General features: G+C 35.8%; 3 protein-coding genes across 4 annotated transcripts; all 3 read right to left on the bottom strand.

Annotated features, from left to right (window-relative positions):
- Window positions 1-3,809: 3,809 nt before the first annotated feature.
- LOC150099172 (uncharacterized) lies at window positions 3,810-13,346 on the bottom strand. Of its 2 annotated transcripts, none has more exons than XM_090404200.1 (2): window positions 13,284-13,346; window positions 3,810-9,488 (listed from the first exon to the last, which is right to left on the bottom strand). In XM_090404200.1, exon 2 carries the CDS (start codon window positions 9,396-9,398, stop codon window positions 8,190-8,192), a length of 1,209 nt encoding a protein of 402 aa, XP_090260326.1. In that variant the 5' UTR covers window positions 9,399-9,488; window positions 13,284-13,346; the 3' UTR covers window positions 3,810-8,189. The 2 variants fall into 2 exon arrangements, with proteins under 2 accessions (XP_090260326.1, XP_090260327.1); XM_090404201.1 differs by lacking the exon at window positions 13,284-13,346 and adding an exon at window positions 12,840-12,905.
- A 26,840-nt stretch (window positions 13,347-40,186) lies between these two features.
- Window positions 40,187-71,584, bottom strand: LOC150099173 (uncharacterized). Its single transcript, XM_090404199.1, has 2 exons — window positions 71,264-71,584; window positions 40,187-44,973 (listed from the first exon to the last, which is right to left on the bottom strand). The coding sequence occupies exon 2, from the start codon at window positions 44,885-44,887 to the stop codon at window positions 43,595-43,597; it is 1,293 nt and encodes a 430-aa protein (XP_090260325.1). The 5' UTR covers window positions 44,888-44,973; window positions 71,264-71,584; the 3' UTR covers window positions 40,187-43,594.
- Window positions 71,585-85,313: 13,729 nt separating this feature from the next.
- LOC150099174 (uncharacterized) lies at window positions 85,314-95,809 on the bottom strand. The gene is made up of 2 exons (XM_090404197.1): window positions 95,546-95,809; window positions 85,314-86,787 (listed from the first exon to the last, which is right to left on the bottom strand). The coding sequence occupies exon 2, from the start codon at window positions 86,707-86,709 to the stop codon at window positions 85,342-85,344; it is 1,368 nt and encodes a 455-aa protein (XP_090260323.1). The 5' UTR covers window positions 86,710-86,787; window positions 95,546-95,809; the 3' UTR covers window positions 85,314-85,341.
- Between the last annotated feature and the right edge of the window lie 31,157 nt (window positions 95,810-126,966).

A 126,966-nucleotide genomic window follows, 5' to 3' on the forward strand; every position in this document is an offset into this window, starting at 1 on the left:
AACTGCTAAATGAAACAAGCAGTGATGACGGCAGTGGTAAAAAACACTGACCAGGCATGCAGTCAGGAATATATATCCATACTTGAAGTAGAAAAAGCCATAAAAGGCTTAAAATGTGGAAAGGCAGCAGGAGTATAAAAGTCTTACAGTGGCTGCGCTGCATAGTTCAGAAAGCCTGGACAGAGGGACGAATTCCCGATGATTGGAGTAGAGCTCTCATAGTACCCATATATAAAAAGGGAAATAAAACTGAATGTGAGAATTACAGAGGTATTTTCCTACTAAGTGTTCCTGGCAAGATCTATGCAAGTATACTTGAGAAACGACTGAGAAGAATTGTGGAAGAAAAGCTGGGTGAAGAACAAGCTGGATTCAGGCCAAATAGAGGCTGTCAGGATCAGATCTTCACTTTACGACAAATAGTCGAGAAAGCATGGGAATATAACAAAGATCTGTATTTAAGTTTTGTCGATTTGGAAAAGACATATGACAAGGTGCCAAGAGAGAAACTATTCAATATGCTACAGTTTGTCAATGGGGCATTATATTAAGCAATACTTACTCTTTATTTGAGTTGTAAGTCAGCCATTAGAATTGAAGGAAGTACAGGAAGATGGTTTAATGTTAAATTTGGTGTGAGACAAGGATGTACGTTATCCCCTCTGTTATTCATTCTATATGGATCATATTATGAAAGAAAGTGGTGTTAAAAATGATATCAAAATTGGAGATTTTAATGTCAGCTCTTTGCTTTATGTGGATGTTATCATCATCATCACGAACCATAGGCTCACTGCCCGTTGATGTCTGATACCTGTTTCACTATCTTCGTCCACCTTTCTTTGTCCAGTGCACAGTATTGCAGTTTTTGTACATCCATTCCGCACCAGTCTTTTATATCGTCTATCCAGTCTCTGTATGGTCTACCTCTTCTGTTTAAATCATCCAAAATAACAAACATAAAAATCTTCATCTTCTTTATCTTTATCGTCCTCAATCATTCTACAGATGTGTCCAAATAATTGCAGCTTCCATTTTATAATCTTCTGCATTAGATTCTGTTTTGGTTGTATCTTCTGATAGAGCTCTTCATTGGTGATTTTCTGTACCCATCCTATTCTTAGAAAAAGAAAGTGGTATTAAAAATGATATCAAAATTGGATATGTTAATGTCAGCTCTTTGCTTTATGTGGATGATGTTATCATCATCACGAACCATTGGCTCACTGCCCGTTGATGTCTGTTTCACTATCTTCTTCCACCTTTCTTTGTCCAGTGCACAGTGTCGCAGTTTTTGTACACACATTCTGCACCAGTCTTTTATATTGTCTATCCATTCTCTGTATGGTCTACCTCTTCTGTTTAAACTATCCAAAATATCAAACATAAATGTCTTTATCTTCCGGTCCTCACTCATTCTACAGATGTGTCCAAATAATTGCAGCTTGCGTTTTATAATCTTCCGCATTAGATTATGTTTTGGTTGTATCTTCTGATAGAGCTCTTCATTGGTGATTTTCTGTACCCATCCTATTCTTAGAATCTTCCTGTAACAAGTTCTTTCAAATGCCAAAATTCTTTTTCTTGATTCCTTATTCATTACCCACTTTCGGATCCGTACAGTACACCGCTGAAGATGCATGTTTCCAATACTCTTAGTTTTGTTTGCAGACTGATCATTTTACTTTTCCAGATGTTATCCATGGCCATCAGATTTGTTCTTCCATTTGCAATCATGATCTTTATTTCTTTTTTACAGTCCAAGTCATATGTCAATTTACTTCCCAAATATGTGAATTGTTCTACATTCTCTATATCAGTTCCATCCACTTGTATCTTTTGTTTCATGTTCTTCTAACCAAATACTATTCTTTGTTTTTTCAAAGTTCATAACAAGTCCAAATCTCTTCCATTCCTCATTTAACAGTTTCAGTGTTTTTTGTAGTTCTCTTTTGTCTTCTTCAATAATAACAATGTCATCTGCAAATCTCAGATTGTTAATTCTCATTCCGTGTACAGATATTCCTTTGGCATCTTCTTTCATTTTATCCATTGCTCTTTCTAAATGTGTGATGAAAATGCTTGGTGATATTGGGTCTCCCTGTCTAGTACCTCTGCTTGTTTTAAACCATTTCCCAAATCATCACCTATTCTGTTTAAGTGACCTTAAACAGAAGTGGATGATGTTATACTTCTAAATAAATCTGCAACAAGTCTGCAAGATTCTCTGACTACATTGAATAACTGTTGTAATAGATATGGTAAGAAGGTCAGCAATAAAAAGATAAAGACAATGAAAATAGGCAGAATCATTGAAAATGTCAACTGTCTTGTGAATGGAGAACATGTGGAACAAGTAAAACATTTCAGCTACTTAGGCACGATTTTCAGTGAAGATGGCAAATTCAATATAGAAATAGACAACAGAATCAGCAAAGCTGGTATGGTGGGAAGTCAATTGAATAAATTCATATGGAATAAGAGAGAAATTAGTCAGAACACTAAATTAGCTGTATACAAGACAGTGTTCAAACCAGTTTTAACTTATGGATCTGAGAGCTGGGTCAGAAGTAAAACACTTGACCAAAGACTAGAGACCGCAGATATGAGAGACCCAAGCAAGATTAGAGGTATGAACAGATGGCATCAATGGCAACATCATATTAAAAACGAGGATATTAGGAAAGAACTTAACATTGTCAGCATCTAGGAATGCGTTAGCAGAGCTAATCTCAGATGGTATGGTCACTTAAACAGAATAGGTGAAGAAAGATTAGCAAAACAAGTGTTCTCTGCCAGGTTGGCAGCAAAACGACCCAGAGGAAGACCAAGATATAGGTGGATTGATATGGTACAAAGTGCCTTAGACAATAGAAATATAAGATCTGATAGTCTTGACAAGTAACAGACTGATTTGGAGGAAAATTGTAGATAGGAAGTTAGTAATGATGTAAATTTTTTTAATATAGTACTATCATATCCTGTACACCCCTTGAGGGTACAGTGCAGGGATTTGATGATGATGATATATATTTAATCAATTCTGATCAGATTATTTTAAAATTTATTGAAAATAACCAGATCAGTATTTTATATTTTAAATGTTTAGAAAAATATGTTATGCTGTTAACCTGGCAAATCCTTAACTAAATATATTACTGTAATTTTCTTATTTTAAAGAATCCTAATAGTATATGCAGTATATTACTTATATTCAGCATACCTGAACTTTGAAAGAATAAAAAAGTATTTCAGCCTTATGCTTAGATACATATATCGATACAATCAAGAAATCATCACTAAAATAATAGATATGAATGATATATTATCTTCTTAAATCGTACCTAATCAAAAAAAAAAAAAAAAAGTAAAATCAAGACTATTACATTAAGTAAAACACTTTCTAAATCCACAATGTTATTTAAAGTATCAGATCCAAACTTACAGTATAAGAAAGAGAAGATGCAATATACAAAAATTTTACCATTCATATAGTTAAAATTTCTTTTCAACAAGCATACTTTTGTTTGTTTTGATTATACAGAAAGTTGCATAACATCTGACCTCCTCACAACCTTCAGTATTAAATCTTGGTTTTTTGCTTTTAGTTCTACCTTTTAAATACACTACTGAACAAGATTGGTTTTTAGTTCCGCCTCTGGGTGAAGCATCCAAATATTCCTCACCAAAACTGAGCGGATCTGATTTCATGAAATTTCCTATGCTCTAATATCAAAGTCTGTAACCGTGTAAATAATTATAACAATTTTAAATGTGTAATCAGTTATATACCTTCAAGAAAAATGTCATGCAGTGCAGTAGATCTTTATTTACTCATAATAAAAATCTTTTTTTTTTTTTATAATTACATAACTTTAAACTTGTTGGTTTATGAAATATTAATTCAATTAAAAAGACAATATTTAATGAATAATTTCCAATGACTGACATTAATTCAGAAGGAAGTTAAATCAAAAACAATTGTTTTAACACTTAACTCCATTCTTTAATAAACTGTTTGTCTCACACTGCTTTTTATTCTCTGTAATTGCTCCACATCCAGAAGCCAATATTTTCTAAATTTTTTTAATCTCAACACACATTCTCATAAAAAGTTCTTAACAACACCAATTTGTTTTAACACCTTCCATTTAATTTTCTTTCATTTTGTACTATTCCAATTGCACTTGCACTGTTATTATATTTCATGCAAATGCTGCTTTAAAATCACTTCTGGTTTAGCTCATATTATAAAAGTTTCTCTCTCTCTTTTGTACAAACCAAAGACACTACCATCAATTCCTTCTGAATTACATAGATCAGTCTTCCCAATACTTCATTTACGAATTCACTACATCTTTTATTATACAAATTCTTCCATGTCTAAGTTGATATGTACAAATTTTCCCCCAGAGAGAGAGTATGACACAATTATAAGTGATTCTGGCATACAACATAGTTAGATAGACCTTTAAGTTGACAAAGATTTTTGATCACACTTTCTTTTAGTCCAATGGACACAAAGTTTACAATAAAAATCACTCATTAGCGTGAATCATCATTAGATTCATCATTAGTATGAGCTGTAGTAATATTAATTACAAACCAACATTAAAAAAAAAAGTTAAAACTGATTTAACTTTTAAAAAAGTTGAAGTTCATGAAGCAAATCTTTTTATAAACTGGTTTTGAGGTTGATTTGAAATAATCATTAAGAGTTACTTCAAATGCAATCTAAATTCTTAAATGTGTGAGATATCCTTTATATTATAATGACTATTCTCAATGTTCCATATGAAAAGACACAATGATAAATTTGACATGCAGTGATGTTTCCTTAAGTATTCTTTAAAAATAGTTTCACATTATTGTAATTATTTATGTATATAATATTATATATAGTAGTAGTATATATACATTTCTAGAAAGAATTCTTATTTTCAGAACCAATCAAAAATTATCTCAAACTCCTGTATGGATTTTAAGACGAGAAGTTTGGGAACAATTTTATCACAAATATCACAGGCGAAAAGTCAGCTACTGCAACAAATCTGAAAACACAACCCAACTCAACTTCAGAGTTAAAGATCTGTACTATGAACATAAGCTTGATGGCAAAGAAATGGAGCTAGCTGAGGAATTAGAAAAAAACCAGATCGACATAACAGGGGTGACTGAAACAAAAAAGACAAAAACTGGTGAGTACTTTCTGAGCAATATATACAAAATATTATATTCAGGCAATGACAATCACAGAAAAGGAGTATTCAATATAAAATATGAGGCTAATCTTCTTGAATGGCAGGTAGTCTCAAGTAGTGATGTGGGCAAATATGAGAATGGGGAACTAGACAATGAGACTTATTTGTGACTGTGGTCCCATAGAAGGTTCTACTAAGCTAGAAGTGGAGAAATTTTTTGAGGCTTTAGAGAAAGCAACTGACACAATGAAAAAGGAAAAGTTGGTCCTTGTTGGGGATCTAAATAGCAAAGTAGGAAATGATTGTCAGACATACAAAAGTATTTTGGGAAAATTTGGAGAAAACAGCAAAGCTAATAATAACGGCAAATATCTTATGTATTTCTGCTCAGGAAATGGGCTGGTTATTACTAACACCATGTTCCAACATAAAAATGTGCACAAATTCACATGGAGAGAAGAGGCTAGGAATAACAAAAGTCTCATTGACTATGTTATTGTTGACAGTGATGTTTTCTCCCTAGTGCAAGACTGTACAGAGGATTTGAAATTGGAAGTGATCACTATTTAGTCTGGAGAAGGATAAAATTGAATTTCATATTGAAAAGAATAACATGTAAGAAAGTCTGAAAGCAAATAAAAGTTGAGCAGCTCTCAGATGTGAACTGTAGACTGAAATACACAAATATTATTCAAGAAAAAATTAAAGAGTTTCAGAATAGAAAACAAACCTTGGAGATTCAGTGGCATGCCTTGAAGAAAACCCTGATTGACTCGGCCAGAGAGGCATGAGGTGAGGTTGTCTGCAAGTATAGAAAAATCAGAACTCCATGGTGGATGCAGAAAGTTAAAGAGGCGGTGAAGGAAAGATGAAAGCATATCAAAAGTTCCTGGCAAATAAGTCAGCTTGTGCTCTTAGAGAATACCAAGACAAATGTAAGAAATATAAACAGTGTAAAACTAGCTAAACAAAAGCAACAGGAAGAATTTGGCAAGAACATAGAAAATAAATATCAAGAAGGAGGCAAGATATTCTGGAGGTTGTTGAAGAAGCTCAGAAATAGAGGAAAGATGTAAAAGGTATTAGAGATGATCAAGGTGACATGAAAACTGGAGAAAAGATATCCTTGAAGTATGGAGTATTACTTTGAAAAATTGCTAAATGAAACAAGCAGTGATAGCACAGTGGTAAAAAACAGTCAGCAGGCATACAGTCAAGAATACATATGCATATTTGAAGCAGAAAAAGCCATCAAAGGCTTGAAATGTGGAAAGGCAGCAGGAGTAGATAATATTTAACCAGAAATGGTAAAGTATGGTGGTATAAAAGTCTTACAGTGGCTGTACTGCATAGTTCAGAAGGCCTACACAAAGGGACGAATTGCAGATGATTGGAGTACAGCTCTCATAGTACCCATATATAAAAAGGGAAATAAAACTGAATTTGAGAATTACAGAGGTATTTCCCTACTGAGTGTTCCTGGTAAGATTTATGCAAGTATATTTGAGAAACGGTTCAGAAGAATTGTGAAAGAAAAGCTTAGTAGAGAACAAGTTTGATTCAGGCCAAATAGAGGTTGTCGGGATCAGATCTTCACTTTACGAAAAATAGTTAAGAAATCTTTTGAACATAACAAGGATCTGCATTTAAGTTTTTTTGATCTGGAAAAGGCATATGACAAGGTGCCAAGAGAGAAGCTATTCAATACAGTACAGTTATATGACGTCAATGGGGCATTATATCAAGCAATACTTAGACTTTATTTGAGTTCTAATTTAGCAGTTAGAAATGAAGGAAGTATAGGAAGATGGTTTAACAAACCAACCAGCCAGGACATATACATACATCCAGATAAATCTGGATGTGATTCTGTAACACCTATTGAATAACATGGATAAGAAATGCAAGTTGGTCTCACTATTTCATCCACCTTCGCCGGTAGAGAGTTTAATGTTAAATCTGGGGTGAGAAAAGGATGTTCATTATCCCCTCTCTTATTCATTATCTACATGGGTCACATTATGAAGGAAAGTGATAAACATAAACATGATATCAAAATTGGAGATGTTAATATCAGCTCTTTGCTTTATGCGGATGATGTCATACTTCTAAATAAATCTGCTACAAGATTCCCTGACTAAACTGAATAACTGTTGTAATAGATATGGTATGAAGCTCAGCAATAAAAAGACAAAAGACAGTGAAAATAGGCAGAATCTTTGAAAATGTCAACTGCATTGTGAATGGAGAACCTGTGGAACAACTAAAATATTTCAGCTACTCAGGTATGATTTTCAGTGAACACGGTAAATTTAATAAAGAAATAGACAACAGAATCAACAAAGCTGGTATGGTACAAAGTCAATTGAATAAATTCATATGGAATAAGAGAGAAATCAGTCAGAACACTAAATTAGCTGTATATAAGACAGTGTCCAAACCAGTTTTAACTTATGGATCTGAGCTGGCTCAGAATTAAAACACTTGACCAAAGATTAGAGACTGCAGATAAGATAACCCTGAGAAAGATTAGAGGCATAAACAGATGGTGTGAATGGCAATATCATATTAAAAACATGGATATTAGGAAAGAACTTAACATTGTCAACAGAGTTAATCTCAGGTGGTATGGTCACTTAAACAGAATGGGCGAGGAAAGATTAACAAAACAAGTGTTCACTTCCCAGTTGGCAGAAAAAAGCCCCAGAGAAAGACCAAGATATAGGTGGATTGATACAGTAAAAGTGCCTTGAAGATAGACGTTTAAGATCTGATAATTTTGGAGTCTTGACAAGTAACAGACTGATTTGGAGGAAGCCATTAATGATGTAAATTTTTCATGTAGTACTATCATATCCTGTACACCCCTTAAAGATACATGGCAGGAATTTGAAGATGATGATGAATTTCTTCTATACTGTATTAAGCACCTATACTGAAGAAATCGCATTAATAACTTTCATAAACAAAAGGTCACTCATTTATGATTCACAATGTTTTACAGGTAACGGGTTTCTCATTGGCATGAACTCTTTGGTGTCCTTTAAGATTTTCATTCCGGTTAAATGATTTACCACAAGTTTCGCAAGCAAAAGGTTTTGTGTTAGAATGAAGAATTGAGTGTCTTTTAAGAGTAGAAGAACGAGAAAATGATTTACCACAAGTTTCACAAGAAAAAGGTCTTGTGTTAGAATGAAGAACTGAGTGTCTTTTAAGATCAGAAGCACGTGAAAATGATTTACCACAAGTCTCACAAGTGAATGGTTTCTCCAAAGTATGCACTAATATGTGAATTCGAAGAGAAGAGGCAGCAGAAAATGAGATACCACAAGTTGCACAAAGAAATGGTTTCTCTTTAGTGTGAATTCTAGTATGTGTTTTTAGATCACTGGATCGTGAAAATGACTTATTACAAGTTTTACATTTCAAAGGTTTTTCACCTGTGTGAACCCTTCTATGTGCATTAAGATTGGATATACTGAAATATGCTCTACCACAAGTTTCACACATAAATTGTTTCTCGTTATTGTGAAATTTTAGATGTGCTTTAAGAATAGAACGATGCGAAAATGATTTACCACAAGTGTCACACATAAATGGTTTCTCATTAGTGTGATATGTTATATGCATTTTAAGATAAGATGGGTATTGAAATGATTTATCACAAAGGTCACACTTAAAAGGTTTTTCATTGTTATGTATTCTTTTGTGTTTTTCAAGAATGGAATTTGTTGTAAAAGATTTACCACAAGTTTCACAAGGATAATTTTTTTCTTTAGTGTCAATTGTCGCATGAACATTAAATGCACCAGAATGCAAAGGTTTATGCCTGCACATTTCACAAATAAGTGGTTTCTCACTGGTGTGTAAGGTCACATGTGCTTCAAGACTATTTGCTCGTGTAAATGCTTGATGACATGTTTCAAATGAAAAAGGTTTTTCTTTAGCATGGATGCCTGTGTGCACATTAAAAGCACCTAAAGGTGAAAATGATCTCCCACATATGTTGCAGATTATAACTTTCCTAAGAGTGGAAAATACATCAGGTTGATTCACTGCATCCAAGTGTTCAGGTGTGCTTGTTGATGCTTCAAGTCTAAATTGTTCCTCATTATCATGAAGTATTCCCAACTGTTTTTTTACCTCAGGGTTGGAAACTGAATTTTCAATTACACCTCTCACAAAAGATTCCTCCATGCTACTTTTCCATTGTGTTTAGATATCCAGAAATGAGAGAGAGAGAGAGCCAGTTGGAAATTCTTGCTTATATGAACCAAGTGCAGTCATCTGAAAAGAAGAAAAAAATACACAATTTAATATTTATACATACACATTACAGTTAGGAAGAACACGTGCTCCCATATTTAGTGATACTGCATTACTAGAGAATATAATAGGGAAATATAATAAATATAACAATAATATGGAAATATGATGCGGATGAAGAACTTGGATGTGGTGACAGCCCAAGACAGGAAGGTGTGGAGGAGACTCATAACAAACAGTGACCCCACTTAAGTGGGAGAAGCTGCAGAAGAAGAAGAAGAAGAAGATGGAAATATGATATATATCCAAAAAAAATGAAATGATATTTTAAACATAATAAAATTTACACTACAACATGAATGCAAACTAATTTCAAGCTACCGTAACCAGAAAAGTAATTTTATTCTTTTATATTTTATTTCTCTATGAAAATCTTTTTTATGTGCTGTTTAATAACATTACTTTTATACAAATAATAATATAGACACATGACAGAGGATATGAGATAGACCAAAGACAGTTAATTTACAACAAGAAGTAATATGAAAATGGATGTTAAGTACAGATTAGAGATTATGTGACATGTCTTCTCTTTAACTAGCCTGGTTATCTGAATGCCAAGTGCACATTCAAAATCCATATAAAGTGAAAATTCATTTAGAACAAGACTGTCTAATTTTCTAATGATAATACAAAAGGTTCACAAAAGCTATATTTGCAAACTAAACAGAAGTTAAATATTTTATTCTAAATAACATTTATTTTGTGAATTCATTTTGAATTCTTATGAAAAATAAATGACAAGTTTATGGTAGCATATCATGTTAACCTCATTTTGTTAGTTCAGTATCATGATGCCTGTAAGTCAGCCATTCTACTATGCATGACACAAGCCTATTTAGAATTCCAATTTTTCTGAGTTCGTATAACAAACTCATGTGGAATTCTGTTAAATGCTTTGATAAATGCTGGAGTAAGGTTTCAGACTTCAATGAGGATTGGAAGCAATACTAATACTAAAATCCTGAAGAACTGTAGTATATCCATTCTGCTCCATTCCAGAACATGAGGATTATAAATGCAAGACATAGTTTAACGAAAGCCAAGCTATCTCTACAGCAGATCACAGCACCATCTACACTTCTTTAATCATCCTCTTTAATTCCTTAATGATCACTCTAATAATTAGTTGATTTAGCAATATTTTCATTCCTGTATATTAGGAATGAAAATGCCATTGCTCCATAAAAGAGAAATCTTGCTCATGTTCTGCAGAAGTTGAACAACCCTAGAATATTACTTCTATGCTGAGAAATCAAATAGTTTAAATACCTGACTCATTGACATGTATGTTTTCATTCAGGTTGCTCCTCTTAACACCCAAAGAGCAAATATGTCTACCTAAAATGCATATTACACTGGAGTGATCACTCAATAACTCAGTTAGTTCTAGTGCATCCAATACTTTCCTACCATCCAAATTCACTAAGGTTACTCTTTCATAGTTGTTCTTCCTTTTTACTTACTACTTCACATTCCTAAATATAGCTGTCACTTTATATGTGTACTTTTTTTTTCATATTGTCATGAGTGTTGCCATCACTCTTTTCATATTAATGGATAGAGATAAATTTCTATTTATAAATCTCTGGCTACGATATATTCATTCATTTAACTCCCATGCAAATTATTCTTCATACAACTTCTCTCAGGTACTCTATGACTATTTTCCATGCATGTTGATTTTTCAGAAATGCAGCTTCTGAGTTTATTATGATCATCTACATTACAATTCCACATAGACCAAACAAAATATAAATTTCATCAAGCACTGTATCGGCTAGGCATTTATATATGTCCTTAATTACATGGATACATATAAAATGGAACACTGAGTATATTTGGAGAAATCTGGGTTCGAATCCCGTCTAAGATACAAAGAATTTTCATTAAGGCTTTTCAACTGAAGGTGAGTTCCCAGTGTTACAGAGGTAATGGGATTTTTCCTTCCTGAAACTCAGTTTCTTTTTCATTCCAAAAAAATGGACAAAACCACCCATAAGTACAAATGCATGACTTTATATAGCCTGTGTGTTGCATTGGCATAAATCCCAAACCAACGAACATGGCATAATTTCAGGAAAAATTCTGATTAATTCCTTTATGAGCATTGTGAATGCGTTGCCAGTTAAAGGGTTCAAGGAGAGGTATTATGGATTGTGTGGACGAAATGGGTCTCCTACAGAGTCTTCAGATTTCATGGAGGTGCCCATATTATAGTAAGTATCACAGAGAAACACAAACATCCATGCACAAGGCAGGATTCGAACCTGCAGCCTTTTGGCTAGAGAGCAGATGTGCCAACCACTCGGCCAGCCAGGCTGGCATAAGGGATAATATATACATATATATACAGGGTGTTCGGGATAAATTTGACATATTTATAATTAATTATATTTTTCCGTAAGTTACATGTATTAACACACACTTCTCTTCATTTAAAAGTTTGGACCCTTCTTCATTCATATACAAGATGTCAGAAAGGATGGATAGCTGGAACCCACCTGAATCATGGAAGAGAATAACTTGTATCATGATGATTCGTGCCCGCCATCAAAATAAGGATATTACGACTGCTGCCCAATGCTCCCTGAATACAGTAAAAACAATCAGGCATGAACTAGAGACTTGCAATGGTGACTACGAGGATGTAGCAAGAAGAAAGATCCCTAGCAGACGATCTGATTGCGTTCGTACAGAAGAATTCCTCGCAAATCTGCAGGAACAGGTGTTGAAGAACCCTGGCATTGGAATTCGGGCTTTGTTCGTGGAGTTGCTAACTGTAGTCAAGCCCTGGATAACAAGGGTAGCCAATGGTAGGCCGTATGTATGGCAGCAGGATTCGGCCCCTTGCCACACCTCTGGGAAAAGTCAAAAATGGTTGTCTGAAAATTTCTACGACTTCACCAGTCCAAATGTTTGGCCTCCAAACTCCCCAGACCTTAACCCCATGGATTATTTTGTATGGGGCACAGTTGAAAAAGACACCAATCGCACTTCCAGTAATACAAAAGCCCAGTTAATGGATAAAATTAAAACAGTTTTTGCGGCCCTTCCCAGGGAGACTGTAGCATCAGCTTGTTCGAGGTTCCGAAGCAGAATTGAAGCTGTGATCGATGCTAATGGTGGTTATTTTGAGTAAATCTTGTTGATAGTATTGTAATTAACTCTGCCAAACTGACAGCCGAAAATTTTGCTGACGACAGTATAGTGCAAACTATATTCCGGGAACATAAAAGTAATTAACTGATTTTAACTAGATAAATTATGACTGAGCAAAATAGGTTAATCCAAATGGCTAATAATCCTTACCTATTTGCTCGCAAGTGTATAGTGATTCGTTTGGACCTGTAAACGAATTTGACAAAACACAGTTGTTTTGTAAGAAAAAACATTTTTACAAAAAAAAAAAAGTCACGCGACCCGATATTGATTACAGAAAGGATGGACTGTGGAAGAGGTGGAGCTTCGTCTGCTGGAATATAAAAAAGAAAATGGGAATCTAGTTTTATCAGTCCGCTTGCAATTTCTGTGCAAATGCACACGCATACACACGTTGCTTTCATTCAGTTCACGAAAATTAACATTAATTACCTGGATCGTCAGAATGATGAAACTAAATATTATTATTATTACTATAAATATATACAATAAAAAAGTACAATATAAATATAAAAGCAAGTAATATAGCCGTAAAAATAATAAATAAATACTATTATATAATAAAATAAAGAGCCAAAAGGCTTCATTACATACTTGGTTATCTATTATATACTATCATAAGAACCATGGATATAATTATTATTTCGTACAGAGTAAACACGTCGGCAATAAGCGCCTTTGTTCAAAGTTATATTTCAGCGCCCTCATGAAATGGAATTTGCAAATTAAAATAAAATTCATTTCCAGATATTTTTATTTATTTAGTAAATAAATACAAGATATACATATGCGTACAAAAAAATCAGAGGATCTAAAAAATTTGTTTTCGGTTATCACAAAAACATCGCAACACAATTCAAACCTGCTTCTAAGCAGATCGCACCACTAATGAAGCATTACGTCAAAGCCAAGCGGCTAATCGGTTGTTGAATTTACTGTCCATTCTTAATCACCTCACTGTTTATTTTGGGATCGTGCAATGTATGTTTTAATTTACTACATACATTTTTATTTATTTAGTAAATAAATACAAGATATACATATATGTACATAAAAATTAGAGCATCTAAAAAAATTGTTTTCAGTTATCACAAAAACATCGCAATACAATTCAAACCTGCTTAGACGCACCATTCATGAAGCTGAAAGTCCCAGCCAAGCGGCTAATCGGTTGTTGAGTTTACTGTCCATTTTTAATCACTTCACTGTTTATTTTAGGTCGTGCAGTGTATGTACTAAAGTTTTACATCATGAAATGGGCAATGTATAAAAATTTACTATTATTTGTTGTCTTGAAATGGCGATATTTCTGATCAGGCGCCTTTTTACGGGGGGGTACACATGCACTAGGAGACCTTCACTTGAAATATATCTCAAGATCACGAATCTTATAATACTACATTCAGGGCCGGCTCTAACGACGGTGAAGCACTTGCACGGGGAGGCAAATTTGGCATAAATTATACCAAAAATAAGGGAGGAGGGAATATGCTACTGCAAGGAGCGGCGAAATTCCTTGGGGCAGTTCCGACTACATTTCTAAGTTTCACATCACTGCATACACTGTCATTACCATTAGGTAATCTCTATGACAACCAGAATAATTATTGCCCAAGAAGACAGGAGTTTCTTATTACTGCCTAAAGTTATAAAGTTTATCAGGACGAATGGTGGTCTTGAAATTCACGCTTGCTCTTGTTATCATTCAGGGAATAAGAGGTGTGATTGAAGTCTGATTAGCAGAATAATGAATTACTGATCCTTTAAAACTATATACAGGTAACCCTCGTATAACGCGGATGTTAGGTTCCGCAGAAATGCTGCGTTATATAAATCGCGTTTGCGAGTCTCAGATCAATAGAAAAAGTACGGTTATGTTCCGAAATCGTTTTTTAAAAAAAAAAAAAAAAAAAAATTATATAAACAACAATGACATATCCAACAAAAAAAGAAATTTTTATTTAATTCATGTAAGTTAAGAAAACATAAACTATGAAACAAATGCATAGTATAAAAGTATAAAAATTACAAATTGTCCTTAAACTTCATTGCACATAATGCATAAATATTTTAGGCAAAATAAAATAGTGCATATTTCAATCTTTCATAGCACGAGGATTTGAGGATTATTTAATACACACTGGTTTTGTCATGTGATCACCTGATGCATTACTACAAAACAGTAGAGTAATTCTATCTCTGGAAACTTTGAATCCAGGAGCTGATCTTTCATTTTTCGAAATATAGGTACGTTTTTGCACTTTTCCCCAATATAACCCGGATTCATCGGCATTGAACACCTGGTCTGCACTACAAATGTTTATAAACGTTGAGATTTTTTTGTTTAATAAGATTTCCATTATTAGGAATTTTCTTTTGAGGTGCAATCTTCTACTGAAATCATTAGAGATTTCTCCATTTTTCCATTAGAATATCGCGTAGACGAGCAACGCGCTTTGCACTTATCGTTGACCCAGTAATAAACACTTTCTCGGATTTTATGTTTATTTTGTTTGATTGTTCGAATTGTTGATTCATTTAAATTCAAAATCTCTGCAAAACCTCCTGGTCTTTCTCCATTTTTCAACCGATCCAAGATTTTGAATTTTTTTCTTCGAGAGAAATTAATTTTTTTTCAATGTTGTTTTTTCCCTTTCGTTGCAGTTTGTGGCTATTACTATAAAAATACTTTTTTACACAAAAAAACAAGCATTACATATTGTATGTTACTCACCAGAAAATAAAGTGCTCAGCTTGGGATGAACACACTTATGATTTTTAATGCACTTTCCTGGCAGAAACGAGGACAATTTTCAACAATAAACGTTTTATACGGTAAACAATTGAGGTAAATACGTGCTAAAGGGTATTTCCTCTAATATAAATTCGCTACTTATAATTACATGCAGGATACAGGCAGACACAAATTTAACGAAGATAAAATTTGATTTTTAAGTCTCGTGGAGAAAAATATATGAAAAGATAAAGGGTTATTACAATTTGTAGACCGTGTTTTTATCAGAACCGTGTTGTAGAAGTACCGTGGTCAACAAGAGTTACTACAATTTTAGACCGCGTTGTATAAGCACCGCGTTATACGAGGGTTACCTGTATTTAGAAATTTATGTACATTTAATCATACAAATACAACATTTATTTTCCAAATGATATTCTATCTTTTTCAATTTAGCTACTTGAATACAAATTCTACCCTACAGTTCTTCTTTATGCACTGGTCAATAATATCGTCATAAAAAGTTGGTTGTAACTTAATTTTCCCAAGCAACACGCACACTTGTAAAGGCTGGGTGAAGCTCACTGGCTAGAGCTACTTTGACTGCGTATGGCCCGTGTTTAACCAACAGGGTGAGATGACGAGGAGGGAGCGGAAATGGCTATGCATGCACATGAAATCACAGTGTTGAAGCGAGGACCTGGATGCTCCCACAACCGAGCAAGCCAAGGTAGCTTTGACTAAACGAGCAAGCATCGGCCTTCGATAATACCGCAAAGCTCAATTATTGCCGCACAAGCTTAAAACGTCTTCTGTCCACAAATATAAAAGCCTAAATGGAATGCTTATAAATGTATGCATTTATTAACAAATAAATATTACTTCCTTCTCAATTAATGAGCTTGTGCAGCAAGTATAGTAAGCATGGAGAATTCGCCACTGAAGTTTATTTACAATAAAAAGTTGTTTTTAAATAATGTATCTAATTCCACATCCTTGCAGAATTTATCTGCAGTATAAAAAACATAAGTGACCCATATTTTACCTGATATTCGATTTCTCTTCAGATAGGCCTAAGAATTAAAAATAGTCGTTGAACCATGATCGTATTTTTTGAATGTTCAGCATCTGTAATTTTCTTATGGCCTTATAATAAATTATTATCTTTACCTTTTGTTTACGTGTAAATAATTCATCACATACTTATTTTTTTCTGTTCTCACAATTAGCATATCACCACTCTTAAATTTCACGCATTCTGCAATATACCTGATGTTAACTACCACTACACTGTTCCTCCAACACTATCAATTCTGCCAATAAAAGTAATTATCCAAGTTACTTGGCTACTGAATTTGTAACACAAATTTCACCGAGTAAATATTCCATTAAAAATTCATGTTAGTTAAAAACAGATTAAACACTAATAAATGTTTTAAAAATAGCAGTAAATGTTATGTTGATAAAAGAACCACAAAATCTTCAGATAAATCAAATAAAAGCGATTTTTTACAACTAGTAGAAAAATGAATATCAAAATAGGAACCTGCAAATACAAAACAATTATAGGGATATTTGTCGTGTTATTTATAATAATATGAAAATAAGAAATTTTCATATTATTATGTTGTGTTGGAAAAAGTGATGAGTCATCCTTTTTCCCACCCGACATTAAAGTTACCTCAAAAGGAGGGGATAAGGACATGCTTATGCCTCCTGATGGGAAATGCACCGAATAATGTCCGAAGAAAATGTAAATAACCAGATGTGTAAATTCTAAACAGTGTCAAGATAGCCCATATGTTTGTTGAGATAATAATTGTGAATGAATTAAAGTGGAAAGTCATGTAGTATTATCAAATAGATATGTATAAGCTAAGTACGAGTATTAAAGCATGCAAAGACAGTTCGTAGCCACGGCGTCCAATCGGCTGCCTCCGTATGCGTGACGCATACTTTTATACTCCGGAACAGCTCCCTCACACACGTGAGGGAGCTGTTCCGGAGTATAAAAGTTTCGGCGGGAGTTCCAATCGCTCTCAATGTCAATGGATCCCGAGTTTACTACTGTACCGTGCATGATTGATTGAGTTTTGTGATTAGTGATTGATTATTATCTAGTGCTGAGCGCTGAGTTTTGATGGTGATTGAATGTGATGCCTTCAACTGATCGTGAATTTTGAACTGATCTCTCGAATTTGGATTATTCTGCTTCTCTTTACCAAAAGAACTGTTACCAGCGAGATAGCGAAGAGACTCTGAAGACTGCAATACCTATGTCCTTCGGAGCACCCACCCAGGTAAAAGTAAGCTTTAAAATTTTTACGAAAGTTCCATGCGAATTTACCATCGTTTTTGAACACCTACACACACACACACACACACACACACACACACACACACACACACACACACACACACACACACACACACACACACACACACACACACACACACACTAAAATGGACAACGTTAAAGATTTTCTTCAACACATAAACAGAGACGAAGCTTTAGAACTATTTAAGGTACTCCTTCAAAAATTCGAAACGGAATGGCCAGGCTACCTTAAACTGTATACACAGGCAGAGGAACCCGAAGAGGAAGAGGACGATATCACAGAACACAACATTACCCTCCCCACACCCGAGGACAACAGACAGACAGAACCAACAGCAGATGAACACACAAACAAACGGCGAAGGACCGCGGACGACCCCAAGGAAGAAAATACGCCCACACAAGCAGTATTGGGAAATAAAGAAAAGGTACCCCCAGTAATCTTCCGAGACAAACATAAGTGGACCTCAGTCTCGAAATCGCTCAGAGAACAGAACATCAACTACTCCTGGGCCAGAAACACAGACGAAGGGGTAAAAATACAACCTGAATCAGTCGCAGATTACCGCATGATTACAAAAATGCTGGACAACTTCATGCTGCCTTTTCACACATTTGCACTGGCTAGTGAAAAGAACCTAAAAGTGGTGCTCAGGGGGGTTGCCGAGGGAATCACGACCGACGAGGTCAATGCCGATCTCATCAACCAAGGCCTGACCCCAGTTAAAGTGAGCAGAATGCTAAGATCGGATAAAAAACCTATGCCACTAGTTCTGGTAGAGATATCAAACACGCAAAAAAAGAATATACGAATTAAAAAATATATGTGGGCTCAAAATCACAACTGAGCCACTAAGAAAGAAGGCATCGGCAGGACAATGCCATAGATACCAAACGTTTGGGCATGTCCAAAAGCTCTGCAAAGCACCCTACAGATGCCTAAAATGCGGCAAAGAACATCCGACTAGCACCTGCACCAAGCCAAAAACAACACCGGCATGCTGTGCTAATTGTGGAGGACCTCACCCTGCCAATTACAAGGGGTGCATGTCCCACCCAAGAAATCGTGAGATAACAAAAACTAGCCTCAGACCCCCTCCCAGTAACAACTCTGCTACCAAGCAGGCAACTCACCCCTTGTCTCAGTTCACACTAACAACACAGCCAACCAACCTGACAAAAACGTATGCTGAGGCCACACAACCTAAGAACCCCACATCCTACGAACAGCGAGGCTCCAACTTAGAAAAAATCTTAACTTCCTCGCTTGCCACCATGCTGCAAGAATTTAGCATGACAAGCCCCTCACCTTCCTCCAGAAAGAGATTCCTACAAGGAAAACAATCCATCCTAACAGCCCTTTGTCATGAATAGAAAACACAAACCAAACTCACTAAAGATTGTAGCTTGGAATGCAAATGGAATAAGAAATAAAATCCTGGAACTCCAAGAATTTGCATCCAGATACAAACCTGACATCATTTTTGTCAACGAAACACACCCCAGACCAGCAAATAACCCAAGACTCCGAGGCTTTATCATGTACAGAAAGGATCGACTTGGTGCAAGAGGAGGAGGCACTGCTGTCTACATAAAAAGCTACTTAAACCATAACACAGTAACTGACCTCCCAACTATGAACCTAGAGGTGACAGGAGTGGAGGTACACACCAGCAACGCAGGCAGTCTAAAGATCTACGCAGCGTACAACCCACCTGGAATCCCACTACTCATATCTGACCTAGATTCTATCCTCGGATCCAAAGACTCCATAATCTTAGCAGGAGATCTCAACTCCAAGCATAGAGCCTGGTTTAGCTCATCCATTAACACCAAAGGACACATTTTATACAACTATGCAATGCACAACTCTGCCATTGTGGTTGGACCTACTGAGCCCCCTCACCGCAGCCCAACAGGAAGATCAGATGTTTTGGACATCGTAATACTTAAAAACATCCCATACCAATACCAACTAGAAACAATAGAAGAACTTTCATCAGACCACAACCCCATTCAGCTCAGGCTAGGCAATCAAGAACAGTTCTCACCCCAGCACTCCTTTATAGCTTGGAACAAACTCGCAAAAACTCTACCAGAATACATTGGTCCATCACCCATCATACAGAAAAAAGAAGAGATAGATATAGCCATAATCAATCTAACAAGCCAAATGCAGAAAGCAATAGCCTCAGTAAAGCAAACCACTCTCCACCACACCACCAACAGGATCCCAGAAGAAATCATGGACCTGATTAGAACCAAGAATAAAGCAAGAAAGAGATATCACAACACTAGAGCACCACAGGACAAAACAACACTAAACAAACTCAACAGAAAAGTCAGAGAAGCTCTAGAAAACCACCGAAATCAAGAATGGGAAACCAAATTAACCACACTCAACCCAGAAGATCACTCCATATGGAAACTCTTAAAAATCCTATGCACCAAAAGGCAGCCCTTACCTCCTATACAAACCAAACAAGGAATAGTATACACACAGACAAGGAAAAGGCAGAAGCCCTCATAGACAACCTGGAGGAGCAGTGCAGCCCATCGTACAAAAGTCTTAACATTAATTTCATCTATAAAGGTCATCGCCATGTCAGGAAAGCATTAAATCTCACTGATACCTCAGAACCCATCTCCCCCACTACCCCAGGGGAAATAACCAAAATCATAGCACAACTGAGCAACAAAAAGGCTCCAGGCCCTGATGGCATCACCAACAGAACACTAAAGTTGCTTCCAAGAAAAGCAATAATACATATTGTTAATATAACAAACGCGATCATCAGATTTCAGCACTTCCCGACAACCTGGAAAACAGCAGATATCATACCTATAAAAAAAGCAGGCAAGAATCCTCAACTTCCAGAAAGCTACAGACCCATTAGCCTCTTATCAAGTCTTGGAAAAGTCACTGAAAAGGTTATACTCACAAGGCTACAAGCAATCACTGACAAGCTCGGAATCATCCCAAACGAGCAATTCGGATTCCGCAGAGAACACTCCACAGCACAACAAATACACCGTCTGGTAGAATACATAGCAGGAGACTTTAACTGGAATCTCCAGACGGCTGCAGTCCTCATCGACATAGCGAAGGCTTTTGATAAGGTCAAAATCAGGGACTTCTCTACAAACTTATACAATTTAACTTCCCCATAAAACTAGCCAAACTAATTAAAGCATACCTAAGTGACAGACACATGCAAATCAAACTAAATGGAACAGTGTCATCCAAACGCAAGATCCGTGCAGGCGTGCCACAGGGCTCCCTCTTAGCACCTCTACAGCTGATATTCCCCCAAACCCGAGAAATATCATTACAGCATTATATGCGGATGACACCGCGATACTTTCAAGATCTCGTAGCCCTCAGCTAGCAATTAGAAGGCTGCAAGGCAGCATCAACACACTAGAAACTTGGCTAACAGATTGGAGGATCTAGGTAAACCCCCTGAAAAGTTCTGCTGTGCTATTCTCCAGAAGAAAAGTCACCAGCAAAGGATGACATCCAGCTCCAAGGACTCAAGATCCCATGGGTAACAGAAGTAACATATCTTGGTGTGAAACTGGATAGCAAACTGCTATTTAGTAATCACATCAAACTAACAGGAGAGAAGACATCTAGAGTAATTGCATAACTCTACCCCCTGATAAACCGCAAAAGCAAACTAGATGTAAGAAACAAGCTAACTCTGTACAAAACTGTAATTCGCCCAGTTATCACTTACGCCTCTCCAGCATGGAGTCATACCTCAGAAACCAACATACAAAAACTACAAAGAATCCAGAACAAGTGCCTAAGAATGATCCTAGATGCTCCATGGTACATAAGAAACTCCCAGATCCACCGAGAAGTAAACATCCCTTATATCCGCTCGCATCTCCACTACTTAGCTGAGAAATTCTTTTCCAAGGCAACTCTGCACTCAAATCCACTGATCAAACAAGCCAACAACTACAGTGAAGCAATACACTGCAAATACAGAAGACCAAAATCTATTCTACTACACACCGAACATCACTAGCTTCAGGCCCCAAGAGGGCGAGCAAGTAGCTCAATAATACCTCATTCACAGTATCACTTACAGAGATAAAGGGGAAAAAGAAAAGCATTTTTGCTTCACCCATCCAGCCAGTAACGTTATGCGTTATGCGAATCGCTCTTTTGTCGCTTATCTCCGATCGCTTGTGTCTCGTCTCCGAGCTTCGTCGGCACCAAGTTTCCCGCAGGAGAGCTATGTAGAGCTTGCCGCCATGTAACAAGAATCCCCCCTTGCTATGCACGTTACATCGGTCAAAGCTGCAACTACAATGTGTTGCAGCTTTTCTCAAACACATAAGGAGAAAGAGCCGCTGATGAAATCCACGTCAGCGTACAGATTTGTGCATGAGTGTTTTCGGTTCGTGTAGAACAAAGGAACAAAGCCCGCTATCAGAGGAGGTACAGTGAACAAATCAGAATACCTAGTCAAAGCAAGAACGGTAAGCGAAGATTTTCTTATATTAATGTAGGATTAAAGTATCCATGGAGTAAAGAAACAGAAATTAAGAACACACGCCATTTACATGTTGTGCCATAAGAACAGTCTGCAATTTGGACACTTGTGTCTACTGTTAAGAAGAAAACATATTAGGCTCCAGCCGAACAGGAGTCCGAGCTCCGGACTGTTTAAGTGATTTAAGAAAAGTAATGTCATATGATCAGAAAGTAATTTAATGTTAACAGATATTTTGGGGGAGAGAATTAAGTAGAAATAAGTACTATTGTCCTAGAGAATTACATGTCAGATTTATTGAATTGTCTAGTGTTTATATGTAATGTTTCATGTATGATATTATCAGGTAACTTAATTGTGAGAGTCTGAGGATAGATATATGTACAGAAGTGAGGAATTTATGTCCAGTAAGAGATCATAGTGCAGAAGTTTAAATGTGTTTAATTAAGTAAGGGGAACCCAGACTCTTTTAAGGTTAAGAATTTAAATAACATGTATACTTGTCTTTGTGAAATAATAAATATGTTTCTTTTTACATAATCAATTGAGTTTGTCATATCTTCTGCGGATTTGAATTACCTTTTGGAAAATTTCGTACCTTGCATTTAAAGGGGAAACCAATAGTGATGTGAGAATAGAGACTACGACTGCATATATCTTGATCCCTACAATTTTCTTTAAGTATTTTAGATAGTGTATCAGAATTTAGTTGCTGGCTGGCGCAGTCTTTAATCTATACAAATTTGTCGGCAACCGAAGTCAAGTCAGCAAGAGATACAAAACTTAGGGTCAAAGAAAGTAAAGATTAAAGATAAAACGACATAAAGAAAACTGGAATATAACAATTATATTATACCAGGAAAAAAACAATATAAACATGGAACGATATAAAAACGTAGTTGAAAAATTTAATGAAACTCCTAAAATCGTAAACATGGTCTGGATTTCAGGAAAAAGCACAAACCCTGGAAAAAAAAGCTCTGGTTATTCCAGTTTTTAAAAACAGAAATAAAAATCACTGCAATAACTATTGGGGAATTACTCTGCTAAATGCAGGTACAAAATATGGGCAGCAATGTTAAAAGATAAACTAAACAGTTTATCTTTTAACATTGTAGAGAGCAAAAAACTATAACAACAGAATGAATTTCGAGAAGGCAGATATTCCATAACCTCAATTTTTATTCTAAAATCGAAAAAAGAAGAGAAATTCAAAAGATATACAGGTGACCTTTGATGAAATTAATAGACAAACTTTCTTTGATAGAGATAAAATCATGGAAAAAAGCCATGGCTAGTGAAATTTGTAAAAACGGAAATCAAGATAATTGCAATAACTATTGGGGAATTAGTCTGCTAAATGAAGGTACAAAATATATACAGAAATATAGAATGAGAAACTAAACTGTACAGGGCAAAAGCCTAGAACAACAGAATGGATTTCGAGTCGGCCGATATTGCACAATCTCAATTTTTATTCTAAATTTAAAAAAGCACGAGAATTTCAAAAGAAATACAGGTGGCCTTGGTTGATTATAACAAAAGACTTTGATAAAATTAATAGACAAACTATCTTTAATATATTATTCTATTTAATTACACAACAGTAGCAATTAGAGTCATTTCAAAAACATATATAGGAAATAAAATAGCAGTCAAATTGGATCAAATAAATAAATAGACTTATCAAGAGAATTACTCGCAGGATATACTCTATCACTTCTACATTTTAATGTGTGTTTAAGAACGACCTCCGAATAGAAACTGACTCCCTGGAGGTCGTTGATAGCTTCTATCAAACAGGCTGTCATTAGATGAAGAATGAGGTCTGCCTCAACACGACCGTATCATTTGCATTCAGTGGAGTTATTCTTTCATATTCCTTCTTAAGTTTATCCATAATGATAAAATTCTTTTGGATTATTTTAACTTGCTGAGCCAGTTTCTTTCCATATTCAGACTTAGCTTTCAATACAACAATTGTGACTCTTCTGGACTGCTGCTTATAATAATCATATTAGACATTATCCTTATGCAAATATTCCTTCCACATCTTATTTTTCTTACAAACCTCTTGCTTAAATATATTACACATGCATTTCATTACCACTGTATTTATTCTCGTATTCTAGGGACACATTCCGATATCTCTTCATTTAAGTATTTTTAAACACTTCCCACGCATTGTCGAGATCTTTCCCATTCAAGAAGTGGTAACACTTCTTGAATGGGAACTGGTACAATACCCCTGCATACCCTTCTGGTGGTCATAATTTACTGCTTTGTAGTTTAGCATGTATCCTTATCTGAAAGAAAGATTCAAAACTTAGCTGCTTCCCAAGTGAGTACCCCTTGATTACTGTCCTTAACCAGAAGCAGAATAGTTACATCTTTAACTGAAACCTCATGTGACACAATAATCAGATCTCACACTTTTTGACCACGAGTTCTTGCTGCTTGAGGAAGTTGTCTCCCAACAACAGCTCAATAAATTCAGTTTCACTCTTCTAGTGCGATTTCATAGCTACCCATTCAATTTTCCGATGATTAAAGTCACCCACTATGATTTCTAATGTCCTGGAGCAGATTGTGGTACAGACCATCAGCTAGTAAGAGCCAAAGTAAGACTAAGACTCCGAAAACTTCCAGGTCGGGCACATTCTACTAGATTGGATGTTAGAGTAATCCTATTGGATTCACAGAAGAAACATCAACTCGGATGGATGATTTTTTGGAGACCAATAAGACAATCTCACCAGAAATGCTTTGGGAAGGAGTCAAGATGATAATACACGATACAGCTAAGACGTATCTCGGCCCAATAAGAAAACTAAGAGACCCATGGATATCAGATTCAACATGGGGAGCTAATCAAAAGAAGGCGGTTGGAAAAACAAAGAGACACAGGGACAGAAGAATACAAGTGATTACGTAGAGAACTCAAGAAGGAAAAGTTCTATACTAATAAATGTGAAGAAATAGAGTTCCAGATGACAAGGCATAATTATAAAAGGATGTTTTATTTAGTTCGTGACTTAAAGCACAAGTTTAAGCCTAAACTGAATGTCATCAAAGACGGGAATGGATTATTACTAACAGAAGAGTTGGAAATCAAAAGCAGATGGAAAGAATACTGTGGGGAACTGTACAGCAGAGTGGATAAAGAAAATGTGGAGACCTCCCACCAAGAAAATTTTGATTTGGAACCTCCTCCACTTAGGCATTAAGTTGAAAAAGCAGTTAAGCAGCTTAACAGCAATAAGGCCCCAGGTGCAGATGAAATCCTAGCAGAGTTAATTAAGGCCACAGAGAATGGAGGGATAAGAGTGTTTCATACCACTGCATAAAAAAGGTGATATGAAGGCATGCAAGATTTATAGAACGATTAGTTTGATATCTCATGCAAGCAAAATTTTATTAAAGATCATGCTAAATAGGATTGAGGCCAAAGTTGAGGCAGAGATGTCCGAGGAACAAGCAGGTTTTAGGAAAGGTAGGGGCACCAGAGATCAGATCCTTTGCCTTAGACAGATCATAGAAAAATATAAAGAATTCAGACTCCCTCTGGTAATATGTTTCTTAGACTACTCTAAAGCTTTTTGACTGTGTTGAGCATGTGAAACTTTGAGTTGATACAATATCAGGTTGATAGCCAACTTGTATAAGGAGCAAGAAGACATGGTAAGAACAGATGTTGGATTGACTGACTTCAAGTTGGAAAAGGAGTTAGACAAGGATGTTTACTTTTTCCTCACTTGTTTAGTATATATATGCAGAGGAATCATGCATGAAGCATTGGATGAGCTCAGGACAGGAATTAGGATAGGAGGTAGATTGCTCAGTAATTTGAGGTATGCTGATGATACAGTACTCCTTTGTAATGACATGGAAGAACGAGAACTAATTCTTGACAAAGTTAACAAGATCAGTAATAACAGAAGACTTCAACCCAATTCTAGCAAGACAAAGGTCATGGTTCCCAAAGGAAAAACAAACAGAGACGCTCTTGAGAAACAAGTGTACCTTAATGGAGAAAGAATTGAGGAAGTCAGCAAATTTGAGTACCTGGTATCCATTATTAATGTGAAGAATTGCTGTTCAGAAGATGTCAGAAAAAGGTTAGGAATGGCTAAAACAACAGTCAGAGACCTGTCTAAAATCTGGAAGGATGGATCTATCTCCATGAGAACAAAGTTGAGGATTTTAGATACGGTTGTTTTTCCAACAGCAACTTATGGATGCAAGACTTGGAACCTAAAGCAGTCAGATAAGAAATGGATATCTGCTTTTGAGATATGGTGTTATATACTGAATGGCGTAAAACGAATGGGTGTTAGAAGAGATTAATAGAACTTTAAGGCTCCTTAAGGATATTGACAGAAGAAAGTTAAAATATTTTCGACACATAGAAAGGATGGAAGGGGGAATTCTCAGAACAGTAATAGAAGCTAAAGTTCCTAGAAAAAGAAGCAGGGGTAGACCATCAATGAGATGGATGGATGGTGTGTGTGTGTGTGTGTGTGTGTGTGTGTGTGTGTGTGTGTGTGTGTGTGTGTGTGTGTGTGTGTGTGTGTGTGTGTGTGTGTGTGTGTGTGTGTGTGTGTGTGGAGTGACTGATATTCAGAGATTTGAGGCTGCCAGAAAAGGAAACAACAGGACTACACAGCGAGGCCTGGTCTGGAACATCACCGAACATCGGAGTGACCACACGGCATCTGTAGATGTCCAATGAACATTGATAGATTGATATATTTCTTCGTCACCAGCAACCGAATCAACAGGTCTGTAACAACAGCCAACTATGTATTTATTCTTGTTACACCCCATCTCACACCAGAGGGCTTCAAACTCGCTGCCACATGAGCACATGTTACCCACACGCACCTATTGTCCTCAACTCTAGGTGGTTACAACACATAAAACGGATATTAATTAAAGGAAACTTAAATGATTGCTTTCAATATTTCGGAAACGTCACGTTCCCATCTTCAAGAACATACAAATATGGTAAGTGCACGCAGGCACTTACAAAAGAAAATGAGGAAGATGGCAAGAAACTAATATTGTTCCTAAAGTCCTATTGGTTTCCCCCTAGCAGGCTAATTGGGTTGCCTTGGACGTTGGGCTAATGTTCCCATGATGTAAGTCTACCAAATTTGGGTCAGTTTCATGCACCCAAATTTGTTCAGGTTTGGAACGTTTTTTAAAGATGCTGATGATTCCATGAGTAATATTTGGAAATTGAACTTGCTGCGGTGTATTATTTTAGTTTTCTTTCAACGAATTCTATGGCGGGTATCTATGGCATGGTCTGCAAGCCAGAGTGGCTGTACTGGGAAAACCGGATGTAGTCTTTGTGTTCTGAAATCCTGATATTTGCTATCCTGTCTGTTTGGCCAAAGTAGGACAATTTACAACTGCAAGGGACCTTGCAGTTGTAAATTGCAAAGTCTACAGGAAGTGGTTGGTCTTTGATGGAGAGGATAAGGGATGGCAACTTTTTTATATGGTCTATAACAAGAAGTTAGGTCATATTTTGGAGGATATTGGTTATTTTCTCAGAGGTGCTCCTTATGTAGGGGATGGTGATAGATTTAGTGTAATTTTTATTGTGAAGGGGGGGGGTTGTGGTTTATTGTGTTTTAGTATTTTTTTGGGGTTGTAGCCATTGGCTAAGAAAGTGTTAACGATGCGGTTTAGTTCACTAGTTAGGGCATCTTCATCTGAACAGATGAATTTTGCCCTGTTATAATTTTAATATGTTTTAATAACCCCATATCGTTTTTTTTGGGGGGGGGGTTGGCTGGTGAATGTGTCTGCCTGTATGGGGGTAGGTTTTTTATAAACACAGAAAACCAACGATCCATCCGGCTGCGAGTGATTAGAGTGTCAGGAAGGAGAGATTGTTGTTTTCCTCTTTTTCCAAGGTAAACTGGACCTTAGGGGTTGAAACTGAGAACTGGGAGTGGAATATATCTGAGCCATGTGGCCAAATAAAAAACATATCATCCACATACTGAAGAAAATAGTGGGTTTTTTGTGGGACAGAGTCTAAGGCTTCAAATGTCTCTATAAAGAAGTTAGCCAAGGGTGGGGAAAGTAGTGAACCCATGGATGTCTCCTCTATCTTTTTGTAGAAGTTTCCTTGCCAAACGAAATAGCCTGAGTTCATTGTGAACTGAAATTAGGCTGAGATATCAGGGGGAAATTTGGCTTGGATGAGCTGTAAAATTCTTTGGGTGGCAGATTTGTGAATGAGGAGACGTCAAAACTGACCATTACGTCAGTGTGTTGGAGTGAGTGGTTTTCTATGCTAACTTTCAAGTGGGCTCAGTTTATTATGTGTGATGGTGTGTTGCCAGTATAGTGTGTGAGCGCTTTGGCTAAATTTTTGGGGAAATCAATGCCATCCACAATGGGACGTAATGGCACTTTTGTTTCTGTCTTCACTTTTAATATGATTCTGCCATTGATGCCGTCTGTTCACTCTCCTAAGTTTTCTTAGAACCCTCATATATGTGGTCTCTAGACTGATCGATTGCTTTATTTCTAAATCAACTCTGAAATCCATAACTTCAAACTAATTTGAATAGTTTCTTGTATACTGCTAGTTTGATGTTGTGGCTAATTTCTCTCTTATTTCCAGATTTAACTTTCCGTATTCACTAAAAACTGTGCCTAAATAGCTAAAATATTTTACTAAAAAAAAGGCATCCTTTCAGAGTCATGTGACATGTTCAATGTTTTTGTATATTTTCAAAGTTTTGGTATTTTTATTACCGATTTTCATGAAAAAATATGTAGACAGTAAAATATCAAATTTTGTCAAAGTAAACAGCATAATCCATAATATATTTAAGTCATCCCTGGTACATACAAAAACACGCCACAATCAGACTATATAACGTCCTTTCTAAACTAACTTTATTATATGGGGGTGAAACATGGACCATAAAAAAAGAATGAAAAATGGATTGAAGATGATTTTTCTCACCTGAAGATACCAAGTGGGACCATAAAAGAAAAAAATTTTACCATACCTGAGCATAATAAAAATTAACTAGTATATACGTAAATATAAAGAAATATGGTTATGACGTCTAAATCGAATGGACAATAGCAGGCTGTCAACAATAATATACGGATACAAAATAGATGGATGAAGTAGAATTGGAAGTTCAAGAGATACCATGAGACTGGAACAAGCCAATTGTTCTAAAATCCATGAGAGGAAGAAGTTTAATTACATATGTAATATTGATTGGGTAAGAGAAAACTGAGAACAAGAATGAAAGGGAATTCATTAAGCTAGAGCTTTACGACGTTCTCAAGCAGTATGTGCATTTGAAGAACAAACAGTTGTTTGCTTTTGATCATAGTGACAGGAATAATCTCAGTTAACAATGTAGCTGCTTTGACATGAATCAGTGACACTGACCTGGGAAGTGAATGGATGATTTAACTAAGAAAGGTTGCATGGTTAACTACAAAGCTCTAAAAGGATGAAAAAAATCAACATAATTTTTGTTGGATCCCATGGTCAATAGGACACCAGCAAAGCACGGAAAAATTTTGAAAATATGTTATGCGTTTGCAGTATGCAAATATAGCCTAGAGATCGAAGAACAAATGGGAGAGTGAAATATGTGTAAAACCATATTAAGCAAGGAATCCATAAGATCATGTCGAAAGAATATGATGAGAATAAGGATGAAGAGTTATGAAATATGTAAGGCATAAGTGAAATGTTACTGATATTGTAAGGAGAGATATTTGCTGTACAGACTAAAGGCAACCAATTTTATTGTCATCTTGCAAGCAGAGGAAAGAATACATGTGAAGTATAACTTTGCTGAGCTCTACTCTTCTCTCAGACAAAAATCATATGTGATTGTTCAAATGTTATACTCACTTCGCTAGAATCAACCAAGTGTACGTAACATTGCACACCATGCTACCTATGTATTGGATGAAGAGATAGATGCATGAGAAGTGGTTCTCTAGAGATGTTTCATGACCTTGATAAGAATTTCGCAATAGGGAATGACGAGATATCAGCACATATGCCAAAGAATTGTTTAGAACTGGCTTGTTCTTTGACATGTTTGCGTAATTTCAATCTTAGCTCAGTACAGGAATAGAAAGAATGTATGATTATTTAGCTGTAAAAGGGCGGTACAAAAAGAGACATTTCTAACTACCAAGCATTCGGTTTCTCTGAAGATGTAGAAAAATTGTTGAAAATTAGTAGACAGAAATCGATTAACATGCAGGCTCTAACTTGCAAAGAACAGCATAGGTTTAGAAAAGGGAGTTCGTGTCAGAATAATTTGCTCACATTTTATAATTATTTTACGACCGAAATGGATAAAGGGAATGAATACGATATAACACTGTTTTATCATAGTGTATCCGTTACTTTAGAATATCACACGAAAGACTCTTTTATTAACGAGAAAATGTGGAACTCACATAAAAATTATTGAATTGGACAACAAGATAGCTGATGGACAGGTATCAGAAAGTGGTATATTCGGGGAAGGCATCTGCCAGATTTAAGGTGACCAGTTGTGTACGCCAGGGATCTGTTCTTTGACCATTGCTGCACAATCTATACATTAATGATAATGGGGAGAATCTGGGAGATGTTCAAATATTTACTGATGATATGAAGAGAGGCAGACAGAGAAATCAAAATTCTACCGATACACAGTACTTAACGATTTCATAAGATAAAAAATTGTGACGTAATGATAACAGCTATCAACTGAATGTCAGTAAGTCTAAAATTATGCATTTAAGCTTGAGATTTCCATCAACATAATATATTGGTGCGGTTATGCTCGGAGAAACTATTGACACTAAGAATCATGGAGTTTGGGTGGATAGAAATGTCAAGTTGAAAGGTGACAGCAAAAATTTCAAATACAACTCAGAGAATACCTGCCCTGCTAGAACAAATATTGAGACGTAAGGATAAAGATGTTCTTTTTCCTCTTTACAAGATCTTGATATAATTGCACCCACACTACTATGAGATTTAGACTCTTGCATTCTGAAATGATAAATTGCTGGGGAAAAGGTGAAAAGAAAAAGAATGTAAAATATGAGGTCAGTTTGCAAGTCTTTAACTACACACTAGTTCGGAGGGGGGGGGGAGAGCGATGGGCGATACGACAGAAGTGTATAAACTTCTGAAATGTTTCTTTACAGGGATGGAGAGAGGATAAGGGAACATCAGTTTAAGTTAGTTTGTGTGTGTGTTTCTTTCTTTTTTTTTTTTTTTTTTTTTTTATCAGTTTGGTTGAACATGTTTTTTTTTGTAAAGGTTTGTGATATTTGATCGTAAATTACCGCGAGCTCCGATGTCAGTATTGCTCGTAAATATAAATATAAATATAAATGCTCAGATTTTTCATATGCTGAACAACAATGTGAAAATATGGCGCAGAATATTTATTAGAAATCTCGTAATGCAGTTAGTGTTAGAACAAATAAAAAGGCGTTCAGAAATCTCTATAGGTGTGAATATGCCTTTATACCTGAAACTTCATCAATTTCAGACACAATTTGAAGGAAATTCTAATGAAGACATTGATACCGCTCCTTCGACAAAGAGAAAAAGAAAAAGATGTTTTATGTGCTATGCATTCAAAACGAGTCGCTTTTCAAAATATTTTTGCAAGCATTGTAAAAAGTATTATGCTCTCAGCATAGCAATATTGTTTGCGATGACTGTTATAACAGTTTTGTAAATCCACCTGTTGAAGATACTGATTAATTAATGCTAAATGCATTTGTTTAGTTTTATTTTCTTTCATTATCGATGTTTGCGTTATTTTGTAACAAAAATTTTTGTTCTTTATATTTCTTTGTTTCAACGTTATTTTGCAGCAAAAATTTTTATTCTTTATATTTCTTTGTTTCAATAATTTCTAAATTTTAACTGAAAATAAATAAACCAGCATGAAATAGAGCGAAAGGCTTATTTATCATACATGTCCTCTATAACAGCGCTTCCCAAACTGGGGGCCGCAAGTTTTGTTGAGGGAGCCGTGAAATAATGAAAATAAATTTAAAATGTTTTAAGACTAAGTAGTTCTTTTTTTTTTTTAATTTTAAAAGAAACGCATTTAATTTTTATTATTTATTATTTCTTTTATGTTATTTTTTAATATTTTAATATAAAAAGTCGCACAATGGTGTTTGTTCACAAATTTTGTTTCCTGCGTATTTCGGCGATTAATGAATATTAATAAATATATGCTTATTCATATAAGTTTCATTTCAAAGGTATTGATAAGAAGCACAAAAAAGCTTACAAACGCAAAATCTTGAATATAAACTATATTAAATATAAATACAATAAATATTGTAATAATATGTCTGTAGTACGATTTTTTTTTTCGTTGGGGGGGCCGTGAAATATTTTAATTTTTCCAAAGGGGGGGGGGCTTTACATCCATAAGTTTGGGAAGCACTGCTCTAGAAGATGTGCTTTACATTTATGGAAAATACTAAGGAAAGTGGTGGGGCTTGCTTAACCTTTACTACGAGTTGCCCATAAGGCACTACTTATGCTTGCATCCGCCGAAACGTTTAATTTCTATATATTCAGCACGAAAATGTTGGATTCAATATTCACTTAATTTGTACCATCTTGTATTATATTTGCAGTGTTTTTTTCTTTATGTTTTTTGCATTTTAGCACATACTAGTAATGAATGTATCTCTCAGATATACCGTGTCGTACGCTGCAAAATTACCCCTGTAAACTCCAGAGTGTTAATAAGGGCACTTGTTCAGCCGTATTATGGCAACAAGATATTTTACACAAATACGGCATTTAGTTTACCAAATAAAAAAGGCGCCATTTCCCATTGACAGTTAAATATGTGCTTATTATATTTTATCAATAAAAAAATTATAGTCATACATACAAAAACTAAACATTTTAGAACCAACTTATTAGATACTGAAGGAAACAACCCATAACGTATCATACGATGTGATTTCCATAAACTTTTATAGTCTGTATATATAAAATTATATTATACATGAATTCTCCTCGTTCCCTGCAGTAAACAATACATCTTCTACAACAGCAACTATACTGCAGAAACACGAAAAACCATTAGTTTTATCATGTCACTGAATAAGGTTCACAGACATCTGCAGACTGTGTAATATATTTCTCAACAAATAGTGTAATTACAGACAACTGCGAATATAAACACTAACTAATGAATTACATCTCCCTTCCAAAAGAAACTGATATATAGACACAAGCAAAAGCACATGTTGCTGGTGAAACATAAGGTTTTGCTTGACACTACGCCGTCATGAACGTGTTAAAACTAAGAAATATGCAGTGAATGTATTTCAGATATTATGGAAATCGGTTTAAGAGAATTAGCATTTCCATTCAATTGTTGTTTTTTGTTTATGTCGCGCGATCTTTTGTTAATACCGCACCAATCATATGCACTTCTTAATAGCTGATTTTTCTCTACTGGCCTACAATCGCGCACATCTTTCACTTCTCATTAGTCATTTGTCAAGGATTGTTCATTACATATCTCAAGTCTACATTACTGGTAATTTTTGCTTGATATAATGGGAAAGATGTCTCTATTTGGGTATATAATTTTGATGTTACACATTTGGGTAGATAATTTTGACGTTGCACACAAGGAAACCTCTCTTGAGGATAGAAGACATGATGGAGAATAGAAGCTTCTTGGTAAGACATACCATTTTTTTCCCTGAAAACTTTAGTTTCCGAAAATCCCCGCATATATCTCGCACCACGATTTTTTAGCTTTAATTTTGGGAAAAAAGTGCGAGTTATAATCGAGTAATTTTTTTAGCTTTCATATTCTTAAGTGTGGATCATTGGTTAAAGACCGGATTTATAAAATGCACAAAGAGAGCAATATAGCAGATATAGAAATAAGCAATTTCACTCCTCTCATTGATGATAAATTATTTATATTAAATAAAAATGTATAGTATCTTTATAAATTTTGTTCTATTAAAAATAAATCCTTTTTTTGTTTAAATGTACATCTAAATTGAAATAAAACAGACATTTACAATGAAATATATTTATTTATTTATTTATTATTATTTTTAAAGGTATTTTGATAAGGTACTTGGTAATAATGAAAATTAAAGAAGGGGTACACAGATATCTGATGTTTCAGAAACACTGGTCTATCCAAATATTTAGTCTGAAACATAGGTGTATATTACGCTGTTCGTTTTCTTAAATTCTGCCTCAAATTTGGGTAGACGAAACAGATTAATATGCACTGACATTTTTTCCAGCGTCGTTTCAATTTTGAATGTGAAACATATTGAGTGTATTGTGTATTCTGTGTTTAAGTGACTTTGACCAATTTTTGACTTTGTTTTTAATTTTGTACTTATTTTTGATTTTTGATAGACAAAATTTTAAAGATAATAGTGAACAAATTATAAACATATTAATCAGAGGCGCATTTTGCTAAAATGCCAAAATCGCTCGTGGCAGCATACTTTACTTCTTACAATTATAGTTTACCTTTAATTATCAAATTATTGTATAAATTAATTATTATAGTAAAAATCCGTTGAAGGAAACTGTTTTAAATCGATTTTTTAAAATAAGATTTAATTGTTTTAAAACTCTTAAAAATAAGAAATTAACTCAAAATTAATAATTAATAGAAAAATAATAATTTATCAATACGAAATTTATTGTCACTTAGATCAGTATTTTGAAAGAGAAAGTTATCGGGAGCTACTTTTCTCAAAAGGAAAAGCGAAAAAGAAGGGCAAGTAAAGAAAGCAACAAGCGATATAAGGAGATTTGGAATGTGTGAGAAAGGTGTGCTCACTTGCTCACACAAAGGGAGTCGGAGCAGGTTTTTTGCATGGAGAGTGGTGAGTGATTGGAATGCATTGCCCGAGAGTGTGGTGAGCGCAGAAACAGTAAATGTATTTAAAGCGCGGTATGATAAGCTATGTGTGTAATAGTGGACCTCCCACGATGAGTCTTTGATTCCATGAAGGTTTTATAATAATAATAATTATTATTATTATAAATCGTTCACATATCCGCAAAATTTTCTTACATGCCGGTTTGCTATCTTGTATTAATGTGTATTATATTATTAGCTTACTGAATGAATTTTGTTACTTCGTATTTATGAAGGTACATGTCCAATTCAATTATTGATATTAGTAAAACGAGGTCCTCCTGCTGAATCAAAAGAGACTTTTTTTCCACGCGATGAACATAATAGAAGTTTTCATGTATCGCATTATAATAGGATTTTGAGTAACAGAGAAACCATTAAAAGATTTTGGTTAATTTACTCAAGTTCAAAAAATGTAGAATTTTGTTTCTGCTGCAAATTATTTTCGAATATTCGAACTATGAACTTAATTTCGGAAGGAAATAACGATTGGAAACATATTCCCAAGTTCTTCAGCGCCACCAAAAATCTCAAGAACATTTTAATAATTTTGAAAAGCGTTTAAAAAATTAAACTACAATTGATCAACATCAGCTAAAATTACTCAAAGAACAAGAACACTGGATGCATGTTTCAAAACGCATAATATTGGTTATTAAATTTCTTGCAAAAGAAAACATAGCGTTCAGAGGAAGTTCGGATGTGCTATATACAAATAATAATGGAAAAGTTTTAAAACTGATTGATTTATTCCCCGAATTTGACAGAGTATTTCAAAAACATGTAGAACGCATAAAAAACAATGAAATTCGCGTTCATTATTTAGGGAAATGTATACAAAACGAAATCATTAATATATTGAGTAATGAAATAAAAAAAAATTGTATCTAAAATAATTAAAATGAAAAGCCAAACGGCTAGTTTTCTGGTAACTTAATAGAAATTAAGCAGATAAAAATCCTATGTTGTTATATAGCCAGTAAGTGAAACTCAAGATCGAGAACTACGATCTATATGAGTTTCAATGCCGAAAAACTATCGGCGAAGGCAATTCGAAGCAAAGGTCGAGCAAGCTCCCTCACTATTCTTGATATTCTTGAGTTTCACTTACTGGCTATATAACAACATAGGATTTTTATCCGCTTAATTTGTATCTAAAATAATGAATGCTAAGTATTTTTCAGTAATTGTTGATTGCACCACTGATATTTCGCGGAGGAGCAAATGTCCTTAATTGTAAGATATGTCTCTATAAAAGAAAAAAATGAAGAAACCCAAGATATTATACAAGTAGAGGAAAGATTTCTAGATTTTATTAAAATTAATAATAATACAACAGGACATGGTATGGCTGAAGTAATTTTAAAATTATTAGAAGAAAAAAACTTAAATATTCAAAATATCCGTGGTCAGGGATATCACAACGGGTCAAATATGAAGGGGTCCAAGCACTTTTAAGGAACAAAAATCCTAGAGCATTTTTTGTTCCGTGCTGTACGCATTCCTCGAACTTGGTATTGAGCAATGCAGCAAGCTGCAATGTAGATACGGCTTTATTTTTTGACATTATTCAGTCAATCTATGATTTCTTTTCTTCGTCAAGTCATCGATGGAAAGTTCTTCTAAACCACATCCAAAATTTTACTTTGAATTTATGCGACGAGATGGGAAAGTCGCGTTGAAGCTGTAAAAGCAATATGAAATCAAGTAAAAGAAATACATGAAGCTTTCATTTTCATCACAGATGAGAGCTTAATTGGGCAATAAGGCATTAAAACAAAATTGGAAGCTCGTTGGTTAGCAAAAAAAAAAATAATCCTTTCAAGTTTATATTTGGCACATTTGTTTGGTATGACATTCTAAGTGAAGTCAATGCATCTAGCAAACAATTGCAAAATATCTTTTGCAATATTATGGAAGCTTTGAAATCCTTAGATGTCACGAAACAATTCTTGATGTCATACAGAAGCGAAAATATTTTTTTGAAAGTTAAGCACCAAGCCCATAACTTTCCTCTAAATATTGAGTTGAATGCTGATTTCCCAACTAACGACAGCACACGAACTCGACATGTAAAAACTCAATTCGATTATGAATGTCCTGACGAATCAATTACTAATTTGGAGCGACAGTTTCAAATTAATTATTTTAATGTAATTCTTGATTCAGCAATAAAATCAATTACTGAGAGATTTGAACAGCTAATAAACATGAATCGTTTTTTGAGTTTCTATTTAACATTGGTAACTTAAAATTTGATAATGATACAGTAAAAAAAGCTTGTTTCGACTTGGAAACTGTTCTGTCTGATGGTGATCAAAAATATATTTCAGCAATAGATTTATTAGCTGAATTAAAGATATTCTTTCGGAGGATATCAAATAATTATTCTCCCAAAGAAGTATTAAATTATATTTGTGCAAATAACTACATAAGTCTTTACTAATGTGTACACATCACTACGAATTCTTTTAACGATCCCAACTACAGTTGCAAGTGCAGAGCGCAGTTTTTCTAAATTAAGACATTAAAAATTATTTGAGGTCCACAATGCTTAGCCATTTTATCTATTGAAAGTGATATAACCGAGAAATTAGATCTAGAAGAAATAGTAGTCTTTTTGCCGAAATTAAGGCTAGAAAGATTTCTTTTTTTAAATAATTAAAACCGTTAATTCTTAATTTAGATTTTTTTCATATTTAATGTGATTTATGTAATATTTATAAATTGTGTTAAAATTATGTACTCATTATATAATAAACAAAAATATTTTATTTATTTATTAACTATATCTTTACCACGAGTTGCCTGACTTGTTTTACTTGCATGCGCAAACTTTGACTTTGTCTGTGCTTACTTGGGAAATGGATTAAAACCAGGTTTAAAATACCTTGGTATCTATTACACACACACACACTAGAGGGGGGGGGGGACACAACCCCCTGACGCCCAACTCCCGTGTTCCGGACTGGTAGGCCGGTTTTATCCTATGTGATAAGACGAACGTAGACAGAGTTAGTGTTCGAGTCTAGTCGCCGACTGAAGGAACTTTTTATAAGTCTTTCTTCAACCAGTTTCTGAGTTAGCCGATCTCTGGCACGGGTAGGTTTTTTTTTTTTTCTTTCTTTCTTTCTCGGAAACTCGGGTTTTTCATCTTGTAAACTGAAGAAAATTGTCGTAGAACCCATTAACATAACAATAACAGTTGTGGTGTCCTCACAATTTTAGCAACATGCACTCGAAATTTTAGATCCTTGTCCACAATAACTCCCAGATTTCTCATCTCTTCTACCTGGTCTAAGATATTTCCACCTGTTGTATAATCTACATCCTATCTCTTCTCTCCAAATTTCAAATCTTATGAGGGCGGGCTCAAACCTTCTCGGCCTAACAATGAAAAAAGGAATTTATAATGTCAAAATTATTTTTATTTTTCAAGATAATCTCCCTTAAGATTAATACATTTATTCCAGCGATGCTCCAGCACCATTATACCGCCCCTGTAGTGGTTCTCAGTAAGATCTACAAAATACCAGTCTATTACGCAATCACCTCTTGATTGAAACAAAAACGCTGACCAGCTAGGAAGAGTTTTAGTTTGGGGAAGAGATAGAAGTCAAACGGAGCCAAATCTGGGGAATAGGATGGATGTTCCAATAATTCATAGTGCAATCCATAGATCCCTTAATTTTCCGATTGCCAAAACACTTTTGTGGGCAGGTGCATAGTCCTGATGAAAGATTTTTTTCTACAAACCGGGTCTTTTCTCACAAAATTTTTCGTCTAGTCTGGTTAAAAGATCGGAATATTTCCCGGTTATTGTTTTACCCTTTTCAAGATAATTAATAAACAAAATGCCTTTAGCATCCCAAAACACTGACGCATGACTTTTACTGCTGATGGAACTGCCTGTCTTCTTACGTGCTGAACAACTGGCTTCTGTCCACTGTTTTAACTGCTGTTTGGATTCAGGCATGGAATGGTGAATCCAATTCTCACCCTTAGTAAAAAATCGACACACAAAAGCAGTTTTATTCTTATTAAAACGCTCCAACACTGTTCAGAGATTTTCATGCAAGTGCGTTTTTGATCTGCTGTGAGCAATCGCAGCACCCATCTTGCATAAAGCTTTTTCACATGCAATTCTTCAATGCAAAATTTATCCTAGTTTTGAAATGCCTAGTCTCAGTAATTTCATGCACTTTGACTAGTAGGTTATCCAATACCATATTGTGTACTTGATCAATGATTTCTGGTGTTGTTACACATTTTGGACGTCCTTCATGTGGATCATCTTCAAGGCTGGTACAGCCACATTTAAACGCAGCTCAATTCTGAATTATCGACAATGAAGGAGAAGAGTGTACATAAACTTTTATGAACTTCGAATTGATATCTTTTGGTGTTAAACGTTCTTTTACCAAAGAGTTTATCTGCACAATACTCAATTTTATCCATTTTCAAGGGATACAAACAAATTGCTTCAGACAGCTGAATAAAACAAACTACTTGTTAGAATGACTTGCAATTTCACATTGATGCTTATGACAGATGTACCAATTTAGAAAGAAAAATCACTTGCAGATAGTCCTGCCATCTATGATCAAGGCCGAGACCCTTTCAGACCAACCTTGTATATACTATATATTACTTATATTATATCAAGCATACCTGAACTATGAAAGGGGGAAAAAAAAATTAAGGTATTTTAGCCTTATGCTTAGATACATATATTGATGCCATCATGAAATCATCACTAAAATAATAGATATGAATGGTATTACCTTTCTGAGAGGATATGATGTTATAAAACTTGCCATGCTCTATTATCGAAGTCTGTAACTGTGTAATAATGATAACAAGTGTAATCAGCTAAATACCTTTTTCTAATTACACCATTTAAACTTGTTACTTTTTGAAATATTAATTCAATTAAACAGACAATCTTTAATGAATAATTTCTTAGGACTGAAATTTATTCAGAAGGAAGTTACATCATAAAAAAATTATTTTAACACCTAACTCCATTCTTTAATAAACTCTGTCTGTCGCACACTGGTTTCTATTCTCTTTACTTGCTTCACTTCTACAAGCCAATATTTTATGAATTCTTTTTAATCTCATCCCACATTCTCATAAAAGGTTCTTGACATCCCCAATTTGTTTTAATACCTTCCATTTAATCTTCTTTCATTTTGTACTATTCCAATTGCACTTGCACTGTTATTACAATTCATGCAATTCCTCCTTTCAAATCAGTTCTGGTTTAGACGACATTTTAAAAATTTCTCTCTCTTTTATTACAGTCCAAAGACACTATCATTAAGTTCCTTCTGAATAACATACATTAGTGTTCATAATACATGGCTTAGGAATTCAATACATCTTTTATTATATAGATTCCTCTGTTTTGATATGATATGTGCAAATTTTCCCAAAAGAGAGAGAGAGAGAGAGAGTCTGATGAAATTATAAATGATTCTAGTATAGAGTATTGTTAGATACTGACATTCAAGTTGGCAAATATTTTAAATCACTTTCTTATCATCATTAGATTCTTCATTACTATGAAATGTAATTAGTGTGAACTATAATAATATATATTTACACTGCCAACATTAAAAAAAGAGTTAAAACTGATTTAAGTTTTAAAAAAGTTCAAGTTCCAAAAGGAAATTTTTTTTAATGAGGTTGATTTGAAATAATTATTAACAGTTATTTCAAATCAATCCAAATTCTTAAGTGTGTGAGATATCATTTATATTATTATGACTATTCCCAATGTTCCATGTGAAAAGACATTGATAAATGTGACATACATTAATGCTCTCCTTAAGTATTCTTTAAAAATAGAAGGGAGATTGAAAGACATGCTGAATATTCTATTAAGAATGGGTATATGTGGAATTACAAGGATGGTGATTATGGCAAGCTGAGAAGTCAGCTTTCAGTTGTATTATGGCATGAGAAATTCAAGGGGAGAGATGTTGATGGCACGTGGGAGATTCTCAAGGAGTATTTGAAGAAAGCTGTATCAGACTGTATTCCCAGAGTCAGAAGGAGAAATCAAGTAGGAGTAAAATGGATGAATAATACTATTAAACAGGAGTTCAGATAAAGAAAAGGTTCTGGAGGACATATAAAGAAAAAGGTGATGAACGTTCCAATGAGCAATATAAGGTACAGGCAAAGAGAGTAACCTGTATGGTAAGGAAAGCCAAAGCTAATTATGAGAGGAAGCTAGCTGATGAATCCAAAGGAAACACACTAAAGGATTCTTTCACTATGTGGCTGGTAAAAGGAAGAATATCCATGGAAAGATTACTTTAAAAAGTGTTGATGGTAGGGAAATTACTGAAGCTAATCAAATAGTTGAGTTGCTTGATCATTTCGCAAAAGTGTACCATCTTCATAGTGATAGTGCAGTGTCAGATGTGCCATTGACTGATGAGAGTATAGAGACAGATGAAATTGAGGTGCTTAATATATTAAAGAACCTTAATGCTAACACTGCCATTGGGTTAGATGGCATATCGGCCCATGTGTTACGAGAATGTGCAAGAGAATTAGCAACTCCTCTGACCAGAATGTTTAATTTAAGCCTCAGTTCTGGTAAAGTGCCAATAGATTGGAAAGAGGGGAAAATAGTTCCATTGCACAAGGGAGGCTCTAAGACTGAGGTTGCAAATTATAGACCAATCAATATATCTGGAATGGTGGTTAAGATTTTGGAGAAATTGGTTAAAATTAGAATTCAGGACTGGGTGGACAGAAATATGATACTTTATAAGGGGCAACATGGTTTTGTGAAGGGTAGGTCTTGCCTAAGTAATTTGCTTACTTTCTATAATAAAGTAACAGTGGAATTGGATAAAGGAAACCCTTACTCAGTGATACTGCTTGACTTTGCAAAGGCTTTTGACAGGATTCCACATGGAACTCTGTTACATAAATTAGAGCAAATAGGTTTGGATCTGAAGATGGTGATTTGGATTAAAGGATTGCTGTGGACAGATATCAAAGAGTGGTTTATGGAGGAGCTGAGTCCAGGAAAAGGCAAGTGACTAGTGGTGTACCTCAGGGCTCAGTTCTTGGTCTGCTATTGTTTAATTTGTACATCAATGATATTGGAAATACCTTGAATGGAAATATCCACTTGTTTGCTGATGATGCAAAATTGGGAAGAGTGATAATCAATTCAAATGATGTGGATATTTTACAGGATGACTTAAATAGGCTGACGGTATGGACTGAGGTAAATGGCTGTCAGTTCAACGTGGCTAAGTGTAAGGTGATGCACTTTGGGAGGATGACATCGCATGCTGTTTATTATATTAACGGAACTGAACTGCAGGAAGTTGATGAGACAAGAGACTTGGGAGTTATTGTGGACAGAGAACTTAAGTTTAAAGGGCACATTGCAAAGATTGCCAAAACATCACATCAAATTACATGGTTGTTGAGGAACACACTAACAAGCAGGGATAGGGAAGTTATTGTTCCACTCTATAAGGCATTAATAAGGCTGCATTTGGACTATTGTGCACAGATCTGGTCGCCAGGATTTCTTGGTGATGCGGAAGTGGTGGAGAGGATTCAGAAGCAGGTTACAAAGATTGTTGCAGGTCTGTGGGATGTTCCCTATGAGGATAGATTGATCTGTGGGCTCCAAAAACTAGCTGATAGATGTAGGAGAGGAGATATGTTAGAGGTATTTAAATTGTTAAAGGGATTTTACAGGATTGTGAGGATGTATAAAGAAATTCCCTGGTCTTAAGAATACTGATGATATTCTTAAGACCAGTGCAGGATGTGAGAGAACGAGGGGCCATCCCTGGAGATTGTGTAAGAGTGTGGTTAACAAGGGTGTTAGGACTAGATTTTTTACTTGGAGGGTTGTGAATGGGTGGAATGCTTTGCCAGAGGTGGTTGTGAATGCTTCAACTGTGAATGAATTTAAGGAGAGGTATGACAGGTATTGTGTAAATAATGGTTAGTGTGTCAATGTTGGGTCTCCAGCAACGAGTCTTTTGAGTCCATGGAGACACCGTTAAAATAATAATAATAGTTTCATATTATTGTAATTATTTTGTGGTATATATAAATTCCTAGAAATAATTCTTATTTGCATAACCAATCAAAAAATTCTCTCAAACTGATGCATGAATTTTTAGACAAGAAGTTTGGGAACAATTTTATCACAAATATCACAGGTAAAAAGAGTTTTAATGAACAGAATTTCTTCTGTACTGTTTTAGGAGACTAAACTCCAGAAATCTCATTAATAATTTTCATAAACAAAAGGTCACTCATTTATATGAAGCATTAGATGTCTTTCAAGATGTGAAAGTCCAGAAAATGATTCAACATGTTTCACAGGTAAAAGATTTCTCACTGGGGTGAATTCTTTGGTGTCTTTTAAGATGTGCATTCTGATTAAATGCTTTACCACAAGTTTCACAACCAAAACGTTTTTCATTAGAGTGAAGAAATGAGTGTCTTTTAAGATCAGAAGAATGTAAAAATGATTTACCACAAGTTTCACAAGCAAAAGGCTTTGCTTTACAGTGAAGAACTTTGTGTCTTTTAAGATCAAAAGCACGTGAAAATGATTTGCCACAAGTCTCACAAGTGAATGGTTTCTCCAAAGTATGAACTAGTATGTGATTTCGAAGAGCAGAGGAATCAGAAAATGAGTTGCCACAAGTTTCACAAAGAAATGGTTTCTGGTTAGTGTGAATTCTAGTATGTCTGTTTAGTGAACTGGATTCTGAGAATGACTTATTGCAAGTTTTACATTTAAAAGGTTTTTCACGTGTGTGAACCCTTCTATGTTTGTTGAGACTGGACATTCTGGAAAATGCTCCACCACAAGTTTCACATATAAAAGGTTTCTCGTTATTGTGAAATTTTAGATGTGCTTTAAGAATAGAATGATGTGAAAATGATTTACCACAAGTGTCGCACATAAATGGTTTCTCATTGGTGTGATATGTTATATGTATTTTAAGATAATACGAGTATTTAAATGATTTATCACAAAGTTCACATTTAAAGGATTTTTCATTTGTATGTACCGTTTCATGTATTTTAAGATTATAACGCTCTGTAAATGACTTGCCACAAGTTTTACACTTAAAAGGTTTTTCATTGTTATGTATTCTTATGTGTTTTTTAAGAACGGAATTTGTTGTAAAAGATTTACCACAAGTTTCACAAGTAAAAGATTTTTCTTTAGTGTGAATTCTTGCATGAACTTTAAATGCACCAGAATGCAAAAATGTTTCCCCACACATTTCACAAATAAATGGTTTCTCATTGGTGTGAAAGGTCATATGTGCTTCAAGACTATTTGCTTGTGTAAATGACTGATCACATGTTTCACATGTAAAAGGTTTTTCTTTAGTATGGATGCTGGTGTGCATATTAAAATCACCTGAATGTGAAAATGATTTCCCACATATTTCACATATGATAACTTTCCTAAGAGTGGAAAATACATCACATTGCTTCACTGCATCCAAGTATTCAAGTGTATTTGCTGATGCTTCAAATGCAAGTTGTTCCTCATTATCAAGACATATTCCCAACTGTTCTTCTTCCTTAGGGTTGGAAACTGAATTTTCAATTAAACCTCTCACAAAAGATTCCTCCATACTACTTTCCCATCATGTTTAGAAATCCACAAATGAGAGAGAGAGCCAGTTGGAATGTCTTGCTTATATGAACAAAATCCTGTCAGCTGAAAAGAAAAAAATATATATATGCACTTTAATATTTATATACATACACATCACAATTTGGAAGAACATGCTCACAGTGAATATATTTAATGATGCTGTATTATTATAGAATATAATAATAGGGAAATATAATAAATATAATAATAATATATCCTCAGGGGCTCACTTCAGTGAGTATGGGCGTGGCAAAACCGAGGTACCTGATGCTGGACCATGCCTTACTTCATGTAATATACATCTGTTATATTATCTGTAGACTGGTCCCTCCTCTTCCTCCCTTGTTTGTTTGTTTCTTTTTTCTCTTCTTGCACCTTCCCCCGAATGTTATTAGAGTATTCGAGGGCTAGGGTGAATCTTTCCTATTTTGCTGTGTCATTTCATCTTATGCAAACAGGGCATTACCAAACACTGTAACATGGTCAGGTCATCAAACAATGGTCATACGTCTGACCATTGTTTGATGACACGCATGACATCGTCTGTCATGTGTGTTACCAAGGGACGCATTCAGATTTTAGGCAGAGGGACCTGTTCGAAAAATATGTCACAGTCTTCCTTAGACACCACTCCTCAGCACTCTGCTAGAGGAAACTCCATCAATGGGCCCGCTACCTGTTTGGGGAGGTGTTTAGTGGCAGTGCAAAGAAATGCTTCTGCAAAAGGATGGAAATGGCAACGGCATGAGGCTATGGTTTTAGGAAACTGGAACATCTCTCTGAGAGGGAAGGAGAAGAAATTGGTCGAGGAAGCTAAGCACTACCAACTAGATTTAGTATGACTTTCTTCGACCAAGAGAAGAGGCTCTGGAACTGTCAACCTGAATGATGGGTGGAAGCTCTACTACTCTGGTGTGAGCCCGATAATGTCTGCTCAGGGAGGTGTTGGGATACTCACAAGCCCCAGGCTGTCAGACGGTGTTGCTGAGTGGATCCTTGGGGGCTTGTGTGTTAAGGCTCCAGATGAAAAAAAACGACTTGGTTGTGATGCAAGCCAATGCACCTAATCTGGAGTCAGAATACTCTGCCTTCCTAGAGGAAGTGGATGCTGCTTTTGACAGTGTGGCAGAAATGGAATCAGTCCTGCTAATGGGTGACTTCAATGCACATGTTGGAACAGATGACTAGACATGGAGGGTGTGGTTGGGAGGAACGGAGACCCTGACCTTAACACAAATGGGTTGAAATTATTGGACTTTTGCTGTACTATGAATACCTTAATGAATACCTTCTTTCAGCACTGAGAAGTCCATAAGTATACCTGGTACATGGATACACTAGGACAAAGGTCTCTGATTGACTTCTTTATAGTTTCAGTAGACCTATTTTCCTCAGTGCTGGATGTTCGTGTGAGGAGAGGGGCAGAACTGTCAACTGACCACCACCTTGTTGTCTGCACTCTATGGCTTCAGAAACCAGATTAACCATCAATGCTGGTAGGCCTAAGCAGCTATACTGCACGAAATGGGAGGCACCGGAAAATGAGGCTGTGAGGAAGAATTTTGCAGATGATATTTCCTCCAGGTTCAAAGAGATTCCCAAGCATACTGCAGATGTTGAGGAGTGGGAGCTGTTCAGAAACTACTGTCACTGCCTCTGCACTCTCATGCTGTGGCAGAAAGCGGCAAAAAAGGAGGCCTACATAATATTACCTGATGCACGTAAAGCTGCTGCTCAGGCAGCAAAGTCAGCAAATCAGAAGGCTTGGGAATCCTTTGGAGAAAGATTAGACTCATCCTATGCAAATGCAAACAAAGTATTCTGGTAGACCATCCACTGCCTTTGAGGGAGGAAATCGTGCAATTAAGGCCTCTGATGATGCACTTTTAACAACCAAGAAGGATATCCTCCACAGATGGGGGGAATACTTTGAGAGCCTTTTTAACCCAGGGGTGGCCCAGCAATTTTGGACATCCAAGAGGTGCAGATCAGGGCAATGACTAGTCTCACAACAGAAGAGGTCCATTTAGCAATAGAATCGAGCAAGGTGATGATGAAATTCAGCCCAAAATTCTAAAAGCCTTAAATCGCAACAGGGTTCTCTGGCTGACTTGAATGTGTCAGCCAGAGAACTGCTTGGATATCTGGGCGAGCACCAAAGGCAATGGCAGACAGGCATAATAATACCAGTCTTCAAGAAGGGAGACCAGAGAGATTGTAGCAACTATCGTGGCAGCTCTCTGCTCAGCCTGCCTAGGAAAGTATATTCTAGGTCAGTGGTGCACCCAGGGAGGGGGCCAAGGGGCCCTGGCCTCCCCAAAAGAAAAAGTTAAAAAACACTAGAAAATTTTCCAAAATACTTTTCCTAATTAAAATTCATTTTTTATTTATGTTGTTTCATGTCTTCTATTTCTATACTACTTATGAATTAGGGGTCCTATAAGGTGAGAGAACCCTATAGCAGTGTTTCTCAACCTATGGTCCGCGACGATGGGATAGGTGTCCACAGGCTTAAATTAACCAAATAAATCTATATATTTTAATTATCCAAACAAAACAAATTAAAATCGAATAAGTAAGTAAAAATTATTAAAATAAAATGAATACTTAAAAAAATAGCAGCACAATGTTCATGGAATGAACATTCTGCCACTATTTTATTTGTAGCAGCAGAATGACGAGTAATAAAAGAGAGGTGAAGTGAAAAATAATATGGTTTTATTGCTTCCACCTTCCCTTGATGTTTTGTCAGATTTTAAGTGAACATGTGTTGTCCACATGACCACATTTCAACCAATTGCTTGTTGTTTATTGATTTTTATTGTTGAAGTTTTCCTCCTTCAACCATGGCTCAATATATCTTCAGAAGTGCTAAGTAATACTTAGACAAAATGTGCTGTGAGTTAACTCCAGTATTTATATATTTTTCGGAAATTGCACGAAAAGCAAGCTGACAATTGAGTTGAGATGTTAACTCTCTTCAACCGAATTCCAATAATATGTGAAACTACCATAACAGCATTCACTATATATATATATATATATATATATATATCTTAGTTTTAACACGTTTACTAATTTTAACACTTTTGGTTGAATTTTATTGCTGCCGAGCGAACTCACACAATCTAATTAATAACAACAGTTTTTAGTTAGAAACTGTGTTTGGCGGTGCAACATATGATTTTGCTTGAGTCTATATATACAGCATAGTTTCTGTATGAGGGGAATGTGATTTATTAATTAGTGTCATTTTTGTCCCAGTTGTCTCTAATTGCACTATTTGTTGAGAAATATATTACACAGACTGCTTAGATCTTATTCACTGACATAATAAAAATACTTGTTTTTCTTGCCTTTGTAATATAGTAGCTATTGGGGGAGGGCATGTTGCTTACTATGGGAGAAAGTTACTATCGCCCTGCTCTGAATGTGTTTCAGCTTTTTTCATTTGCGAGGTTATGCGAAACCTTTTAAAATCTTTTTTTGAAAAGTAAAATCAGGGGTGAGAGTTATATGCGAGTAAGTATGGTATTTCAATTATGGATAAGTACACTGGTACCTTCTTTAAACGAAAAAATAACTCGGATGACAGTGATAATACAAAACGAGTTTCTCATGACAGTTTGTATGTAGTTTCTGAAGAGAAAGAGGCCTGTAACGTATCAACAGAAACACAGAATTCCCAACAGTTGCAATGTGATAATATTAATACACTTAACGAAAGGAAAAATTTGCTGATTTGCTGGACACTCGACCAGTGGATCGCATTCAAAGGTAAATACAATTGATTAGTTTGTAGGAACATTTTTCTGTTTTGTGACTTTTCTCCCTTTACGGTAATTATGCCTACATTATTGTGTTATTATTCAACAATTGTTTACAGTTTTGAATGTATATATAAAGTCAAATCAACAGTAGCCTGATTACGAATGCATGATTAAAGGGACGGGGAGGTTTGGAGCTTCCCCGGATAGTATTCAAAAGGTAACTACAATTGGTTATTTTGTATAGAGCCTCGAAACTTATTAGTTTAGAGTTTAACCACTGGGAAAGTGTCCACCTGAAAACTATGAAACAGAATTTGGAAACATTTTCTGAATAAATTTTTATAAAAAATTTCTGTGATTTCACGATCCATTTCAGGCTTGCAGTCATGAGAACAACTTTTTGTTATCGAAAAAAGAGCAGCTAATTGAGCTTTCAAGTGACAGTGGGTTTAAAATGCAATTCTATGATCATGGTTTGGCTTGATTCTGGATCTCTCCTTCAGTGAGAAGTGAATTTCCCGAATTATTTGAAGTCGAAAATCGTCATGCAGTTTTCTACAACCTATCTTTGCGAGAAACGATTTTCATCGCTCCTTCAAATAAAAGCAAAATACAGAATTTGTCTTAGTGTGTGTGCCGATCTTCGACTGAAGTTGACTAATATTGAGCCAGATATCAGCAACTCTGCAAGGTTGAGATGCTCATCCATCTCATTAAAAGTAAATAGTAACATAATTATATCATTTTATTTATTTGTTTAAAAAAAAAATTAAAACTTTGTTTTAATTTTTATCCACAAAATTTAATTTTTTATCTATATATCCGGCCTGGTTGGCCGATTCTCCAGCCAAAAGGCTGCAAGTTCGAATCCTGCCGTGGAAATCGATGTTTGTGATTGTCTGTGAAAATATAAGTGGTCAGTGGTAAACAGCATTGGTGTAGATAATGATGATGATTGTAGTTGTGGTTGGTGAAGATGGAGGGTTGTAGAGTAGATGCCCTTCCTCGATATGTCTTTGGACTACCTGGAGATGTTATGTAATAATAATATCGACAAGCTTTATATGTCCATTGTGCATCACATAGTTTGAATTTGCCACTTGGAAATGCTATATCTGTGACAAATAAGAAATTGCATTGGCATAATTGAAAAGGTACACAATTTCTTCAATACTCCTAAAAGACAGGACGTCCTTGTTGTTTATATTATTATAATATTAATATCTTTTAAGATTTATAATATCTTTATTTAGCTTGAAAAACATATTTGCATGCACCATACCATTGCCTAAAATAATGCAAAAATCTGACAGTGATCTCTTAATCGCCCTAAATTTTGTTGATGATGATGTGGCTGAATTAAATACCATTCATGAAACATCAGATTCTTCATTTAAAGATATTTACAATGAAGCATGTATAAAAGCCAATAATTTTAATATCGACATTAAAAAGCCAAGGACTTCATCAAAACAAACATTAAGGTCCAATGTTCAAGCCGATTCTGTAGAAGAGTATTTCAGGAGAATTATTTCATTCCATTTATTGACCAAATATTGAATCAACTTCATGAATGTTTCACTTGGCGCTGCAACATTTTGAAATATTTTTTTTCTCTTCTACCAAATGATAAAGATGCTCCAACAGAAAGTGCAATGGAAGATTTTCGTCAACTGTGTGAATTTTAAGCCAGTGATTTGCAAATCCAGCAATTTTAAATGCCAAATTCAAGTTGTGGTATAAGAAATTTGAAAAACCGTTTGCAATAGTTCCATGCAAAAATGCCGTTGATGCAGTTTCAAAGTGTGACAAAATGATATATCATAACATCTATAATTTATTAATAATATTTGCAACGCTTCTGGTAACAACATATGTCAGTGAAAGGTCATTTTCTAACTTACGCCTTTTGAAAACCTATTTAAGATTTACCATGACACAATCACGATTGAATGGACTGACTTTGACACACACACACACACACACACACACACACACACACACACACACACACACACACACACACACACACACACACACACACACACACACACACACACACACACAGAGATTGATGTAACTACGACTGAAATAATTCAAGAGCTTTGTAAAAAGAAAACTGGATTTTATTCTTTAAATATATTTTTATAATTACCTAATGAATTTTATTGAATGCATGAAATTTAACGAATTTTAGTTGAACGGATAAAAATATTTTTAATACATATTCATTGTATTAAAAATATTTTTATCCTTTCAACTCTCCGCCCCCCCCCCAAGATTAAATCCTGGGTGTGCCACTGTGCTAGGTGCTTGGAAAGAAGGTGCAGGAGCATAGTTGAGTCAAAGTTCCAGGAAGAACAATGTGGCTTTCATCCTGGTAGAAGCACAACTCCCCAAATCTTCACTTCAAGTCTTTGAGAAATCTTGGGAATATGCCAAGAATGTCTACACGTTTGGTGGACTTGGAGAAGGCATATGACCAAGTTCCTCGGGATAAGCTTTGGCAAGTAGTACAGGAGTATGGAGTGGATGGCCAACTATTAGCTACCATCAAGTTCCTGTATGAATGACCGGAGTTTTGTGTCAGGGTAAACAGCACATAGTCTGAACCTTTGAGTCTGCATTGGCCTCTGCCAAGGGTGTGTTCTGTCACCCCTCCTTTTCAAAATATTTATGGACTTGATTGATAGGCACAGCCGAGGCAGTGAGTGTGTCAGAATTGGAAGATGTAGCATTGGATGTCTGCTTTTTGCAGATGACCTCCAGCGGGCCCTGGATAGGTTTGTAGCTGTTTTGTGCAGAAGCTGGAATGAAAATTAGTGTGGCCAAAACTGAAACATTCGTGGTCTCAAGACAGCCATTACAGTGCACTTTACATGTGAGTGGAGTCCCACTGAGGCAGGCAGAGAAGTTTAAATACCTTGGGTCCATATTCACGAGTGATGGAAACTGGGACAAAGAGCAAGATACTCGGATTGGCTCAGCAAGCGCAATATTGCTGGAGCTTGGCCGTTCAGTAGTATTGAAGTGGGAGTTAAGTCGGAAGGCAAAGCTGGCAGTCTTCAATACAGTCTATGTCCCCATCCTCACCTATGGTCATGAGAATTGGGTAATGACCAAAAGAATGAGGACACAAATCCAAGTGGCTGAAATGAGGTGGTTTCTTCTAGGGGTTGCAAGGCTAACAAGACTCGACAGAGAAGCTCTGCAATTCGGGAAACTCTCAATACTCAACCGTTGCTTCTCCGTGTTGAGAGATCACAGTTACGTTGTATGGGCACCTGGTCAGAATGCCACAAGAGAGGCTCCCCAGCAGGCCCTCTTTGCAAAGCCAGAGGCCCACATGGAAGGGCAAGAACTCACTGGTAGATTATATCCAAAACCTTGTGTGGGCACATTTGGGAGTCCCACCAGAACACCTGAGCTTGGTGACAGAGGATCGTGACCATTGGAAGTTCCTCCTGCAGCTGCTGCCCCCACAACCCAATTAGGAAAGGTGGGCCTTGAAGATGAATGAATGAATAATAATATGGAAATTTTTTTTTCTATATGAAAATCTTTTTCATGAGCTGTAGAATAACTTTACTTTTATAAAAAGAATAATATAAACATGATGATGACAGAGGATATGGGTTAGACCAAAGATAGTTAATCTACAACATGGAATAATATAAAAATGGATGTTAAGGACAGAATAGAGATCATGTAGCATGATTTCTTTTTAACTAACCTGGTTATATGAATGTCAAGCACACTTTCAAAATCCACATCAAGTGAAAATTACTTTGAAACAAGGATGTCTAATTTTTTTATGATAATACAAAAGGTTCACAACAACTATATTTGCAAACTAAACAGAAGTTAAATATTTTATGCACAATAATATTTACTGTATGAATTCCTCTTGAATTCTTATGACAAATAAATGACAAAATTTTATGGTGCAGTTAAATTAATTAGCTGTAGCATATCAGGTTAAACTCATTTTCTTCGTTCCGTATCATGATATCTGTAGGTCAGTCATTGATACAAGCCTATTCTGCATTCCAATTTCTCTGACTTTGTATAACAAACTTATGTGGAGTTCAGGTAAATGCTTTGGTAAAATGCTGGAATGAGTTTTTAGACTCCATAGAGCAGGGGTTCCCAACCCTATGCCCATGGGCACCATGGCGCCAGTCGAAAAATTTGTGTGTGCCGCCGCTGTTCAACCGTGTGCCGTATAGTTTGAAATAATCACCCAACAATTCATGGCATGCTATATGACGCATGCGTTAATGATACATGGCGAGTATTAAACGCATACAATGTAAAGTAGACACGCATTCGAAGTTGTTCATTCCAGTTTAAGAACTGCAATATCATCATATTCTCCTAACTATGAAGCACTGGACGATGAAATGCAATGCCAAAGATCACACTAACTTACATATATATATTTTAATTTTTATATAATGTAAACTTTTAAATAATAAAACATTTGATTATAATTCTTTCACAAAATTTCAAGCAAATTTTGTGAAAGAATTCACAAAATTTGCATGAAAAAATAGATGGTGCCCGTCGCCTTATCGGTATTTTAGAATGTGCTGTAGGAAACAAAAATGGTTGGGAACCCCTGCCATAGAGGATTGGAAGCAATACTAATATTAAAATCCTTAAGTACTGTAGTATATCCATTCTGCTATAGAAACCAAGCTACTCTATTATAGAACATGAGCAGATTGTTAATGCAAGACATACTTTAAAGAAAGTCACACTGTCTCTACAGTAGATCACAGCACTATATACCACTACTGGCTGTAGGTCATAATCATTCTCTTTAATTCTCTGATGATCACTCTAATAATTAGTATACAATTAGTTGATTTAGCAATATTTTAATTCCTGTATATTAGAATTACCTTGCCATTGCTCCATAAATATAAATCCTGATCATTGCTGTGCACAAGTTGAAAAACACAATTACGGTGATTATCATTGAGCAGGGGTCTTCAACGCATGGCCCACAGAGCTCTCTGCTGTGGCCTGCTGGCCATTTTGAAAAAATAACTACTTAACATAAAATTGCAATTAAATAAAAAATAATTTCAATGAAGCCCACGGGGCACTAAGTAATACTGCGGAATTTAGAATTGTGAGATGCTTTCCAGATTCACAAGGTATGCTGTGGATTTGTAACTTTACATAAAATTATATAAAAAAATATTAAATTGACATGCTTCTTCAGCCATCTACCAGCACCAAGCGGTACTTAAGTACTAGTACTAATGTTGCAAGTAGATGGATGAAACAGCAGTTCGTTCGAGTGCACTGTTGTGCCTTCCAGATACATCTCGAAGGTTCTCGATACTTTGTTATTTTCATATAAATACAAGAGGATCTCATCCACAGTCAGTCAGTCATGAACTGTGTGATATTCATGTATAATCGTATGCAGGTTTGTTGTATCAGCAATAGCCTTTTGAGGTTTTATATTGCAAGACTTTTTTCATTAGTGTGACATATTCAGTGGATAATAACCGCTAGATGGCAAATTTGGTTCATTTTTGGGTTCACCTTTCATCACTATGGCTTCTACGAGTAAAAAAAGTAAATCAAGTAATTCTTGTCGGGTTTTTAATGAAAAGTGGACCGATTTGAACTTTTTTGTGCTGATCGACGATAAGCCAGTGTGTTTATTATGTCGTGAGTCAGTGTCAGTATCAAAAGAATACAATATAAATAGACACTATGAGACAAAGCGTGCATCCAATCTCAATCAAATTCAAGGGCACCTTCGTGTGGACAAAGTGAACCATCTCCAAATTGATTTAAAATGCCACCAGGGTACGTTTAAAAGGCAAAGGGAAGAGAGCAAAGCGTGCATCAAAGTAAGTTATGTAATAGGCTGAAAATATTACTAAAAAATCAAAGCCTTCTTGGACGGCGAGTTTGTGAAAGAGTGTCTCATCGCTGCTGTGGAAATTCTGTGCCCAAATAATAAGGAAGTGTTTAAAAAACTGAGTTTCTCTGGGGTAACTGTAGCACGACATGTCAAAGGACTTGCCAATGACATTGAAGGAACTTACCGAATTTACGTCATATTCACTTGTTATAGACGAGAGAACAGATGTGAAGGATACAACACAACTGGCTATCTTTGTCGGTAGCATTGATCAACAATTCAGTGTGACAGAAGAACTGCTAGCACTTGTACCTATGAAGGGAACGACGAAAGGAACTGATATTCTTGAAGCCACTAAGAAAACGCTCCAGCGTTTCGACCTCAGCTTAACCAACCTTAAGAGTTTGGTAACTGATGAATGATGTCCCCTGCTATGGTGGGAAAGAATGAAGGGCTTGTTGCATTGCTACGGAAAGAACCGGAACTAGAAGGAAAAGATTTCGCCCATTACCTCTGTTTAATCCACCAGGAGAATTTGTGCGCTAAAACTATTGGATTTGAAAATGTCATGAAAGTTAGTTATTGTGACTGCCATCAACATTATTAGGGCAAGTGGAGTGAATCATCATCAATTTCAAGAGTGCAAAGCAGATCATGGCGATGTGGTTTATTATAGTGATGTGTGTTGGTTGAGCAGAGGAAGGTTCTTAAAAGTCTTTGATTTAAGGAGCAAATTACAGCAGTTCATGCAAACCAAGCAGAAGCCGATTGCAGAATTTAACAATCTGAAGTGAATGGCAAACTTTGCCATTATGACCGACATCTCGTTGCATATGAGTGACCTAAATACGCAGCTACAATCCAAAGATCAACTGGTGCACACTCTGTTTGATCACATCAAGGCTTTTGTGGCTAAGCTCAAACTTTGGGAGGCACAACTCGCAAAAAAAGATTTAACTCATTTTCAGCTTCTTGCTGAGTCCAACTGTTCATCTCTTGATGAATATGATACAAAATTAGCCATGTTGCGAAGTGATTTCGAAGAGAGGTTTAGTGACTTTCGTAACCAACAGTCTTCTAAGTCTTCTTCGTAACCAACTGCCAAAATGTCAAGCTCAGTACAAATGGAGCTGCTTGAACTCCAAAACAACTGTTCTTTGAGAGAAAAATTAATCAATGTGCCCTTGCTTACATTTTACAAAGACTACATTTCTGAGAACGCATTCCCTAATCTTCACCGGCATGCTTTGAAGATGTGCGCTTTGTTAGGAAGCACATACTTATGTGAGCAGTTCTTCTCCAGAATGAAGCAAGTAAAGTCCAAGACAAGAACTCAGATTACGGACCAACATCTTGAGAATACTCTGTACATAGCAACTTCCAACATTGATGCCAACATCGACAAGCTGGTGAAGGAAAAGCATTGCCAAGTTTCCCATTGACACTGTAAAAAATGAATGTTTTCTGCATTAAATTATCTTTATTCAAGTGTTGATCGTAATTAGTTATCATGAACGGGATTCCTACCTACACTCTTAAAGCTGAGGTTGTTTATTTTTGTAGGGTGGGTTTTCTGTAAAGTATCAAAAGGTACAGTGTTCCTTGTGAATCTGGAAAGCATCTTACAATTCTAAATACCACAGTAGAGCTTAGTGGCCTGTGGGCTTCACTGAAACTTTTAATGTGGCCAGCACTGTGTGAAAGGTTAAAATGCCTGACCTAGAGTCTAGATGGCAAACCTATGGCACGAGTGCCAGAGGTGGCAAGTCCGAGAATTTTGCTGGCACGTCAATGATTTACAGGTGATATCCTTTTATACACTTATAAATTATTGAACTTTTTTTTAATTATTACAATATGTACAAGTTAAATTTTGTTTTACACAAGAGAGAGCAGCTATGAAAACGTGCATACGATTCGTGCGGAATTAACAGAAGATCACACGACCCAACGACAAAGGCATCCGACAATTGTTGAGTTGAAATGCTAATTCTCTTCAACCAAATTTCATAACATCTAAAACTGTCATAACATTCACTATATATTTTTTAATTTTAACATTCACGACGCGGTGTCGTTTATCGTTCCGATAGAACTTCTCATTACCGGCAGGCTCAACTCAGGTTTCAACCTGTGGTTGAATTTTATGGCTGCTTGTTCATTTAAGCTGGCAGGCAAACTCACACAATCATTATGTGACATGTTTTGATTCTTGGTTTTTAGAGTTTTTAGTTAGATACTGTGTTTTGGTGCAACATATGCTTTTGCCTGAGTCTATACAGAATAATTTCTGTGAGAGGGAACGTGTGATTCATTAGTTAGCACGGTTTTTACTCCAGCTGTCTCTAATTGCAAAATCTGTTGAGAAATATGTTACATAGACTACAAAAGCCTCTGTACCTTATTCAGGGATACAATAAAACTGGTTGTTTTTCTTGCATCTGCAGTATAATGGCTGTTCGGGAGGGCATGTGTTACCGCGGGGAGCAAATTACTATTGCATCTTCGTGAATGTTAATGTTTAAACATTTTTCATGTATGAGGTATATGCAAAACTTTTTAATGTCTTTTTTTGTAAAGTAAAATCAGGGGTGTGAGTTATATGCGAGGGCAAGTTATATTTGAGTAAATATGGTAAGCATCTCATTGACGAGTTGACATCCTTCTGCTGCTTCGCCTGCTCAGCTGACTTGCATGGTGAGTTACAATGCATATTTTTCTCACTACTGTTTTTTTTTTCTTTCAAACCAACATCATTAAAATAAATTTAATAATACGATAATGAATTTTACACTGAATAATATTATAATTAATTATTTATAAAATATTATATAAATATTTATAAATTTATTTATTTATATTTATTTATAATATTTATATATATAAATAAATTAATTAATTTTCTATTAATTTTTCCCCTATTAAAAACTACCCGGCATGTTAGCAACTTGATTTGTAAATTTTTGGCACATGCCGGCACATCAGTAACTCGATTTGTAAACTTTTGGCACATCAGCAACTTGATTTGTAGACTTTTGGCACATGCGCATAAAAAGTTTCGCCACCACAGCCCTAGAGCATTACTTCTTTGCCGAGACATCAAATAGTTTTAAGGCCCAACTCATCCATATATATGTTTTCATCCAGTTTGCTCCTCTTAACACCCAAAGAGCTAATATGTCTACCTAAAATGCATATTATATGGGAGTGATCACTCAATAACTCAGCCATTTCTAGTGCATCGAATACTTTCCTACTATCTGAATTCACTAAGGTTACTCTTTCATAGTTGTACTTCCTTTTTACTTACTATTTAACGTTCCTAAATATAGTTGTCACTTTATATGCCTACTTTTTTTTTAATACTGCTCTTGAGTGTAGTCATCACTGTTTTCATATTAACGGATAGAGATAAATTTCTTTTTATAATAGGCTTATTAGATTTATTTATTCATTTAACTCCCATGCAAATTATTCTTCATAAATTCTCTCATGTATCTTATGACTATTTTCCATGCATGCTGAATTTTCATAAATGCAGTTTCTGAGTTTATTATGATCATCTGCATTATAATTCCACACAGACCGAATAAAATATAAATTTCATTAACAACTGTATAAGCAAGGGTAATTTATATATGCACATAATTACAGGGATCCATTGAAGTCAATATAATCTTTGGATATTGTAGAAAATACTGATATGAGGCATATATTTTTGATTATTTTTTTTTTCTATATTCCTTTTTCTTGTATTATTCTGTCCAAGTGTATTATTTATGCACAGAAATTATGCTAAACATCCAAGCAATGAAACATTAGATAGGATCTGTTTTGTGCTTCCAGCAATAATAAAATGTTATTACAATAAAGTCAGTTGAAAACGTATTAAAAATCAAAATTTTAAATGTAAAAAAGAACTATTTCATAAGGAAAGGTATAAGTGGAACACAGCATATTTGGAGAGCCCTGGGTTCGAATTCTGTCTAAGATATAAAGAATTTTCATCAGGGCTTTTCAACTTATTGTGAGTTTGCCAGTGTTACAGAGGTGATAGAATTTTTCCTGCCTCAAACTCAGTTTATATCATTCCAAAAAAATGGACAAAACCAGCATAAATACAAATGCATGGCCTTATAGCCTGTGTTGCTTTGGCCATAAATCCAAAACAACCAACAAACATGGCATATTTTTGGCAAAAATTCTGATTAGTTCCTCTTTATGAGGCCTTGTCAACGCTTTGTCTGTTAATCAGTTGAAAGAAAGGTATGAAGGATTGTGTGACTGGATTTGGTCTCCTGCCGAAAAATTGTATTGATAGAAAAATCTGAAGAGAGAAAACCAGCCGCATGACATGCAGTGAATAACAAGAGAAAAAAGCTGGCTCGCCAATTAAAACGATGAAAGGATAGTACTAGCCAGTGTGTGCCTGACCACCTCATGTGAGCCAACTGTTAAAATGACAATGGCCATAAACTTCAGAGTGACAAACACTTCAATCCCCAATAACTAGTGGCATTTGGGCAATAAGCTTGTATATGATAACACTGAAAACAGAGCCAGGGATGAGTGAGTGCATTTTGGCACTATTTGTGCTTACTTCCCCATATGCAGAAGCTGTGTACAGATGGTACACATCTGCTACATATTAATATTTATGTACCGATTGTACACCAATATTAATTTTCAATAAGCATCTAATTAAGCAACTTTTCTTTAGGTAATCACATACTCATACTCAACTCCATTACACCTCCGACATGAATTCGTCACAACACTTAAGCATCAACACATGGATTTACCAAAGATTTCATATTTCTAGATATGCAGTGAACCTAATAAGGTTATTACACCAAGTAATGGCCAAGCAAAATTAAATTTTGAATGCATTTATTTTTATTTTTTTTTTAGGTTTTCGATCTCTGCTGATAATGGAATTTGTTTATACTTCTTTTATGGAGGGGGTGGGGAGATATAATTCTTACAAATAAGACTTTGCTGCATCATTTCTTTAATGAATTTATTAATTTATTTTTTTTAGTGAGCTAGTTGTTAAAAATTTACCAGCACAATCTTGGTACCAGCCCACTACACCAGACTAGATCAAATTTCTTGGAAATATCAAAACACATAGCACAAGTTTCTTCATACATTTCTTGGGAAAACGTCTGCAAGTGGATAATGTTGGCTAGGATATCTTCTGTAGATCTACAGTGTTCATAATCTTCAAGGTGATCACTAATTAACTCAGGGGGTCCAATAAGTGAAGAAGCTAATAACTTTTATTGTGTTTGCAAAGACTAAAGTGAGAATAAGCAATAGGCTGATGACAAACATTAATCCTCTTTTCTTGGAATGAGCTGAAAATAGGCTTTCCTCAATGCTGTGGAGTTGATGCCACTTGAGTATTAAATTTTGAATGCATTTATTTTTATTTTATTTTTGGCAGGTTTTGAACTGAATTGTGAACAAATATTTACTAGCAGCTGTTTGCATTTTTATAGACCTAAGAGAGAATCATGGAATGATTGTGGCCAATTCAACAGAAAAACAATGCTCATAAAAATAAAACCGAAATAATAAAAAAACATGATGGAAAGCAGAATACCTATTAGAAAGGATTAAAAGCAACCGTGTGAAGAAAAGTAATAATGAACAACAGACGGGGGGGGGGGATCTGAGAATCAAAATCAGATTGTCTAAAAATGTGGGTATTATCTGCATGTGTACCAGGAATGAAGATCAGCTGTTAAAATAATGGCTACGGAAGGTCTTCACATAATACTTCCTTCCCCAACTATTCTTTTAAACAATAAGCTGCAAAAATAACAAGTTTGTTAAATGAAGACAATGAATGGAGTGTACTATCAGGAACAAGCCAATGAAAAGAGTTGTATAGTTCGCCCACAGTTTGCAGATCTCTGCTTGGCATCTTGCCAAGAATAGTCGATTCATGCTGAAGGAGAGAAAGAAATGAAGGACGTACGAATTGGTCGCCAACACATGAAATCATGTGCTTTATAGGTAAAATTAGGAAGAGGGCGCTAGTGGGTCAAGCACTACAGACGTGTTTTGAAGAGCTCCTGATTCAGATAAGTTTTACTAGGAATAATTAAGTATATATGCGTAATTGTTTAAGTAAGAGCAGCTGTAAACGTTGTACGCTAAAGATATTATTAGTGTGGGGTTTTTTTTCTTGCTTAAACTAAATACGAAAACGTTAATATTAGACCTAGTAACCTGCAGAGAAAAAAAAAAAATGGCGGCGGCATTGTCATTCCATGATTTTAATTTCGATTTCAGTCGGTTCGTTAAGTGTGAAGTCTATTATATGTATTCCTTTGATTACATAAATGATTTGTGGATGTTTAGTGCGGATGGAAGAAGGGTGTGTGCGAAATGCGACCTGAACGAGGAATTGATGAATGCGAATATGAAGTTGATGACAGAAAGTGCTAGTACCGATTGTGTCGCGAGTGCACGTTTGAAAGAGAAGGATGGTGAGAAAGACAGGCAAAAAAATGTTAAAAAAATCAGGAAAAAAGAAAAAGAGCGATTTGACAACCGTAACGGATGTTAAAAGGGACGAAAGTGAGGCGGAAAGAAACGAAATTGAGAGAACGAATGAAAGTAGAAATGGCGTGATGCAGAAATCGCAAGTAAAAAAAATCGAAAGAATGAATGATAGCGAAAAAAGAATGACTGATGGCGAAAGTTGGACGCATGTTGGAACGAAAGTACTGAACCAAAGAAAGATGAATGACAGTAAAAGTGAGAAGAATGATAGCGAAAGTTGGACGCATGTTAGTCCGAAAGTACGGAAACAAAGAAAGATATGTGAGAGTGAAAGTGAGAAGAATGATAGTGAAAGTTGGACCGAAAGTACGGAAACAAAGAAGGATGAATGAGAGGAAAAGTGAGAAGAGGGGGTCGAGAGTTAGAAAGTTAGAAAGATTTAATGATAGAGTGAATGTGTCGCGAGGTTCGGAAGGTGAATTGGATTGGATGAAGCAAGAAATGAAATGGATGCGGAATGAAATTAAGAGAATTCAGGTCAAAACTATTAAAATAAATCATGATGGCATGAAAGAGTTAACAAAAAATGAGCGAGTGGCGTTGTATGGCGACTCCATTATTAAAGGTGTGCTAGAGGATAAAATGCACAAGGTATGTTTTCCAGGCGGTAAAATGAGTAGAGTGATTGACGCATTGAATATGAGGCGGGAATGAGCAAAAGAGTTAATTGTATTAATTGGTACAAATGATTTGAGAGAGAACAAAGAGCATGTCAAAATGAATGTCAGGAGACTGCTTCGAAAGATAAAGGAGAATAGTGTGACAGGAAGGGTGGTCAGTGTGTTGCCTAGGTATGATTGTGGTGAAATGAGATGGAGAGCAAGGATTATGAATGATATTCTGGCTGAAATGTGTGAGGAGATGGGAGTACAGTTTGTTAACGTGTGGAATGAGTTTGAGGGACGAAGTGAGCTGTATGGGAGCGATGGACTGCATTTGAGTGGTTATGGTGTGAGTCGTTTGGAGAGACTGCTGCTGGAAAGTGGAGAAGTGAATAGAGAGAATGAATCAGATCGAGAGGGGAGTGATGTGGAAGAGCAGGAAAGTAAGACAGGAGAGATTGAAGGAGTGGAAATGAATGGGGAAGTGAGTGGTATGAGTATAGAAAATGAGAGAATGGGTGTGCAAGAGGAGCAGGGAAATGGGGAGGCTCAGGGTGGACAGGGATACACAGCGTGAGAAAGGTGGATGCTCCAAGAGGAGGTGAGAGCATGTGTAGGGAGGAAAGAAATGGGATGACCAGGGATCAAGAGGAAACAGATAAAATTGAAAAGGGTTCTAAAATGAAGAAGCAGAAAGGGAAATGGCCCCAGTCCAGCATGGAGAGATCACATCGAGTGAGTGGTATCAGTGGAACTAGCTGTAGATCCAGAAATGAGTTGTTGTGTTTGTATACCAATGTTAGAAGTATAAGAAACAAGGCGGATGAAATGGTTGCACTAATTGCGTCTGTGCACCCAGAGATTGTCGGAATAAGTGAGACATGGTTAGATGAGGATGACATCCTGACAGGAATAGAGATGGAAAGGTATGATGTGTTTCGTGAGGATAGAAGGGATAAAAATGGAGGGGGAGTGCTATTGATGATAGAGAAAGAGTTATGTCCATACAAGGTAGAGATGCAAGAGGGAAATGGGGCCAGTGGTTTTGAGACAGTATAGTGTGAGATAGAGGTGAATAGAATCAAATACTTGGTGGGATGTTGTTATAGACCTGGTAATGTGGATGGTGGTGATAGTGAAATGTATAGTCAAATAAGCCAAGCAAATAAGAAAAGGGTGATCATTATGGGTGATTTTAATTATGGCAATATAGACTGGAATGAAGAGATAGCAACTGGAAGTAAAGAAAATGAGTTTCTTGAGTTTTTGAGGGATAACTACCTCAGACAGTATGTAACAGAGGGCACAAGAAGATTAAGGGTCTTGGATTTGGTCATCTCATCGGAGGATGTAATTATCAATGAGGTATCAAATCATCCACCAATTGGTGAAAGTGACCATGAGGTGATTACTTGGGTGGTTGCCAGCAGTGCAAGGACCCCTGTGAAAAAAGGGTATATGTGGAACTACAAGGGGGGTGATTATGAAGAGCTCAGGAGACAGCTTGCAGGTGTAGCATGGAATGAGGAGTTAGCTGGAAAAGAGATCAATGCAGCTTGGGGGATTTTCAAAAAATATTTAGTGGATGCAATGTCTAAATGTATACCACGGGTGAGAAGGTTAAATAAGGTAGGTGTGAGATGGATGAATTAAGAGATTAAGCATGCAATACAGAGAAAAAGGGCATTGTGGAGGCAGCATAAGAGAAGTGGAAGTAACCAATTTCATGAGGTCTACAAAGACCAGGCAAGGAGGGTGATTTGGTTGGTGAGAGTAGCTAAAGAGAGGTATGAACAGCAGTTAGCTAATGAAGCTAAAAAGAATCCTAGGGAGTTCTTTCGATATGTAGCCAGCAAATGAAAGAATGATTATGGAAGGATGACATTGATTGGAGGAAATGGTATAAAGACAGCTGTTGCAGAATGTGTGGTGGAGATACTTAATGAGCAGTTCATAAAGATCTTTCAATCTAGTTAATGTGACTTCATGGAGAGATTAAGAGCAGTTGATGATGGGGAGGAGAGACTGACTGTAAGTGAGCAAGAGGTGTTTGGGGAGTTGAGTAAACTAGATGTAAATAAGGCTGTGAGAATTGATAATATATCACCACGTATTCTGAAGGAATGTGCCAGAGAGTTGACACCTGCCTTGACATATTTTTTTAATACGAGTCTTGCACTTGGTCAAGGCCCTAAAGAGTGGAAGGAGGGCAAGATTGTGCCACTTCATAAAGGAGGTGATCGAACTCAAGCATCAAACTATAGGCCTATCTGTGTGTCAGGTGTTGTGGTTAAGTTGTTGGAGAAGCTTGTGAGAACTAGGATCCAGAGTTGGGTTGACAACAATGGTATAATCTTTGATGGACAGCATGGATTTGCTAAAGGGAGGTCGTGTTTTAGTAATCTACTTACTTATTACAATAAAGTGACTGCTTCCTTGGACAGAGGAGAAGGATACACAGTAATATACTTGGATTTCGCAAAAGCTTTTGGATAGAGTACCTCATGATAAGTTGACAGTCAAACTAAAGCAGATGGGGTTGGATATTAGATTAGTGCATTGGATTGGAGACTGGCTATCTGATAGGTATCAACAAGTTGTGTATGGGGGTGCAATATCCAGGAAAAGGAAAGTCACTAGTGGAGTGCCTCAGGGATCTGTTTTAGGGCCATTACTATTTAACTTGTATATTAATGATATTGGCGAAGATTTGGATGGAGATATTCAGTTGTTTGCAGATGATGCAAAGTTGGGACGAACCATAAAGAGTAGTGAAGATGTTGTGGCCTTGCAAGAAGACTTGAATAAATTGAGTGATTGGGCAAGCAAATGGGGATGTGAGTTCAATGTTGCAAAATGTAAGGTTTTAAAATTTGGAAAACAGAGATGGAATGCAGAATTTATGCTTGGTGAGAATATATTGTTGGAGGTAGAGGAAATAAGAGATCTGGGAGCGATAGTGGATAAGGATCTAAAATTTAGTGGACACATCGCCAAAATTGTGACAAAAACACAAAGACTTCTGAGAATGATGAGGAGGACACTGACGTGTAAAAGTAGGGAGATTCTTGTTCCATTGTATAAGGCTTTGATTAGGCCACACATGGACTATTGTGCCCAGATTTGATCACCTGGTTCTCAGAAGGATGAAGAGATGTTAGAAAGGGTCCAAAGGCAACTGACTAAGGTAGTTTCTGACCTCTGGAATGTCGAGTATGAGGAAAGATTGAAAAGCTGTAATTTGCAGAGTCTAGTGGAGAGAAGGAAGAGGGAAGATATGATAGAGACCTACAAGTTGGTAAGGGGTTGTTATAGGATCAATGGTGGAGAAGTTCTACAGAGAATAGTGGGAGATCAGGGGAGAACCAGAGGTCATCCCTGGAAACTGTATAAAGAGGGTGTGAGTAGGGGAGTGAGAGGCAGGTTTTTTTCGTGCAGAGTTGTGAATGATTGGAATGCCTTGCCTGAGAGTGTGGTGTCTGCAAGGAGTTTGAATGTGTTTAAGACCCGGTATGATGAGATGTGTGTGAGATAAAAGGACCTCCTAGATGAGTCTTTGACTCCATGAGGTCTTGTTTAATAATAATAATTGAATAATAATAATAATTTTCCAACTGTTATACAAGCAATATAGTTAACTGCAATGATCATAAAAGAGAAGTTAATTTTCTGACGAGTAATAATAAATAACTCATCCCACAATACGGACTGAATACTCTATTATCGGAATGGATTCTCCTCCTATTGACATGCGCAGAAGTGTCGAAGGGTCTCAAATCTGTGAGCGTACTATAAATGAGAGTATTTATGAAGAAAAATCATAGGTAAAAGTACATTGCCCAACAATCTAGTATTACAGGTCTCTGTACTCTTCAGAACTCTACAGAAGCCATTATGACATATATCACTGGTATTAGTTCTGGAGAACAAGACTACACGAGATTTGTGGTGTACTATTGCTGATGGCAGGAATGTTAATTTGTCTATATAGAAGTTGTTGAGCAAGAATGATTGCTGTTCAGTTTTAACTTTAGGGTTTATGCAGTGCATTATCTGACTGCAATGGTGGAAATACAGATAGGTGCATCTAATTGAATTTGCACCATCACAGTCAGATAATTATAATAATTATTATTATTATGTGACACCTCCAGGAAATCCAAAGACTCATCAAGGGAGAGCGTGCCAACAGCATCGAACGACTGAACTCCTTCCAACTACTAGCTGCACTCAAACTGGCTTAACTTTTTTTTGTTAGCCATTAGTAGCAGAGGCTCTACCAATCGACCAACCTTTGCTGGCATTATTATTATTATTATTTTCCAAGACCTCATGGAGTCAAAGACTCATCTGGGATGCCACTGTATTATCTGACTGTCACTTGTTCAAGAAGCAAGTTTTCTGCATTTAGCTCTTTCAAGGCCACATTTAGATTTGTTGATGGTTTGTGCACTTTGTTGCAGACTGTGAACGAAATTGCAGTCTTAGTGTGGAAACCATTTATGATAGGCCTAATTTTTTTCTCAGGCATCTTTACAGAATTGTTAGAAAATGAAGGTCAACATATGATTCCAAGATTTGGAAAGGGACAGCAGAACTAGGAGGGCTAGTACCACTGTAATGCAAAATGAAATGAAGGGTACGTGTTTTTTTTTTATTTATTCTTTTCCACTTTGCTCAAATATAATGTTCCAAGTTACTACAAGGTGATCTCTGTTAAATCTAGAAGGACTGAAGGATACAATGATTAACTGGAATTTTATTATGATCTCTTGATTAGTGGAACTGCAAGAAAAAGAAAGCCAGCTGGGAGCTGCAGATATATAGTCACTAAGGAACAAGTTATAAGATCAGACTGGAAAGATCACATGGCAGGAAATGGAATTTGTTATAACTACTGAGAGATAATTACCTGAGGCAGCATGAGATGAAGAGTACTTGGGATATGAAAGTGTCAGATGTCTGATCATTACAGGATCAGAAAAGCTATTCATAACTAGAGTGACCACATTTCCTCTGATTGTGGATACTGATCATTTCTTGGCTTCGGAGATTGCAAAATGTAGGATTTTCAGTCATAAAGGGGGTATATGTAGAACTACAGTATCAATGATTATGACAAGCTTAGTAGGAACATTGAAGCAGTTCCATGACACAAACACCCGGAATGGAAAGATGTCAGCAGTGCATGAAATACATAGATCAAGGTGTGCCTGGAAGAAGCAATATTACATTATATCTAAGGTCAAGAGGATTAATCAAGTAGGAGATAAATGGATGAGTAATGTTATTAAGCAGGAACTACATAGTTGAGCTAACCCAGTAATTCAAAATGGTTTAGTTACTAGGTTACCACTTTGCACAGGTACATCATCCAAGTGAGGTTATAGATTGGACAGGGGCTGGTGTGAAAGCAGATGTTGATGAATTCGTGTGTAGAGGCTTAAGTGCTGTGAGGACATCATGTTGGAGGCTTAATGGATTGTATACAGCACTCAGAAAGGATTAAAACAGAATTTAATACTTCCTATATTTCGTCTCAGTCACTGAGACATCTTCAGATTACAAAAAAACGAATCTAACATATATACAAATAACACACAATACTAAGCCCAACCACATGGGTGACACTGAAGTCCTATCTAAGTGAAGCACCCTCTAAGGGGCAGTTGTAGGTGGCCTGGAATGTAAAGTGGGACCTCTGGTGATAAGCATTTCCCAAATCTTAGGAAGCTTAATACAACCATATTGTTGAGATTTGGTTGATTCCTGAGAGCTGCTGCTGATTCTACAAATAACCTCTTTTTTTGAACATGCTGTGGTGGAGCATGGTGGTTTTTTCCCCATGAGATCCTGCGGGTCGTATCCAAGACATGGTCAGCCAGGCCTGACTGACCATAGTCGTGGCTGCAGATGTATGACTTATGTTCCTCCAGGTGGATAGTAGCTGATCTGCCTGTCTGTCCAAAGTACAAGATCAGCTCCCTCCTCTCTCTCTCTCTCTCAGTGCCTGGAGTCTATAAAGCACCCTGTTCCTGTAAACTGGTGTATTCTGGACAGACAGGCAGACCAGCTACTATCTGCCTGGAGGAACATAAGTCATGCATCTGCAACCACGACTATGTTGATGAATTGAAAGTATTTAGAAGATTGAAGAATCATCATAATATAAATACAGCAATGAGATTAGATAGGATATCAGTTTTCATTTTACAGGAATATGCATGGGAACTGGCAATACCCTTACTAGATTGCTTAACGTAAGTCTTACCCCTCTGGTGAATCCTGAGGAAGTGGAAAAATCATTCCTATATAAAGACAAGGCTGTATGACTGCAGTAGCAAATTACAGACCAAATGGTATCTAATGAATAACTAAAAGTACTGGAGTAGTTGGTTAAAGAGTGCATTTTGCAAGTGGATAAAAATATGGTACTCTACGAGAGATAGCATGGCTTTATCAAGGGTTGCTCATGCTTTAATAGGTTACTAATGTTTAATAATACAATGACAGCTAAGTTGGACAAAGGGAATGCCTACATGATGATACTGCTCGTTGCAAAGATGTTTGACAGAATAAATACCAAACTCTATTACACAAATTGGAAAAACAGAGATGAATCTGGAAGAATGAATATGAGGATGGCTGATGTAGGGATACCAAAAAGTAGCATATGCAGAAGTAAGAGCAGTATTATGAAGAAAGCAGGTGACTAGTGGTGTGCAGCAAAACTCTGTTTTTGAACCACTGCTGTTCAAATTACAGAAATGATATAAGAAATAATCTTACGGGACATATTCAGTTGTTTGCTGATTATGCAAAATTGGATTGGGTGTTATAGTTAATTAATACAACGTGTAACACTTGGAAGATGATTTAAATAGACTGTCAATATGGGCAAGATAATGGATGTCAGTTTAATATTGAAAAATGTGAAGTTATGTATGTAAAAGTAAAGTTATATATTTTGGGAAAAAGAGATTACAAGCTTTGTACCAAATTGATGGAACTGTACTCCAGGAAATCAACAAAGCTAGGAATGTGATGTTGGTGAGAGAGAGAGAGAGAGAAAGAGAGAGAGAGCGGAAATATAGAGAACATACTGCTATGATTGACAAAGCAGCTTACAATGCTTACATAGTTATTCAAGAGCACCCTAACAAGCAGAGGTAATGAATTTATTATTCATTGTTATACGGTCTTGATACATCAACATCACTGTGCTCAAGTCTGGTTACCTGGGTTTCTTGGGAATGTGGGAGTAGTGGAGTGAATTCAGAAGCAAGTGGCCTGTGGAATGCTATTTAAATTACTTAAAAGAGTTTTGTAGGACTAATGCAGGGGAAATGTTTCAGCACTTGGCTAGATGGGGCAGAACAACATGCGAGAGCTACACTTTTCACTCATAGCATAGTGAATGAATAGAAAGGGCTGCCAGTGTTCAGGAAGGGTAACAACAGGTAAGTGGTGAATGGGTCAACTGTGAGTGTCTTTGGCTCAATGGACGTACCAGTACAATAATAACAATGATGATAAATCAGAGTGGTTAAGAGGATGGCTGACTGACAGAGATATCAAAAAGTAGTGTACGGGGATGTGAGTATGCAAGATTTAAGGTAACCAGTGGTGTACCATAATGATCAGTGATTGGTCCACTTTGATTCAATCTGTACATTAATGATATTGGGAAGGATTCGACAAGCAACATACAGCTATTTGCTGATGATGACAGGTAGGGTAATCAGGAATGCAGAATGATTGGAATAGGCTGGAATTATGGGCATGGGAAAATTTGATGTTAGTAAAAGTAAAGTCATTAACTTCAGCATGATTAGATATCCAATGATGTATTATATTGTGGGATTATGTTAAAAACTGATGAAGCTAGGGATCTTGGAGTGTCAGCTCATAGCAAGTTGAAGTTCAAGCACCATGTAGCATAGATTGCAGATACAACTCAAACTGCAATTCTGAAACAAACGTTCACATATAAAGATAAGGATGTCATTTTGTCTCTTTACGAGGCCTTGATAAGACCTCTCTTAGAATACTGCGCACGGTCTGGTTTCCATTGTGATTCTGATATATTGGATGCAAAGGAAAGTGTCAAAAATGACATCAGGATTGTGGAATGTTGATTATGAAGACAGACTGAGAATCTGTATTCTGCAGACACTAGCAAACAGAAGAAAGAGGGTTGATGTGATTGAGAATTTCAAACTTCTGAAAGGTCACATAAGATTTCTATTGATAGAATTTTTCAATTTATGGAGGGTGGGAAAAGGACAAGTGGGCATCCTTGGAAGCTGAAAATGAATACCACTGAGAATGCAGTGAGGGCTAGATTTCTCTCTCATAGGGTGGTGTGTAGTTGGAATGGACTACCATTGGATGTTGTGAGTGCAAGCAGTGTGAATGAGAATAATTATGATAGCTGGTGCATGTAGTATGTGGCCTCCCTCAATGAGTCCGTAACACTCTGGAGGTCTCTCTTAATAATCATGATGATGATGGTGATTTCACTATTTGGATGTTATGATATTATTATTATTATTACATGATGCTAGAGCCAACGTAATAATAATAATATTATTATTATTACTTTGGCATCTACTCTACGAAGATGTAGAGTAGCTGCCAAACCGAGGGAAGCACCTACTCTACATCTCTCTGTCTCCACCAACTAGAGTGAATCTCATCATCTACACCAATGCCATCTATTGCCACCACCACTAGTATTTTCACAGACAATCACAAACATCCATGCCCATGGCAGGATTCGAACCTGCAGCCTTTTGGTTGGAGAGTGGATATGCTAACCACTCGGCTAGCCAGGCTGGTGTCAGGGATAATATATATAGATATGTATTGACGAGAATTGACTCCTTTGGAAAATTTCAAAATTGCATGAAACGAAAATCACAAGAGCGGCAAGCTTTTTTGACCGAAAGCTGGGCATTGTCCTGGCCCGACTACACCGTTGCCTCTCCCGCCATACCGTAACTCGCTAAACAAGACGCTGGCCGCGTGTGGTGACATAGCGTAAAAAGCAATATATATGGAGCCTCGGTAAACAAGCCACGTGTAGTCAGCCGCATATTCGCGCAAGTGACCGTATCGTAACCAGAGTCGTATACGAAGACCACGGCCGCTATCCTAGTCGCCGGCGGAGAGAGAGCCGAGCGCCCCGTGACGCCAATGTGATGTAACTTCTACTTCATTCCACTTCTGGTGACGTCACTTCCGGTAGCGAACGAAGACCAGGTACCCTCTCACGTATTAGTGCGTCCGCTGCGGTCACCGATAGGCTACCGTGTTAAAGAACCAGCCGTTGGAAGGGAAGGAGTCCGATTTTCGAAATGGATTAATCATCAAACCTAAAACGAGCGGGAATTTTTGTAAGTTGCGTCATTCTCCTCTCGAAATTCCAAAATTAATTGGAATTTCAAAATTCCAAAATTAATTGGAATTTCGAGAGGAGACACTCTTGTTCAAGCTTTGTCAACAATTCTTACCTATTTGCTCTCGACTGTATACTGATTCGTTTGCAAAAAGTCATGCGATCCGTAATCTTTTCATAATTCTGTACTGATTACAGAAAGGATCGACTGTAGAAGATGAAGACCTTCGTCTGCTGGAATATAAAATAGCGAATGGGAATAAAATTTCTTCAGTCCACCTGTAATTTATGAGTGAATACACAGACACACGCACATGTTGATTTAGTCAATTCACTTCACGACGTAAAATAACATTGATTACCTGGATCGTTAGAATGATAAAACTAAATGTATACTTTTATAATATCCATAGAGATGTTGATCATTATCAGTTCATCCTGGGCAACCCGGTGGGTAAGACTCACTTCAAACTTCTTCAAAGTTATGTTTCAGCGCCCCTATGAAATAGAATTCATATATTAAAATGAAATTAATTAAGATATTTTTATTTATGTAGTTAATAAATACAAGATACACGTATTTGTACATAAAAATTAGAGCATCTAAAAAATTTATCTTCAATTATCACAAAATAATTCAAACCTGCTCTGACGCAACACTCATGAAGCGGTACGTCAAAACAAAGCGGCTAATCTTTGTTGAGTTTACTGTTCATTTTCTATCGCCTCATTGTTTATGTTAAATCGTGCAATCTAAGTAGTAAAGTTTTACTTCATGAATAAGAGCATTGTATAAAATTTACTATTATTTGTCGTCTTGAATTGGTGTCCTTCTGATCAGGCGCCTTTGTGCGAGGCACAACCGCACGGTGCGGCTCTCTCTTCCAATACATCTCTCACGATCACGAGTAAAGATCATGTATATCTAGGGATCCCAGCATGGGCGATTCATGCATTGGCACTGTGGAACTGCAGCATCTCCAATTTTTCTCGATATATAAATATATTTATTAATTTATTTATATTTGTTTATAATATTTAATTTTATCATCAATAATCCTATACAATTCTCTTATTTTGTATAAAAAATAATAAAAATCCATCTTGTAGCACTTAGGAGGGCCAAGGACGCTAGCAGCACTGTGTTTACCACAGTGTCATATTGTTACGCGCGCAAGCATATGCACGTTATAATAAGATGCCAGCTATTAGCGTAATGTAGCACTGCCCGTCGCGCAATTCCACTGTTGTTTATATGCAGTTTGCGCCAGTAGTAGTGTTCGTAGTGCTTATCGTGTTTACTCCGTCTCTTTAAATATTTGGACATTACAAATAAAGGAGTTAATTGTAAATCCATTCCTTTAATTACAATTAAAGAAATGGATTTTATTTTTAAGTAATTTTGAATTATACTAAACTGTATAATTTTATCGATAATAAACAATATTTTTTCATGTTTAATTTTTTTTTAATTTTATACCATAATTTTGATATTTTATCCTAACACGTGTGCACTGTACTTACAGTGTAATATGTATATTTCGAAAGTTGCAGCATCCCCACGAATTCAAGCCACGACTGCCACTGGATCCCAGATACATTGGAAAAAAATACGGGACACTTATGACTGAGAGTGAAAGTTTAGTATGCACATCCATCACATATGCCAGTTTTACAAAATGATTCTAACTTTCCAAGTGTGTGCATGGTACGGTTTACTAAGTATAAGTAAACAAATAGTAAATCCAATTGTTAGGCTGCATATTTTCATTAAGCCATTTTAAGTTGCCTTCAAATGGTTTTTTACTTATTATTATAATAGATTGTTAATACAGTAATGCTATTCTCACCTGACAATATTCTGATTAATCAATCAGACTTGCTCACTCTTGCAATACTTTTCTGAAGAATGAATTTGGTAAAACGTCCGTAAAATACGGGACGTCTGGGATCCCTATGTATATCTCTCAAGATCAAGAGTCTTATAATATTGCATTTCCAAGTTTCACGTCACTGCATACACTATCACTACTATTAGAAAATCTGTATGGCAATCAGAATACTTATCGCCCAAGACAACATGACTTGTCTATTACTGCCTAAAGTTATTTACGTACATTTCATTATTAAAATTTATTTAAAATCTCCACCACTACCATCTCCGCACTATACCACCTCCACCTTCGTTGCTGTAGATGAGGCGATTCACTGCAATTGGTGGATTAAGTGTTGGAGACAGAGTTGTGGAGTAAGTACCCTCCCTCCATGAGTCTTTGGACTCTTTGGAGGTGTCAAGTAATAATAATAAGAATAATACTACTTAATATTAATACTAATCGTAGTACCCACATTATGTCAGACAGTAATATATCTTGCTAGGGTTAGGTACCAAGAGATGGCAGCACTTGTTTGCCAGCCTCTTCATCGGTGGCTGCTATAATTAGTAATAGACATGGGCCAGCTATCTCTGATTGGCTACCGGTGGAGATTGAACTGCCCACTCAGTCTCCAAAAGCTAGATAGGGTTAAAAGGCCTTGCCTACTCCCTATATGGGAATAAAAGGCGTTAGCTGATTTATTTATATTTTACTAATAGTATTAATATTAATACTACTACTACTAATAATAATAATATTCACAATGATTTATCCAGAGGTTATCAAGACATTCAAGATCGTAAGAAGAAGATATCGGATACAACTGCCTTCTTTTGTTTAGCTAACTAACTTCTGTATCATTCACAATATGGCGATGCATAAGCGACCCAAGCCGTTCTAAATTAAACTGAAATTGAGTTCTATTTGTCCTCAGAAGCTCAACATGTTACTAGCTGGATGGGTAAAGCATACATGCCTTTCGTATTCCATTTTTTCTGTAATGTTAAACTATGGGTGGGGTGTTATTGAGCGTCATGCTTGCCCTGTGATGAGTTTAGCTGTGTTCAGCTACACGTAGGATTGACTTGGGTCTTTTGTATTTACAGTATTTTGCTTCGTTGTAGTCAATAGCTTGTTTGATCAGTGGGTTTGGGTGATTGCTTATCTTGGTGAAAAACTTTTTTGCTAGATCATGGAGAAGGGAAGAAATCTAAGGAATGTTGACTTCTCTATGGATCTGGGAGTTTCTGAAAAACCATGGGTGTCCACAATAATCTGCAGACATTTGTTCTGGATTGTCTGCAATTTTAGAATATTTGTTTCAGGGGTATGGCTCCATTCAGGGGGAAGGAGAGGTGATGAACAGGCATATTACCATGATGTAGGTAAGTAATTTGGTTTGAATATCTAGTTTGCTTCTGTGGTTGATCATGGGGAAACGTTGAGCAATTACTTTGGATGTCTTCAAGTGTATGAGTTTGATACGTTTGCTGAATTGGAGTTTTTTATGTAGTTGCGCTCCGAGATATTTGACTTCTGTCTGCTATGGAATCGAAACTCCTAAGAGATGAATGTCCTCCTTGCAAAGTACTTTCTTTCTGGAAAATGGTATGGCAGAACTTTTTAAGGGTTTACTTGGATCTTCGTGTCTGCCAACAATTTCGCCATATATCAATATTACCTTGAAGTATTCTGATTGCAAGTTGGGGGCTGAGAGATCTTGCTAGTATTGCAGTGTCATCTGCATATAGTGCAGTGACAGTTGTTCTCAGATTTTGTGGGATCTCAGTTATATAGTTTGAGAATAGAAGCGAGGCCAGAAAGCGCCTTGAGGTACTCCTGCCAGGATTTTATGTCTGGTTGATACAATTCCCTTTATTTTAATTTGCATATATCCGTCTTTGAGATATACATACTTTTTTGTTAACTTTGTTGGTATGTTAAATTCTATAAGTTTATAAAGGGCCTGATGCCACACACCTTATCAAATGCCTTCGCAGCATGGATGAAAAACGCAGCTGTGTGACGATTCCAGTTAAAGCCTTTTGTGATATGCTCCACCAGTGGGTGTATTTGTTGCACAGTGCTGTGACCTTTCGGAATCTGAATTGCTCATGAGGGATAATTCCAAGTTTATCTGTTTCTTCTTGAAGCCTTGTGATAATAACTTTATCGGTAGCTTTTCCGAGGTTGGATAAAAGAGTGATAGGGCTGTAGCTTACAGGGAGTTGTGGGTTCTTTCCTGGCATCTTTAAAGGTATTTCTACAGTTTTCCAAGCTATGGGAAAATGTTGGAATCCAAAAATGGCATTAGTTCTTCTTGGAAGCAATTTTTTTATTCTGTTGGAGATGAACAACTAGGCCTGGAGTCTTGTTGTTCAGATGAGTTATGATGTTTATTATTTCTGCTGGAGTAGTGTGAGTGATAGGTTCAGGAATATCCTTATGCTGCCATAAAGCTTTCTTTACCTGACGGTGAATCTTGTAGATAAGGTTGATGCTTAGATTTACCTAAGATGGATTGCATTGTGTATCAAGGTTTTCGGTTAGAGCTTCTTCTTCTGCTTTTTCTTTGTTTGTATGAGCCTGTATGGGAGAATGAGTTGTTTTTTGGTACAGAGGGCTCTCAAGAATTTCCAGATGGAGTGGTCCTCTGGGGTGATAGTAGCTAATTTGGTTTCCTATTCATGATTGTGGTGTTTTGAAGAGCTTCACTGACTTGTCTATTTAAATTGTTCAATATTGTTTTGTCTTGTCAAGCTCTTGTATTGTGGAATCTCTTTCTAGCTTTGTTTTTTGCTCTGATTAGGTCCATGATTTCCTTAGGGATCCAACTGTTTGGGTGCAGGTCAGTGGTTTGCATGGGACACAGTTAATTAGGATGGCCAAGTGGGCGACGGAATAAAAGATCAAATAGGTCATTCTATTCTGTTGATCTATTACCAGGTAAAAATGAGTTAAAAGAACGGTATAAATGTAAAATTTGAAAAATCTCGCTTATAATTAACTTTATTTTTAATGTGTAGTTAGGTTATTTTATTTTTATTATTATTATTATTATTTCACACCTCCAGGGAGTCCAAAGACTCATCGAGAGAGGGCATCTACTCTACAACTCTGTCTCCACCACTCAACCAAATATCAATCCACCAACGCCATCTACCGGCGATTACCACTAGTATTTCCACAGACAATCACAAACGTCCATGCCCACGGCAGGATCCAAACCCGCAGCCTTTTAGCTGGAGTGATACGCTAACCACTCGGCCAGCCAGACTGCCGTTAGGTTAGGTTATTTGAAAAATCTCGCTTATAATTAAGTTTATTTTTATTGTGTGGTTAGGTTAGGTTAGTTTATTTGTAAAATATCGCTTATAATTCGCTAACCTTACCTAACTACGCAATAAAAATACTTATTTTTATTGTGTAGTTAGGTTAGGTTAGATTAGATTACTAGAAATTAAACTACATATTATGTTTGTTAATTACAAGATAACATTACTAAATGAATTTAAAAACAGGATTTTTGTTTTCTTTATTTTAATATTGTGCAATTATACCTTTTCATTTTTAAATCATTTTCGGAGCACTCTTTTTTTTTTAACCATCTCTTTCTTAAATGATTCTACAAATTTTGATATACGATATAAACGAAAATATATAATATAAATATTTAATAACTAGCTGACTCATTTTTTGTATAGGAAATTTCAAGATGACTTCTATATAATTCGTAATTCTACACAATAAAAATACTTAATTATAAGCGAGAATTTTCAAATTTTATGTTTATACCGTTCTTTTAACTCATTTCTCAAAAAATATTATTTAAATTTAAGATGCTATATTTCATCCCTTATTGTTTGGAAACCCCTCATCGTTTGGGCCCTTACATTTCCCCTAATGTTTCAGGGCACCTAGCTAAAGCCTTCTCTGCCTGTGCATAAATATGTCCCTGGAGAACTCCATCGACCCTGAAGACTCATCGCAGGAGGCCCTGATTATCCATATAATCTATAATAAGTCTCCCTGAATTAACAAAGCACACACAACTGGATTTGGCAACCCATTTCACTCATTCACAACTGCCAGGCAAGAATTTTAGTCTTCACATGCCTAAACACCACACGTTTATTCAACTTCCAAGGGTGACAATTTGTTCTGGCCTCTCTAACTAAGTGCTGAAATATTTCTCCTGCATCAATCCAATAAAATCCTTTAAGCAATTTAAATGTCTATCATATTCGCTCTTTTTCTCCTATCAAATAACTTTTGCAATCCACACAACCTCCATCTATCTTCATACCACTCACCATTTTGATCTCTCATCTGTGAATGAATCACCACTTTCACAAGCCCAAGAAAACCAGGACACAAGCCTTCATCACAGTAATCCAGATGTGAACATGTCAAATCCTTATGAAGAGGAATAACTTCCCTATCTCTACTTGTTAGCGTGTTCTTCAATAACCAAGAAATCTTAAGGACTAACTTAGCAATATAGCATCTAAACTTTAACTCTCTTCGCCACCACTCCAAAATCTCTAACCTCTTCTATTTTGTGGAGTATTGTGTCCTCAATAAGATACACAGCTTGTAATCTGTTTATTCCAAAATGCATAACTTTACATTCCTCCACATTGAACTGACACCAATTATGGTATATTTTCCCCATACTGACAAATTATTTAAATCGTCTTACAAGCTCCTCACATCGCCTTGATCAATTATTAATCTACCTAATTTCGCATCATCAGCAAACTGAATATTTCCTTTCAGGTTATTTCCTATATTATTTATGAACAAAATAAACATCAATGGTCACTGCACAGAACCTTGTGGCACAACACTATGCACCTATTTTAGCCTCGATTCTGCCCATCCATATATACCATATCATGACATCTATCAAGCAGCCATCCTCTTATCCAGTGTCATATCCCCCATTTGTTCTAATTTGCATAACGGAGTTCCATGCCATATTCTGTCAAATGCTTCTGCAAAATCATTATACTTTATCTAACTCAGCTGTTAGTCTATTATAAAGAAGTTAGTAAATTACTAAGGCATGATCAATCTTTCACAAAGCCATATTGACTGTAATCTTCTGTTCTTCCCTTTTCCATATAGCTCTAGTGGGCTGTTGCAAATTCATCCGTCCTTTGGGACTGGTTGAATGCCCACTCTAACAAAGAGCTCGTGACTAATTATTTTTGCAGAAGGTTTGTTGCTTGTCTGCTGCATTATACAACACAGCACAGTAATAAATGCACATTCATTACTGTATTCAGTGTGTTCACGGGGCTGGTCTGCATTCTTGGGTTACAAAAAAAAACGAGTATCCTGTGCAAAAACCCGACCGGCATATGAGACTAACTAACCAATCTTTCGTCGAAAAGAACCCAGATAAAGATTCCTCACGTCTCCGACGGGAATCGATTCCAGCACTTTCCGACCAAAGGGCTCTGTCTAGGCTATGGAGGCTTGGCGACCTTATAGTACCATATTTTTAACTACCCATTCTTGAATTCTCTATTTTTAGCAGCACGCCTGAGATACATATTGGTCTATAATTTGCTACTGCAGTATTTGAACCTCTTTTATGCAAGGAAATTATTTTGGCCTATTTTTACTCCAACGGAACTCGAATAGAGCGGAGTTAAGTTAAAGAACCTGGTGAAAGACATTTCCAGTTTTCTTGCACATACAAAACTCTTGCTGATATCTCAAATTATCCCTCAGCTGTATATACATACATTAAGATTCTGCAGTATTATTTTGACCTATTTTTACTCCAACAGAACTTGAATAGAGCGGAGATTAAGTTAAAGAACCTGGTGAAAGACATTTCCAGTTTTCTTGCACATACAAAACTCTTGCTGATATCTCAACTTATCCCTCAGCTGTATATACGTACATACATTAAGATTCTGCAGTATCCTAAGAACCTCTAATTCATCTGCTTGTGTTCCCACATTAGTATCTCTTTCACATGTTAAGCAGTAGACGCCCTAATATGATGATACACCTTTGCAAAATGGTCGTTCTGTACCTCGGCCATTTTACTGCTTCACTCACCTCCTGACCATCATCACTGATTAAAGATATCTTCCACAGACATTCTTCCTCATATTTGCCACATAACGAAAGAACACTTTGGGATTCTTCTCCAAATCTGTTTGCCTTCCTTTTCCATGCTGGACAACTTTCTTTATATATATACCTCCATAGCATTTTCTTCTTCTGCAGCTTGTGCTTAATGATATCACTCATCTAAGTTTTATCTGATTAACCATCCTTACCTTTGGTATACAATTTAATACTGCTTCCTCCGGAACCTTCAATAAACTGGAACTACCTCCCATGCACTGCTAACATCCTCACCCTCAATGTTTTATGCCATAGCACAGATTAAAGATTATTCCTAAGATTATCTAAATTACCTGCCTTGTTTCTCCACATATCAACCCTTCTTGAAAGAATATTTCTCATGTTTTACAATCTCCCGAGTCAAGAGTTTTGTCAATCGGAGGCAATATGGCCACCTTAGTTGTGGATAGCTCTTCTGATTCTATGACCAGGTCCGATATTCTCCAAACCCTATTCCTCTCCATTACATGTGGCTTCAAGTAATCATCTCTTGGTAGGTGTATAAATTCCATTTCCTTCTTGCCATGTGATATTTCTTCCTTCCATCTTATCTACATAGTTGGTCTCCCATAATAATCTCTCGACCTGTACTCCTTGTACTAATTTGGCTGAATGTCTTCAGATCATCCATGGAACAACCAACTGTATATATAACTGGGAGGACTATATATAGTCACCCTATTTCCTCTTTAGTAGTTTCAGCTTTCATTTTGCTTTACCTGGTATCTTCAATTTTAAATAGTTTATAATCCATTCGTTTGTCTCCATGTGCCCCAGTTATTTCAAGTTTCTTTCTAAATACCTGACTCTTTTATATCACACAAGACTTCGTGGGTTTTCTTTCTCTCAAAATTTTCCACCCCGATACTCACCAAGAGTACATAATTACTGCCCTCAAGCATATAAATTATAATTTCGAATTGATATATTTATCAGAATAGCTTGAAGTCGTTCCATTTATATATATATATATATATATAGAGAGAGAGAGAGAGAGAGAGTGTGGCATGTAAGTTCTGAAGTTTTAAATTTTTTTTTTATTTTTTTATAAATAATAAAAAATAAATAATAAATAATAATAATTACGGGCCACCCTATATGTAGCGAGAAGAGTTTAAAATTATAACTAGATAACCTGCATAGCTCAATTGGAAGAGCAATATATTGCACCCATCAATTGGAAAATGCCTAAGTTCGTTTCTCCTCAGTATGAGAGGAATTTTTATATCAGCATTTTCATTTGAAGGTTTGTTAGTTGATCTCATACAGATGTAGCAGGGTTTCCTTTCAACCTGCGTACAGACAAATTGGCAATCAGAACAATTTACAGACTAAAAGAAAAACAAAACAAACTTACTGGTTGTGATAAGAATGCATTGATGGTAGTTGTGTGTGGTAGGAGAATTAAATAGTGGGGGAAGGTGGTTAGATTCGAGTAGAAGAATGGAGTACCGTCCTGTCCCGTGATGAGTCCTTGGATGTGCCATATAATGATAATTATTGCACAAAAAAAATAAAACAAAACAAAACAGTCCAAGACTTAGGACTGCTTTAAAAATTAAAAGAGAAATCACTCTCACCATTACACCAAACACCTCTTTTATGGTTATTTTATTACGTTTGTGCAAGAACTGTGGTGTCTGTGACATAGCTAATTTATCTAATCCAGCCATCTTTAGAGGATACAAGGGGATAAAATTTTTAAAATCATCTTACAATGCCTTTTATCCACCTAACCAATTTGGTGAAGCTCTAGATTTAACTTTTAAGCGTAGTTTCCTCTCCATCCTAAAAGAATTTACTGATAGCAAGCCACAACTATCAACAAATCGAAGGTGTTTCAAGAGAGAAAGAGAAGGAAAGGCAAACTGCTTCCATTTCGTAGACCTAAATAATAACACTTGCATAGCTGTGGTTCACATCTATACAAGTGTCAATTTTTATGATCAATTTTTCCTTTCCTAATGCAATCAAACAGATCCCATTACTGGGAGGAAAAACTGTGCCAGAGATAGACTTATTCTGGAACATAACAAAGAAAGCTGTCAGCTACTGGAACCAAACTTTGAACAGTCTTTCTCCATGTGGCTGCAGGCTATAGATACAAGCTTCATTTCTGCAAGCTACACAGGCACAATTTCAAAACTCTTACTGGAATTATGCCACTGTGGCAGGGTATAATTTAAACGACACTGGAGTGTAAATGTCACTTATCAACAAAAATATGTACATGTGATTCAATTATGGTTTTAATGGCATCATTTTTATTTGGAAAATTAATTGAATAATTGATAGTAATTGTTCAAAATTTAATTAAACTTCCTATTAAAAATCTGTGTTAAAAATATCAAGTCATTTCAGTTTGTTTTTGATCAAACCAATTGATCTAGCAATATTCAATGAACATAAAATTACATGTACAGTGCACCAATCATTAAATGGGTGGCAGTCTTATAAAACACTGAGTAACTTTGAAAATTCAACTTGAAACAATTTCTAATCCTAATTTATGTAAACAATTATAATGTCGATATGTATTTGTTCATATGCATGCGACTACAATATATATATATATATATATATATATATATATATAGTGATTTTCTATTATAGTTAAACTACAGTTCAAGAATTCAGATTATTCTCTATGTAGTCATAATAAACTATAAATTCAAATTTAGTTTGTTACTGAATAAAAATAAAAACAAGTTTTTATTGATCAGTGATTATGAAGAAGCAACGCTGATACTTCAGATACATAAGTACTGCATGCTAAAGCAACTCAAGGATAAGGATTGCATTCTTATAAGCTCTCAACTTATGAAACTCTCATAGTTTCTACAAATATTCGGCTTTGAAATAATGTTAGATCTCACATCCACTTTGCCTGTGTAATTATAAATTGATTTCTGGAATTTTCCATTTATTATTTTCGGACTGGGGTTGACCGTGGATAACTGAAATGGCAGATAAGGGGGAATTATATTATTAATTATAAAAACATTAATTAGAACTTTCCTATATTTTGGCAATGTTATATTGCCATCATCATGCTTAACAAAAAATAATGTTATGTGCAATAACCAGGCACTAACACTGAGCAAATAAGATTGAAGAAAGTCAGCTTAAAGTCCTAAATGGCACTTCATAGTGGGCTAAATTGGATAGGTTTTGCCATTGGGCTCAATAAGGGAGAATTATTGCTTCCAAAATTTGGGAAACTTTTCAGAGCTAAAGCAGATTTGAGGAACAGACTTTCATAATTATTTGCTACAGTGTAATAGAGTAGTTTCTTCTAGTGTATCATGTGGTGGGTGTCCAAAGGATGGTCAGTAAGTCACAAGTGGCTGTATTGGTGGAAGCAGATGTAGTTCTTGTGTTCAGAAATTCTGATATTGGAATTCCTGTCTGTTTGGCCATAGTAGAAGAGTTCACAACAGCAAGGGACCTGGTGGGTCTAGGGAATGAAGCTGGTCTCTGGTGGAGTGGATAACCTTCGGCATTCCCAAGAACTAAGTGTTTCTTTGGAGTTGCAAGCTATCCTACTACAGCCAAATGGGAAAGACTGCCAATATAAGAATTTCTGATCACCATGGACACATCCAGTTACACCAATACATCCATTTAGGAATTGCTGATCATGCTTTGGACACACACACTACAGGATACATTGAAAGAAGGTCAGTCTATTACAACACAGGAAATACAAATATGAAGGCTTTTCCTTGAATCTACCTGAGGACTGAAAAACTTTCCAAACTTCAAATTTAGGTGCATGAGAGAGCCTCAAATTTCATGAGCATTATTTCTCCCTTCAGCCCTGAAATGAAAATTACCCAATTTAGCCCACTAAGGAGGTGCCATTTATAACTCTAGGCCTGACATTGGTTATCTTTCAACTTGATTTGAATGCACATATTCTTTTGTGATCCTTGATAATGGCAATTGTTGCTGAAATATAGCAAAGTAATAGTTACAGTTTTTATAATTAATATTTTAGTATACATTATTATTTCTGAAAAAATAAGAGTTATGAGTAGCCAATGCATAAGCCTCTCTATCAGGATTACAGAAGACAGGCATTATCAAAAACCTTGTCCACAGAGCTCATGCAATCTGTTCTTCTAATTCCCTTCTGTTAAATTAATTAAATAAAATAAAAGATCACTCTAGTGACTAATGGTTACAATGAAGCTATTATTGAAAAAATTATTGACACTTACTTGTCAACCAGATTACAAGGTGATATGAAAAGAATTTCTATACTCAACTTAAAAGGGATGCCTCAACAAATTGTAAGAATTCTTTAGAAGTACAATCTATTCACTTCCTTGAAACCAGCTCAGAAACTACCTTCTTTTCTACATCTACCAATTATAAATTACTCCTCTCTACTTACCAGGGGTCTATAAAGTGCCCTGTTGGACAGACTAGCCACTGTGCTAAGACTAGAATCCAAGAACATTAGGACAACATTGCAATTTAAGAATCTCACAAGTCTGGCCTTGCTTTCAAGGCTATTAATACTGGATACAAAGATCTAGTATCATATATTATTCAATACAAGCATACTCTTGTCTGTTTTGCTTATGCAGGAAGTTGCATGACATCTGACTCCTCACAATAGTCAGTATTTAATCTCAGATTTTGCTTTTCATTCTGCCTTTAAATATACTATAGAATGAGATTGGGTTTAGTTCCACCTCTGGGCATAGCATCCAAATATTCTGCACAAACAATCCTCACCAAAACTGAGAGGATCTGATGTTACGAAACTTGCTATGCTCTAATATAAAAGTCTGAAACTAGTAAATAATTATAACAATTTTAAATGAGTGTAATCAGATAATCAGATATATACCTAGAAGAAAAATGTCATGCAGTGCAGTAGATCATTATTTACTCATATTAAAAATCAATTTTTTTATAATTACATAACTAAACTTGGTTTTTGAAAAATTAATTCAATTAAAAAGACAATCTTTAAAATGCATAATTTCCAAGAACTCACATTAATTCAGAAGGAAGTTAAACCATAAAAAGTTATTTTAACACTTAACTCCATTCTTTAATAAACTGTTTGTCTCACACTGCTTTTTATTCTCATTACTTGCTCCACTTCTAGAAGCCAATATTTTCTCAGTTTTTTTAATCTCAACCCACATTCTCATAAAAGGTTCTAATAAACATCACCAATTTGTTTTAACATCTTTCATATAATTTTCTTTCATTTTGTACTATTCCAATTGCACTGTTATTATATTTCATGTAATTCCTCCTTTAAAATCAGTTCTGGTTTAGAAAACATTTTAAAAGTTTCTCTCTCTCTCTCTCTTTTGGTACAGTCCAAAGACACTATCATCAATTAAATTACTTCTGAATTACATAAATCAGTCTTCCCAATACTTGATTTATGATTTCATTACATCTTTTATTATACAAATTCTTTCATGTGTAAGCTGATATGTGCAAATTTTCTCCAAAGAGAGTATGACACAATTATAAGTGATTCTAGCATACAGCATAGTTAGATGCTAACTTTCAAGTTGGCAAAGATTTAGATCACACTCTCTTCTAATCCAATGCACACGAAGTTTACAATAAAAATCATTCATTATTATTATTATCTAGGCCTCCATGGAGTCAAAAGACTCATCATGGGAGGTTGTTCTTAGGAAACACTAAGTTTATCATACCACTCCTTGAACTCATTGACCATTCTAGCTCTAACCACTCTCTCAGGCAATGCATTCCACAGTTCAATCACCCTTCAAGCCACTCCTCACCCTCTTGCTCACTGCTTCCTTTTGTAGCTTCCAGGTGTGACTTAGTGAATTCTTCATTGTGAATCATCATTAGTATGAACTGTAATAATATATAATTACACCAAGAACATCATTAATGCTTTCCTTAAGTATTCTTTAAAAATAGTTTAATATTATTGTAAAATTTTAAAGTATATATAAATTCCTAGAAAGAATTCTTATTTGCACAACAAATCAAAAAATTCTCTTAAACTCCTGATTGAATTTTAAGAAAATAATTTGGAGAAAAATTTCTTCACAGATACAACAGGTAAAAAGAGTTTTAATCAACAGAATTTCTTCTGTACTGTTTTAGGAGACTAAACTCAAAAAATCTCATTAAAAATTTAATAAACAAAAGGTCATTCATTTACATGAAACATTAGATGTCTTTCAAGATATGAAAGTCCTGAAAATGATTCACCACATGTTTCACAGGTAAAAGGTTTCTGCGGTTTCTGATTAGCATGAATTCTTTGGTGTCTTTTAAGATCTGCATTCCGGTTAAATGCTTTACCACAAGTTTCACAAGCAAAAGGTTTTGCATTAGAGTGAAGAACTGCGTGTCTTTTAAGATCAGAAGAATGTACAAATGATTCACCACAAGTGTTACAAGCAAAAGGTCTTGGTCTTGCATTAGAATGAAGAAAGGAGTGTCTTTTAAGATCAGAAGCACGTGAAAATGATTTACCACAAATCTCACAAGTGAATGGTTTCTCCAAAGTATGAACTAGTATGTGATTTCGAAGAGCAGAGGAATCAGAAAACGAGATGCCACAAGTTTCACAAAGAAATGGTTTCTCTTTTGTATGAATTCTAGTATGTGTTGTTAGTGAACTGGATTTTGAAAATGACTTGTTACAAGTGTTACATTTAAAAGGTTTTTCACCTGTGTGAACCCTTCTATGTGTGTTGAGACTGGACATACTGAAAAATGCTCTACCACAAGTTTCACATATAAATGGTTTCTTGTTATAGTGAAATTTCAGATGTGCTTTAAGAGTAGAATGATGTGAAAATGCTTTACCACAAGTGTCACACATAAATGGTTTCTCATTGGTGTGATATGTGATATGTATTTTAAGATTATATGAGTATTTAAATGATTTATCACATAGTTCACACTTAAAAGGTTTTTCATTTGTATGTGTTATTTTATGTATTTTAAGATTATAACGTTGTGTAAATGACTTGCCACAAGTTTTACACTTAAAGGGTTTTTCATTGTTATGTATTCTTTTGTGTTTTTTAAGAATGGAGTTTGTTGTAAAAGATTTACCACAAGTTTCACAAGCGAAACATTTTTCTTTAGTGTGAATTCTTGCATGAACTTTAAATGCACCAGAATGCAAAAATGTTTCCCCACACATTTCACAAATAAATGGTTTCTCATTGGTGTGAAAGGTCATATGTGCTTCAAGACTATTTGCTTGTGTAAATGACTGATCACATGTTTCACATGAAAAAGGTTTTCCTTTAGTATGGATGCTTGTGTGCACATTAAAAGCACCAGATTGTGAAAATGATTTCCCACATATTTCACAGATTATATCTTTCCTAAGAGTGTCAAATACATCAGGTTGTTTCACTACATCCAAGTTTTCAAGTGTATTTGCTGATGCTTCAAGTGTAACTTGTTCCTCATTATCATGGAATATTCCCAACTGTTTTTTTCCCTCGGGGTTGGAAAATGAATTTTCAATTAAACCTCTCACAAAAGATTTCTCCATGCTACTTTTCCATCATGTTTAGATATCCACAAATTAGAGACAGAGTCAGTTGAAATTATATGAACAAAGTCCAGTCAGCTGAAAAGAAAAAAATACATACTTTAATATTTACACATACATATTAGAATTAGGAAGAACATGCCAACAGTGAATGTATTTAGATATACTGTATTATTATAATAGAATATAATAATAGGGAAATATGATACCATATTTTTCCATGTATAAGACGAACCCTTCTTTTTCAAACCCAAATTTAAGAAATCAATATTTTAAACATAAAACAGAACATATTTGACTTCTTTTTTTTTTAAACATTAAAGCATATATTTAGTAATTAGGTAATATTTTTAAGATATATACTAAGAATTTATGCATCACTCTCAGTTCCAGGCATATCATTTTCTTCATCACTATTAGTTCCAGACATATCAGTTTCTTCAACCTCTACTACATGACTGCTGTCTTCTGAGTCACTGTCTACATATATGAGATCATCCTCAGTTCCATCTACGGCATTGCTGATTCCACATTTCTTGAAGGACTTCATAACCATCTCTTGCTTGACTCCATTCCATGAGTTTAGGATCCATTTGCATACCTCAGTAATGGGTGGTTTTTTTACTCTTCCTGTCGGTGTCAAGTTATTACCTGCTTTTAGCATACATTTATTCCATTCTTCTTTCATCAGAGCTTTGAAGGACTTGATAGAAATATCTAGTGGCTGTAGCTGACCTGCATGTCCACCAGGAATAACTGACAGCTGTGTTTGCAAATCTGCTGCAACCCTTTTTGTCTTTTCTGTTAAATGTGCTCACACAGAACTGATCAAACACGAGCAGAGCTGGCCTCTTCGAGAGCCCTCCAGGTCTTCTGGACCAAAACTTCACAAACCAAATAGCCATGAGCTCTTCTTCCATCCAGCCGTTCTCATGAACTCGGACAAGAATGTCAGGTAGTATTTTCTCTTTAGGACACGTTTTCCTCTTAAAAATGAGCATAGGAGGCTGTTATGTACTACTTTTATATGGTCCGGCTCTGTGTGACTATGTGACTGCCTTACTGTTATATCTCTAACTGTCTTTACTTTAGCTTTACAGTTAACATTAATTTCTGTATCACTTAATATCAGATATTCGTTTGCCGACAAATTTGTATTGATTAAAGACTGAATCAGCAGGCAACTAAACTCTGATATATTATCGAAGAATACTTAAAGAAAATGTAGGGATCATGAAGCATGCAGTCGTGGTCCCGACTCTTATATCACTATTGGTTTCCCCCTTAATGCACGGCATGTAAATTTTCAAACGGTAGCTCAATCCTCAAAAAGCATGACAAACTCATTTGATTGTATATAAAGAAACACATTTATTATGTATACATGTTAATCAAATCCTTAATCTTAAAAGAGTCTGGGTTTCCTTTACTTAATTAATCACATCCAAAACTTCTATATTATAGTCCCTTACTAGACACAAATTTCTCACTTCTATATGTACATCTATTCTCAGACTCTTATAACTAAGTTACCTAATATTATCACACATGTAATATTGCGTATATGCACAAGACAACTCAATAATTCTGACATGAACTTCTATAGGGTAATACTTCTTATTCTTATTTAATCCTCCCTCCAAAATTTTAGCTAACATTTAATTACGTTCTGACCATATAACATTACTGTTCCTAAATTACACAAACAGTTCGGACCTCGGCCTCATATTCGCCTGGCACCTAATATGCTTTCTTCTCAACCATAGTCAAAAGTGACCAAATCACTGACTGTTCTTATAGCACTACACGGAAGTAGCATGCTTCCTTAACTTCTGCTACCTTACTCCATGGTTACTTTAATCCAACATTTAACATAAGAAAATCTTATGCTTACCGTTCTTGCCTTGAACTGGATATTCTGGTCTGCTTACAGTATCTTCTCTGATGGCGGCCTTGCTATTCCTTTGTTTCCATACGAACCGAAAACACTCATACACAGATTTGAACACTGACGTTGATTTCATTAGTGGCTCTTTCTCTTATGGATCTGAATATATTGTAGTTGCAGCCTTGGCCCACGTAGCATACATAGCAAGGGGGAATTCTTGCTACACGTGGCAGCAAGCTCCACACAGCTCTCCGACAGGAAACTAGGTGCCGACGAAACCCGGAGACAAGAGAAAAAGAGAGTGATTCGAATCCCCGCCGAAGCCTTTATACCTCAAAACAGTTCCCTCACTCAGCAGTGTCGTCACGCATATGGCGACTGCCAATTGGACGCCGTGGCCACGGACTGTTTTTACATGGCTTAAAACATGCTCTAGCTTATACATATTTACTTGGCAATTTACACATGCTTTTATATTCTAATTCATTTACAACTATTCTCTATTAAACTCATGGGCTATTTTAACATTGTTCAGAGCTTACACACTTGGATATTTACATGTTCTTGGGACATTAGTCAGTACATTTCCCATCCGGAGGCATAAGCATGTCCTTATCCACTCCTTCTGAGATAACTTAATGTTGGGTAGGAAAAAAAGTGACTCATCATTTTTTTCCGACACAACAAGGCAGTTTAGTACCATCTGCATAGCATGAAAGCACAGCAGTATATATTCATGCCCACTGTCTTGAGTGCACTGTTTTGCCCCCTTTCATATCAACAGTTCTGTTGGAAGGCACATCTTGAAAACTGAGAGGCACCTCATCCATTTTTGCAATCTGACTTGGTTCAAAAGCATATTCTTTCCGAAATTTTATGACACAGGAGTAAAACTGTTGGATTTTATCGCCATAAGCTGGTGGCATTTTCTGGGGTAACTTGGTTCGTGTTCTCATGGCCAACCCTTCTCTCCTCATGAAATTGAAGCACCATTCTGCCTCATATTCAATAAGCTTGGTTGACACACATATCCCACTCAGGCTCTGCTCCATAATCCAAGTTTTAAGTCTCTGCTCCAAATTTGGCCATTTTGCTGGTTTTCCTCTTAAGGCCCTCTTCTTTTTTTGGCATCTTGAGTAATTGTTGTTCTTGTTTTCTTTACTGTCTAATCATACACTCAATGGGAGGAGGTCCAAACTGTCTCTCTGAAGCTTTATTTCCAAGTTCTTTTGCATAATTAATGACTTTTAACTTGAATTTTGAAGAATTATGACAATTGTTCTTTTTTTATTTTCAGACATTTTTATGGGCTAGGGCTCAAAATATTGTTAATGCATTAACTTATCCTGCCAATGAATTGCAGACATATCAATGCTTTCAGAGTTCTGATTGGTTTATTCTGAATCAGCTGTTAATGACGTCAATCTACAGAGTTAACAAAGGCTGTGATGGCAGAAGCCTGTTTGCAGAGACAAGGTACCAGAAGTTTTGCCACGGCAACTGTGGGTTTCTCAACCGGTTGCCACCTGTGAATAAGATGACCATCAATTTTCGTCAAAATTTTAGATAAAAGTATCGTCTTATACACGGAAAATATGGTATATCAGAAAAAAATAAAATTATTTCATTTACATAATAAAAATTACACTACAACATGGAAGCAAACTAATTTCAAGCAACTGTAACCAGAAAAGTAATTTTATTTCTAGATTTAATTATTTTATATTTTATTTCTCTATGAATATCTTTTTTATGTGCTGTATAATAACATTACTTTTATACAAAAAATAATATAAACACATGTCAGAGGATATGAGTTAAGACCAAAGACAGTCAATCTACAACAAGTAATAATATAAAAATGCATGTTAAGGACAGAATAGAGATTATGTAGCATGTCTTCTTTTAAGTAGCCTGACTGTTATTTGAATGCCAAGTGCACTTTCAAAATCCATATACTTTCAAAATCTATATAAAGTGAAAATTACTTTAGAACAAGACTGTCTAATTTTCTGATGCCAATGCAACAGGTTCACAACAGCTATATTTGTGAACTAAACAGACTAAATTACAAACTAAACAGAAGTTAAATATTTTATTCTAAATAACATTTATTATATGAATTACTCTTGTATTCTTACAAGAAATAAATCACAGAATTTAATGGTAGCATATCAGGTTAACCTCCTTTTGTGAGTTCAGTATCATGATACCTGTAGGTCAGCCATTCTACTATCCATGACACAAGCCCATTTTGCATTCCAATTTCTCTGAATTTGTATAACAAACTCATGTGGAATTCTGGTAAATGCTTTGGCAAAATGCTGGAATGAGTTTTCAGACTCCATAGAGGATTGGAAGGCAATACTAATATTAAATTTGTCAATAATTTGTCAAACAGATAGGCCTACAACATAGCATCATATCACAATGCCCCTTTCAAACTCTCTCAGTTCCTTTTGTAGCAATTTCACCCAAAACAGAGTTGCACTAACATGGCAGCATCATGTACCTCCAATTTATAATAGCTACAAACACGTTATTCCCATGAAAGTATGCACTGATTTCTTTCCAAGCAGTGTTCAATATGATTCCATACTAATACCAAATTAAGATTAGGAACATAAGACAAACTTGTGTGTAGCAATGTGCGCTCAGTTTGCAGCAGTGCAGAAAGGTGAAGCCCAAAATCTTGCAATTTTTAAAATTTATTTTATTCTATTATACTTTGTATTGATAGAGCAGTACTACTTATATATAACGTACAAAAACACAAGAAGGCCGAAGCCATTACATAAATAGAAAGATTACAAGAGTATCATCCGACATCACTCCATGGTATCCTATTTGTCATGTGCTGATGGTAATGCCAGGCCACCAGTGTACCCTGCAGGGGCCTCAAAGAAATAACTTTAACATCACTCTTGGATAAACCAAATAAAGACAAGTCCATAACTACCGGCACTCCACATGCCGTTCATAGAGATGGTGGCGCTGGTAAAATGAGGAGCCACCCCATACTCCTCTTCTATTTGACTGGCAAGGTCAGCATTTTGCTCATAGTACTAAACCTTGTTCTTAAGGCAATAGGTAAGTGACAGCCCAATACCCACTACCTGAACATCAATCACCCAAACACCACATTCTCTCCTCATTAATATATTTGGCTTTCTAATGCCAGAACTTGTTCTATAGTGTGGTCTCCCAGCCTTTGTTATTAAAACGGTTAGCCAATACGGAGACCACAGCATCATGACTCTGCACACGGACACTGTGTATCTGGAAACAGCATTGGGATATATGCAGGGGCATGCCAGTAGTGTCCAACACTTGTGTGCAAAACTTTAGTTGGCACCCTTATCCCCCCCCCCTCCAATAAAAAAATCACTTTAAAAAAACGTCTTTTTTAAGTATTTCCTCCTCTTTGGCACCTGTATGTGTCACACATACGGCTGGCACGCCCCTGGATATATGAGACAAAGTCTCGCTGTAACAGCAGCCAGCCCTACAGCTAATCTCTTCACTGCCCCATCAGACTGTGAGGCCTGAGTGGACAGGGAATTTATTCTAATCCTTATTAAATCAATAAATTCAAAACCTGTAAGTAATCTAGTCCTGTCACATACCCACTGATGTTGTGGGGGTTCCAAGTGTGCCTCTACTAAAGAGGTGTCATCTACAGAACTGTAAAGCAAAGATGCCCATCTCTTATACTCATCTCTTGCTGTCTCAATCTGGGCACCCTAATACTGGGTTCACCCCTTCACATGTCTAAAGCCCTCTTGGATACTAGGGCTATGTAAAGCTCTCTACAGATAGGAGAGGAAGAAGCTGCAAATATTCTTATTCTAGATAAGCGAACCCATGGAATCAACCACCTTAGTGATGGGATCCTGAGCCTGCCGTCCTTCATCCAAGCATGGATGAAACAGCGCAAACAGCCCTATCCATTCGGGACAGTACAGAGACAGCAACTTGGATATGCTCCTCAAAGATAGGCTTGCAGGAAATGCCTGGTCAAGGAATTCATGCAAGGTCTATTTTTCTGAAGGCTACGTGAATAAGGTCATCAGCAAAAGCATTGAAGAAAGAGGCACCTGGAAAGTAACTAATATGGTTAGGAACAGAGCAAAGAAACTCATCTATGATGTGATTGAAGAATAAAGGAGATAGGTGATCTTGAAGTACTGCAGTATACCCATTCTGTTATCCAAATCAAGCTACTCCATTATAGAACATGAGCATATTGTTAATGCAAGACATACTTTAAAGAAACCACGTAATCTCTACAGCAGATCACAGCACCATCTCCACTTCTGGCTGCAGGTACTAATTATCCTCTTTAATTCCTTAATGATCACTAATAATTAGTCTATAATTAACTGATTAGCAATATTCATATTCGTGTATATTACAATAATCTTGCCATTGCTCCACAAAATAAAAATCTTGCTCATGCTGCACTCAAGTTGAAGAATTCAATTTGAGTACAGAATTTCAGGCATTACCCTAGAACATTACTTTATGCTGAGACAAGAAATAGTTTTAATACCTAACTCATCTACATGTATGTTTTCATCCAGTTTGCTCCTCTTAAAACCCAGAGAGCTAAATATATCTACCTAAAATGCATATTACATGCGAGTGATCAGTCAATAACTCAGCCATTTCTAGTGCATCCAATACTTTCCTACCATCCAAATTCACTAATGTAACTCTTTCACAGTTGTTCTTCCTGTTTACTTACTATTTCACAGTCCTAAATATAGTTGTCACTTTATATGCAAATACTTTTTTTTTCTTTTTTATACTGCTCTTGAGTGTAGTCATCACTCATTTCATATTAATGGACAAATTTCTTTTTATAAATCTCTGGGCTTAGATTTATCTATTTAACTCCCATGCAAATTATTCTCCATACAACTTCTCTCAGTTACCCCAAGACTATTTTCCATGCATGCTAATTTTTCAGAAATGAAGCTTCTCAGTTTATTATGATCATCTGCATTACAATTCCACATAGACCGAATAAAATATAAACTTTATTAACCACTGTATTAGCCAGGACATTTATATAATGTCCATAATTACATGGATCCATTGAAATCAATGTAATCTTAGGATATTATAGAAAAAAAAAATATGAATATGAAGCATATATTTCTGATATTTTTTTTCTATTATTATTATTACGGGCAACTCCAAGGAGTCGACAGACTCATTGAGGGAGGCCCTAACATCATGTCAAGAACAACTATTTGACATTCACACAGTATCTATCATACCTCGTCTTGAACTCATGCATGGTCATAGCACCAACAACAGACTCTGGCAGCTTATTCCACTCATTCACCACTCTCCAAGTAAAAAACCTAGCTCTAATACCCCTGCTAACCACATTCTTGCCCAGCTTCCATGTATGGTCCCTAGTCCTCCCACCACCAGTCCTGTTCTCAAAAATATCTTCTGGAATAATCTTATAGAAACCCTTCAGTAATTTGAATGTCTCAATCATATCATCCCTTTTCCGCTTATCGACCAATTTTTGCAACCCACAAATCTTAAACCTGTTCTCATAAGGTTCATTCCAACCACATTTTTCTATATATTCCTATTTAGTGTACTATTCTGTTCATATGTATTATTTATGCATAAAAATTATGCTAAACACCCCACCAATGAAAAATTAAAGAGGTTTTGTTTTGGGCTTCTAGCTATAATAAAATTTTATAAACTCTGTTTAAAATGTATGAAAAATTAAAATTTTTCAAGTAAAAAAACTATTTCATAAGGAAACGCATACAATGGTATACAGAATATTCTGGGAGATCTGGATTTGAATTCTGTCTAAGATACAAAGAATTTTCATAAGGGCTTTTCAATTGAAGGTGAGTTAGCCAGTGTTACAGAGGTCATGGAATTTTTCCTGCCTGAAACTCAGTTCATTTCATTCCAAAAAAAAAAAAAAAAAAACGGACAAAACCAGCTGTAAGTACAAATGCATAGCCTTATAAGCCTGTGTCGCTTTGGCCATAAATCCAAAACAACCAACAAACATGGTATAGAAAAAAATTATATGAATTTGAAGTGTACATATTTGATACATTTGATTCCTGTGTCCAGTAGGGAGAAAACTGATTGCACCTCTTAAATGCACAGATTGTAACCTCCATCACTATTCATGGGCCAAATAAAATCATTTCAAGACTCACTTACTGATTATTCTGAAAAGGTGTTTTTTTAATTAAAATTTTTTAATATTTCATTTATTGTACTGTTCTGTCCATGCATTATTAATGCACAGATATTATGCTAAACACTCAAAATGAAATATTAAAAGGGATTTTTTTGGGCTTCGACAGTAATAAAATTTTATTTCAAGAAACTCAGTTGAAAATAAATTAAAATTGAAAATTTTCTATGTAAAAAAGGACTATTTCATAAAACACATCATATTTGGAGAGACCCAAGTTCAAATCCTGCCTAAGATACAAGGAATCTTTTTTGAACTGAAGGTGAGCTAGTGAGTGTTACAGAGGTGGTGGGATTTTTCCTCCCTGAAACTCGTTTTTGTTTTTCATTCCAAGAAACCAGACAAAACCAGCTGTAAGTACCCATGCATATTATTATAGCCTGTGTTGCTTTGGCCCTAAATCCAAAAGCAAACAAACATACCATACTTTCATTGCAGCTTTTTATTATCATTTTCTAGCTGAAGCCAAGTGCACTCTAATGGTACACAGTCACCTGCAACCATATGCATATTATTTCATGTTACTATTTCAAGTTTGCAACTGGCAATTTCCATTAAGCAGAAAATTTTGGTGAAGATAAAATAGTCCAAACTATATTCCGCTGACATATAAAAGTAATTAATTGATTTATTTTTTAACTACATACATTATGATTCAGCAAAATAGGCTCACTCAAGCGGTAAACATTGCTTACCTATTTGCTCTCAAGTATATACAGTATACTGATCCGTTTGCAAAAACGCACGCGACACGTAATCTTTTCAGGATAGATTGTGAAAGGAGACCTTTGTTTGCTAGAGTATAAAAAAGTGAATGTACATCTAGTTTCTTCAATGCACCGGCAATTTTTGCGTGAATATACACACACGTTACTTTCGGTAAATTCTGTTCGCCAAGAACATTAGCACTGATTACTTCGAACGTTACAATCATGAAACTAAATATACTATTATAATCACTTCTTAGAGGGCAGCCGCGTGGGTAAAAAGTGCCTTGGTAACAGTTATATTTCAGCGCCCCTATAAAATTGAAATTGCAAATTTAAAATGAAATGAATTTCAAGAAATTTTTATTTATTTAATAAAGAAATACAAGATTATACGTATGGGTACATAAAAAAGAAGGCAACTGAAAAAAAAGTTGTTTTCAATTATCACAACACAATTCAAACCTGCTTTAACCCACCACCAGGGTGACCACTCAGCAAAAATATTTATTACTAACTTATGCAGGAAAAAGGTACTAGATCTCAACAAAAAGTACTAAATTTTTATTTGCTTTCGTTTCATTCACTCTATTTAGGACATTTTACGGTATTATTACCTTATTATCATAGATGAACTCAATGTAAAACCGCTAAATTAACACATGTGTAACAGATATGAAAATAAAAAAAGTCAAAACGCACCTTACTGTAGTCATCTATGAGTCCAAGAGCTGCAGTTGTCAATCATCATAATAGAAGTATGAACTGTAACTCTACTTCACATGTGTATTAATTTACCATATAATTTTTAGTCTCGTTTTAGTGTTTAAAATAATGTAACATTAAATTTTCAGTTATTTATTATGCTATTTACATATATACAGGGATTCCCACCCACAAGAAAAACACCGGTAGTATATATTCATTATTTATTTATCAGATTTTGCTAAATTAACTCTTCAGAAATAGTAAAATCTGTGGCTGATGAATATTTTAATTTTTCTTTTGTCAAAAGGAGTCCATTCATCAACGGAGGTTTTTTTTTTTTTTTTGAGATTTCATTGCGTGAAATCTCAACATTTCATCAACAGCCAACGCATTTTTTTTTTTTTTTATAAGATAGTTACATTTAGTGCGTCCACACTGCATTTTCTTAGCAATTTCACTATCAGGAGCAATTGTTTTCAATAGAGTTGGAAGAGTATCCATGAACGTTCCGCTGGTCTGCGGCTCATGAGTGCAAAATTTTTGTACCCCCTTTCCATCAAAAATTAAATCCCGACGTACAATAACACGTTACGAATCATTTTATTATACTGCACATTAAGAGGAATGTATATTAAAATAAAGAAAAAACACAAATAGTAAAAAAAAGTTATTTTTATATAATAAACAAACATACTCCTGTAATGTAACATGGAACACGACAAGAAAAGAAGAAGAGACTCTCAGAATAACGCAGCGTGTAATGGAACGTAGGATTTGTAACACCAACAAATTGGAACATGTTAGAATCACGGAACTAAGAAAGAGATCAGGCATAAAAGATATGGTAACTGCAGTATATGAAAGCAGGATGAGATAGGCAGGTCACATCACCAGACCCAGGAATAACAGAGGGACATATAAAATATTCAACTGGCAACAAGAATAAAGCGAAAACCAGGAAGACTACCAACAAGATGAGAAGATCCACTAGTGAAATCTATGGGGATAACATGGAAGAGAGAGAGAGAGGCTCAAGATCGAGATTCGTTGGAGGCATCTTTGTGACATGCACTCATGGAGAATTCCTGAGTGAAACACAAGTCCATCAAGAAGAAAACTCAAGAAATTCCTAGAATGTTTGTTTACTGTGCTGAAGAAAGTGATTAAAGTAAATCGTGTTGAAGCTCGTACCATTTATTTAATTACCCAGCGATTCAGTCCCTAATTGAAATCGCTCACATTCGAAGGTGACAAATATGCACAAACAGTTTAGTGTATTATTTATTCCCTATTTTTTTTATGAACGTGTTCGATTATATCGCCCCCCTAAATTGTGTCGCCCGGGTTCTTTGCACCCCTGTACGGAAGGGACCTGTCTGCATCCTATGCACATAATCTTAATTCTGCCTCTTTAATTTATTTTTCCGACTGATATTTGGTACTGGATTTAAACAAAGACATTATACCTGGTGAGCTTCTTTTAGATTCTACATTCTGCTAGTGTTTTGGAGTGTTTGCATAACGAATCAAAAGACATTTGCTACCATTAATGCTTATATCACAAAATTTACAATAAGCAGTGTGTTCTTTACTTTTACCTGAATAAATCCAGGAATTAAGAAAGGGATCCTCCAACCATTCTTCTTTGAATTTTTGCTTATATGATTTTTTTCATCTTTTTAGATGAACCTTGTAAACCTGAATTTGAATCATAACTAGCATCGCTTTCTCTTTTTATCTTAATTATCTGTGTGAGAAGTGGTTTCTTGTGAGTGGGAAGGGCTGGCATTGATATCTTCACTTTCAATAGCTCGTTTATGTACTTTACTGACTCATGCACTACACATTTTCTCCTGATATTTAGAATCAAATTTAAATTTAGAACGTTTTGTTTGTCACTTGTCCATGTTTAAAAGTAAAATCTAAATAATAATATTTACGATGAAGAATTAAACAAGTTTTTGTTAATAAAATTAATAGAAACACTGGACTTTTTATAACGCGCGAGAAGTGTTTGAACTTTGAACAGCGAAGAATATATTTTCATTGCCTAATGCCAGTCGTATTGCCTGAGTACGGGATCGTGGGAGGGGGGAGAGAGAAGACTAGTAGCAGTGAGAGGGGTAGGAAAAAAAGAGAAATCATATTCTTGTGTCACTGAATGTGACATATGGGGAGGTGGGAGAAGAGAAAAATATTCAACTCATATGTCTAACTCTCATGTTGTTATTATTATTCGGAACGGAAAAAGTACTACATCTGTTGGTGAACGTACTAGAACACTAAAACTTTATAAAACGTACTAGATCTAGTACGAAAGTACTAGATGTAATCACCCTGCCCACCAATCATGAACCGGTACTTCATAGCAAAGTGGCTAATCAGTTGTTGAGTTTACTGTTCATTTTTTAACGCCTTACTGGATAGTTTAAGTGGTGTAATCTATGTAGTAAAATTTTACTTCATGAATAAGAGCATTGTATAAAAAATTACTATTATTAAATAATAGTAATTATTTACGGACGTAATTATTTAGGAATAGTAATCATTTACGGACGAAATAGTAATTATTAACGGACGGTCGCCATTTCAAGACGATAATCAAGACTTTTAATCGAAGGTTAGTTAGCCGATCTCATACGGAGGTAGCAGGATTTTTTCTCGCGGAAACTCTGGTTTTTCATCCAGCATACAGACAAATTGGCCCTTCAGAACACATGCAATTTACAGACATAAAATACTAGTTCTGGTGGGCGGTAGATGGCGTTGATGGAGATGATTAGTAGTAGTGGTTAGGTGTAGTAGTGGAGACAGTTGTATAGTAGGTGTCCTCTCGTGATGATTCCTCAGACTCCTTGGAGGTGTCACGAATAATAATAATAATAATAATAATAATAATAATAATAATAATAATAATAATACATTTTATCGTAAATTTATCGTCTTGAAATGGCGACCGTCCGTATCAGGGGTCTTTGTGCATGGTACAACCGGCACCACACCCACACGGGGTGGTCCTGACTTCATATATATGTATATATATATCAAAATCAGGGGTCTTATATTACTGCATTTCCAAGTTTCATGTCACTGCATACACTGTCATTACTATTAAAAATCTCTATGGCAATCAAAATACTCATCTCCCTAGGCAACATGACTTTCCTATTACTGACTGAAGTTATTCAAGTAAACGTCATCATTAAAGTTTATTTATAGTATTCACGATGATTTATCCAGATGTTAACATTTGTATAAGTCTTCTTACGATCTCAACAAGACTTTGGAAGTTTATTTTGCACTTGATTAGACTATAATAAATTTAGTTTAATCCTTCATCCAAGTGTAAGCAAAGAAAGTTTGCACCTGAAAATATCTTCAGGACTGAGGTAAGGTGGTACAATACCAGGCAACTCCGAGCAAAGGTGGACCAAGGTCTCATCACTCCTTGTCTCGGTATTTCCCATAATGCAAAGCACATCTCCTTGCGGACATGTATACTGCAATGCATTAAGGGAAGAGCTAATACCCAGACCAGTTTCGAACTTTATTGAGGTCTCGTCAGTGGGAGGCAGACCCAAACGTGGAGATACTAAGGCAAAAGCAATAGGAGAGGTCATATTTACCAATACGAGTTGCCAACAGGCATACCACCTTATTATTGAATTATTCTGGATTTAGAGAAAGATGTTGGAAGTATATTTTGCAGTTTAGACTATAATAAATTTAGTTTAATCCCCTATCCAAGTGTAAGCAAACAAAGTTTGCATATTTGAAATATGGCTTTTGTCTTAGTATCTCCACGTTTGGGTCTTCCTCCCACTGACAAGACCTCAATAAAGGTCGAAACTGGTCTGGGTAGTGGCCCTTCCCTTAATGCATAGCAGTATACATGTCTGCAAGGAGATGTGCTTTGCATTATGGGAGATACTGAGAAAAGGAGTGATGAGAGCTTGGTCCACCTTTGCTCGGAGTTGCCTGGTTTTGTACCACCTTACTTCAGTCCTGAAGATATTTTCAGGTGCAAACTTTTTTGCTTACACTTGGATAAAGGATTAACTAAATTTATTATATCTTAACAAGACATTTAAGATCGTAAGAAGACATTAGATACAAATGATTCTTTTGTTTAGCCAATTAACTTCTGTATCTTTCACAAGATGGGAGTGGCGAATTCTCCATGATTGCTGCGCAAGCTCATTAATTGAGAAAGAAGTAATACTTATTTGTTAATAAATGCATGCATTTATAAGTATTCCATTTAGGCTTTTATTTTTGTAGACAGAAGACGTCTTAAGCTTGCGCGGCAATAATTGAGCTTTGTGTTGTGTATCGAAGGCCGACACTACTTGCTCATCTAGTGAAAGCTACCTTGGCTTGTTCGGTTGTAGAAGCTTCCAGGTCCTCGCAACAGCGCACTGTGATTTCATGCACGCATTAGCCATTTCACGTCGTCTCACTCTGTTGCTTAAATACAGGCCATAGGCAGTCATGGTAGTTCTAGCCAATGAGCTTCAGCCAGCCTTTACAAGTGTGCGTGTTGCTTGGGAAAATTAAGTTAAAACCAACTCTTCATGACGATGTTATTGACCAGTTCATAAAGAAGAACCGTAGGGTACAATTTGTACTCAAGTAGCTAAATTGAAAAAGATACAATATCATTTGTAAAATAAATGTTGTATTTGTATGATTAAATGTACATAAATTTCTAAATAAATACTTTAAAATGGTCAGTAATTCATTACTCCGCTAATTAGACTTCAATCACACCTCTCACCCCCTGAATGATAACAAGAGCAAGCGTGAATGTCAAGACCAGCATTCGACCCTGCAAGATGGAGATGCATAAACGATCCAAGACGTTCTAAGTTGTACTGAAATCGAGTTCCATTTGTCCTATAATAAAATAAATATTTATCCGACTTCTATCTACTTGCTCATATGTTTAATCTTTATTATCTTTAGAAACTAGTTAGAAACCTGAAAAATATCAGTAGCTCATGTTTGAAATTTTTATTTTTCATGCGAAAATCTGAATTACATTTTACTGCGTTCTGATATCTTCAGATTTTATTTCTGATTAGCATCTTTATATATACTTGATATCCAACAGTAATCTATCTTTCGAACGCACACACTTTGCAAATCCTTAATAATTAGCCTACCGAAAAACAATTAAAAAAATTTGTTTCTACGTAATGTATTGAATTCTACATTATTCACAGTTCTATATTCTGCAGTATAAGAAACATACATGTCCCATAGTTTACGTCATGTTCGATTTTTCTTTAACTAGACCCACCAATTAAAACAGTTGCTGATATTTCCTGAAGTTTCTGAATCTGTAATTTTTTCATGGTCTTATAAAAATTATTACCTTTAGCTTGTGTTCAAGTGTAAATAATTCATCACATACTTATTTTTTTCTGTTCTCACAATTAGCCTCTCACGATTCTTGATTATCCATGCATTCTACGATCTACAAATTGTTAACTACCACTAAACTATTCCTCAGACTTTATGCCAATAAGGGTAACTACCCAAGTAATATCGCTACTGAATTTTTAACACACTTTCATTCAGTTATTCCATCAAAAACTCTTATTCGTTAAAAACAGATTAAATACTAATAAATGTTCTTACAATATCAATAAATATTATGATGATAAAAACAACTACAAACGTTCACAGATAAAACAAAACAAAAAACATATTATACTACTAGCAGAAATTTAAATGTCAGTATATGAACCGGGAAATACAAAACAAATATATGGAGATTCGTTGATGATATTTGTATCTAAGTGGACGCAAACAGCGAGAATTTGTCATTTATAATAATATATTAAATAGAAAAACATTTATCATATTGTTCGATAGAAATCAATATGAACATGGATCTGCATAAAAATGTACGCGAAAAATTAAAAAAAAAAAATCCTGAAATTCAATACATTATATGGATTTAAGGAAAAACCACAAGCTCTTGGTGGGGGGGGAATGCATTAGTTATCCAATTTGTAAAAACGGAAATCACAAGAGCTGCAATATCTATTGGGGAATTAGTCTGCTAAACACAGATCAAAACTTATGCAGGAATATTAAAAGAGAAAGTAAACAGTGTTGTAGAGAGCAACAAACTAGAAGAACAGAATGCATTTCGAGAAAGCCGATATTGCATACCTCAATTTTTATTTTAAAATCGAGAAGAGAAGAGAATTTTAAAAGAAATACAGGGGACTTTGCTTAGTTATGAGAAATGCCTTTGAGAAAATTAATAGACAAAACTAGCTTTCAGATATTAACCGATTTAAATACTCAATTCCATTCAAAAAATATGTATAGGAAATAAAATAGCACTCAATTAGAACAAATAAATGAAATAGTTATCCAGAGGATTACCAAAAGGATGTACTCTGTCACATCAACATTTTAATATAAATGGTTATGAGTATATGCCTGTGAAAATCTGAAAATTTTTCAAAATTTCAAATCTGCAATTTCAAATCTTTAATGTCTTCAAAATCACTATTTAAAAAATCTGATATCATTTCGGACACGCTTTTTTGTACGAAAACCAGGAAACTGGACCTGCGCAAAATAATCCAGGTGAGGTTTGATAAAGGTCTTCAAAAGAGGCAAAAGGATTTTCATACCTTTACTACATGTCAAGGTCGTTTCATCATTGTCATTTATTATTCTCTGAGTTTTTTTACAATTTCTGTTATATAACTGTTGTTCTTTGCTATATGTACATTTAACTTTCTGTCTACTGAAACTCCAAGATAACTAGCCCCTTCAGTTTCTTAAAGCACAATCCCACCAATATAATAGAACATTGGATATCTAATCACACTTTACATGAATTAGCATTGAATTGATAGCCGTTTTCATGTGCCTACATTTCCAGCCCATTCAAATCATTCTGCAAGTAATACACATGAGCAGCACTCCTGATTTCCCTACCAACCTTTCTATTATCAACAAATAGCTGTATGTCGCCTGTAAAATCCTTTGCAATGTTCATCAATCTACAGATTAAGTATAACCGGACCAAGGACAGATCCTTTAGGCACACCAATGGTTACCTTGAATTATGCAGATTCACCCCCCCCCACATACACGACTTTTGATATCTGTCAGTCAGTCGTCATTTTACCCATGCAATAGTTTATAATCCAATCACATAATCTCCAATTTATGCAACAGTATTCCAAGCTGTATTCTGTCAAAAGCCTTAACAAAATCCAAAGTGTCATTGTGTGCCCACTCCGATTCTCTAGAAGGGAAGTGGATACACCATTATGAATAATGTTACTACTGAATTAGAATTCAATGGTAATATTATTATAGAATGTGAGAAAGTTGGTAAAACATTTCCTTCCTTTAGTAAACCCATGCTGTTCATTGTCAAGTAGAGATTGCCTGCGAACTCATTTTTAATGCAAACCCTAACCAATATTTCCAAAATCTTTAGCACCAGTCCTGAAACACTGATTTGTCAATAGTTGGATACGTTGGTCTTTGCACCACCCATTTGCAACGAGATTATCATACATTATTTCAATTCCTGCTGTAGAATGTTCTCTGTTCAGAGACTCAAATAATAGACTGGTTAAGTTAATAGCTAATTCAGCTGAACACTGTTCTAACACCAGTGCTGATATCCATCAGTCGCTATTGCTGCATTGTTATTCAGTTTGTGTGACAGCTCTAATACTACCTCCTCACCAACATGAGATTCCTCGTGGGGTGAAGAGGTAGGGGTATGTACAATGCTGCATGTATTAGGTTGATAGCTTTTAACAAAATGGCTAATCATTAGCTGAACAAACAGGTCTGCATCCATCACCAAATCAGATTCTGTCAAATCGCATGCATTTGTAAGACTATGTTTGAAGCGCTCCAAAAAGTTAAAAATTCTGTTAGAATTATGAGCGTATTGAGGAGTTAATCATTTTAACTTAAAAAGTTTGTTTTAAAAAGTGTTAATTTAGTCTTCTGATAAGACATGTAAGATCAGTAGCAAAGCACATTGCACCAATCTGAAGCAGAGCAACTGTGTCGAAGTCGTCAACGGGGCTTCTTGCACTGAAATATGTATGAAAAGTCTGCTTTGCCGAGAGCGGCTGGAGTTTGGTTTGAAAGCGACTTTTACTCTCACTTTGGTAGAAACTGAGAGTAAAAGTGTCTAACGAGAAATAGTTTAACTGATATAAAAAAATAAAGCGATGGCAGCAATGAAGGAGATAGCTCGCATGTGCGGAGCGACACATAGCGCGAAGCAGTAGCTGGAGCGATTGCAAAAATGACTACCATGTGGATCAAGTAATAACAAAAAGAAATACGAACTAGATCAGAAAAATGAGGGAATTATTGGGCATGAAAGAAAAATTAACGAGTGAGTGCTATATGGCCATTCAATCATGAAAGGTTTGACCAATGAGAGTTGCCAAAATCATGAGTGGTTACCCAGTCACTAATAACCAAATACAGGTAGGATAAATGGAGGGATGTGAGGTCGCTGTTATCCCTGTCTGTTTTTAACAGATGTAAGTTAGATAGGATGTATATAAGTGACATCAGTGATCTGAAGTAGATAAGTAACGTCCTTTTTTAGATATAGTTTCGTTACGTCATTGTAATGGGCACCAGTGATGTCATCATTATCCTGGATGCATGAGTTGTGTGAGTGCCCTCTTTTTTATTTGATTGCAGTGATGCACTATTGGGGATGGCTCGATTAGGAATTCTGAGTGATGCTTATTATTATTATTATTTGTCACCTCCAGGGAGTCTAAAGTCTCATCGAGGGAGGGCATCTACTCTAAACTCTGTCTCCACTACTTCACAATCCACCAAATGACCGCAACTACACCATCGCCATCTATCGCCGACCACCACCACTGGTATGTCCATAGACAATCACAAACATCCATGCCCACCTAGGGATTCGAACCCACAGCCTTTTGGCTAGGAAACAGATATGCTAACCACTAGGCCAGCCAGGCTGGCAAAGTCAACTGCACCAGGTGTTCCCAGGTAGGTACCCTCCCAAGTACTGACCGGGCCAAAGCTGCTGAACTTCTGTGATCGGATGAGAACCGGTGCAATCAGCCCTGTGATATTTAGTGTATGGAATTCTTGGAATTTCCCTGGAGGGGTGGGGAACATCCATCTATGATGTCATGTTGTGTCTTTGGTTTGAGTGTGGAATTCTGGATAATGGTTCCTGTATGGAATTCAGGCAGGTGGTCTGTTGATCCCAGTTGATGAAAATACCACATTGTGCCTTTTGGTTCGAGTATGGAATTCTGGGCAATGGTTTGATTGAGAAACCCTGGAAGGTGGACTATTCAGCCCAGTTGTCAAAGATGTCACGTTGTTTCTTTTGGTTAGTGCATGAAATTTTGGGTAATAGTTAGAGCATGGAATTCTGGGATGTTCTCTGGTGCAGGAATCTCTCAGTGACGTGAGATAAGCCTTTGGTTTGAGTGTAACATTAAGGGTAACGATTAGAGATTGGAATTGTGGGAAGACATTTGGTCAGGTGTTGATTTCCTTGACTCGATTGTGGAACTATGGGAAAAATTATGCCAGTGGTGGAAAGATATCCTCGGCTACTTGCAATGCAGAATAGACTATGAACTGGACATTGGAGACTGTAATAGTCTCAAATGACAAGATGGTGAGCTTATCATCAATGAAACAGGAAATTGTATAAGTAAAGTTTTCAGCTGCAAGAAGCTGTGCGATTTTCACCAAAATTGTACTATATTGATAATCATTTACTATTTTTGAAACTGAATTACAAGCAATCAGAAATTCGGGGAAAAATAATAGCAACTGATCTCAATTTGTTGGTGGTAAAATTGACTTTGGAGACCTTATTGAGTTTAATAAACATTCCTTGTTTTTGTACAGACAGTTTGTTTATATTTGGTGACAAGAGAATTATATGGAATAATTAGGCAGGAACCATGTAGTTTCTAGACTAGCACTCTGTATGATATTTGGAGCTGTGCTCCCTATGTTGTCAGATCTAAAGAAACATTTACGTGGCCAGCTTTTGATGTAAAGCAACAAATAACAGCGAGTAACAAAATTTTTCTTTATAAAACTAATTGGAAAAAATCTTAAGAGTGTAAACTAAATCTTGTGAAATATTTCTAGGTAATCACATGTTTGTATTATTCTCTGTGAATATACTAGTAAGTAATATTTCAGCAAATAAAATATGCATTTTTAAACTTAAATGAACAAACTTTTGTGTTTTTGGAGTGTTGTCATTTTTAAGATACAACACAGTGAAATTCTTATTGAGTTATTCTGTTTAAAAGTTGATATATATATCCATAATTTTATACCTCAATGCAATTGTTTAATTATGGAAAAAAAGTTAACATTTAATAAGGAAAAGTAATGAAATCTTAAGATCTATAAAATGACAACTAAACGAATACTGTTTGTGTATATTTGGTCGCAAAGGAATCTTTAACCAGAATCTTTAACACAGATCAAAATATTCACTGAGTTATATATGTACAAAAGGTGATATCAAAGATAGATTTCTGCTTATTTATGCATGCAAAATCACTTAAGTTTTTTACTCAGTTATTCTGTTGATAATTTGATATATAAATCCATAATTTCATCTTAATACAATTCTGTCACAGAGGACCAAATAGGGGTTGGGAAATTGGGGTAATGGAATGCCACTATCAGCCCTGTGTGTTCTTATCAGATGTGGATATGAAATAGCACACACACACACTTAAAATACCAAATCGTACTGCATGTGTCATCACTACTGTGAAATAAATGCAGGGAACGGAAAGAAAAAAAACTGATATCTAGTCATTAATTATTTTAGAAAAATGCCTACTGCTACCTATTCACAAGAAAACACGAATGTAAAAGAAAACTGTGATGACATCTCTTGACACTAAACTATAAATTCCTATATTCTAATTTGGGATGAAATACCACACACACACACACACACACTTAAAATACCAAAGCAGTGTGCTATGTGTTCATATTATGGTGAAATTAATGTGGGGGGATGGGGGACACCACTGATATCCAGTAGTTAATTATTTTAGAAAATGTCTAACTTCTACCTATTGACAAGAAACGTGAATGTAAAGAAAAAGCAAACTCCTTGCACCATCTCTTGACTCTAACCTAAAAATTCCCATAGTCAAAATTAGGAATGAAATACTGCACACTTATATAGGAAAACTCATGCTGAACCTATGGACAAATATTTTCCCATAGTTACACAATTGAGCCAAAGACCTCAACACCTGAACAAATGTCCTCCCAGAATTCCAATCTCTAATCATTACCCTTAATGGCACACTCAAACCAAAGGCTTACCTCATGTCACTGAGAGATTCTGGCACCACAGAACATCCCAGAATTCCATGCTCTAACCATTACCCAGAATTCCATACTCGAACCAAAAGACACAATGTGACATTATCGTCAATTGGGTTCAACAGACCACCTCCCAGAATTCTATGCTAGAACCATTACCCAGAATTCCATGCTGGTTCCATTATCAAGAATTCCACACTCAAACCAAAGACTCAACATGATGTCATAGATCGATATTCCCCACGCCGTCCAGGGAAATTTCAAGAATTCCATACTCTAAACATCATACAGAATTCCATAATCAAGCCATTTCCCATTGTGCATCACTGCAACCAAACAAAAAAGGGGGCATTCACACATCTCATGCATCCAGGATAATGATGACATCACTGGTGCCATTACAATGACGTAACGAAACTACATATAAAAATGACGTTACTTATCTACTTCAGATCAATGATGTCACTTATCTACATCCTATCTAACTTACATCTGTTAAGAACAGACAGGGATAACAGCGACGTCACATCCCTCCATTTTATCCTACATGTATTTGGTTACTAGTGACTGGGTAACAACTCATGATTTTGTCAAACTCTCATTGGTCACACCTTTCATGATTGAATAACCATATAACCCTCACTCCTTAATTTTTCTTCCACTCTCAGTCATTCCCTCATTTTTCTTATCTAGATCTTGTTTCTTTTTTTTTATTTCTTGATCCACTCGGTAGCCATGTTTGCAATCGCTCCAGCTGCTGCTTCGTCCTATGTGTCACTCCGCGCATCGCAGCTTTCTCCCTCATTGCAGCTATTGCTTCATTGTTTTATATCAGTTAAGCTATCTCTCGTTCGACACTTTTACTCTCACTTTCTACCATGTCACATTTAATCTCACTCTCAATGATATCTGGCGTTACATCACAATTTTCAATCGTATTCTTGCTTTCATCCAGAACATCAATCTCGTGACCTGAGACATATTTTGATCCTCGCTTTCTTGTCACTTTCCCACCACTGTCACTTTTAAATCAAACTCCAGCCACTCTAAGCAAAGAATAACTTTCACATATATTTCACTGCAAAAAGTACCTTTGATTAAATGTTTAAACAATGACCTTCATATTGATGGAATGTGCTGCGTATCTTACCTATCTTATCAAAAGACTAAATTAACACTTTTCAAAACAACCGTTTTCAGCAAAGCTAATTAGCTACGAGATATACTCTAAACCTATAACAATTGTTTAAGTTAAAGCTCTACTTTTTAAACTAAATAAGTTGTCTTTTCGACCACATCAGACACAATCCTATCAGTACACGCCACCTGGCAGAATCTGATGGGTTGAACTGATGCAGACCTCATTGTTCAGCTAATGATTGTCCATTTGCTAAAAGTTCCCAACCTAATACTCTATAGGCAACATTGAATTTACCCCTATCTTTTCACGCATGAAACACTCATGTTGGGAGAAGGTAGTATTGGTGCTTTTGCACAATCTGAATAACAATTCAAGGTAACCATTGGTGTGCCTCAAGCATCTGTCCTTGGTCCGGTTATATTCAATCTGTAGATTAATGTTATTGCAAAGAACTTTACAGGTGACATTCGTTGACGATAGAAAGGTAGGGAAATCAGGATGCTGCTGATATATATTACTTGCAGGATGAGTTGAATAGGCTAGAAGTGTAGGCACGTGAAAACGGCTATCGATTCGATGCTAATTCATGTAAAGTCATGCACTTTAGTGTGATTAGATATCCAATGTTCTATTATAATGATGAGATTGTGGTTTAAGAGACTGATGCGGCTAGGAATCTTGGAGTTTCAGTAGATAGAAAGTTAAATGTACATATAGCAAAGTACAAGGATCATATAGCAAAAATTGTAAATACAATTCAGAGAATAAGCAATGACGATGCTGAAACAAACCTTAACATGTAATGATACAGAAATCATTTTGCCTCTTTAGAAGACCTTGATAAAACCTCACATGGACTATTGCGCGCAAGTGTATTTTCCTGGGTTCCATACAAAGAATTGCATCAGAAATGATATCAGGATTGAGAAATACTGATTTTGAAGACATGAAAAATTTATAGGCTGCAGACACTAGCAAAGAGGAGGAGACTTACAAATTTTAGAAATTCAGTAGATGGAATTTTTCATTTTATTGAGGGTAGGGAAAAATTCTGAATGCACCCATGGAAGTTGAGAATGAATGCTGTCAATAGGAGTGAGGCTAGATTTTTATCTCAGTGCGCTGATTGGTTTTAAAGGATTGCCTTTAGATGTTGTGTATGCAAGTAATCTGAATGAATTCAAGAAGAGATATGACTCGTGCGAATAGTACGGCCTTGCTCTGTATGTTCCTGACTACATTGAGGTCGGTATTAATAACACACACACACCATTGTGTGTGTGTGTGTGTGTGTGTGTGTGTGTGTGTGTGTGTGTGTGTGTGTGTGTGTGTGTGTGTGTGTGTGTGTGTGTGTGTGTGTGTGTGTGTGTGTGTGTGTGTGTGTGTGTGTGTGTGTGTGTGTGTGTGTGTGTTAGAGTTAAAAAAACTCTAAAAAAATGAGTATTTTTCTATTTATTTGTTCTAATTGACTGCTATTTTATTTGCTATACATATTTCTTGAATATATTAAGAGGGCTGGTGTTGTGTACTTAAATCGGTTAATATTTTAAATCTATCTATTAATTTTATCAAAGGCTTATCTCATAACCAACCGAGGCCACCTGTATTTCTTTTGAAATTCTCTTCTTTGTTCGAATTTAAAATAAAAATTTAGGCTATGCAATATCGGATTTCTCTAAATTTATTATCTTATTCTGGTTTTTAGCTCTCTACAATACTGTTTAGTAAGAAAAAAATCAGCTAACGCCTTTTTATTCTTGTATATAGGGAGTAGGAGAGGTCGATTAGCCCTATCTAACTTTTGGAGACTGAGTGGGCAGTTCAATCTCCACAATCTCCAATCAGAGATAGCTGGCCCAAGGCTATTACTAATTAAGCGGCATGCAGTGAAGAGAGACGGCTCAACAAGTGCCGCCATCTCGTGGTCCCTAACGCTAACACTGTAATTGATTCTCTGAAATAATGTGGGTTCTTCGGTCGATTTTCTTGAGTTTACGGGGCGAAAAACCCGAGTTTCCGGGAGAAAAAAACTCGCCTTGCCCGTGCTAGAGATCGACTACTCGGGAAACGGTCGAAAATAGGCTTAGAAAAATTTACTCTAATCGTAGACTAGATTCGAAACCAAGAAGTCTTCATTCGTGCGTTCAAGCGCCGTGGTTTGCAAACGCCACATCCACTGAGCTACATAGGCTTACCATTTAGTTTCTCTTTTAATATTCCTGCATAAATTTTGATGTGTATTTACTAATACCCGAATAGTTATTGCATCTATCTTTATAGTAGCAATTACTTGCACGCTTAGCAATCTTATTATGGTTTTTCATATGTCAGGCAGGATCATTCGTTGATTTCTATTTAGGCTGCTTTCAGAACGGAGAACCAGTGCGGCTTCTTTGATATAAGATTTCAGGTGTCGCAATTTCAAAGAAGCCACAGGTTCTTCGTTCTGAAAGCAGCCTAAATAGAAATCAAGGAATGATCCTGCCTGACATATGGAAAACCCTAATAAGTTCGCTGAGCTTGCCAGAATTTAATTTCGCTTCAAACTATACACAGTTCACATACAACAATAACTAATGAAACACATGCTCAGTGCGTATGATGTCACGTGTCTTTTAATGCATGTCATGGTTTATATGTTTGTTCTATGTACTAGCGACTTTGTCTTTACCGTTTTGTATTCCCTGAAGAAGCCAAACAGCCCAGTTGTTGAAACTTGTTGTCATAATTTATTATCATTAAATTCATTGGTCCATAAAATAACCCAGTGTAATCTTATTCTAAAATAAAGTTATTGGCCAAAAAATATACACACACCTTAATATTTGTTGATATTTTAAAAACATTTATCATTATTTAATCTGTTTTTAACTAATAAGAGTTTGTGATGGAATATTCAAGCCAGCCTAGTTCGCCAAGGGTTAGTGTATACGTCTCGTAAATTATGGGTCAAGTATGTTTCTTGTACTACAGAATGTAGAACTGTGAATGATGTAGAATTCAATACATTACGTAAAAACATAAAATCAAAATTTTTTAAGTTGCTTATAGGTGGGCTAATTATTAAGCATTTCCAAAGAGTGTGCGTCCAAAAGATTGATTACTGTGGGATGATTATCAAGTAGATATAAACATGCTAATCAGAAATAAAACCTGAAGATTACATAACTCAGTTCATCATTAATTCAGATTTTCGCATGAAAAATAAAAATCTCAAACATGAACTTCTGATGTATTTCAGGTTTCTAACTGGTTTCTAATGATAATAAAGATTAACCATATGAACTAGTAGACAGAAGTTCGATAAATATATTTTTTGTTAGCGGACAAATGCAAATCAATTTCAGTATAACTTAGAACGTCTTGAGTCGTTTATGCATTTCCATCTTGAAAAAGACACAGAAGTTATTTTGCTAAACAAAAGAATCTTTTGTATCCAATGTCTTCTTACGATCTTAGATGTCTTGTTAACATCTGGATAAGTCATCGTGAATATTATAAATAAATTTTAATAATGATGTTTACGTGATAAACACAGAAACTTATTGTGATTATAAGACCATCGGTTTAATACACATATGTACAAGAACGCCGACTAGTTTCGCTAGCATACTGTCTAGCTTTCTCAAGACTAAAAAAAAAAAAGGTGAAAAAAATAATAAAAAAATAAATAACGAAAGAATACAGTAACCGTTTTTTTTTTTTAATATTTTTTACAGTAACCGTTTACAACTGTTAGGCAACCAAATTTGAAAGCTCTCGTGACAATGTATGCATGTAGCAAGATGCTTCAGTCATTATTTTGAATACACGTTACATAGTTTTTAGCGAACTGTAGTTCCCCTACCTTCTTCTTCTTCTGCAGCTTTTCCCACTTAAGTAGGGTCGCTGTTTGTAGTGGGTCTCCTCCACAACTTCCTGTCTTGGGCTGTAGCCAAATCCAAGTTCTTCATCCTTAAGTCCTCCTCCACCATCTCCCTGAATCTCTTCTTTGGCCTTCCGCGCTTCCTCTTCCCCTGCACATCCATCTGCATGGCCTTTCTTCCCACATACTCTTCCTTCCTCCTCATCACATGACCAAACCATCTCAACCTTGCTTCTTGTATCTTTGCTCCTAAGTTCGTAACTTTCACCATACCCCTTACTTAGTCATTTCTCAGATGATCCTTTCTGGTCATATCACACATCCACCTAAGCATTCTCATCTCCGCTACCTCCATCCTGGGGATGTTATTTTTCCTCAGGGCCACAGTTTCCAAAACATACGTCATAGTTGGTCTCACTAGTGTCCTGAAATTTTGCCTTTTAGATTGATCGGCACCCTCTTATCACATAACACTCCAGCCATCCCTCTCTCTCTCTCTCTCCAGTTCCTCCATCCTGCTTGTATGCTGCATCCCACTTCCTTCTCAGCCTCACCAGGGCCGGTGGAAGCGGGCATTCAGAGCATGGGGTGCACGCAGGCGCCGCTACGAAGGGGGGCACCGCCGCCGGGGCACACACAGGCTCGGATTGTTACAGGAGCGCTTAGATAGAAATTGCATGCGGGTGGCAAAGACCCTAGCCCCGCCACTGCTGCTCATACTCTAAATTTAATTATTAACGATGCAGCCAAATTGAATGCATATACAATTAGTTTCTTTGCAATTATTCAAGAAATATACAATTTCTTTTCATTCTCTTACAAACGTTGGGCAATCCTTTTCAAGTTCGTAAAAAAATTAACATTGAAACAGCCATTAGAAACGCGATGGGAAAGTAAAATTAATGCAATCCGCCCTCTATGATATCAGTTAGGAGAAATTTACGATGCACTTTTTGAAATTTTAAATAATGAAAATTTTAATAAAGAAACTCAGCATAAAGCACAATCATTATGTGCTAAAATAAAGGACTACACATTTATTTGCTCAAGTCTTATAACTTGTCATGGTTTTCTTAACAGAATAATGCCTGTGAGTAAAATGCTTCAAGACAAAAATATGAACATTACACTTGCTTTAGAATCGATCGAAAACTTAAAAAATATTCTTACAAGAGTATCGATCAGATACAAATTTTAAAGAAGTTCTAAAAACGGCAAAAGAACTGAGTGAAGAAGTGGATGGAGTCGTAAGAATGCTCCTTCGACAGTCTTATTAAATTGAATTATTTAGTTAACAACACTCTACTGTTTACTCATAATAAAACCATGCAATAAAGAGTAAGTGTCGTTTAAATCGCACTGCATGGAGAACAAGAATTTAAAACTGGTACGGAAGTTCGACGACGAAAGACGACACAACAATTTGACTACGAGCATCATAGAGGGGAAAATAGTTCCACTGCATGACGGTGGCTCCAAGGCTGCTGTTGAAAATTACCGGCCAATCACCATAACAGGAATCGTTATCAAGGTCTTGGAGAAAATAGTGAAGAGGAAAATACAAGATTGGATAGATGAAAATGGGATACTATATCGGGGACAGCATGATTTTGTGAAGGGTAGGTCATGCCTCAGTAACTTGCTCACGTATTATAACACAGTGACGGCTGAACTGGATAAGGGTAATGGGTTTACAGTGATTCTACTGGACCTTGGTAAGGCCTTTGACAGGATACCACATGGAATTCTAATCAGTAAAATGCAGTTGGTGAGATGGATAGGAGGGTTGTTGACGGAGAGATATCAGAGAGTGGTTTATTCAGGAGTAGAATCCACAAGACGGCCTGTGACTAGTCGTGTGCCACAAGGATCTGTTATTGGACCACTACTGTTTAATTTGTTCATTAATGATATAGGAAAGGATCTGAGAGGAACAGTTCATTTGTTTGCATATGATGCAAAGTTGGGTAGGGCAATAGTGAATGCAGATGATGTCAAAATTTTGCAGGATGATTTGGATAGATTGGAGGTCTGGGCTAAGAAGAATGAAAAATGTAAAGTTATACATTTTGGGGTGAAACGATTAGCAGCAGATTACTACATTGGTGGAACTGTACTCCAGGAAATTGATGAGCCACGAGATTTAGGAGTGTTGGTGGATAAGGAGTTGAAGTTTAGGGGGAACATTGCAAAAGTGGCCAAATCAGCTCATCAAATCACTTGGTTGCTGAAGAATACATTGACAAGCAGAGACAAGCAGGTTATTGTTCCTCTGTATCGAGCCTTGATAACACCCCATCTCGACTACTGTGCCCAGATTTGGTCACCTAGGTTTCTTCTTGATGGGGAGGAGGTGGAGAGGATCCAGAGGCGAGTGACCAAGATGATAGCAGGTCTGTGGAATTAATCTTATGGGAACAGGTTGAGGATTTGTGGGTTGCAAAAATTAGTTGATAGGCAGAGGAGGGGAGATATGATTGAGACATTCAAATTACTGAAGGGTTTCTATAAAATTAATTCAGAAGATATTTTTGAGAATAGGGCTGGTTTGGGAGGACTAGGCGACATCAATGGAAACTGGGCAAAAGTGTGGTTAGTAAAGGTGTTAGAGCTGGGTTTTTTACTTTTAGAGTGGTGAATGAGTGGAATGGGCTGCCAGAGTCTGTGGTGAATGCTGTGACAGTGAATGAGTTTAAGGCGAGGTATGATAGATACAGTATGAATGTCGAATAGTTGTGATGAACATTATTTGGGGCCTCTCTCGTTGAATCTAAGGACTCCCTGGAATTGCCTGTAATAATAATAATAATAATAATAATAATAATAATAATAATAATAATAATAATAATAATAATAATAATGACGAAACGCCACAATCGCCAGAAGATAAATTTAGAGTGAACGTGATTTATACACTTCTAGACGTTGCAATGTGTTCGTTAATAGAACGTTTCGAACAACTAAAAAGATATTATGATAATTTCAATTTCTTGTATAGATTACTACAAATCAATAACAAAGATTTACGAAAAAATTGTGACGATTTAGAGATTCTCTTGAAGGACGGCGACAATAAAGACGTAAATGCAATAGAACTCTGTGACGAGTTATGTGCTTTCCGGGATATTTTTCGGAAGGTTAATTTAAATATTCAAAACCCTTTCGATATTCTCATTTTTATAGTGTCCAATAATTTATCTTTCCCTAACTTTTCAATTGCTTTAAGAATACTATTAACCTTACCTGTTAGTGTAGCGAGCGGTGAAGGTTCCTTTACCAAGTTGAAATTGATTAAAACCTACTTAAGAACAAGCATGTCACAAAAAAGCTTGTTAGTTTGGTTAATAGCTATTGTTATAACGTCTAATTCCGCACATATTGTATATGTGCGGAATTAGACGTTAAGACCATTATTTCTAATTTTGTGAATATGAAATCAAGAACCCTAAAATTTTAATAAAAAAATTTCAAGTATATTTATGTAAATTAATTTATTTTCTGTTATTCTGTAAAGGTTTTATTTTTGAATACTTATATTAAATGTTCTAATTATTTCTGAATTCTTTTCTTATTTTCTCATCTATCTTGAGTTTCTTTTATATATTTTCCTAAAAGATAGTTCCACTTATAAAAATTATTAAAAAATATTTACAAGTTACTAAGAATTTAGTAAGATACAAGAATTTTTTAAACTTTAGTTCAAATAAATTTTAATTTTAATTAAAATTCATTTTAATTTTGTTTGCGATTCGGGTCGGTGAGAAGGCTATAATCCCTGTATCATTATATTCAACATTAAAGTGACTTTAATCGTTGTTTTGCTTTAACTTTTGAGAATTTTTTTGAATATTCGGGTTTTTAACGATTATCATGCCTAGTCAACACTCCCGGTTCGTCACATTTAGCGAACCACCGTGTGGCTGGTCTGTCAAAATTTATTTAAGAAATTTGAAATAATTTAAATTTTTATTAAGTATAATTTCTGGGAAATTCCCATGCTACTCCTCTTAAACACTATTAATATAATTAACGGCTATTTTAGCCTGTTTTTGTTTAGAATTGTCCCTTATATTTAATACATTGGCTAACATAACTCAAAAGGGGTATATATATATATTTTTTTTTTTTTAGGGCATTATGGGCGAGTATAGAAGGCAATTATGGCAGAATAAAAAATGTGGAAAAATTATGTGCATACCTTGTTTTTGGTTTAAAGATGCCTTCTAAATCCAAGCTTTCCCGTGTGCTGTATAGTTTGAAATAATCACGTGCACATCACGCACCAATTCATGGCATGCTATATGATACATGCGTTAATGACACATGACGAGTATTAAACGCCTACAATGTAAAGTAGACGAGCATTCGAAGTTGTTCATTATCTGTTGCTAGTTATATGCGTGTAATTTTAACGGTGTCTTGCACTTAAATTTTTGAAATATTTTCATTTTTAATCCTAAAATTGGGGTGGAAGGGGTGGTGAAGTGCAATACATAGCCACTCCCACTCAAATGTCAACCTCACCTTCCCGTGGTCCATCCTGTTCTAAAAGTACAAACGAGGCACTGGCGACCGAGTATGGACGGTATAACCTTAACACCCTAACAGAGTAAAAGCTGTTAGATCTGCCTGTCCAGAGGCGTTAGGTTGCAGCCCTACCACTGGACTTACCCAGCGACAGGTTAGTAACCTGCCCCGGGGAAATTCAAAATACTTTCAAGTTTCATGCAAAGAAAAGCCGGACGGACTGTCAGGGAAAAGACCACAACCCAGGAAACGGTAAAGGAAAGTGGAAAAAGGAACACATAATGAAGATTGCAACATGGAATGTGAGAAGCATTGCACACAAAGAAGAAGAACTTGATAAACAACTAAACCAAGCTAACATAAAGATATGTATAGTAACAGAAACAAAGAAAAAACAAAAAGGTACAAAAGAAACAAACAACTATATACAAATCTACAGTGGGGTAAAAAAAGAAGAAAGAGCAAAAGCAGGTATAATGATTATGGTACATAAATCCCTAAAGAACAATATTGTATATTACAACTATTTGAATGAAAGACTAATGGAAATTAGACTCAAGACATTAAGAGGCCACATAACAATAATTGGTGCATATGCACCAGAAGAGGGAAAAGAAGAAGACAGTAATATATTTTATAAAGAATTACAGAATGCCATAGATAAAACAAACAAAACTGACTATTTACTGCTAGCAGGAGATTTAAATGCCAGAATAGGAAACAAAAAATACAAAACAAACATAAGTAAATTTGGCGAAGATACATGTAATCAAAATGGTCGCAGATTGCGCGATTTTGTCATTTATAATAATATGAGAATAATGAATTCAATGTTTAAACACAAGGAAATACATAAATATACTTGGTCAGCCAGAGGATACAAATCAGTAATTGACTACGTTATCACAAATTTTAAATTAGCGGAGTTAATTTTAGACGTAAGAGCATATCGAGGCTTTGAATTAAACTCTGATCATTATATGGTTTCAGCAAAAATTCGTTTTAAATCAAAGTGGCTAAAAACACATAGAATTCAAAATTCTTACCAGCCAAGCTACAAAATTTCTTCATTACAGGATCCTCAAGTTAGACTACAATATCAAAAATGCACAAACTTAAAAACAGAAACCACACATGAATCAAGTGATATAAAAGATGAATGAGAAATTTGTTTCAAATTCTCACAAAAGCAGCAACAGAAACCTTAGGAATAAAGCACAAATGCATTAGAAAAAGAGGACTACGAAACTGGAACAAAGAAATAGAAAATATAATAAAAACCAAAAAGGATAGTTACCAGAAATGGCTAAATTCCAAAACAATAGAAGCAGAAACAGAGTATAAAAGAAATAGTGCAATTGCAAAACGAGAAGTAAGGAAAAAACATAGAGAAAGATGGAACAATTTCGTAACAGAACTAGAAAAGGATTTATTTAAGCCACAACCCAAAACCTATAAAGAAATAAAATACATGAATAAAGAAATAAAAGAAAAGATAAAAATACAAACAATAGATTTAGAAAAATGGGTGACCTATTTCCAAAATCTCTGGACAGATGAGAACAATGAATTAAAATTTTATAAGACAAAGAATGACCTAATAGAAAATATCACAATGTTAGAACTGAAAAATATAATAAAGAAGATGAAAAATAGGAAAACGCCAGGAGAGGACAATATAAATATAGAACTATACAAAAATGCAGGTAAAAAATTTAATGAAAGACTTTTGAAATTTTTTAATATGGTTTGGATGTCCGGAAAAACCCCTAACTCTTGGAAAAAAGCACTGGTCATCCCAATCTATAAAAAAGGAAATAAAGACAATTGCAATAATTATAGGGGAATTGGCCTGCTGAATACAGGATATAAAATATATGCAGGAATATTAAAAGAGAAACTAAGCAGCATTGTAGAAAACAAATTACTAGAAGAACAAAATTGCTTCCGAAAAGGCCGATCCTGCATAGATCCAATTTTTACTTTAAAATTATTAGTAGAAAAGAGAAGAGAATTTCAAAAAGAAACACATGTGGCGTTTATTGATTATGAAAAAGCGTTTGACAAAATTAGTCGACAAAAATTGTTTAAAATATTAACCAATTTAAACATACTAAACCAACTTTTACAATCTATTCAAGAAATATATACAGGAAATAAAATAGCAGTTAAATTAGAATACACCTCAGAATGGAAAGATATATCAAGAGGAGTACGACAAGGGTGTACCCTCTCACCTGTGCTTTTCAATATATATATAAATGAAATATTAACAATCTGGAAACAGCATAACCCATTTGGTATACAAATGACCCCGCAAATGAAGATGATACACTACTATTTGCAGATGATCAAATAGTATTAGCTACATCAGAAGATGATTTACAAAGATCATTAAAATCATTAAATGATATCTCAAAGCAATATAATATGACAATATCCAAAGAAAAAACAAAAATAATGGCATTCAAAGGAGAAAACCCAATAAGAAGTAAAATAGCGATAGATAATACAATACTAGAACAAGTAAACACTTTCAGATACTTGGGATGTGATCTATCGTACGAAGAAGAAAAAGACATAGACACTAAAATATCAAACTTTGTCAAAGTAAATGGCATAATAAATAGTATATTTAAGCCATCCCTGGTACAAAAACACACTAGAATCAGACTATATAATGTCAAAACCAACTCTACTATACGGAAGCGAAACATGGACCATGAAAAGGAAAGGTAAAAAACGAATTCAAACAGCAGAAATGAAGTTCCTCAGAAAAACAGCTAGATATACCAAGTGGGACCACAAAACAATTGAAGAAATCTTACAATCCCTAAAAATCAAACCAATTAATTACTACATAAGACAGTATAAACAAAAATGGCTAGAACATTTAAATCGAATGGACAACAGCAGACTACCAAAAATATTATACAGATACAAAATAAGTAGAAAAAGAAGAATCGGAAGACCAAGAAAGAGATGGCATGAGACCGGAACAGGCCACATGGCCTATATTAAATGATAGGAAGAAGAAGAAGAAAATCCTAAAATGAGTGAATCAAGTAAAAGACAACGAACCCATAATTTTAACACTGACTGGGAGGAAACATATAGTTTTGTTAATTTTAAAGATAATCATGTTTGTTTGTTGTGCAACAGTACCGTTGTAATTATGAAGCACTGGCCAATTAAATAATGCAATGCCAAAGATCACACTAACTTAAATATATATAGTTAAATTTTTATATAATGTAAACTTTTAAGTAATAAAACATTTCATTATAATGTAAACTTTGTATGTATTCATTTATCAATTCAAAAAAATTGCTTGAAAAAATAGATGGTGCCAGTCGCCCAACCGATATTTTAGAATATGCTCTAGGAAACGAAAAGGTTGGGAACCCCTGGTCTAGATGTTTACGTCAATAACTTTAGGCAATAATAGGAAAGTCATTTTGCTTGAAGCGATGAGTATTTTGATTGTCATAGAGGTTTCTAAGAGTAATGACAGTGTATGCGGTGACATGAAACTTGAAAATGCAATATTATAAGACTCCTGAATCTGATATGTATATGAAGTCAAGTCCGCACGTGTGAGGGTGAGCAGGTTGCACCCCCGTACAAAGGGTCCATGATTTGGAGGGTCGCCATTTCAAGACGATAAATAATAATAAATTTTTATACAATGCTCTTATTAATGAAGTAAAATTTTACTATATAGACTGCATTGCACCATTTAAAATAACCAGTAAGGCTATATAAAAAATGATCATTAATCTCAACAACCGGTTATCCGCTTTGCTATGAATTTCCGGTTCAAGAGTGGTGAGTCAAAGCAGGTCTGAATTGTGTTGTGAATTTTTTTTTTTTCGATAATTGAGAACATTTTTTTAGATGCTCTGTTTTTTTATGTACACTTACGTATAATCTTATCTTTATTTTTATTTATTATATAAATAAAAATTTCTTGAAATTAATTAATTTCATGAAATTTGCAATTTCTATTTAATGGTGCGTTGAAATATAACTGTTAGCAAAGACACCTCTTTCCCATTGGGTTATAATAAAGTGACATTAATCACTGTATCCATTACTACTACAATAGTATACATTTAGTTTCATTGCAACGTTCGAGGTAATCAGTGTTAATATTCATGTTGAACAGAATTTATCAAAAACAACGTGTGTATGTGGTATTTTCACGTAGGAATTGCGGTGGATTGAAGAATTCTTATACTCCAGCAGACAAGGGTCTCCGTATTTCACAATTTCTCCTTTCCGCAATCAATACAGGAATAATGGAAAGATCACGTGTCGCGTACATTTTTACAAAGGAATCAGTATACTTGAGAGCAAATGGTAAGTATTGTATACCGCTTGAGTGAGCCTATTTTGCTCTATCGTAATGTGGGAAGTTAAACAATTGACAATTTACAATTGACATTTATGTCTTTAAGGGTGAAGCAAAATGCTTTTCATACTCCCTGCTATCTGTTGTGGTTACAGTGAGGGTAAAATTTACGAGCAGTTTGCTCACCCCGAATGGGCATGGAGATTATGCATCACTAAAGGAGGCTAATATAGCTTTTGGTCTTCTATATTTGAATATGTCCGTTGGATCGTATGCTGCAACTTGCTGAACCAAATTGTTGGGATGTGTGGACGTCTTTAGGAAAAACTTCGATGCTAAGGATTGTAGAAAAGAGAAAATATAGGGAATATTTGTGTCTCTATGGAGTTGATTGTTTCTAACATATCACAGGGCTTTCAGAATCATTCACAAGCACTTGTTCTGCACTCGCTGTATTTTGATAATGTTAGCATTAGAGGTGTGGCTCCAGGCCGGAGAGGCTTAGATGATTATAGGACGAATCGTCATCTGGTATAGTTGCAATTTGATTCTGTTGCTGAGCTTGCTATTTCTATTAATTAGCGGATAGATCTGAACTATGGCTTTAGATGCCTTTGTGCATGCAGACTTCATGTGTTGGTTGAAAGATAGCTTTTTGTCGAGAATTACACCCAGGTAATTTGTTTCTTTCTGCCAGGGAATTTTAGTATTGAATAGTAACACATCTCCTGCAGGAGACATTGGCCTTTTTGAGAAAAGAATGGCTGAGCTTTTTAGGGGGTTGACTTCCATTCTCCACTTGGAGAACCAACCCTCCAGCTTTAGAAGGTTTTCTTGAATCTTTCTGGTAATGAACTGGGGTCTGAGAGATCTGCATAGTATTGCTGTATCGTCCACATACAGGGCCAAAATGGAAGTCATCGGATTGTGTTGGATGTCTGACATGTATACAGAAAACAGCAATGGAGCCAGTAGAGTAGATCCTTGCGGCACTCCAGCAAAGATGTGGCGCTGGGACGATGGAGAACCGTTGATTGATTTTAACTTGCATTGAACTATTCTGAAGAAATGAATGGATTAGATGAACCATTTTTTGTGAGGTACCGGATGAGATAAGTTTGTATAGGAATCCAAAATGCCAGATTTTTTCAAATGCTTTGGATAGGTCTAGGAAAACAGCTCCTGTACACTGGCGCCAGTTGTAATTGGTGGTGATGTATTCGACAATTCTGTGGATTTGCTGGGTAGTACTATGGTGTTCCCGAAAACCAAACTGTTCTTTAGGGAGGATGTTTAGTTCATTTACTGAGGTTTGGAGTCGTGAGAGGATGACTTTCTCTGCAATCTTACCCAGATTGGAGATGAGATTGATTGGACGATAATTTCGCGGTAATTGTGGGTCTTTTGCCTGGCCCAGATAGAGTGATCAATAGCTGATATAATTCCTTACGTATAGGAATTACATCAGCCAGTTTCCAAGTGGAAGGAAAATAGTGAAGTCTTAAGATTGCATTTATTATACTTGTCAGGTGCACTACAGTTTTTCGAGGCAGCAGCTTGATCACCCTGTTTGAGATGCCGTCTGGTCCAGGAACTTTATTGTTCTTAAGTTTTTTAATAATATCATATAATTCAACAAGTGATGCAGGTGCAATATGGTCAGCACTGGTATCTGGGAGATTTAATGCATGCCTGACCTGTCTGTGGATTTTGTACAAGTGATTGAAATTTAAGTTGTTACAAGAAGGTTTGCACTGCTCCTCAAGATTCTTTAGTATGGCTTCTGCCTTATCTGCATCTGTGTGGACTAGGCCCTGGTTTGAGATTATGGGGGGATCTGTTTTTATTTTTGATGTTTCTCAGTAAATCCCAGATAGAGTGATCAATAGGTGAGATAGAGGCTAACCTTTTATCCCAAACTTGGTTTCTGTGAGTTTTAAGTGCATCTCTTACTGCTCCATTCAATCTATTAAGCACTGTCTTCTCCTGAGGAGCACGAGTGTTACGAAATCTCTTCCTAGCTCTGTTCTTCTCTCTGATCAGGTCCATAATATCCTCAGGTAAATGACCAGGCTTGGGAACAGGTATGTGGAAGGTTGCAACCGTTTAAGCAGACTTGCACAATTACAATCGCCCAATTGTAATTGTGCAATTCGCACAATTACAATTGGGCGAATTGCACAATTGTAATTGTGCAATTCGCCCATAACGAATGGGCGAATTGCACAATTACATTTAATGGTACAGAAAAAACTTAGCGATTGAAATCCCTAAGAACTAAAATTTCTGCCCGTCAGGCGTCTATAGCACACAAAAAATGCGAGTCAATTTTAGCCGAGTCTTAAAAATCTCAGTTAGAAAGTTTGACATTACAACAAAAAGAGCATCATATTTAATTCAAATGGAAAAGAAAAAATACGGACTTGATGTCGGGATAACTCTTCATTCACGTTACAATGCAGCCAAAATAATCAAACATATTGCATCAGAATTTAAAAAGAGACTGATATCAGAACTTACAGGTGCTGATCATAAAATTTCCATTTCAACAGATGAGCGAACAACATTAGGCAAGCATTCTGCTTTAATAGTCTATATTAAAAGTTTCATACATGGCAATGATGAAATTATATTTCTTGACTTAATTACTCTTGCAAATCAAAATGCTGAAACAATCACTAAGGAACTTCTTAAATGCCTTTGCTCATACGGTTTCACTGAGTATTACCTGAAGAGAAACCTGATTTGCTTTGAATGTCACGGTGCTAGTGTTAGTTGGTAGATCCTCTGGTGTTGGGAAATTGCTTCAGAATAAACTGCAACAACCCAATATTATCATTTGGCACTGTCTTAATCGTCATTCATTATCGTTTGGAGTTGGCTGTTCTTGACTGTATTGCTGACATGGATGCAAATAATCATTTCAGAAGTTTCATTGACCCTATTTATGCCTTATTTAGTCAATCACCAAAAATTATGACAGAGTTGCAATCAGCAGCTGTTTTGGAAGAATTGAAAACTTTTCTCTGCAGCTTGAAGAGAGAACTTGCACAGTAAGTCATGCAGACAAATTTATCAAAAGAACAATTCCGTATATAGGATCACTGAAGGAAAAGCCAGGAAAAAGGAAACGGAAGCCGAGAAAGCATCAGAGAGCATGAATTATCTTGAGATCTCTTTGACGAATAATAAAAGAATAATAAGTATTGATAGACTTCAATTCCTTACAAGTATTATTAATAATCTTGAAAGACGTGGCTTTACCACTGTTGCATCACATCGAAAAAGTAAAGATGGCAACCATGAAACTGAAAGTTATAACCAAATGTTGACTGACTTTGAAATTTTAAATCCAGACACATGGCCAAAAGATGAAAAAGAAAACTTACGATATGGCGAAGAAAATATTAGAACAATGTGCACAAGATTCCGACTTGAAAAATGTGCGATCCATTTTTAATGGATTTCGAGAGTATTTCGACGAAGGAGGGAAGATGATATCCGTTGTTTTGGCCCCTGTCAAATGCTGTTACGTAGCACGGCTGAGTGTGAACGAGGATTTAGTGCTATGAACGTTATAATTACAAAGTTATGCACAAAACTCTTAATGAAAAACGTTTCTGCTGCGATGTTTATCAAGCTTAATGGACCATCACTTTCCACATGGAATGCACTTCCTTACGTCAAGTCATGGCTAGTGCATCACCGCTCAGCTTTTTTAAAATTCCACGACCGCTTTGGAATTTTAAAAAAGCAAACTGGAGAAATTTTGCGGATGAAATTTTGTGGATACCAGGTATCCACCTGGTAGAGTTGCAGAGTACAAGAGATTTGTAGGAGAAATCATATCAACTGCGAAAAAATATATCCCTAGAGGTTACAGAAAAGATTATGTCCCTGAATGGAATGAAGAGAGTGAACATCTCTACAGAGAGTTCCTGAAAAGTGAAGATCCTGAAAGAGCAGATGAATTACTACATAGCCTGAACTCATCTCGAAAAACAAAATGGATTGATACGGTTGAAAACCTTGACTTCAAACGATCAAGTAGAAAAGCTTGGAATCTTCTCCAACAACTATCCACAACTAATCTACCTAAAAGAAAAAGCACAATTATCTCCCCTGAGAAAATAGCTAATCAAATCGTTAATATATCAAGGGCACCTAGGGACCGTGAACATACCAAGAAAGTTAAGAAAGAACTTAGAGTTTTAAAAATAAATGCCCCTGCTTTCTCACAATATGCCTCAATCTTCACTATAGATGAAGTAAAAGCCGTCATAAAAGATATCAAAGCAGGCAAGGCCCCAGGCTTTGACGGTTCCCATCCTGAATTTCTGATTAATAGTGGGCCAAATACTATAAAATGTCTCTGTGAATTTTTTTCTGATATATTATTGACTGGCCAACTACCTAGCCAGTTTAAGAAGTCAAAAATAGTTGCTATTCTTAAACCTGGAAAACCACCCCAGGAGACAAAAAGTTACAGTCCTATTGCTTTATTGAGTTGCACCTATAAAATGTTAGAGCGCCTTCTGTACAACAGATTGTCCACACCAATTATGCAACATGTCCCGATTGAGCAAGCTGGTTTTAGAGAAAAACGTGGTTGCTGTGATCAATTGCTCACTTTAACATCATACATAGAAGCTGGATTTCAGAAGCAAGATAAAACATCAGCTGTCTTCTTGGACCTAACAGAAGCCTATGATACAGTATGGCGTGAAGGCCTTATATACAAATTTCTTAGCATTGTCCCATGTAAACGGACTGCACACTTAATTTCCTCCATGCTCACTTAACGTTTCTTTCAAGTTATATTAGGAAATAAAATGTCCCGACAACGAAAACTTAATAATGGTCTTCCACAAGGGTCAGTATTGGCACCCTTACTTTATAACCTATACACATATGGTTTGCCTGCTACCATCTCATGCAAGTTCTGTTATGCTGATGACACTGTAATTGCTATTCGACACAAAAACATGAGTCAGGCTGAAGACGTACTTACAAAAGATCTGAAAATTATAGGTGAATATTATAAAAAATGGAGGCTCCAGCTCAATCCAGACAAAACAGAAGTATCGAGCTTTCACCTTAATAATCACATGGCAGATGTCACTTTACATATCTTCTTTGAAGGATGTTTACTACGACACAATAAGTTTCCAAAGTACTTGGGAGTTACCCTGGGCCGCAGGCTATCTTACAAGCAACACCTAACAAACGTTTCTGTTAAGTTAAGAACCCATAACAACATAATACAAAAACTAATAGGCACGACATGGGGAGCAACAGCCGATAATCTACGGATTATTGCTCTTGGTCTAGTTTTCTCTGTTGCCGAATATTGCTCACCAGTGTGGCTAAATAGCACACATGTTAAACTTGTTGATAGCCAACTAAATAATACAATGAGACTGATTTCTGAC

This window comes from Typopeltis vanoorti, chromosome 14 (genome assembly GCF_054136105.1).
Source record: "Typopeltis vanoorti isolate ZY-2024b chromosome 14, IOZ_Tvanoo_1.0, whole genome shotgun sequence".
NCBI lineage: Eukaryota > Metazoa > Arthropoda > Arachnida > Uropygi > Thelyphonidae > Typopeltis > Typopeltis vanoorti.

Coding starts and splice junctions, on each gene's coding strand:
- LOC150099172 (XM_090404200.1), bottom strand. CDS start 9,398: ATGGAGGAATCTTTTGTGAGAGGTGTAATTGAAAATTCAGTTTCCAAC.
- LOC150099174 (XM_090404197.1), bottom strand. CDS start 86,709: ATGGAGAAATCTTTTGTGAGAGGTTTAATTGAAAATTCATTTTCCAAC.
- LOC150099173 (XM_090404199.1), bottom strand. CDS start 44,887: ATGGAGGAATCTTTTGTGAGAGGTTTAATTGAAAATTCAGTTTCCAAC.